Raw genomic sequence first — 130,659 nt, forward strand, 5'->3', positions numbered from 1 at the left:
CAGGAAAACATTGTACATAGTAACAATAACATTGTGTGATGATCAACTGAATGACTTAGCTCTTGCTCTTCTCAGCAACACAATGATCCAAGAACAAAAACTTGTGATGGAAAATCCAAATAATCTGAATGCAGATTGAAGCACACTTTTTTCACTTATTTTATTTTTTTCATGTTTTTTGTTTCTTCTTTCACAACTGTGACCAATATGGAAATATGTTTTATATGATTATACATATATAAATTATATCAAATTGCTTATTATTTTAAGAGGAGAGGGGAGGGAAAAAATTTGAACTTGAAATCTTATTAAAATGAATCCTAAAAATTATATTTACATAAAATTGGGGAAAAAATAGAATACTTAAAAAAATTTCCTCCTCTGTCATCTGTAATGTTCTCTTTTCTCAAATATAATGTGCTCTGGGAACAGGTTTCTTGGGGGGCTTCTGGAGGCAGCCTTCCTTTCAGTTCTGAGTAATAATCATCCCAAATGAAGCCAGCTGTTAAAGTCCAGTCCTTTATTGTCTCTTCCAAAATAGCCTGGTTAGCTTTCCTTGGTTCTGAGAGCTCTTGTTGCTAGTCCTTTGCCTCTGCCAGCTTCAGCTTCCAGCTCCCTCTGAATCCAAAGCCTCCAACCAGCACATATCGAATGGATCTGACCCCTCCTCTGAGAGAGTGGGCTTGTGGGAGCTGTGACTTGTGAATCTCCTCCACTGAATCCTGGCCCTGAATCTCCCAAAAGTCTCTAGTTGGCTTGTGGGAGCTCCTTATATATGATCTCTTAAAGGTGTGAACTCTAAAGGTGTGAGAGGTGTGAACTCTAATGTGTGAGCTAATGTGTGAGAGGTGTGAACTCTAATGTGTGAGCTAATGTGTGAACTCTCCCAAAGGTGTGAACCAAGTACATAAGCATTGTTTCTATCAATTCCAGTGACCTAGCACCCTGTTTCAAGTTCTGGCCCATAATAGTCATCCCCACTCTCAGGTTCTTCCTCTTCCTCTCCTTTCATTAATACCTTACAATCCAGCTTCCCACTTCAAAATTTCTCTCTTCATTGCGAAATCCAAAGGCCTTTTCTCAGCCTTCACTGTATTTGACTTCTCCCCAGTGTCCGGTACTATTGATCCTCTAGATACTTTTGTCTCTAGTTTTTCAGGATCCCTTCTGTCTCTCTTCCCTTTCTGTCTCCTTGCTGGATCCTCCTCCAGCTAACCATAAGTGTCCCTCAGGGCTCTGTCCATGGCCTTCTTTTCTTCTCCATTTATAATACTTCACTTGGTGATCTCATCAGCTCCCATGAATTTATTTATCATCATCTTTTTACTGATGATTTGCAAATGCCGCTTTTGTTGACCTCCAATCTTGCATCTTTGGGACACTTCAAAGTGGATGTCCAGTAGACTCCCTAAGTTCCATGGGAACTCAAATTGTACTGATAATCTTTTTCCCTAAACGTTCTTGACTATCCTACATTCCCTATTATTTTAGAGGTTGTCCATCTTCTCATCACAACCTTTGAGTCACCCTGGATTTCTTACTATCTTTCACTGTTCTCCCCTCGCCCCCCCCCATCCAAGCTGTCCCCAGAACCTTTAGATTTCACCTTGCAGAGTTCTTCAAATATACCCCTCTCTTTCCTGACATTGCTCTCACCTCAAATTGGTTGGTTAAAAGTCCTTCATTCTTAAAGAAGACCAAAAGGGCATATTATGTTGGAGTCAAGTTAGTATGTGCCATTATGGCTGATCAGGCTAATAAGAGCTCAGAACGCTCTACCACAGATTGGACACAAATAGTCCCTATGAATATTTGGGGTGCAGGCCCCCATTACTTTACATCAGGACTCAATCAGTGACATTGGCCTCCTGGATTTTCCACAAGAAGACACTGCTTCACCTCTGGACATCTTTATGGCTGTCCCCCTTATTCCTCCCTGCCCCCCATGCCTAGAATGTTCTGTCTCTTCTTCAATCATTGACCTCCCTGGCTTCCTTTAAGTCCCAACTAAAACCCTACTTTCTCCTCCCTACCCTTCTAATTCTGAAGCCTTCTCTCTATTAATTATTTCCTAGTTATCTGGTACACATCTTACTCTCTATATATTTGTATGATGGTCAACTCCAAGGGCAGGGTCTGTATTGGGCACTTGGAACAACGTCTGGCAAACAGCAAGCACTTAAGAAATTTATTAACTGACTGTCTAACCCTCTCTTTATCATAGTTTTCCATCTGTAAAATGAAGGGGTGGACTTAAAAGCCTCTGGGTCTCTTCTAGCTCTACTTTGATGACACTTTCTTTCCTCAGGCTTTTCGAGAGGAAAGTGCTCTTTTAAAATGCCAGCTGTTTCCATTCTCTCCCTCCATCAGGCTGGCCATCAATCAGGGAATGACCAGATAGCTTGTGATCCGTGAAGTCAGTAACATTTATCCACGGAGGATGTAATGGAATGCTACCGAGTTGGAAAACATGACAAATTTGAAGAATGGGGAGATGTACAGAGTGAACCAAAATGAAGTTGGCAAAACCAGGGGAACAATATTCACGATGACTTCAAAAATATTAAAAAAAAAAGTAGAGATCAAATATTGTGTAGGTACAGAAATCAAGCCTGTCCTCAGAGAAGCCAGATTGTCAACAAGCATTTATTAAGCACCTTCTGTTTGCCAGGTAATGTGCTAAGTGTTGGAGATATACTAAGAATAATACAGTTTTTGTCCTCAAAAAGCTCACTCTCAATATGCAACTAAAAAGAGTAATCAGGAGGCACTGCAGGCAGAATGTTGGACTTGGAGCCAGGTAGCCCTGAGTTCAAATCTTGTCTCAGGCACTTGCTAGTTGGGTGACCCTGGTCAAGTCACTTCACCTCTGCCTCAGTTTTCTGAAGAGTGGCATCTGTGATGAAATGAGATAACATTGTCAAGGGCTTTCCTTCAAGTGCTACATGGATGTTAGCGTATTTTACATACAAAATGTGTATATGCAGCTACAAGATGTCTGTATATATACCTATACATGCATATATGTGTGTGTATGCAACTAGGTGGCACAGTGGCTAGAACAGTGGGCCTGCAGTCAGAGGACCCAAGTTCAAATGCAGCCTCAGATACTTGGTAGCTGTGTGCTCCTGGGCAAGTCATTTCATCATGTTTGTCTCAGTTTCCTCATATGTCAAATGAGCTAGAGAAGGAAATGGCAAGTGCCACTGGAACTTCTGGAACAGGGTTGTTACATGATCAAGTCTGTGCTTTAGGACTATCAATATTTGCAGTGTATGGAGTGACTGGAGGGAGACCAGTTAGGAGGTTAGAGGCAAAACTACAACTGCAGATAAATAATCTCATTCTTGAATAAGGATCCTTATGCTTATGATGCATTCCCCCATTAAAGAACAACTCATATTTCATAATTTTGGATGAATGAAGGACTCTTTCCTCAGAACTCTGTGAAGTGAGTGATAACTAATATCCCCATTTCATAGATGAGGAAACTGATTCAAAAAGGATGAAAATTAGGCCAGTCACACAGCTAATAACAGCCAAGCTCCCATTCAATGCAACAGAAGTTTATTAAGTGCCTACGGTCTGCAAGGCACTGGCCTCTGTGCTGTGGATTATTGACGTTGAATTACTTCAGCTGTGTCTGATGATTTGTGATCCCATTTGGAGTTTTTTTGGCAGATACGGGAATGATTCACCATTTCCTTCTCCAGCTAATTTTACAGATGAGGAAACTGAGGCAGACAGGCTGCCCAGGTCACACAGCTAGTCAGCGTCTGAGGCCACAAGGGAGAAGACTTCCTGATCCCAGGATGGGCATTCTGAGTCGGAGGCTTCTGGGCTAAGGATGCAAGTCACAACGAGCGGTGGAAGATTCAAGAAACAGTTCCTGCCCTCAAGGAGCTTACATTTTGTTGGGTGAATACAACATGTGTCCTCACAAGTACAATAAATACAGCGCCATGGAGAGAGGAACATAAAGGGGAGAGGGTCAGGGAAGAGTTGGGGGGGGGGGAGGATTGGTACCCATGCTGGCCCTTTAGGTAGTTAGCTGGTGTAGCTTGTGAACAACTTTGTGTGGTGAAGACCTGAATTTGAATCCTGCTTTGCAGTTACTAGACGCCTGTTCCCGAGCAAACTACTTAGCGGTTTTTTTTTTCATCCTTGGCTAGATTTTTCATCTAGTCTCTAAAATGGGGATAATAAGAGCTTTGTTTAAAAGTGATCTGAGCAGCGCTAGGGGGCACAGGGGATGGATCACCGCCCCTGAAGTCAGGAGGACCAGAGTGCAAACAGATTGGAACTGAACACTTCCTAGCTGTGTGATCCTGGACAAGTCGCTTGACACCCCTCGACTCAGCAAAAAAGAAATAATAATAATAACAATTAATTTAAAAAGAGTGATAGGAACATCAAAGGCGATAGGAGACTTTTGCACAAATCCTCATTCTCATCCTTCTCTCTCCTCCTCCTCCTTTTTTCCTCTCCTCCTCCTCCTCCTTTTTTCCTCTCCTCCTCCTCCTCCTTTTCCTCTCCTCCTCCTCCTCCTTTTTTTCTCTCCTCCTCCTCCTCCTTTTTTTCTCTCCTCCTCCTCCTCTTTTCCTCTCCTCCTCCTTTTTTCCTCTCCTCCTCCTCCTTTTTTCCTCTCCTCCTCCTCCTCCTTTTTTTCTCTCCTCCTCCTCCTCCTTTTTTCCTCTCCTCCTCCTCCTCCTTTTTTCCTCTCCTCCTCCTCCTTTTTTCCTCTCCTCCTCCTCCTCCTCCTTTTCTCCTCTCCTCCTCCTCCTCCTTTTTTCCTCTCCTCCTCCTCCTTTTTTCCTCTCCTCCTCCTCCTCCTCCTTTTTTCCTCTCCTCCTCCTCCTCCTTTTTTCCTCTCCTCCTCCTCCTCCTTTTTCCTCTCCTCCTCCTCCTCCTTTTTCTCCTCCTCCTCCTCCTCTTTTCCTCTCCTCCTCCTCCTCCTTTTTTCCTCTCCTCCTCCTCCTCCTTTTTTCCTCTCCTCCTCCTCCTCCTTTTTTCTCCTCCTCCTCCTCCTTTTTTCCTCTCCTCCTCCTCCTCCTCCTTTTTTTCTCTCCTCCTCCTCCTCCTTTTTTTCTCTCCTCCTCCTCCTCTTTTCCTCTCCTCCTCCTCCTCCTCCTCCTTCTTCCTCCACCTCCTCTTCTTCTTGACAATAAGCCACAGGCACAAAGCAGGGATGCCCATTGTTGCTACTTCCCTGAAAGTTTTAAGTGCGACAGAAATGCTGGGAGGAGCAAGAGGAGTAGAAATGGTGGCTGTTTTGGGAGGAAAACCTGGGCAGGAGAAGACGAAGACTGAGAGCAGGCAGGGAGGGACAGGGGACAAACTGGGAGAAGCCGGAGGAGGACAGAACCCGAAACTCCCGCAGAACTGGCTTCCTCCGCTCGGCCACGCCCCCGCATACTATGCAAGACGCCCCGGCTGCGCCCCACCCCCGCCTCGCCCGCCCCTCCCCAAGCCTAGCTTTCTCCGGCGCTCGAGATGGAGGAGGAGCCCAGGGGAACAAAGATGCCTGGAGCGACAGCCGCTTCGGCTACTCATCGCCGAGTCCGGCCTCGGACGCGAGCAAAGACCAAATTGCCACTGGCTGATCCCCTCAGAACGGGCGGGGCCGAGAAGGAAAGCCCCGCCTTCGGCGGACGGGGCGGGGCGGGGCGGCCGAACCAATCCCGGCGGGGCTCGGTTGCCCGCCAGTGCCTCGGTCATTCGTGCGCGCCCCCAGCGGGCCGGGAGCGTGCTCGGGCGCCCCCGGGAGCGCGCGCGCGCGCCCCTGCCTACCGCTCGCGTGCCTGTTCGGCCGCGATTCCTCTGAGGCGGGACGGAAGCGGCGGCGGCAGAACGTGGCGAAGCCTTGGGGCCTTTCGAGGGCGTGAGCACCAGCTTCCGGCCACCGCCCACCGCAGAAGGGGGGGTCCTTCCCCCGCCGCCCGTGCCCCGCGGAGTGGGCGGCCAGCCTGGACCCGGGGTCCAGGGCCCCGAGGCCCGAGGCCGCGCGGCTTCGCGCATGCGCCATGAGGCCTCCCGGCTCCGCGCAGGCGCCCTGGCGGCTTTGAGGCCTGGGCTGCCCGTGGGCTGAGCCGGGCCGAGCCAGGGGGGGCCTTCCTGAGGTGGGCCGGGGCCGGGGCCGGGGCCGGGGCCTCACCATGGCCGGGGCCATCGCGTCCCGCATGAGCTTCAGCTCTCTCAAGAGGAAGCAGCCCAAGACGTTCACCGTGCGCATTGTCACTATGGACGCGGAGATGGAGTTCAACTGCGAGGTAATCGGTCCGTCCGTCCGTCTGCGAGCACTGATTGGGCGCCTCGTGTGTACAGCACCCCGAGTGGAAGAGCCCCGCCCGCCAGGGGGCGGGACGCGGGGGCGCAGGCCACGTGTCCCCGGATCTGAGCCCTCCGAGGTTGGGGGGGGGGGGTGCTGCCGCAGACCCCAGCCCCCCGCAGCTCCTGCCTGTCCCCTGGGGGCTGGCCTCCTATTGTGTGCTGGGACCCGGGGGGCCTGTCAGGGGAGCTCCCTGCAAACCCCTCCTCCGCCCCCAGCCCTCCTAGTTTCCGCCCGAGCCTCAGTGTCCTTATCTGCGAAATGGAGGAAGGCGCCAGGCCGGACCTCGCCTCTGTGCCCGCGCAGGCCGCCCCTGCCCACTGGCCAGGCTGCCTCTGGCGGGCTTCGAGGCGGAGTGCCCGCGGCCCGAGCCCGACTCCCAGAGACCCCTCCTCTTACACCCCCGCCCGGGACTGTGCCACGGAGGAGGAGGTGTGCGAGGCTTGTCCCTGGCGGGGAAGTGTTCGGCGTCCGAGGCCGGGCTTGGGCTCCTGCGCCCGCGCTCGGGGGGTACGCGCCCCTCAGCAGCCCTCGCTGGGCATCCACAGGCCCGCTCCCCGAGTGTCCGGGTGACACCCACGGCAAGCGCAGGGCACACAGCGTGAGGAAACACACAGAGGGACGTGAAACATAGTATCCCCAAGTAACTATGTATCTGCCCACAGAAAGCTTGTTGCCAGTGAATGCTCACGGGCCCCTCGTCCTGATCTCGGGGCGCTTTTCTCGGCAGATACAGAGGGCGCCGACATTTTCTTCTCCGGCTCATTCTATAGATGGGGAAACTGAGACATTCAGGGTGCAGGGACGCGTGTCTGAGCTCAGATCTGCGCTCTCCCCGCGAGCCTGGTGCCCTGCCCACTGCGCTGCCCGGCTGCCCAGTATGTAAGCAGATGTCCCTGCACGGGCATATCCCTCTGAAAACGGGGTACGCTGAAGCGAACCCGTGGAAGTGTGCACACACACGTGTATGTCTGTGAGATGGGGGGGGTGATGGACAGAGCTCAGGCATGGGGCGCCCCTGAAGCCAACCGATGCCCAGCTGAGGAAATGCGGGTGCCAGACTGACCGGCCCCTGACAAGAGTCCGAACTGTCCAGCTTCTGAAGCAAGGGCACCCGCTGCTCCTCTGGGGAAGGTGGAGCCGAGTCTGGTGTGCCCCAGGGTACCGTGCTTGGCCTTTCTGGGCCTCAGTTGCCTCCCCTGTGAGGAGAGAGGCAGGTGAGAGGGCTGGTGCCCTGCAGGGTACGAGGAGGGGACATTTCACTAATTGGGTCAGGGTGGCTTGAGGAGGAGAATGATACCAGGGGGAGTTTGTAGGGCGGCCCTCCTGGGCCTGGCAGGTCATCCTGTTCCAGACCCAGCCCTCTGTCCCCTCTGTCCCCTCACTGCCCTCTTGTAAGGATATTAGTACCCACCTCACAGGGTTGTGGAGAAGCTATGGCAGTTGGCACATAGCGCTGTACAAATATTAGCAGTTAGTGTTGTTAGCGATACATTGTAATTGGTTTTATTTTTGTAGCGTGTGACCAAGGATTTTGTGGCTCTCAGCTGGAAATAGGGAGTTGACTTGAATGGAGTGGTCCCATGGCCTGCACCTGGAGTCTTTGCAAGGGCCCTTTAGAAGGGCGTGGGTCTGGGGGTGATGTTCACTACCTCCTTGTGATCGTGGGAAGGAGCAGTTTTTCCACAGGTGAACTTTGGATTGGGAAGGGCATGTTAGTAGGTCCATTCATTACTGTGTCCTAGGAGAAGCTGGCAGTCAAATCAGCCTTCATTTCTTGGGTACCTACTTTGTGCCAGACACTGGGCCAAGCATTGGGAATGTAGAGAAGGGCAAAAGTCCTCAAGGGGCTCCTCTTGGAATGGACAAACAGGCTGTAGGAGGGGTGAACTGGAGAGGCCCCACTGAGGATAGCAAGAAAGGAGATCCTGTAGGCTTCTTAGGGTGGAGTCAGGGCCGGGGGCAAACCTGGGAGTCGAGAGCAGAGAAGGGGACAATTGGAGCCGAGTGCTTGGATTTGGCAGCTGGAGCTGTGTGCTGGGGAGGCCCTGGAGGTCAGGGAGGCCAGGGAGGCCAGTGTCCTTGGGGCCTCAAGGATAGTCCGTGGGAGGCTGGAAGGCGGAAGAAGACTGGAGAAGCGGGAGAGGCCCATTTGGGGAGGGCTCCAGGAGAGGGCACAGAACCTTGGGAGATGAGGGAGTCGGGTCTGACTTGGTGGCCTCTGGAATTTGGAGGATGGATTGGAGGAGGGGATGGAGGCAGGCGGCCTGAGGGGTAACGTTCCTATCAGAGAGATGGGATGCCGCACAGGGAAAAAATGGTGTCACGTCCCTCCTTTGTCAGAAATTATGTAAGGAAAGAAGTTCAGGGGAAAAATTCAGACTCCTTGAAGGTAGCATCTGGGCTTTTGTCTCCGTGACAATTGCCGAATGTGCCACGTTCCATAGCAGTCACTGAACATGCTTGTTAATCGATCATAATCATGAAAAGTTGATTTTAAAATCTGGTGAGAGGTTTCAGCCGAGAGGGGGACTGAGCCAAAGGGAAGAAGAGGTTTTTCAAGTTCAAATCTTTCCCCCCTTCTACCAAAGTCCTGTCTGCTTTCTCCATTCAGCCCACTGAGCTCCCTGGGTTCCTTAAAGTCGTAGCTAAACTCCCTTCTTTTACTGAAGGCCTTCCCTAGCCTCTCTCCATTCCAGTGTCTTCCCTCTTTCCTACGTGTCCTCTCCTCAGTGTGCTTTGCATGTATTTGTTTGCATGTTGTCTCCCCCATTAGGTAATGAGTTCCTTTAAGGGAAGAGTCCTTTTTTTTTGCTTCCTCAGTGCTTTGTACAGTGCCTTGCCTGTAGTAGGCACTTTATAAATGTTTATCGATTGATTGATTGAAGATAACCACGATTTTCCTGACTACTCAAGGGAAGCCAGACTGTGTTAGGTAGGAGCTTAGCACCAGACTGGCTGTGTCTGTCTCCTGAGCCCCAGCCTTGATAAAATGGGCCCACAGATTTGGACACAGAGTACTAGGTCTGTGAACTCTGGAAGACTATTTCCTTAGGGATAAAGGGGTTGCAATCTCCTCCAAGGAAGTGGGCTCCTCCCTAGTGTTTGAAGCATAGTGAACTATAATCCTCAAATATAGTTAAATATATAGTCCTCAAATATAGTTAAAACCTGAAAGTGGAAAGACAATCTCTTCAATTATAGAAAGGGGCATAGAGCTATTAGGAAGGACTAAGAAGGGCCATTCCCACCGACTGGCAAATCATGTGCAGCACCTTGTTTCTCAAAATGAACCTGCAAAATAACCCCCAGATTTGGGGATGTGGGGCAGACGGGCAGGGAAAAAAGAACTGCCCTGTGTGAAAAGACTTGATAATTAATTGTCTTCAACTATTAAATGATTGTTTTGTGGAAGCTTTCAGAAGGCAAAGTAAAAGCTAGAGAGAAGGAAGCCAGTTGTGACTCAGTCCCAGTTCTAGAGCCCTTAGCTGTTTGCAGAAATGAGGATTTCTGTGTCCCTGGCAAGAAATCTACTTCTAGGAATTGTTAGGGAGCATTTTCATGGCCCATGTCTAAATTGAACTGAATGGCTTCTAAGAGCTCTCAGAATTCTGACATCCTAAGAGCAGAATGTTTTTTTTTTTTTTTTTTTTTTAAATTTTGGATAGTATTTTATTTTTTCAAATACATGCAGAGATAATTGTCAGCATTCACCTTTGCAAAACCTTGTATTCCAAAATTTTCTCTCTCCCCGAGATAGCCAGTAATCCAACATAAATTAAATATGTGTAATTCTTCTAAATGTATGTTCATATTTGTCATGTTGTGCTAAAAAAAAATCAGATGAAAAAGGAAAAAAAAAAAAAACAAGCAAACAACAACAAAAAAGATGAAAATACAATGCTGTGATCCACATTCAGAATCCATAGTCTTCTCTCTGGATGTGGATGTCTCTTTCCATCCCAAATCTATTGGAATCACCTCATTGTTGAAAAGAGCCAGGTCCATCACAGTTGATTATCGCTGTTCTTGATTGATAATCTTGCTGTTCTTATGTACAAAGTACAATGTTCTCCTGATTCTGCTCATTTCACTCAGCATCAGTTCATGTAAGTTTTTTTTTTTTTTTTTTGGCTGAGGCAATTGGGGGTAAATGATTTGCCCAGAGTCACACAACTAGGAAGTGTTAAGTGTCTGAGACCAGATTTGACTTCAGGTCCTCCTGTCTTCAGGGCTGATTCTCTGTCCACTGCCCCAATTAGCTTCCCCTCAAGTAAGTCTTTCCAGGCCTTTCTGAAATCAGCCTACTCATCATTTCATACATTACATTTATCTACCATAACTTATTCAGCCATTTCCCAACTAATGGGCATCCTCTCAATTTCCAATTCCTTTCTACCTCAAAAAGAACTGCCACAAACATTTTTGCACATGTGGGTCCTTTTTCCTTTTTATGATCTCTTTGGGATTCAGACCCAGTAGAGAGACTGCTGGATCAAAAGGTATACATAGTTTTGCCACCCTCTGGGCATGGTTCCACTCTCCAGAACAGCTGCATTAGTTTACAACTCCACCAACAATGCATTAGTGTTCCAGTTTTCCCCCATCCTCTCCAACATTTTTTTGTCTTTTATTATCATTTTAGCCAATCTGTGAAATGGTATCTCAGAGTTGTCTTAATTTGCATTTTTCTAATCAATAGTGAGTTAGAGTATTTTTTCACATGTCTAGAAATGACTTTAATTTCTTTATCTGAAAATTGTTCATATTCTTTGACCCTTTATCAATTGGGGAATGTCTTGTATTCTTATAAATTTGAGTCAGATCTCTCATATTTTAGAAATTAGACCTTTATCAGAAACAGTGGGTTAAAAATTTTTTTCCAACTTTCAAGCAGAATGCTCTTTCAACGATTTAGAGTTTTAGAGTTGTAGATAACCTGGGGCTTGGAGGTAAATTTTCAGGGGTCCCTTAACTTGGCCAGAAGAATCACACTTTTATTTCAATAGAATGGGTTTTCTTTGTAATCCTCTGTATTGTATTTGATTCATTTGAAAACAGGATTCTTAAAAGGGTCTGCCAAAGAGATCCAAATCTCTCAAAAAGATTGAGGCCCTGAATTCGCCTGAAAGTGAATTTCTGTGGTTTGGCGAGTGGTTTCATTCGGAGATTTTTAGTGGAAATATTTGTGGTTACAAAGCCCTGTTGAATGTCAGTTTGAAAGCAGCTGGGTGATGTGTAGTGCTAGAGAGTGACTCATTGCTTGTTGCACGTTACCAGAGCAAGGGGATAATTCAGTGACATCACCGGCAGGTGGCCTTTGGACCAAAGGATTTCTCAGCTAGATGAGGGTAAGATGAGGTGGCTTTCTTAGAAGGATTCTGTTTCTTAGTGTGGGTCTGTAGGATTCAGGTGACTTTATACTAACAAGATCATACTTTTACTGAAGAGAGGAAGGGAACAGCCCTCCCACTTTCCTCCTGTTCTTCCTGGAATCACTTTGTACAATTTGCTTTGGAGAGATTTTACATTTTGAAGGTGTTGTTATTTTGGTATTAGTTATTTTGAGAAATAAGGAGCTGCCCATATTTTTGCCAGTAAATGGGAATGGCCCCTTCTTTGGAGTTTTTCTATAATTATTTATCAAGGAAAAGAGCCAGCTTTTGAGAATTCTCCAAATTGAGTTTTAAGAGCTTCCCCAACTGCTTGTTCTGTTGCAAACAAAAGCCTGCTTTGGAGCTTTGGGTCGACGATCCATCCCACAGCTGATGTAATCAAACCTAACGTTACAGATCATGCTAGCACATGTGATATATGTAAATGGGCAGAAGCATCTGTGGCTCCAGTCATGAATGCTGAGTATCAGTGAGTAACTTATATTAGAGAAGTGTAGGGGGTGTTTTACGCAAAGTGTTTAATCACAAATTTCAAAACCACTTGTGTAGAACTCTTGTCAAGCATCTTCATGAAGGGCAGTGATCTTTCTTTGTAGTTGCTGGGTTCTAAGTCGGCCTCATGGATAGACATCTTCCCCAGAGGCATGGATACCTTTGGTCAGCCTTTAGACTTTCGCTGAGAAGGAAGAAGTGGGAATAGAGCTGGGGCAAGTGGCCGATGGCCATTGCAATTTTATTCACTCCCTGGCATCTCCCTGCCTGTGACCCCGGATGTGGGAAACCAGTGGGAGGCCCTCACCCCCTAACAAGCCCTCCATTTATTAAGCATTTACTATGTGCCAAATGCTGTGTTAACCCCAGGGCTACTGAGAAAGGCACAGTCTCTGCCCTTATAATGGTGGAGACATAGAGGACAATCACTCTGTGCCGGAGAAGAGGAAAGTGATCTCAGAGGAGGAGCCCCTGGCAGACCAGGGAGGACTGGGGCCCTTTGGCCTCTTTTGCCTCTCAGAGACGCTTTGATCCAGGTTTGGAGATTTAAGTTGGAAGGGACCCCAGAAGTCATCTAGCCCACCCCCTCATCTTACATGGTGCCCTGAGAAGTGATAAGCTTTGTCCAGGGTCACACTGTCAGGATCTGACTCCTGATCTTCCTGTCCCAAATGGACAATATCCCTATAGCTCCTGCTTCATAGTGAAGGACTTGGGGTCCCATGCATGTCAGAGCTAAGTATAAAGCTGTATCAGTTGTGGGCATGGCTTGTGTCACTCTTGGGGAATCTTTCCCTTTGCCATGGCCTAAAGGCCATTAGATCCCTCAGGCACAGCTCTGCCTTCATACCCAAAATGATTTCTCTGTTTTTGCTTTTTCTTCTTTGTTGGAGTACGTGTGTGTGTGTGTGTGTGTGTGTGTGTGTGTGTGTGTGTGTGTGTGTACACCAGTGGGTGTGCTGGAGGCAGCATTTGGTGGGCTACCTTTGTTTTGGAGTGTTAGTCGCTGACCCAGCTTAGGGGATGGATGCTGCCCTTTTCTTGCTGCTCTGGCCTTCCCCTCTGCCCTCTAAAGTGCCTCTCATTAAGTCTTTGGTGAGACTTTCCCATAAGTTTGCCAGCTAACATCTACTGCTTTTGCTATCGAATGGCTCATTTGGTTCTTGTGTGAAGCCCTTGTATGTCCTCATGGTGGGCTCCAATAAACACAGATAAGGAGGAAAGGGTAAGTACTGATGGAGAGAACATTAATTAAGTGGGTGAAGATGAGTCACGTACAATAAGCTAGTCTGGAGCCAAAGCCAGCAGTTGTTATTTAATGCTAAAGGAAGTAAGAAGTTGGTGGGTTGGGGAATGATGTAGTCAGACTTGGGCTATAGGAAAAGCATTTTAGCCTCAGGGGGCGGCGGGGGGTGGGGAGGTGGGGGGTGGTGGTGGTGGCAGAGAGAATGAAGGCTACTGCAGTAATCCAGGAAAGAGGGGATCATGGCCAGAGCCCGTGGGATGGCTGTGGCAATGGAGTGAATCCATATGGAATCTTAGATCTTGATTTTGGAAAGCTCTGTTGGTGACATTCTGTTTTGGCTGGTAGCCAGATCCCCTGCTCCCCTGCTTGTATATCCCATTTGCTTCCATAATTTAAGGGATTATTCCCTTCAACAACACATAAACACTGAAGTTAGTAATATAGATTCTACATGTCATATATCCCCTTAGGATCTAAAAAAAATTTTTTTAATGTTTTAAAAACATTTATTTTTATTGATATTTTTGGTTATCTCTCACATTTATTTGTGAATATATTTTTCTTTCCTTACCCAGCAAGCTTTCTCTTATAATAGGTATTTTTTTTAAAAAGGAAAAGGTAGGATTTCAGCAAAATTGAGAACTATGAGAGGTTCTCTGATGGTATTTGTTGTATTCCATATTTGCATTCTTTTACTTTTGCAAACAAAATCATTTAAAGATGAGGAAATTCTATAATCCTTTCTCTTTCTCTTCTTTCCTCTCTTTTCCTTTTTGTTTCTCTTTTAATTCAGAAAGAAGAATAAGGAAGTTCCAGCAGAGGTCAGTCAGGTATTAAGTGCCTGCCTTATGCTAGGCTCTGTGCCAAGCACTGAGGCTACAAAGAGACAAAAGCTAGTTCCTTCTCCCGAGGAGCTCAGAGTCTAATGGGGAGAGGCAGGATGAAAGTAGCTAACAAACTAGCCATCTTTCCATCCATACACATGTGTGTATGTGTGTGAATATGTATGTATGTGTATGTATAGACACATGTTATGAATGAGGTGATCAGCAGAGGGAAGGGACCAACATTAAGGAGGATTGGGAAAGGCTTCTGGGAGAAGGTGGGATTTTAGCTGAGTCTTGAAGGACGCCAGGAGGGAGGGAGAGGAAAATACCTGGCAATGGGAGATGGAGGGTCTTATGGGAGAAGGGCAAAGGGGCCAGGGCTGCTGGATGGCACAGTGGAAGGGGTCTCAGTCAAGACAAAGGAAAGTCTCAGGATTGCAGGGGAGGGCAGCTCTAGGGTCATGCTATTCAAAGGAATTGCTTGAGCAAGCAGAAGGCATCTCAAGAGAGCCTGGAACAGAGTGAGTTTGTCCTTCGTTTTCTTCTGTGCAGCCCAGAGAGGAAATAGTCTGGGTCTTTGTAGAGAATGTGGCTGTGACTGGTTCTGGTGAATGGAGTATCAGCTGTAGTCAATGAGTAAACATTTATTCGCACCTCCTTGTGCTAGGCACTTTGCTAACCCCTGGGACTTCAGGTAGCGTTCTGATGGTCATTAATTAAACAGGCTACTGAATTTCTACTCTACATAGATAAACAGTGTTCTCAGCTAGATATTAGAAAGTTAAATTAGACACAGGCTGTTTTGCTGAGGAGCTTACAGTCTTGTAAGAGTGGTAAGAGACATAGAGGTAAATATAAATATGTGTATGATATAATATATGAGACTAGAAGACATTATCCACAATTTGGTAAATAAGAAATTTGAACATTGTTAAGTAATGGGGAAGCTCTTGCATATTTGTGAAGAATGAAGTAATGGGATCTGTTCTGTGTATTAGAAAGGTTAGTTTGGCAGGAGTGGTTGTGTAGATTAGTCTGAGAGGTAAAGAGATCAGATACTTGGAAGCCCTATTAAAATGCAGGTACTAAATAAAGTGATAATAATAATAATAAAGTGTTCCCTTACATTGGGAACACAAGGGGAACAAGAAGGATAAAAGGTCAGGATTAAAGAATTTTCTGATCCTTTAATTGTCTTCCGTACCTTTCCTGTAATTTAGCTGTGCATCTTATTTCTTGATGAGAGTCTGACCATGTGGAATATAATAAGAGGCTACCTCATGCTCTATTCTTTTTTTAAATTTAAAATTTTTTATTGATATCTTTGGGGGTTTTTTTATGTCACCTTTGTATCCAAATTCTACCCAATGAAGCATTTCTTGTAAAGACTTTTTTAAAGAGGGAGGAAAAAAGAAACTCAGCAGAACTAGACTCTCGCACATGAACCAAGTCTGGCCATATAACTCTTCCCTTTCCCTCTCCCCCCACTGCAGTGAAAAACAGGGAGGTGCACTTTCCCATCTCTGTGGGAATGAGCTTGGCCATTCAAATGGCCTCATGTTTGGTTTGTCATCTTTTATATTGTTGTCATCCTCATGCTCCTTATTTTCTGGTGCTGTTGACGTCACACTGCATTGGTTCATTGTTCTTTGCAGGCTTTTTGGAACGCTTCCTCTTTGTTCCTTGTAGCCCCATAATGAAAATTCCCTCATATTCACACTCTACATTTGTCCTATTGCTCCTTAGTCAATTGACATCTTCTAAATGTTGGGTGTTGGGTGGGGAGGCCTTTGTGCATTTGGCCTGAGATCTGTGTTGTGTGAGTGAAGGGCTTCCAAGGCCAAGGTCACTGGCTCACATTTCAGAGCCAGGTAGTTGGCCTTGTGTAGGCTAATGTCCATCTCTGATTTTTGGTTCTGCGGCTTACTGTTTCAGGTGATTTCTTCCCCACCTTGACCGCCTGTTTTGCAGACTTCTCTTTCCAGCGTCCATTGTCTTGGTCTCCATTTGTCACATTTGAAGTTTCACTTCAGTTTGTCACAGTCATCGTGCATTTTGCTCCAAGAACATATCGGGGGCTTGCTTATTTTTGGCTTCATGAGTTTAAAAGCTTTTGAAGGTCTTTTTTCTAAGTGTTTTAGAAACTTGAGTTAAGATTTCTTCGGCTTGCGTATCTTCTTAACCAGCTGGTCACTCAGCCTTTTGGGAATGTTAGGGGGGATGATGTGTTCCTCCCTTCTGTCTGTGCCTTGGCTAATTTAGATGACAAACCATCGTGTTCTAGAACATTGCTGGTGCTTAAGATTTATTAATAATAAGAATGATGCATTCATCGTTCAGGGAAAAGTCTTTTTCTTCAGCCTGAAAGAACCGACACAGCACAGCCCACTCCAGGCCCACTAGACAGAGATGGAGCACAGTATTTTCTCAGAGTCTTTTTTATCCCCTAACTTTCAGCACTTTTTTCTCCCTTAATAGTCATACACTTTAGATTTGAATATTGGCCTGGTAAAGATTTTGTGGGTGGTGCGGGCCAGTCTTACCTTACCAAGATAAGGTAGTTTATATAGTAGCAGAGAGAACACTGAACCAGAAGCTTGAAAGAAGGTCCAGTAGTTAATGGTCTTTATTAGTATCCCCAATTTACAGATAAGCCTTAGTTTTCTCATCTGTAAAATGGGAGTAAAACTCTTAGTTTACCTTGTAGCATTATGGTGAGGATCCGAGGGGACCACAGGATATCAGAGTTGGAAGGGACCTAAAAGGTCCTGAAAGGTCCCCACTAATGTTTTTACCGCCTTTCTCCTGAATTCTAGAGAAGAGGAAGGTAGGGCCACATGTTCTACTTTTGCCTCTTTGAAACTCAATTAAAAGGTTCTAGAGAGGCAGACTTTACCTGAAGAGGTGAATCTTAACCTTGTGCCTGGTGGTTGGCAGGAGGAAATACCATTGAACAATTGGAGCTCTTGCTGAAGAAAAGGGAGACTAGTGCTTGTTCTGAAGAGTCATAAAGTTGTTGTGGTGAGATGAGAGACCTTCTGGTAAGAGTCCCGAGGAGTGGTGAGTCCTTGCCAAGAGACACTGAAACAGGGAGCTGTCTAGTGACCGGTGGCTTTCATGGGGCATTTAGACAAACCTTGTGAAAATGAATGGTGATTACACAGATCTGGTGATCTTCTGACTTGCACTTGACAGTACTAGGGGCTACGCATTGAATGCTGCCAAAAATCATGAAGTTTTAGGCAAGATCCTAACATGATATTTGACATTTTCATCACTGTTACTTATCAAAAGCAAGGGTTGCCAAGGAGAAAAGCAGATTGAAGAAATGAATGCCTGATGAAACAGATGGATCTGAGAGTGAGATTCGGATTCCTGGATCCCAGATTTTTCAAATTTTTTATTGATTTTTAAAAATATATTTTTATTGATATATTTTGGTTTTATATTGCCTAGATTTCTTTTTGTTTCCTCATAGAAAGACATCCTTTGTACCAAGAATTTTTAAAAAAGAAAGAAGAGGAAAAAAAAATATGAAATTATCTACAGTATCCTACCCTGGAGAGGGATGCTCCCCAGCTTTTCAGAGGTGGAAGGGAAGGAATCTTCTTGTTTTTCTTCTTAGATCCAAGCTTGTTTTTTTGAATTTTGCAGTGGCCTTTTTAGATTGTTTTGTGGTTGTGACTCTCCCTTCACATTGTTGAAGACTTTTGTGTGTTATTTTCCTTGCTCTGCTTACTGCACTTTGTATCACTTCATATAAATCTTTACATTTTTCTATGTCTAATCTTCTTATAGTAATAATCCATCTTATTAATTGATAATTACAAGCCAAAAGTGTTGCTATTAAATATTTTAGGGTTTATGAAGCCTTTCTTTTTGTCATTGATCTCCTTGGGTTATATGCCTAGCAATGTAAACTCTGCACCAAAGGTTATGGGCATTTTAAATCACATTATTAGCATAATTTCAGATTGCTTTCAAGAATGGTTGTACTAATTCACAGTTCTGTCAATAATGCATTAGCATGTTTGTCTTTCCACACATCCTCTAACGTTGACTATCCCCATCTTTTGTCATCTTTGCCAATTTGCTTAATGTGAGGTGACACCATAGGGCTATTTTGATGTGTATTTCTGTTATTATTCCATTATTATTAATTAACTGTAAAAGCAAGAATGAAGGAAGAATAGCATCTCTGGATCTCAAACTATATAATAAAACATCAGTCAACAAAATTATTTATTATTGGTTGAAATATCAAAAAGCAGACAATGAAGAATCAGAAATAATGGAACTCAATAATCAAATGTTTAAGAAATCTAAAAACAAATTAGGGAAGAGCTCTGTGTTTGATAAAAATTGCCAAAAAAAACCCCAACAACAATAACAACAACTACAAAGCAGTCTATCAGGAATTAGATTTAGACCAACATCTTGTACCTATGTTAATATCACAATTAACTCATAAAGGAAATATAGCCTGAATATTAAAGATCATACCACTTAAAAAAATTAGAATAGGAGACCATATGTCTTTCATAGATGTGAATAAGAAATGATTTCTTGACTAAATAAAGGGTAGAGGCAAAATCAGAAGATAAAACAGCTCTTTTAGTTTTCTGTATGTCTTCAATACCCATCTTTTATGTAACAAATTTTATATGCAGATCTTTTTTTCCAAATCAACTACTTTCTTTCCTATTAGTGCAAAAGTTTTCCAATTTCACACAGTTGGCTTGAGTTCCCAGCTCTGCCACTTAGATAGTCCTCTCACCTCTAAATCTGGGGAACACTGCAATAAGGAACAGTGTTGTAGCCATATTAGTCAGTTTAATGAATCTTTGAAGATTTTTTGGTCTTGAGAAGTAGTAAATTGATTTGGAAAATATTCAGAAAAGTTTTATCTCCCTGAAATTTTATTCTGATCCATACCTTTGGATGTTTAGTTTTGTTACTAAAATGTAACAATGTAAATGTCTTTCCTGTGCTTAAAACCTTTGAAGAATTCTCTAAATTCAGAATGAAGTAAATTCTTCAGCCCTCCACAATAATAATCCTAGCTAAAACTTCAGGTTTATTTATTTTTTAAATTTAGATACTGACATGCATATATGTGTGCACATAATCAGCAAAAATCTGCTGCTTCTTCCTACTTTCTCCTCCCACACTAGTTAAGAATGAAGGAAAAACAAAATCCTGTTAGAAACATTAACAGTTAAAGCGAAACAAGTTTCTTTTTTGGCCATGTCTAAAAAAATGTGTCATTCAGCTCCCTGAGTCCTTCATCTTTTTATCAGAAGATAGTATGTTTCATCTTTATTCCTCTGTAATTATAATTGGTCATTACACTGATCAGAGTTCCTAATTCTTTCAAAGTTGTTTCTCTTCACTTTACTATTGGCATTGTATAACTTGCTCTCCCTGTTCTGTTCATTTCACTCTGCATCAGTTCTCAGGTTGTAAGTCTTCTCAGGTTTTTCCGAAACCATCCCTTTCATCATTTATCACAATACAATAATATCCCATCACATTTATGTATCACAACTTGTTCAACCATTCCCCAGTTGAAGAGTACCCCCTCAAAATCTCATTCTTGGCTACCTCAGAACAACTATAAATACTTTTGTGTAGTCTTAGAGTTTGTTTTGTTTGTGACTAAGCCCTTCTTTAATCTGTTCTCTACCTATCTCTGATTCCTCCTTCTCTCTTCTCCCTTTTCCTTCCCATTTTCTATTTTGACTTAAACATATTTCTGTACCTGAGTGTGTGTTTCTGTAGTATTCTTTCTTTTTTGACCAGTTCAGATGAGACTAGGCTTCAGGTGTCAGTTTCTCCTTGTTGGATAGATGTCTACTTTGGCTCCTTGCATTTGTAAGATACTTTTCATTAACCTTCCTTTCCCTTCCCTATATTGTGTGTTCCTCTTCCCCTTTCTTCCCATTCTTCTTTTAAGATCAAAACACAACAGAACCCTTTCCAGGCCTTGTCTGATGAAATTTCTCCTATGACCCTTTTTTTTTTTTTAATTTAATAGCCTTTTATTTACAGGATATGATATATGCATGGGTAACTTTACAACATTAACAATTGCCAAACCTCTTGTTCCAATTTTTCACCTCTTACACCCCTCCCCTAGATGGCAGGATGACCAGTAGATGTTAAATATATAAAAATATAAATTAGATACACAATAAGTATACATGACCAAAACGTTATTTTGCTGTACAAAAAGAATCAGACTCTGAAATATTGTACAATTAGCTTGTGAAGGAAATAAAAATGCAGGTGTGCATAAATAGAGGATTAGAATTCAATGTAATGGTTTTAGTCATCTCCCAGAGTTCTTTTTCTGGGCATATGCTAGTTCAGTTCATTACTGCTCCATTGGAAATGATTTGGTTGATCTATATTGCTGAGGATGGCCTGGTCCATCAGAACTGGTCATCATATAGTATTGTTGTTGAAGTATATAATGATCTCCTGGTCCTGCTCATTTCACTCAGCATCAGTTTGTGTAAGTCTCTCCAGGCCTTTCTGAAATCATCCTGTTGGTCATTTCTTACAGAACAGTAATATTCCATAATATTCATATACCACAATTTATTCAGCCATTCTCCAACTGTTGGACATCCATTCAGTTTCCAGTTCTTACACTACAAAAGGCTGCCACAAACATTCGTGCACATACAGGTCCTTTCCTTCTTTATAATCTCTTTGGGATATAATCCAGTAGTAACACTCTGGATCAAAGGGTATGCACAGTTTGATAACTTTTTGAGCATAGTTCCAAACTACTCTCCAAAATGGTTGGATTCGTTCACAACTCCACCAACAATGCATCAATGTTCTCCTATGACCCTTGATGTTGATAGCATTCAGATAATAGCCATCATTTCCTTATACCAGAACTTAAGCAGTTTATCCTTTGTTAGTCCTTTAATATTGAGGGTGGGTTTTTTTTATGTTTCACTTCATTCCTGTATTTGAACTTCAGAGTTTGTCTTTTTTTTTCAAAAAACATACAAAAGATAGTTTTCAACATTCACCCTTACAAAACCTTGTGTTCTAATTTTTTTCTCCTTCCATCCCCACTTTTGCCCCTCCCCTAGACAACAAGTAGTCCTATATAGGTTAAACATATGCAATTCTTCTAAACCTATTTCCACATTTATCATGCTGCACAAGAAAAATCAGATCAAAAGGAGGGGAAGGAATTAGAAAGAGGAAAAAAAAAAAAAACAAGCAAGCACACAAACAACAACCCCAAAGGTTAAAATACTATGTTGTGATCCACACTCAGTTCCCACAATCCTCTCTCTGGGTACAGATGGATCTCCATATCACAAGACGATTGGAATTGGCCTGAATCACCTCATTATTGAAAAAAGCCACTTCTGTCAGAATTGATCACTGTATAATCTTCTTGTTGCTGTGTACAGTGTTCTCTTGATTCTATTCACTTTACGCAGCATCACTTCATATGAGTCTCTCCAGAGACTTTTCTGAAATCATCCTGATGCTAGTTTCTTATAAAATAATATAGAACAAGAATTTTTGCACATATGAGTCCTTTCCCCTTCTTAATGATCTCTTTGCAATACAATAGAGACACTGCTGGATTAAAGAGTATGATGTTTTAGAGCATTTTTTCATATGACTAGAAATGGCTTCAATTTCTTTGTCTGAAAATTGTACATATCCTTTGACTGTTTATCATTTGGAGAATGGCTTGTATTCTTATAAATTTGAGTGAGTTCTCTATACATTTTAGAAATGAGGCCTTTATCAGAAACACTGAGGTAAAAATTTTTTCAGTTTTCTGCTTCCCTTCCAAAATTGGCTGTATTGGTTTTGTTTGTATAAAACCTTTTCTAATTTAATGTAATGTTCTGTAGTTCTTCTTTGGTCGTAAATTCTTTCCTTGTCCACATATCTGAGAGGTAGATTATCCCTTGTTCTCTTAATTTGCTTATAATATTACCCTTTATGTCTAAATCATGAACCCTTATTTTAGTAAAGGTCAATGTCTAGTTTCTGGCTGTGCTATTTTTCAGTTTTTCTATCAGTTTTTGTCAAATAGTGAGTTCTTTTCCCGGAAGCTAATCTTTGGAATTATTAGTGACTTTTGTGTCTTGTGAATCTAACCTGTTCCACTGAGATGACTACTATATTTCTTAACTAGTATCAAATTTTGGTGACTGCTGCTTTATAATATAGTTTTAGGTCTATGTTTTTTCTTTGAGGCTTTGCTTTTAAGTGTTTAAAATTATTCTTTCCTTCCGGATTTGTACCTTGACCATCCCTGCCACCATAATAGCTTTTTGGCGGTGGAATTCTTTTTTTCTTTGCTCATTTTTCTAGCCACTTCCTGACTTCAGGCTTGATATTAGGGTTATGCTCTGATGTAAGGAAAATCTGAACTGGTTCCGTGTTGCTGTTTTTTGGGGCATATTAAGTATTGCGTGGATCTCAGGATCATTCCAGGCTGTAAACTTTCAAGATTTCAGTACTCCCAAAGTGATCTGATCCAGGGCAAAGTCTGATGCTTTCCTCCATGATCTAAGCTCTGTGACTTCCTGATCTGGGTTTGATCAACAACAGTAGACTGCTGCTGTACTTAGTCATTATCAGCCCACTGGGTACCAAACTGCAGGCTCCCCTTTGGTCTGGAATTCCTACCCTGGTTCTTCCTCTGCCAGCTTCTGTATGGACTGAAAGTTGGAACTGTTCTGCCCCCCGGGGCTTGGAGTCATGCTGTGCTTGCTTCTGAACTTGTTCCTTTGGCTGAGGGCCTCCCTACCTTAGATCACTGGCCTTGGATGCAGGTCCCCTCCCACAGCCCAGCCCCTAGGATGAGTCTCAGACCTCTCTCTGTCCTGCTGTGCAGCCTCTCCCTGCATAGTCAGGTCCCTCTAATCTCCTTATGCATACATTGAGCTGGAAAAAATGATTCCTTGTGACTTTTTCTTGGATTTTCCCATTAGGCTTTGGTCTGCTGCATTTTGAGAATTGGAGAAGCAGAAGTTCATTGCACTACTTTCTAATATTCTGACATCGTGGCTCTCTTCTTTAGGTCTATAAAACACTTGAAATGCATTATTTCCTTTCCTCCAAAATCTCTGTGAAGAAGGTGCTTGATTTCTCATTCCTTCTGTTTTACGGATGAGAAGTCTCTAAGACCTAGAGAAGTTAAACTACTTTCCTGTGGCCTTATAATTAGTAGGAATTGAAAGTGGATTCCTCTGCACTCCCAAGTTTAGGATCCTTCTGACCCTAATTGCTGCCTCTGCTTCCCTTGCCCCCTCAGCTCATATTTATCTCTGGGTTTCTGCTTTGTGAATTGTAACCTCTAGAAAGGTAAAAAGAGCTCTTCCTTCTCTCCCCATCTCACAGAAATGTCAAGTACACATTTGGTGATTGATTTGCCATTCCTGCTCTCACCAGCATCCCTCCCCATGAACTTGGCTTAAAGATAATGAAGGGAAGGGGAAAAAACAACCCAATCCAACTTTGAGGTTTTAACTATGTCTTTGTAGGACACTTGTTTACTTTTAGACCTTGGGCCCTGAGCTCATTTGCATGAGGGAAATAAAGTGTGTGTAATGCTCTGGGAGCTCTTTGAAGAAAAGTACTTTTAAATGCAAAGTACTATTTTTAAAATGCCCGCAGCAAAAATAATTAGTCAGTTGAATAGTATTTCATCAGATTTTGAATTTTTTCCCCAGTTTCTATGGACTATTAGGTGTTTGAAGTTTGGCCTTGCTTTTGGCTGCCTGAAATTGATTATTGCTTATTTGTGGAATCCAAAATTTTTCTCTGTAATCCAAACATTTGTAATTATTTAATAATTACTAAATGTCAACAATATGGAAGGTGCTGCAAAATTCCCTTTCTGCAGAGTAAAATCACCACTTTGTTAGCTTGGAGAGCTCATTATTATGCAATCAGCATTTGATTAGAGAAGAAACATGAAACATGATAACATAGCATAAATAAAGAGAAAGAGTCTAAAAAATACATGTAAATTAGACTTAAGGTGCCCGTTAGGATACTTGACTTTCTAAAGTATGAATCTAAAGTTTTTGTTTTATTTTATTTCATCTTTTTTTATTACAAACCTATAAGTAAGGAACAAAAACCAAATAAAGTTATATTTCAGTGATTGTATCATGATAAAAGAAAGTATTGGAAATTTTGGCAAACTAATATTTTCTATATATTTAAACATTTTGCTGCTGTTATTTTTTATATAGTTGTAGCCTGGTATTCTCATTCTGTTTTCTTCATCATAAATTGTTTCAAATTGCTCCCTATTCCTTTGTTGGTTTCTTGGTTGGTTTTTATGATGTTGTAATATTCCATTATATGAATATACTACACTGTTTCAGTCATTTCCCCAGTAGTTGGACATATAACTTGTTGCCAGTTTTTCACTATAACAAATAAAACAGCAGTAAATATTTTTGTGCCAATAGACTGTTCTAGTCTTTTTAATAACATCTTTGGGATCATTGAAAGTGCCGAGCCTCTGCTAGATCTCCTTGTTTTATTACCAAGCTCTCATTGTGGCGCTTTATGACTTCAACTCAGATACCAGAGAGCTGGAAAGAATGTTGCATTGTCACAAAGGCATTAAAAAGATCCATAATGAGTAATAAAGAGACTGGTGTCTATTATTCGTTTTAATGAAATATTTTATTAAAAACTTTTCTTTGTACCCCAGTATAACTAATTCTATTCTCTTGGTAATTGTTAACAGGGCAAATTAATTTTAACCCATGATGGATCAGTCATTCCCGTTAAGGCTTCTCAAGGGCTTTTTGTTTTATGTTATTGCTCTGCGTTATTTCATAGAGTTTTTTTTCCAGACTTCTTTCTACCCTCACACTACTCAATCTTACTTCCACTGCAGTCTTACAGTATAATAATTTAATTTTACATTATTGTAAATTAATGTAGTTTTGTGTGTTTTCCAATTTTTTATCCTATAATCCTGTTAGAATTGTAGAGTACTAGAATAATCAGTTTAAGAGGTTGATATGTTCTTTATTGCTAGAGGCCTTTAGTATCACCTAGCTATGGACTAACCAGAGGGCTTTTGGAGTTCCTTCCAACTCTGAGACTCTGTGATTTATGAATTAATAGAGTTTTTAAAAATTGAATAAGGCTACAAATGTACTCTTGGGAAAATATTCAGTAAGATTGCAACGATATAAATTCAGAAGGAAACTGTACAAGTTGTTGCTATGTTGTTAATCTTGGTTTTCCTGTGATGATTTATGTGAACTGATTCAGCAAAGTGAAGTAGGCAGACTCAGAACATTGTGCACAGTTTACAGCAATATTGTTATGATCAATTGTGAAAGACTTAGCTGTTCTAATTAATGCAGTGATCCAAGACAGTTTCAGAGGACTCATGATAAAAAAAAAAAAATGCTTATTCACCTCTAGTGAGAGAACTGGTGAACTCTTGAGTGTAGATTGAAATGGGCTTTTTTCACTTTTTTTTTCTTGTTTGTTTGGTTCGTGTGTATGGTGATGGTGGTTGCAATGTAGTTAATATGGAAATGTGTTTTGAATGACTTCATGTATATAATTGATATCAAGTTGCTTGCCTTCTCCATGAGTTGGGAGAGGGGCTGGAGAAGGAGAGTATTAAATATTAAAAATATTAAATTAAAGCTGAAAAAAAGAATGCTAATAAATAAAGAAAAATTAATTGTTTTTTTAAGTACAATTATAAACAGTTTGAATTTTAAAACTTGATTGGGGGTTTGACTCATATTTTGTTTTTGTATTTTCTTAGCCTTGGAAATTAAAGATATAAGCTGTGAGATGTCAAGCAGATCTTAGTCTCAGATATTTTCAGTTCAAGCATTTCCAGGGGAAGGTAGCTAGAGTGGTCAAAGTTTTGGACTCCATTCCATACGAGAATCAGTTATTGGAATTGGGCAATGCTTAGCCTGGGAAAGAAAAGCCTAAAAGGAAACATGATATGATGGTTGCATCAAGTTTTTTGGCCTCAAAGGGCATGAATTAGGAGCAATGGGTAGAATGGCAGATTTAATCTTGTTATGAGGAAGCATTTCCTAAGAAGTGGAACTCTTCAAAATGGAATAGGAATCTAGGAGAGGAAGGCTATCTTGTCAGTGAGTACCTACTATGTGTCAGATTCTATGCTGAGTGCTTGGGACACAAAGACAGAGATAGTCCTGCCAATCAACTGGGGTAGACAACAAGGAAATAAATATGTACAAACAAACTCTATAGGAAAAGTAGGAAATAAATACCGGAGGCCAGACAACTGAGAGAACTGGAAAGGCTTCTTGGAAGAGGTGGGATTTTAGCTGGAACTTAATGGAAGAGTTGGGAGGGCAGCTAGGGAGAATACCTGACCATGAGATGAAGGTCTTGCTTGTGGAATAGCAGGAGGCTGCTGCCATTTCACCAAAGAGGACATGGGGGAAATGAATGTAAGAAAATTGGAAAAGATGCAAAGAGTCTGTGTTGTGAAGAGCTTTGAACACCGCACAGAGGATTTTGCTTTTAATGATTGGGAGCATTGGGCACTTATTGAGTTGGGGAGTGGTAGAGTGTGCCATGGTTGGATCTGCATTTTTGGAAAATCACTTTAGTGTCTGAATGGAGGATGTCCTGAAATGGGGAGACCCTTGAGGCAAGTAGGTCCCCCAGCCAACTTGTAATAGTCCAGATGTGGGGTGATGAGGACCTGCACCAAGGAATGGCTGAATTCCAGAGATGTTGTGAAGGTGAAAGTGCTGGACCTGAGTGGGCTTGGATCGAGGAGAGGAGAGAGAGACAGGAGTCAAGGGTGATTTCTGGGTTGGGAGCCCAAGGGACCGGGAGGATGCTGATCCCCTTGAAGGTAAGAGAAAAGTTTGAGATCAGGGAAAAGCTCAGGTTTGGACTGGCCATGGCCTGGGAGGTCTCCGTCTGTCTGAGGCAACACCCATTCAGTGCCTAAGGATGTGGTAAAAATTGAGAGAGAAGATAGTTATCAAGAGGCAGAACCTAGCTCCCCTTTTCTGTGCCCAGCATTTACCCCAGGGCCTGTCGCATAGTAAGGGTTGCCAGAGCCTAGAGTCAGGAAACCTGAATTCAAATCCAGCTACAGACACTTGCCAGATGTGTGACCCTAAGCAAGTCACGTCATCCTCTTTGTCTCGGTTTTCCCATCTGTTAAATGAGCTGGAGAAGGACATAGCAAACCCTTCTAGTCTGTGCCAAGAAAATCCCAAATGGGGTCACAGAGTCAGACATGGCTGAGAAATGACCAACACAGTAAGCACGATGGTGATGTGAACCTTCCAGGCATTGGGAATAAGAGGAGTCAGAGCCCCCCAACCAGGGCAGGAAACACTGGGGAGGAGGTGAGCCTGGTGAGACGGGGCAGACGCCCGCTGTGACAGATCCCGGCCAGAGTGTTTCCCAACTGTGGAGGGAAGGAAGCACCAGACATTCTGGGCCCTGGCCAGCCCCGCCAGATCTGGAGGAGATTTTTTTGGCAGAAGAATCAGAGGCAGAGGTTGGGTGTATAGTGCAGTTGAGTGATAATTATGGCCTAAAGTTGGCCTCTGGCAGTGGGAATAGAGGAGACATGGAGGAAGGCTCCCTAACCCTTGGGGACGAGAGGTGATGAGCAAGGAAGACACAGAGGTAGCATCCTGGTTGTGTGCCGGGCTCAGGCCCTTTTATCCGGACCAGCAGTGGGGCTGGGTTTTCACTTCTACCACATGGGGACGTTTTGTCAGCCCTGAAAAATCTCCCAAGTTCTGGTGGAGAGTTGCAATGATCATTTTACTTTCTGTTCCATGTGTGGACAGTTTTGGGTAGCCTTGGCCACTGAATGCTGCGGTGATCTCAAGTGGAAATTGAGGGCTTTGTGGGGGGTTTGTTTTGTTTTTTGAGGTGGGAGAAGAGGAGACTGATTAGGGTTTTGATTTTGGCCTTAGCTTTATTTTACGTTAGAGATTTCAGTTCCATCTAGTAAGATTTTGCTAGCAGTTGGCTCTGTGCTCAAATGGAGTGAGTTGCCTAGAATATTGTGAGCTCTTCTTCATTAGTGTGTGCAAGAGGTCTTCGTCAGGTAATGATGTGGAGGGGTCTCTTGCTTCAGCTACAGGCTGCACTATCCTGTTGGCTCTAGGAAAATGTTTTGGTAAACTTTCTTGAAATCTAGTGATAACTTTCTTTACTTTGATATTTTCCAAGCAATGCCGTAATGATGTCCTTTTCTCCAAATCTTCAACTATATTGCTTCCTGAGCTTTTTCCAGTTGAATTGCTATTCGAGCTGAAATGCTGATTTCACCATTATCTGCCCTTCTGTCTTCTGTTTTAATAGTAGATTCAGGATATTGCAATGGAAAAGGCCCCTTGGAGGACTCCATTTTAGAGAGGAAGAAGCTGGGGCTCAGAGTGGTTCCGGGGCTCCAGTCCAGATCCAGTGCCTTTTTGGAGAGACCACTTTATACCTCACAGAATCACAATGTCCTAGAATCTTGGAGCTGGGAGGGTCTGCAGAGACCTTCCTCCCCCTCCATTGACTGAAGTTCCAGGATTCACAGTTGGGCCTCCCCAGTCCCAGTCCAGCTTCCCTCCCACGGCACTCTGCCCCCATCTTCCTTCATCTTTTCTCTGCAGTTCTGTTTTCCTGACCTGGCTTGTCTCCTCCTAAGATTTTCTAACAGCATCATGATTCTTCTGTAATTCCTTCAGGATTTCAAAAAGCTATTTAGATTCCATTCATTTCTCTTGTGATTTCATTATTTTTTGGAGAGGCAGAGCAGTCATTTTAGTTTTTCCTTTGATTCCTCCAGTATGTCTGTTATCTCCTTAATTTTTCATCCCTCAGGATTTCTTGTGTTATTTTTGGTGCTGCTTCTGTAAATCCTGGTGGTAAACTTTCCTTCTGTTATTTTACCTTATTATTTCTTTTCATCCATAATGATTTAAAAATTCTGAAGTTATTCAGCTGCCTCATTGTTTTTGCTGAATTTTAATTTCATGTGAGACTTTCTAGTGATTTCATTACTTTTCTTTGTTACTATTGTTTTGAGGAGGATCACGAAGACCCAGCTTCCCCCATGACTTCCTACTCTCTCATCTCAGAAGTCCCTTTGGAGTTGTTTTAAAGAATTTGAAGAAAAACATATTATTAGCTGGGAGAAAAGTACTGCAAACTTAAACTCTGACCAGAATTGGAACTTAACTAGAGTCATTTTGCAAGTGAATTTTTATGTTTTCCTTGCTTATCTAGTTAGAGAGGAGGGTAGGCTCCCAGAAAGATCCTGGGTTCACATTCACATTTGAGCTCTGAACTTTCAGAACAGTTACTGTCATCTAGCTTCTATCCAGACAAGGGGGCTGCCGGGAGTACTTACCAAATGTTTATAAAACTGCTTATTGAATTAAAAGGTAGTAAAATAGCTAGAACACTAGACTTGGAGTTAGGAAGACCTGCGTTCAAATCTTGTCTCAGCCACTTGCAGTAGTCCCGTGCCATTAAAAATGTCATTTAAACTCTCCTTCAGTTTCCTTGTCTGAAAAATGGGCATCTTAAAGACTTATGAAAATGTTAGCTATTATTATTACTACCGATTGCTACTAAAATTGAAGCATTATCCAAATCTGCTTCTAAATTTGCATTTAATTCATCATCCCCCCACATCTCTTTAATTTCCAGAGTTATCAGTCTTTCTCAAAGTTTATAAATAAGGGAATTAAGACATTTTAGGGTCTCAGTTTTTATCCTAACACTGTGAAAAAGAGAGTTGCTGAAAGTATTCACTTCTTTTCATAATAATTTTAAGACCACTCTTATCGCTCTTATGATGTTCCTTAACCCACTGACCAAAACAAAAGTTATTTTATGTTAAAGCCCTGGTCAGATAAATATCTTCCTCATCAACACCAACCTTTGTATAGCAACATTTGTATAGAACTACTAGGTTGCCTATGGCATCTTTATTTACAAGATATAAATGCATGGGTAATTTTTCAGCATTGACAATTAATTTTCCCCTCCTTCCCCCTATCTCCTCCCCCAGATGGCAGGTAGACCAATACATGTTAAATATGTTAAAGTATATATTAAATATAATATATGTATACAAAATAAAATACAATTATTTTGCTGCACAAGAAGAATTGGACTTAGAAATAGTGTACAATTAACCTGTGAATGACATCAAAAATGCAGGCGGACAAAATGTGACATCTTTTTTTTAAAAAGGTTTTGTTTTTTTAAATCATCACAGCTTGTTTTAACGTAATATTTCCCAGCAAACACCTTGTTCTCAAAACATCTCAGATGTTTATCTGTAGTTTTTGAGTTGCATTGTCTTCGGATTTCCCTGTATTTACATTGTTGTCATTGTGTAAATGATTCTTTTGGTTCTGCTTTCTCTATCTGCTCCACTTCCCATAAGTCTTCTGGTGGTTTTCTGAGGTATTCGGAATACTGGGGGGAGGGGGAGGGGGGGCGCGGGGGAGAGGAGATATTGGAACAAAGAAGGAGCTTTTGGGTGCCTCACATGTTTATATTCTATCATGGTTGGACCCTTGGCTATTCTCTGAGTCTCTGACTCCCAGAAGAGTGGGCTTGGGTTTGATGCAGTTCCTACATAACTAATTAACTCATTAACCTCCACTTTTCTTCACCAAAAAAAGAAAGGACAAAAAACAAGAACTGAGGCCTGTGTTCAAGGGGTTGGCCTTGAAGAGAAAATGGCCAAAGGTTGATTAATCCAGAAGTGTCTTCTTCACACCATGGGCCAGGGATGGGTTGTCAGTGCAGGCTCCAAATACCCTTCCAGGCACTTCCATAGGGGCACGTGGGGAGCTACATCAGTGACAATCTTATTGGCTAGTTTCTCTTGTAGAAAAAAGCTTTATGTGAGATATTTCTCAGTCTAAGTGCCTATTAACCCTTTTCATTTTCTAGGGCCTTAGCCTTTGTTCTTAATTTTTATACACTTAAGAGAAAAGGCTTAAGTAAGAGAAAAAGGATTTTTTATTTCCTCAAAAAATTTGATTAAGTGCTGATATTTATTTAATATTTTCATTTCAACTCAAAAAGAAGTTTTTATATGATTTCCCCCATAGGAGGCTCAAGAAGAGTAGAGAGGGTCTGGAAAAGCCAGCCAGTCAGAGGGAAAATTGATGAGGAACTAGAAGGGTTGCCTTGCTCTACTGAGGGTCCAGGGGAGATTAGGTGACAGATTCCTAATGGACCCATTCAGTGGGTCTCGGCTCATCAGCACATGAGTGGGAGGGAAGGGAAGAGTGAGCATATTCCTGGGCTGGCTTTTGTTAAGCTTGTTGGCAGTAGGATGAGGGAGGAAGGAGGCAAAGGAGATAGTGTAGAACTGCCCTGAGAGGACAGTGTAGTTAGTGCAGGAAGGGATGGAGAGGACCAGGGTGAGGATGCTTCAGCCGAGCCCTTAGCTTTTTTCATGGGAAAGCTGCAAGAGCCACAGATAAAAGGGGGCAGGTGTTTGAGAGGATGCATCTCTCTCTCTCTCTCTCTCTCTCTCTCTCACACACACACACACACACACACACATACACACGAATCATCAATTTCTGAGTGTGTGTGTATTTAAAAACTTGTAGCACAGCAAGTGGTTTGAAAGGCCAGAATTTTAATTTGCAGCATTTTAAGATATCTGTAATATAGTTCATGCTTGTTGATTTTTTTGCACTCTGGATATTTTTTTCTATTTGGGACATTGAGATCTAGGTTTTCTTCAAGGTATTTTTAGAGAGAGGAAATCAGTATGTGTCACAAAGGGGGAAATATACAACTTAAGGCTTAATTAAGCAATTCGAATTTTCATAAGGCAGATAATAAATTCTTGCTTTATTGCAATCATTGCTTTGAAAGCTGCACTGCTCTGAAGAGAGATCTCCTCATCATTATCATCAACATTCACAGCAACAACAAACAGTTGTGGAATGTCTGGAGTGGGGAGCGTTCACTGCTTCCAAGGAGGTTTTAGATGCTAGGATGTAGTTAGTTCTTAACTTTAAAGAGTTTATATTTTAAAGGAAAGGTGGCACTTGATGTGAATATCTGTATAAAACACGTACCAAGATTTGTGTGAGAGACAGGAACATACGGACACACACAGAAGAGAAAGAGAAATCCTAATCCTAGCAAGAGGCAGCTGCAAGGGAGTGGTGGGTTAAGGATTTGGAATTAATTGGGGAGTGTTAGCTACATCTTACAAATCATAGATAACAGAATTTTATGGCTGGAACCGCCTCAAGATGATCTAATTCAGGTCTCTCATGTTGCCGATCAGAGCTCTGGCCCAGCCAAGCCGAGATTCTCGCCAAGGTCCCGCGGTGCCTCACCAGCCAGCAGCTCCTAAACAATGGGAGGATGCGTGGCAGTGGGAAAGAGCCCTTCTTTTCAATCGGTGCCTTGATTCCTGGCTTACAGAGCTCAGGACAAGAAAGGCAGCTCACATCTTCCTGCTGCACAGACTGGCCCGTGCCCCTCTGCTCCAGCCTTTCAGCACTTTGGTACCACAGGATAAACCCCAAACCCTCGAGCCTGGTACTCTCTTTGTCTTCCAACCTTATCTTGGGGCCGTGTGCCCCTCATTCTTTGCTCTGGCTAGACTTGGATGCTCCACCTCTCCCACACATGTGCTTTCTTTCCTTAAGTCACATCATTCATTCCCTACCCATCCATTGCCCTCCCTCCAGCCATCCTTCAGGACGTAGCTCAAGTGGTCCCTTTCTTCAGCTTTCCCCCCTCTCAGATAGAAGGGAGTTTTCCTTCCTGAGGCCATTTGTATCTTTTATAGCCTATTCTGAATGATAATTTTATACATCCTTTATGTACCTACATATTGTGCATTGTAGTTACAAGTGTGCTTGTGATATATTAGGCACATGAGTAGTATATGGAGCCTCTCACTGAGAACTGTGTAGATAATGAATGTGAATAAATGTTTGACTAAATTAAAATTGTGTATATGTATGTGTTTTAAAGGAATATATGTATATATAAATCTATTATACAGATTATAAATATTCTTCTATATGCACATATGTATCCATATGCAGAATTTCAACTCAACTATATATCATAACTGTTACTTTTTGATAGGGGAGATAACACAAGACATTAGGTCTGGCTCATGGGAGCTCTGGACGTGGAGGACCAAGATTAGAAAAAGTGTTTCTTGTAACTGAGACTATGTTAAATCACTCAGGTCTCTGAGTAAGCAGGTAGAGAGAAGAAGGGTATTTAAGAATCATGTTGCTTAGTTTTGGGGGAAAGTGATTTATAAAAAATAAAATCTCTGTCAGGTGCCAGCAGTAGGAAAAAGGCAAAGAAGAGAAATGAAGGCTTAGCCCCTATGAATCATGGGGAGCCGCTAGTGCTAGGCATGTGGAACAGAAAATCGGCCCTTTCATCTGAATTCTGGAGTCGAAATGACAGGGGACCAGATTTTATCACAAAGGAAACAAATGGAAGTCCCCTTGATGTGGGGCTCTCTGGTGAAGACTCTCTTTGCTGAGAGATTTTCTCATTTGGAGAATCCCCTGTTCTCCTTTGCTGGGGGCACTGATGGAGGCCAAAGAGCCAGCCTAGCGTGGCCCCCGAGAGAGAGGGAGAGCCAGGCCTCTTCCCTGGAGAGGGGCAGCGTGAGATAAGCGTTCACACTTGCCTCCTCCGCTCCCAGCCCTTGCAAAGCAGCAAGATCATTCTGTAACCTTTCCTGTCGTGTTTAACTTGTATCCGATGGTACTTGACATCTGTTTTTACTGTACTTTTTAAAATGAGCAAATCATGTATGTTATTGGGATATTACAATTTTAAAGTAAAATGTTCCTATTGTGTTCTGCCAGCATAGATGGCAGAAAGTATTTGGAGTCAGAACATCTGGGTTCAAATCCTGCCTGGGTGACCTTGAGTAAGTAACTTTTGTGGGCCTCAGTTCTTTTATTTGTAAAATGGGGGGGGGCGGGAATATTTATTAGATCACTTCTGAATTCCTTTCTAGCTTTAAATGTGTGATCCTGTGGTCACGTGATTGGTCCCCTTGAATTCCAGCTGTCCTGGGTTTCCTCTGATTTGCTAAGTGGGTGAGATCTCCACTGAACTTGGGGATACCCAGGGAATGACATACATGGTTTCCTTCTGTCAGGAACTGAGCTGACCTTTAATCAGGTCTGTGACAAAGCGCCGGCTGGTGAGGGAGTGTTCACCAGGCTCACTCTGCTCAGAGGCCATGGGTTTGGGCACATTGCCATGATCTGGTTAAGGCTTTTGGCCAGGCTGGGCAGGTCTGGCTGCCTCTGAGAAGGCTGTTCTTTGGCTGGTAAGGGCATTTACTCCCACTGCTGGGCGTAGCACCCATTGTGGTAGAGCCGGGTGGGGTTGGAGGCTGCAGAGGTAGTGGCTACTTGTACCAGACCCCGGAGCTTGGATGCAGCAGCTGGCTCAAGCTGGCTAGCTGTGGATGCTCCCTTTGTTCCCTTCTCTTTTCCCTCCATGCTCATTGAGTTAATCCTCTCCCATGGATCAGTGGACTTGTGCACTATCTGCACTATCAGTGCAGAGATAGATCCTTGGTCCCGGTGTCCTGTACCAGTCACCCGACACAGCCTCTGCAGGGATGGGCAACAGCTCTTGGGGGTGGCCCACCCGTCTAGCTTCTGTACTCAGATCTCAGGGTGGATCTCAGAGCTGAAACTGCAGCGTGCTCAAATAATGTCGGGCATGGAGACTGAGCCAGAGACCGAGCTGGAGAGTGAGCCTTAGGAATCACAGCTGGAGGCTCTGCTCACAAGAGGTCTGTCCCCCAGCTCCGTCTCCATATCAGGGGCAGATATGTGTTTCCTTGGGGTTTCTGGCTTCTGGGCCATCCCAGGCCCTTCTCCCCTCTGGAGTGTGTGTCCCAGATGCCGCCCCAGTGGCCCCTCAAGCTCTTAGCTGAGGTATCAGCTCTTTCAGCCCTTTCGTTACTCCCAGGTATTTCAGTGTTCTTCCCACCCCGAGGCATCTAGCCTTTGGTTTATGGCCTGTATTTACCCTTCTGTGAACATATGGTGTTATTCGGGCAGCGAGGGAGGGGGAGCACCGAGTGGGGAGTCAGTCTCAGAGCCTTTCTTGCCACGGGACCCCTGGCATGTCCCTTGGCTTCTGCCTGCCTCAGTTTCCTCATCAAGGCGGCTCTGCAGATGGGGCATTTATTTACCTGGCAACCATTTTTTACCCTATGTAATAACAATAGCTGGGATCGATGTAGCCCTGCAACATTGCAGCTCCCCCTCTGTGCATTGCATCAGCTCATCCTCACAGTAGGTGCTAATTTTCTAGATCTCCATTTTACAAATGAGAAAATTGAGGTTCAGAAAGACTTTGTGTCTGAGGGAAGATTGGAAGCCAGGCCTTCATGATTTATATCTAGGTCACTCTCCTCCATTACGCGGTGATGTCTCCTTATCAGACACAGGTTAGATTCTGGCTTCTGAGGCTTTATGCTTTCTCTGATCTGTCAGACACCACTGGCGGGGAGCGGGGTTGTACAATAGGTTGAGTTGTCTGAAGTTAATTTTATACGACTCATATAAAGGGGACATATGTAGGGTAAAGATGGAGACTTTTGAATGTGACCAATGCAGAACTTTGTTTTGCTTGATTATGCATATTTGTTACTAGGGATTTATATATTTTTTCAGTGGTGAGGAGGGCAGGTCAGAGGAAGATGAGAGGAAGAAAAGGTGGATTTTCATTCATTAGAAAAAAAAAAAACATATACAGCAGTGTTTAGGGACTTAAAATCACAACCTCTTTCTGATGTCTCATTTTTAAAAATTTTAAATTCGTTCCTTATTTTTTCAGTCATTGAAAATCTGTCTTTTGTCCCTCTCCCTCTCACCTCTCCCCTGCTGAAAAATAAAGAAAAATGAAATCCCTATTGTAAACATATAGGGTTGAGCAAAATGAATTCCTCCATTGGCTGTGTCTAAAAGAAAAGTTCTCCCTGTGCCCTTTGGCTCCATCCCCTCACTGTCAAGAACTAGTGTAGTCTTGAACTCTTGTAGCCTTAATCCTCGGGAATGGTATTTGGTGAGGATATTGGTCAGGGTTCTAAAGGATTAGAGTAGACATTGTTCTCTGTGTCTGCTCACTTCCCTGGGCATCTGAGCCTCATGTGGCGTGGAGATGATTTTCCAAAAATGTGAAATGTCTTAGAGCTAGTTCTCTGGAACTGCTCCATCTTGATGTCTGTGGTAGGCAAGGAGACATTCCAAAGAGCTTGTGTCATTTGGGTGGGGAGAAGGAAGAGAGTGTTGGAATTAAGTGACTTGCCTAAGGTCACACAACTATATAATGTCAGAGGCCCAATTGGAACTCAGGCTCTCCTGGTTTCATGTTCTATATACTGGGATATCTCTGAGCCTGTATAATTTTAAGTTTCTAAAATTGATGCCTTTTGTTTTTGTTTCAATTATTTCTTTTTTCTTTGTGACGATTAAAAGTTTGCTCTTATTTGCAGAAATAATTTATGTGATGATCTGTATGTCAATTATTGCTAAACATATACCTCCCTTTCAACACAGCAAGCTTTCCTTTGCAACAAAGCTTAAAAAAGGAAAAAAAAAAAAAACAGTTTAACAAACTCAGAACATAGCACTCATTGAGTTCAAGAAATATATGTAGTCTTCCTTCCCCATGTTTACCTACCTCTCTAAAGAAAAGCAGGAACACCTTTTCTCACTTCTTCTCTGGGGCTAAACTTGGTTATTAGAATCATCAATAATATTTCCTCTCACTTTTTCTACTCCCTCTTCCCTCTGGCTCCGACCTCATCATTTAACTGAATTTGCTCTTTTCAGAGTTACCGGCAGTCTCTTATTTGCTGGTTTAATGGCCTTTTTCCTCAGTCTTCATCCTTCTTGATTTGTGTGTGGCCTGGCTGCCATTTTGGTGACTCGGTATCTCGGTTTTCAGAACACCGGTTCTCCCAGTTCTCCTCCTGCCTGTCTGACCAATTGGTCCATTTCTGTTCCTTTTGTTGGATGGTCAGCTGGCTCAAGCTGGCTAGCTGTGGATTCCCCCTTCATTTCCCTTCTCTTTTCCCTCCATGTTCATTGATTTAATCCTCTCCCATGGATCAGTTATCTCTGTGTAGCCGATACTCATTTTCCAGCCCTTGCCTCTTTCCTGAGCTCTAGTCTTTCACTACTACCTGCCTATTAGATGTCCAATTGGTTGTCCAGTAGACAAATAGAACTCATTATCTTCCCCCTCAAACCCTTCCCTCTTCTGACATTTCCTGTTATTGTTGAGGGTACAGCATCCTCAGCTCCTCATCTTCATACCCCACAGCCAATCACCAAGTCCTGGTGTTTCCCCTTCATAAAATCTCCTCTTTACACCCGCCCCCCCTTATCTCCTCTGACTCTGTCAGTTAAATGGGCCTTAATCTCCCCCCTCTTCCCCATCTCCTGAACCACTTCAGTAGTTTGCTGCCTCCAAGGCTTTCCTGCCCAGGTCATCCTCTACACTTCTCACAGTGCAGCTCTGAGCGTGCTGCGGGAAGACATCTCTAAAAGTGGACCTGGCACTTCCCCTTTCTACCAGTCTAGTTGCCCCCCTTGGAGATCCCCCCCCTTAGAAGTGGCTGAACCAAAAACCATGGCTGGAACAGCCATGGCTAGGCAAAAACGTTCCTGCTACCAAAATTCTGGGACTTGTCCTTACCAGGACTCCTGGCCTTCGTGTCCCAGCCCCAGAGTTTGAGAGTCAGGTTGGTCACTTAGAAATAGGATTAGGCAGGGGCTGGGGTGGGGGGGTAGAACTTGCTGGGAAATTGTGGGAAGGCAGGTTAAGGTGAACAATTAGAGCTGGCCCCTGAAGATGTTGTTGAGGGCCTGTGGAAACCAGATCCCCTCCTGGCCTCTGGTGTCTGAGGGAGGCTAAAAAGACTTAGAAGATGACCTAGAGAAATCCTCAGAACATCAGAATTGCACAGGGAGGGAGAGTTGGGATCTTGGCCTGTTGGAAGAAATGTTTGCTATTGGCTAGCCCGGGTTATTGACAGTTTGTAATGTCTCTGTAACCTTCACCATTTATTTCAGCTAATCTCAGTGCCACGCTGTTATCACTCTCTTTAATTGCTGAGTAAATTGGATTTCTGTCACTTAGGCGAATCTTGGTTGGTTAAAGGGGAGAAGGGATTTTTCCTTTCTGACAGGCCGGAGGCACTCTGATTACCTTGGTGGCTTGGGAAGGTCCACGTGTGGGACTCAGCAGAGCCCTCTCAGTGTCATGGGGAGCACGGGACTCTTGAAAATAAGGCAAGCCTTGTCTCCTAGTGATCTGGTGTTGAGAGTGGGTGCTAAGTCTGCTGCTTTCATCCCTAATAGGCTTTGCTTATTTCATTGCTTTTCTGAAGTAGACCCTAAAAAGGACCAAGATGAGTGTCTAAATTCTTGTAGATTGGATGACAGTCCTTGGTTGAGAAGCTTCCTATCTGGGTCAGGGAGATGATAGTTCCTGTATCTGTGTTTTTTGTATTTGATTGTCAAGTTCAGTCACACACACAGAGCAGTCAATGAAGGAGAACTTCATTAATATAGAATTCAAACTCCCAAGTCAGGAAATTAAAATTCCCTTAGTAACTCTAGTTTAGTGTTGTTAGCATGTTTTGCATGTTCTGTCACCAACATCTGTCATAATAAGCAGGTATTAACCAGGCCGCACACCGTAGATAGGAGGCGATGCGATAACTTAGTTTGGGGAAGTTCCCTCTTGGGGTTTCTCGGCCCTGAAGACTTACCTTCTCCAGAGTTCATGGTTTCATGTTGGGATTCTCTTATTAAATAGCTAATCATTTATTTTTTTTTTATTATTATAGTAACTTTTTATTGACAGAATCCATGCCTGGTTAATTTTTTTTACAACATTATCTCTTGCACTCACTTCTGTTCCGATTTTTCCCTCCCACCCTCCACTCCCTCCCCTAGATGGCAAGCAGTCCTATACATGTTAAATAAATTACAGTATATCCTAGATACAATATATGTGTGCAGATCCAAACAGTTTTCTTGTTGCACAGGGAGAATTGGATTCAGAAGTTGAAAATAACCCGGGAAGAAAAACAAAAATGCAAACAGTTTACATTCATTTCCCAGTGTTTTTTCTTTGGGTGTAGCTGCTTCTGTCCATCACTGATCAATTGAAACTGAATTAGGTCTCTTTTTCAAAGAAATCCACTTCCATCAGATACATCCTCATACAGTATCGTTGTTGAAGTGTATAATGATCTCTTGGTTCTGCTCATTTCACTTAGCATCAGTTCATGTAAGTCTCTCCAAGCCTCTCTGTATTCATCCTGCTGATCATTTCTTACAGAACAATAATATTCCATAACGTTCATATACCACAATTTACCCAACCATTCTCCAGTTGATGGGCATCCACTCAGTTTCCAGCTTCTAGCCACTACAAACAGGACTGCCACAAACATTTTGGCATATATTGGTCCCTTTCCCTTCTTTAGTATCTTCTTGGGGCATAAGCCCAGTAGAAACACTGCTGGACCAAAGGGTATGCACAGTTTGATAACTTTTTGGGCATAACTCCAGATTAATAGCTAATCATTTATAAGTAATATCCTGGGTTCAGACTTAAAATCATGTTCGGAAGAAAATATTCCAAAATTCATGTGAATATTTTCCCAAAAAACAAATGTTATTTTAATAAAGTTTGTATCCTGGTATTAAAGTGTACTGGGACCTGGAAAGACCCTTAGCTTGATGGGAAAACAGGTGTTCCCATAACTGTCATTGAAAATTTGATTTAAGATCTCATGGAAATTCATCTTTGTGCTGCACTATTTTATCTAAATCACTCTTACAGCCCAAGGTCTTTGGAGCCAGGGAATAGGCCAAAAGCCTACAATGGTGGCTCCTCCCCGACTTCTCCCTGGGGAGCTGGGTTTTCTCCTGGCTCTGGCTGCCTGGTTGGAAATGCAGGGCTGACACCTGCCTTTCTGAGCAGCATCGACATCAGCAGGCATTTGTTAAGCACCTACGATGGCCAAGCTCCCGAGGAGCTCCGTCTAATGAAAGCAGCTCAGTACTTGAGTTGTGTTATTTGGGGGTTTTTAAGAACATTTTTCATTTTTGCTTATGATTTCAAGCATCCATTAACCCCTCTCCCTTTCTGGATGATGCTGGGAAGTTGAGGGCACTCTCTTGCAATGATTAACATTAAGTATCCTAAGGCCTTTGTGGCTAGAGCCTCATCCCCCCCAGGGGGCTGCACTAGGACTGCAATCACAGGTTCCCATCACATACGTGAGGCTTCCCCAGGGGGCACTTACTCTCGCTTTGGAATCTTGGAGGCAGAAGTAGCCCCTAGCAACCATCTGGCAGGTTGGACCCCAGGGCATTTCTCCCGGAGGATCCTGGGGCTGTGACCCTGGCTGATTTAACCAGGTTAGCCACAAGGGGGTAGCAGTGACCAAAGCTGAGGAGGGAGGGAGTCACCTGAATGCAGGCAGGCACCAAGATGCCAGCCTTCCAGGTGGCAGGAAGGCCCGGGAACAGATCTGGCCCAGGAGCTTTTGTTTCAAGAAGAAAACAAAACACAATCTCAGTTTCTTGAAATTTTGGAACTGGGCAAGACACTACCTGCTTCTTATTGTTTTTCTCATCTGCACAGGAGCTCTTTCAGGTCGTGCTCCCCTTCAGATCTCTCTCGGGCTTTTGCTTTGAACCTTTCTAATTCACCTCCTTAGAGAATGCCATTGTGTATTATCAGTATTTGTGTCTGATTTCTCCCCTCTACAGAGTGGTTCCTTGAGGACAGAGACTATATTTTATCTGAACTTTATTTTTCTGTGCCATTCTGGACATTGCAATAAATTGTTTAGATACTTGTCTTTTATTGTTGTACGAGTCTCAGTTTTCTTACCTTCCACATGGAATACTTATTAAGTTCCTACCATGGTACTAATAAAATTGAAACAAAATAATAAAACCAGTGGTTAAAACCCGTTATTCAATTCTGCCTTTTCATTTCCCCTTGATCACAAGGCAGAATAATGATTTTAAAAATATTGAACTGTCTCTGAACCACATTAGACTCATCTGAAGGTTTGTTGTTCTTAGCACCTCTGAAAAGAGTGTGATCTGCCTGGAGATATCCCTGAGAGATGCTCAGAGTCTTTGCCTTGTAGTTATTCAATCATTAAGCTTCAGATGAGGTTTGCCACCCTAGGAGAGCCCACTCCCTTTGCTCGGTATTCATGGGAAAATTCCTTTTAGGTTCTGGATCCATCAGCCCAGATGGGCTGCTAATTTGGAAGCCTGATGTTGAAAAGTGAAAGGACAGAGAAAAGAATGGTTCATTTCAATGCTCTCTGCTCTTGTTCCATTGTAGATGAAATGGAAGGGGAAGGACCTGTTTGACCTGGTGTGCCGAACTCTGGGACTACGGGAAACCTGGTTCTTTGGACTGCAGTACACAATCAAGGACACGGTGGCCTGGCTCAAAATGGACAAAAAGGTTGGGCCCTCATCTTGGCCTGGGGGGACAAAGGGCTGCTTTTATCCTGAGCATGGACCCACTTATATTGAGCTGGCAGATCCATCTTATTTGTACCCACCCAGAGACAGGACAGCAGAAGCCAATCTCCTTGAAGATTCCCAGGTTTTCCCTACTTACAGGCAAGATGACATTCCTGTCAGCCCCATTTATTTATCCAGTATGGCTCAGCTGCTTCTGACTGGCGTTATCCCCTTCAATTGATTGAGCCATCAGTCTGCCTTTGTAAACATAACTTGCTAATTCTTTTCCATGTGCATTTTTGCAGTTTGTGTGTTTAAAAGGCTGTCAGAGCTTCTGCCAGGATTTTAAGTTTTATATGTTTTTGAGTAATCCCTATGTCCCACCTTCAGATTATCATGTAAGGGAAAAGAGTTCCCTTGACGCCATTTCTATGTTAGGCTTCCTAGGTCAGGAGAAATTGTGTTTCTTCAGCAGTTTGGACACGGATCTCATGTTTACATTGCAAACTCTTCAAAAAGGGGTGCTAATTATGTGTCTAACAAACTGTGGAAGCCTTTTCTCATTTCCTTTCAGTCTTAACATCTACACTGTATGTGTGAATGTGTACACTTATTAATGTGACTTGACAGATTGGAATCCCTTGCAGTTCTGAACACAGCAAGACCAAGTTCACAGCAAGGACTCTTGGAAGCCGGCCGACATGAGCGGCAGGGCACTGATTCTGGATTTGTTTTTAATCTAGGCAATTCCACGTGGAGTTTGCACAGGAGCATTGTACCCCCAAAAAACTGTGGAACTTTTTGTGATTCTAAACAACATGAGTTTGAATTATGTCTGCCTGCTAGGAAAATCAATGATGGATTGAGGGCATAAGGAGCTATAAAATGTACTGCTCAGAGGAAATAAATCATGACATGTTAATAGAACGTTGTAGCATCCAGGTTGACATGTTTGTGCCCCAAATTCAAATGCATTCTGGGTAGCAGATGCTTAACATTAGGGGAGATAGTGAATGGAGTTGCCAGATTGGCCAAGGGTTCCCAGACTAAGGTCCACAGGCCTCCAATGTTCCTGGAAGCATCTCAGGAGTTGGTTCCAAAAATAGTGAAATCACAGTGACCAGGCTTTTTTCTGCTCTGACCATCACCTCTGTGTTCCATTCCAGTACATGGTCCAAGGTTGGACAAGAGGAGAAAACTGATCAAGGGACTTGACAGACCCCTGACCTAGGACAACGAGTGGCCCGGAGTAGACCCAGTCACAAACTGGCAGGAGGATGGCCATAATTTTTGACCTTAAAGACAACTCCTTTACCTTAATCTAAACAAAAGTGATTCCCTGCCTTCCAGAACAAAAAGCAGCATCCTTGGAGGTGCTGTATATTCATTTAGCTCCATAACAGCAGTGTGAAGCGTACCTCTATAGCAGTTAGCTCCGGGTTGTGTGTCCTAGTAGGTCACCGAGTCTGGGAGGCAGAAGGCCCCATGCATGAAGGGAATGGCACGGGCAGGCTCTCATCTCGTTAATCTTTTGCCCTGTAATTTTTCAGGTGCTGGATCATGATGTTTCAAAGGAAGAGCCGGTCACCTTTCATTTCCTGGCCAAATTTTATCCAGAGAATGCAGAGGAGGAGCTGGTGCAGGAGATCACTCAGCACTTATTCTTCCTCCAGGTATCCCAGGATATCCCTGCTATCCCCTTGACCTCTGAGTGAACGCCTCAAATGCAGGGTTTGGTTTAGAGATTTCCACTAGGGTTTTATGTACAGCCTGACTCACTGCAAAAACACCTGCCCCAGAAAGTCACAAGTCATGCCCTGCAGCTCCACACAGGCAGAGGCTTGAGAGGTGAGCCACAGGATTCAGGGCTTGAAAGGACCTTTGGAGGTCATCCAACCCATCCCCCTCACTTAACATCTAAGGGAAATTGGGGTCCAGAAGGGCAACAAGGCTTGGCCTCCCTTGCTTGTGGCCTTTAACAGTACAGTTGAATCTAGGTCTGGATTCTAAATCTACTGTCTTTTCTACTGAGAATCTGAGGAGAGAATAATGAAAACGAAACTCATTCTGCTTGTAAATCTTGACATATAGAGACCCAGACTGTTAGTATTAGAGAAGATCCTGAAAATGATCTAGTCTGGACTCCTCACATGACAGATAAGGAAACTGAGGCTGCAAACCTGTGGCCACAAAGCTAAGGTACAGCCAGGACCGGATCCCAGGCAATGATCCCTTACTCTTCTCAGCCTCCTTGCTAGGCTTAAGGCATTCTTTGTAGGCTCAGTAAGTCTTAGCAGAGACACCAGGCTTGGAGAGATGCTCTCCTCCTTTTTGTAGGTGATTAGAAAACAGTCCTATGTGCTCTGTAGATCGGTTAGTGATGAGTGCTTAATCAGCTCATATGGCGTGCTGGACACCAGGGGCACCGAGAGCCCTGGGAACTGCCTAAGTCTGTGCAGGGCAGATTGGGGGCAGCGCCAGCAGCTGGGCTGGGTGAGGACATGGCTCGTATAGGAGGCGCTGCTGAGCTGGTTGTGAAGGAAACCAGAGCTTCGGGGAGCAGAGGTTAGGGGAGATAAATCCTAGGCCCTGGGGACGCCAGTGAGTGATTATGCATGCAGGAATGGAGGTCACTTAGTGGAAATATGTTGCATCAGGGTCCGTTTGGCTGGACAGCAGAGTGAAGGAAGGGGGTGGTACAGGTTGGGCTAGGAGCACAGCCCCTTAAAACAGGAGAATTGATATTTGATCCTCAAGGCAATAGGGAGCCACTGCAGTTTGTTGAATAGAGCAGGGACTGGGCCAGATCCGCCCTTTAGAAACCATATGGAACATGGAGCCCCCTGAGGAGTGGTCTGAGGCAATGGGGGCTTTGTTATCAGCCAGAAGGAATGCGGAGCCAACGCAGGTAGGGACTGAGAGAAGGGCTGGAGGCGTGGTGGTGCAGTTTGGACTCTGATTAGAGATGGGGGGGAGGGAGAGGAGGTTAAGAATAGTGCCAGGAGAGCAACTTGTGGGACTGGAAGGGGGTGCTGTGCTGACCAAGGGGGTGGGGAGGGTGCTGACCAAGGGGGTCGGGGGGGGGGGGGGTAAAGGGCAGTGAGTTTTGTTTTCTATTTATATTTGGATAGACACCCAAATGTGACTATTAGAGATGCCTGTGGGACATCCGGGAGAAATGTCCAGAGGACAGCTGGGGCTCAGAAGCAGTCTGGGGGGAGATATGTCCATTTGGGAATCTTCCCCTAAAGGGATGACGAAATGGGTGAGGAGAAGAGGGCCCAGAGCACCCCCAGGCGAAGAACCCTGAGACGAGTCAGATGACAGGAGAATGGGGGGGCAAGAGAGGGCCTGGGCTCAGATGCAGCCTCAGAGATGTCTTGGCTGTGGGACGTGTGGGACATGCACATGCGCATACACTCATGCACACTCACTCATGCACACATACATGCACAGTACTCACATATACAAATATACACACGTACTCACACGCACATGCACATACATACACACACGTGCTCACATGTGCACACATATATGCCCATGTACTGACACTCACATGCACACGTACTCACACGCACACACACATACACATATCCTTGCAGTTGGGGAGGAGCAGAGGGATTGCCTTGCTGCAGTCAGGGCCCGGTTCAGAGCAGGTAATAAGTTAGCTGGGTCTGGCTTTGTTGAACAGTGGATAAGGAGAACTTGAGACAGGTTATGGAAGGGAGGAGGGCAGGTGTGGATGGGGCGGGAGAGAAGTGACCAGCGTGGTGTGGGACCGGGGACAACTTGGGACGTGGGAAGAGTGAGAGATGGTGGGTAGAGCCCCAGGGAGGAGGAAGAGTAGCTTGGGGAGGGGGCATCCTGCATGAGACACGCTGACAATGGGCTGCCTGCCTGGGGCAGGGGCTGGAGGACTTCATGGAGGAGGTGGCTTTTGAATTGGGCATCCCACAGTGAGGAGAAATAAATCCTCCTGTCCTTCCTGTCCAGAGGAAGGACAGTCTTGGCACAGATGGAACAGGGCAGGAGCCCAGTGGGTATTCCTGGTACAGAGCAAACAGAAGCAAAGGCTGGGGAGTAGAAGTGCCAGCTGGTGTGCCGGGGACAATGCTGGGGACAATGCTGGGGATGGCGTGAGGACTTTGGACTCTACCCTCCAGCCATAGCAGAGACCCTTCCCCCGCTACATCTGCTGGCATTTTTTGGCCAGATGTATGGAATAATTGGTATGGGAATCCCCATTGAGGGAGGTCGGGCCTGCTCTGCAGTACCCCAGACAGCTGCCTGAGCCCCTTGCTCAGAGCACCTGGATGTTGGCAGCAGCGCTGGAGGCCCAGCTTGCTCCCCGTGCTGCCATATGATCCTGTTGTAAGGGTGATGGGTTTGGCGGTGATGTGGCGGTCACACTGGATTTGGGGGGAATGGTGGAGGGAGGGTTGTGAGTACTGGTGAGGGCCAGGCTGGGGGTAGGGGGGTTGACAGCAGGAATAGAAAATGACAACCCTAACCCTAAATTCGTGCACTAGACTAAGTACTGGGGATACACAGAAAGGCACCAGAGAGCCTGCCCCCCCAGGAGCTCCCAGCCCAGTGGGTGAGACCATATTAGGTACAAACCAGATGGGGATAGGAGAGCTTTGGTATATTCTGGGCAGGACTCGCCGGGCAAGGGCTTCTCAGCTTGAGAATCGGGCTCTCAGAGAAGTCAGGGAACCTGTGATCAGAAGCCGCAGGTAGTTGTATGGTTCCAGGAGTGCTGGCGTGGTCTGCAGGGAGAGTAGGATGCTTGCAGTTTTGCCCATTCTCTTCTCTCCTCTCTGGGTCCCAGCCCTTCCACAATTTCATGGTTAGTTACCAGCCATTTGTGCCCAAGCTGCCTCTTAGGCCCAAAGGTGCCAGCTGTCAGTAATATAAAAGATGGCTGGGGGGGAGGGAGAGGGGCGCGTGTGATAATTACATAATTTCCCAGAAGTGAGTGTTGTGTCTGTCATGTAGTGCTATTATCGTTAATTTGAGCAGAGCCCTCAGCATATTGTTGTGCTCAGTGAAAGTTCGATTTAATATTAGACTTTTCTCAGAAAAAAAAGAGTATTCTCTTTCCATTTTCCTTTTCTTCTATGAGAAGAGGGCAGCTGAACCCAATGGGGGGGTACAGAATATGCTCTCACATCCCTTCCTGCTGTGGGGTTCTGCAGCTCTGCACCAGCCCTCCGGGACCTTCACAGTTGAGTGAGGGCGGCAATAAAATCTTGCTTAGAGATGAAATTCAAATCCATTTTGTTCACTTAATAAAACTTATTTCCAGTGGTATAAGATAGCTGGTGCTGGTGGAGTGTGGTTCCCCTATGTTACTGTCAGTTCCAAAACTCTGATCTGGGGGAGAGGGTCGTGGTGACGGCAGCTCAGTACGAATGAGCATGCTGGCCTGGCAGCCCCCAGACTCACCGCTATCTGACCTGGGGGCTTTGGTGCTCCTCCTCTTGGCTCTGGTCTCCACCTGCCCAGGCCTTCTCCTTCTGGGCAGTTCTGGCCCACGTCAGCTCCCTCCCTTTTCCATCTTATCTCTCTTGTCCTCAGCAGTTGTCACTGATCTCTTGGGTACGTTGCAGAGTTTTTGCCCTTAACAAGTAGGGTTTGTCCTGGTCTGACTGCCAGGTTCTTCCAGTCTGGACGCCACCTCAGAGAAGGGATCTGCATGAATTGATGTAGAATGACAGGATCCACAACTAGAATCAATGTGTGTACATGAAGACCTCTCAAGACCTACTGGACATAAGTTCAAGATGGATGGGGAGGGTGAAAGAACAGAGGAGAGAAGCAAGGAGACACACGCAGAGAGTGACATGATGGAAGCTGAGGTTTAGCCTTGAAATGAAGAAGTTTCATGCATGTGTCTTCCTTCCCTTCCTCTTCTGCTAAGTCAGGTATAAAAAGATAGAGGGGATCCTTCTTCCCTACATTCGGAAGCATCTAGGATTTAATTTTTATTCCAAAAAGGCAAAGACAACTTTAAAACTTGGAAAGAAATCTTTTTGTTTGTTTTTTCAGTAGTTTATTTTTCCAAATACATGTAAAGATAATTTTTAACATTCGTTTTTGTAAGACTTTGTGTTCCAAGATTTTCTCCCATTCTCTCCCGTATTTTCCCTCTCCCCAAGACAGCAAGTAATCTGACATAGATTAAATATGTGCAGTTCTCTTAAACATATTCCCATATTTGTCCATATTTAAACAAGAAAAAATCAGATCAAAAGAGGAAAAAAACATCAGAAAGAAAAACAAACAACAACAATGACAAAAAAGGTAAAAATGCTATTCTTAGATCCACATTCAGTCTTCATAGTTCTCTCATATCCACATGTGTGGATGACATTTTCCATTGGGAAGAAATCTTGAGGAGGATTGATTACCACATATCCATGGGCATGGGTGGTAGCCCAAGTGTTAAATAAATGGTTCCCTTAAAAGTGCTTAGAAATGGTACATAGACACCATGTGCTTTCCTCCCAAGTTGTATCATATTGCAGCATGAGCGTGGGAATGAAGATTGAACTACCGTGAATACTGGAACATCTATTGGACATGGCTGTGTAAAATCTGCACTGACCCTCCCATTTATTTATTTGGGTACTACTTATTCCAGTCAGCAAAACCGTGGGTCCTCTCTCCCCCTTCCTTTTTGGGTTTCTGACATGGTACAAAGTGGCAGGAGGCTGTGTCAATTCAACATTTTGCCCTGAAAATTCTATTTCCTGAGCTTGTCAGCACCAAAAAGTTTAACAGATCAACCTTTATTGCTTCCTTTTCCCTTACGAGTGAGCAAATTGAAAGGGGTGGCTCTTTATCCACTGGGCTGCCTACGCAGCTTGGATCTCGGGTTCAGAGTTGGCCGGGGCCCATTTGGAGCTACTATCAGAGCCGGGTCTGGAGTTTTGTGTTAGCTCTCACTTAGGCTTCCAGCTTCGGTGTATGTTGTTTTCTGTTGTATGGGAAAGGTCTTGAGTCAGGAGAACCATCACCGGCCTGGTTGAGCAGATGTTGTCAGAACAAGCTGCTGCCCTCAGGCCATTGCGTGGACCCCAAAGGCCTTCTCACGTCTCTCTTGGTGCTTTGTGCAGGTGAAGAAGCAGATTCTGGATGAGAAGATCTACTGCCCTCCTGAGGCGTCGGTGCTCCTGGCTTCCTACGCGGTCCAGGCCAAGGTAGGCCTCTACCTGTGTTTCTGAACCTGGGACTCAAATACCTGCAGGGGGGACCGGGGGGGGAGGGGGGGATGTTATGGGGATGGCTTGTCTTAAATTCCCTTCTCAGCCTTCCTGTCCAGCAGAGCCTCCCACATGGAGCTGGGCCTCCTTGGGTAGGCAGCCTCTGCCCTTCAAGGTCCCCACCTGAAATTGGTTATTTTATCTCGGTTTGGCTGCCTTAGATGGTGGTTTTCATTGAGGTTTTATTGTGTTTTGTTATTCTGGTTCCTTATTGATCCATCCTCCCCCATTTATTGGAAGGGCCTCGGCTGTCTTGCTTACCTTGATTATTTTTACTGGACAACCCACTTTTTCTCTGTTGACGGCTCTTGGGAACCAGTCTGTGATGGGCTGTGCTCTGCCATTTCAGCCCCATCTCAGCACTTCCTCAGACATGATCACCTCCTCTGCTGAGTCTCTCGAGGGATTGGACAGTGCCCTGCCCTTTGGGGGCACCCAGCAGAGGGATGCTGATCCATTTTCAGTCTGAGTGGTTCAGAGGTGAAAGAGGGCTTCAAAGATCACTGAGGTCAGAGGCTGGCAAACTCGGGCCCGTTGCCTGGCCTCTTGTTGTAAGAGAAGAACAGTTTATAGGCTTTCACGTTCGTGAAGCTTTATTTAAAATCGTAGAGACCATCCTTAGCTCCTGGGCGGTACAGAAGGTGGGACAGGCCACGTCTGCCTGCTGGCCATCATTTGCCAACCCCTGATCCAGAAGGGAGCGAGTGACTTGGAGGCACACAACTTAATTATCGGCAGAGCTAGAATTGAAGGCAGCTTCCTGTTGCCTGCCAACCTCGAGGCCATCAGTCTGTTTTTTTGGTAGATTTGGCCGTTAGGCCCTAGGGAGTTACTCAGCTTGTCCTTGTCCATTAATGATAATTGCCTGGACTGTCCCTCTGTCTTCTTCCTAAAGGATCCAGCAGAGGAAGCCAGACTAGCTTTCACTGTCTGTCCTTTAAAGGGAAGGGTCCCTTGTAAAACATAGCAGCCTCTGCTTCTTCCTTCATGGCTTCTGTGATGATCTTGTCCAGGGGAACATTCTGAGTCTTTCTGGTTCTTTATTTGGTCTTTGCTTCAGAGGACAAATGAGGTGCCCGTTTACCCATGGCATGGATCAGAAAATGGATGATAGCAGAATTTTAGATCTAGGACATTGAAAGCCATTTACTACAACCTTTTTCTTTTATATTCTTAGTCTTGGAAGTTCAGAGAGATTTTATCAACTTCTCTGAGGTTGCATCCGGTCCGTGGCAGGGTTTGGCTCCTGGATAAGTGGCATTTTCCCTTCTCTACCAGAAAAACTCCCAATTTATCAGCTCATTGAGGAAGGGAAAGAAGGAAGATTAGCCTCGTATAACATTAATAATCAAGGTTTGCAAACTCATTTGCCCTTCAACAGTTCTGAGACTTAGGTGCCAATATCCCCTTTTTATAGATGAAGAAATTGAGGTAGACAGCAGTTAAGTGACTTGCTCAGGGTCACATAGCTAAGGCCAGATTTCAACTTATTTCCTGACTCCAATTCTAGTGCCGCATCCTCTGTGCCACCTAGGTCAGTGATAGAAAATGATTTGCCTTTGTTATTGAAAAGTAAATGCATGAGACAGAAGTTGGAATTGTCAGTAATAGAGGGGCTGCAGGAGGCCTGGCAGTTAGTGGCAAAACAATGAACTGGGCTAACCATTCTGGAAAGCAGTTTGGGAATTTAACTTAGAAAGTGACTAAAATGTCTGTTAGATTCCTTGGCTCAGAGCCCACCGCTGGGTCTGCACCCCAAGACCAAAGACAGCAGCATGTTGTGCAGAGGCAGTGTGGTATCCACCCACCGGAGAGCAGTTACACATTCATGGCACAGAAGTGGGACAGAAGTTACTGTTGCTTAAGGTGCGATGTGTGTGAAGGGTGCAGGGCAGTGCTGTGAGGAGCCGATGCGCCCTGCTAGGATGGAGAAGAGAGAATGGCCCTCTCCCTTGGTGGCAAAACATGTGGGTGCCTGAGGATAGTGCTCAGCTAGCTGTGGATACGTTGGCCAGTTTTGGTAAATGACATTTTATATATTTTTATTCTTTGATCCTAGAGATGGCTCTCTAAGGAAAGATATATTTGGAAATGAAGGTGATGTATGAATAATATATATATATATATATATATATATATGTATATATATATATATGCCGTAAGAACGTGTACTAAAAATAAATTTTAAAAAAAAAAGAACATGAGATTTTTTTTTCAGTCAGATCAACAAAGTTACTTAAATCATCTGGTAACTGAGGTCTGCTTTCATTAAGTATTCTCAAGACTCCCCAAGTGAGAAATCCCAGGTGGGAATGTCAGGCCAGGTGCCTTGTCCATAGTTCTCCCCCCTCTCCTCCCCCCCCAGACAACCACCCTGTGGCAGATGGAGGCTGGGAACTCGGGGGTTTGGTTTGGGAGTTTATAGCCAAAGTCTGCTAATTCCCTGAAAAATGAGTGATTCAGAAAACAAAAGAGGGGTTTGATTCAACCACACACATTTTCTTTATGCTTTGATTAAGAAGAACATTAATAATTGGAAAACCGTGTCCCTTCGATCATTGTCCTCCTGACAGTGCTGAAGCTGGTGCTGCCACTTTCATTAAATCCATACACAGCCTGCTTCTGACTCCAATTTCTTTTCAGCATGATTCTTTCTTCAGCTATAACTAGACTGAAGCCTTCAAGGAGACCTCTTCTGTTTGAAGGGCACCTGTCTAAAAGGCTGGATTTTCTTAGCAGAGATTTTAGACAACAAATGATCAGAACCTGCATTCAGAAGCCACCTGTCCAGGAAAAAAAATTCATTTCCCAGGGAACAGCAGGTGTCTCATTAAATAGATTTTACTGCAAGAAAATCCCATAAATTTGGACTCTAGTAATTAGGAATTTACACTTATTTAGAAGCAGTAGACATGATTCTTATTCAGGAAAAAGCTTTTCTTGTCTTAGAAGTAAAGAAAAGCTGGTTCAAAATGAGTAGTTTTCTCAAAGCTCGGGTTTAAGAACTCAAGGATTTCCCTTACTAATTGTTTAGTTTATAAGTATGGCAGTTACTTCTGTGAAGGCTCGTTCCATGTATTGTAGACCTAAGGGAACACTAGTAAGGAGGCCCATCTGATGGGATGCAAAGTACATTGAAGTTGGATTCAGAATCTGGGCTTCATTACCTCAGCAGGTAGTTTCAGTCAGCGTGTAGAATGACCTCATTTTGGAGTCGAGGGTAATGATCTCTGCCCTGGCACGGCCCAGGATTGTCCTGAGATCCAGTGCAAACAAGTGCCTTTTAAACTGTAAAATGCTCTGCCGTTGTCGTGTACTGTCAGGTGCCGGGACTTCTCTGTACTCCTTAGGTGGCTTCTGACCTTGGCCTGAGTCTGAGAGGCCTTCTTCCCATTAGAGTGAACGAGGGGTGCTTTATTTCTTTGTATGGATTGTTGGCCTGCATTACTTATGGAAGGGAAAGTGAATCGGGTTCATTAACATATGGAATATAGTTGGGAACAAATGCACTCATTATAGTATGTCAGCTGCTTGAATGATATAGACTCAATTAATCCCAAGGCATAAAGAGACAATTAACCTCCAAGTATAAATACAAATATTAATCATATGGTTCAGTTAGCAAGAACCACATTTCTGGGATGGGATTTGAGCTCAGCTTGAAGAAGGATGGGCTTTTGATGGTGGGGGAGGGGAGCCCATCGGCATGACAGCACATCACCTTGGAAGGTTTTGGCCATCACTGGATTCAATTTTGGAAACTTGTCGTTTGGACAGCTTGGTTAAAACCTCGGTGAAAGACAGCCACCGGTGGTTGACAGTGGTCTCGGGGTCCAGGCCCTCAGACTCCTCTGACTGGCCCAGAAGTGTGGCGTTTGATAGATGGAGGGAGCCGAGCTGGGACGGAGCAGACGCTGTGGTCTCATTACCATCGGCAGCGTTGGCTCCCATGACAGCGGAGAAGCAGCTCTTGTTCGTAATTGAAATTTTCCAGATAACTAAAACTCTCACCCTTTGAATACCAACACGGTTTTTAGTTTAAACATTTTTGATGAAAACCTTTCAAAAATGGATTATGAATCACTTCCTTGTCTTCCGAAATGGAGGACGGAGAGCACAATTAACCTTTTCTGGATGACAGAATCGTTATCATTACGAAAATCAGGGATTGTGCTGTGCTCAATTGAATCATGTCCCTAGAGCTCCCGGAGGGGCGTGGCCACAACAGCTATTAGGAGCCTGCAGGATGCACAGCATCCTCTAAGGGGCCGGGAAGATCCTGCCTCCTCTCCTCTTGTCCTCTCTCCAGGCCCTTCCTCAGCGCTCCTGGAGGCCCTTCTGGAGCCCTCTCTGGCTGCCTCGCCTACTTCCCAGCCAGACTCCCCCCAGCCGTATCCCTGCCAGCCCACGGGCAGCCCCTGTGCAAGATGGCCTGGGAAAGGGAGACACGAAGGGTTACCAGCGAGAGAATGGGGGGCAAAAGGATGCGTACCTTCACTCTCCTCAACCTCTGACTCTCCTGACCCACTGTTTATGGACTGGCTGGCCGGCTCTGGCCAACCACCCAAGGCCCAATGCCTGGCCACCCACCAGTTCTGCTCCTCCCCAAGGGTAGCTGAAGCCAGACAACCAGGAAGAAGCAACTCCAACTCAGGGAGTTCACTTCCCCGGGGTCTTCCCAGCGCACCCCAAAGCACAGACTACTTCTGATCGACTCTCTTCTCTGCTTTCAACATCTATTGAAGTTTTCTTTTCACTCCTCAAACCACCTACATGACCTCCTCTCTCTTATCGTCAGCAGACATTTTAGCTCAACCTCATCTGAAAAAAAAAACCCTCTTTTATGAATTCCCTCTTGTCTCATGTTCCACTATGAATTCTTCATGAATTCTCTCTTCCCCAACTCTGTAATTCAAATTTCTCTGACATCATGCCCCACTCCTTCTTCTTCTCCTCCAGTTCTGATAGAGGTAGCCCTTCTCTGGCAAAGGCCAAGCGCCCCACTAGTGCCTTTGATGCCATCCCCCTCCCATCCTCTCTGTTCTTCTCCATAAGCTTACCTCTTCAATTATTCCCACCTTCACCCCAATTTCCAATCCCTCCTTATCCACTGACCCCTTTCCTACAGCTTAAATGCCCAGATCTTCTCTACCTTTAAAGTTTAATTTGGTCCTCCCCCTCAAGCCGTCACCCTACAGCACTCTTCCCTTTCAAGCCAAACTGCTAGAAAAATCTGGTTAATCTTCTTGCCTTCCCTTTCTCACCTCTAATGACTTCTCAACCCTCTGTGACCCGGCTTTAGATCATATTACTCAAAGAAACTGCTACATGAATGACCAGGCAAACAACCTGGTAAGATCTGCCCTTTAGAAACAAGGATTTCTCCATTTGTGTGGAGAATGGTCCGGAGAAAAGGAAACAAATTGGGAAGTCACTGGAATAATCCAGGTGGAGAAAAATGAGGGCCTGAATGAAGATAGTGACTGTGGGACTGGAAAGATGGAGAGATAAACAACAGGATTTGGCCATTGTGGAATGAAGAGGTTGAAGAGTGACAGATAACAGCAAAGTTGTGAACCTGGCACCTCTAACAGAAACAGGTGAATCTGGAAGAGGAGAAAATCTGGGGTAATGACCTCTATTCAGCACTTGTTGATTGTGTGATGTCTCTGGGACATCCAGTCTGAAATGACAAACAGGCAGCTGAGAACATAGAAGTGACACTTGGGAACTGGGGCTGGAAACATAGATCTGGAACTTACCTGTGTAGAGATGATCACTTAGGTCTGGAACTTACCCCAGAGATGATCGCTGAACTCAGTGACGTCTCTTTCTAAGCTCTCTTTGTGCATTCCACATTGAACTCTTAACTCTGTTCTGCCAGTCCCCCAGAGTTGGGATGGACTTTCTCCTCATGGCTTCTTTGGGGGCTTCTTGGCCTGATAGGCTTTCCCTGAGCTCTCTAGGTAGAAGTTACCTTCTTCAAATTTTCCTCCGTCTCTCTGCATCCCCCCTTTGATTTCCTCCCCTCTCCCCAGCTTTGTGTTGTTATACTTCTCTCTATACTTGCCCTGTTTCCTAAAGTACTTCTTGTCCCCCTCTCATACTGTCAGTTTCTTTAGGGGGAGGCACATCACTGTTTGTCTTTGTCTTCCACATGTGCTTTGAGGATCACGTTGTGTGTCCTCCTTTTCTGCAGCTAAAATTCTCATCTTGATCCTTGGATGTGACATGTCTTGGCTGGGGTCCCACAGCCAGGATCTGCCCAAGGTGGGGCTTGAATCCAGTTTTTCCTCATTCTCCCAAACTGCCTCTTTACCTGCCAGACCACGCTCCTCCCTTTTTGCTTGTACAGAATAGACATGCATAAATATTTCTTGATTGAAGTTTCTCACCCATTTGCTTTGTGAAGGGAGTCACATCTGTGGTGTCAGTTTCTAAAGGAAGGGAAGGCTACATAGAATATCTCCCCTCCCGCCACGCTACGGTGCTGGAGTTCTGGTTCGCTTTTTATGGTTTGTGTGTCCTTTTCCTTGCTCTTAGCTGTCACTTCCTTTCTCCTCTCTTCAGTATGTGTTGAGCTCACAGATCAGTCTGTTGAGCTTCCCAGAGCTGTATGAACGCGGGTGTGAGGGACCTGATTGGCAACAGAGTACATCCCCTCTACTCATGGGGCCCTTGTGGCCACATTTGTACTTGTGAACTTTGGACCTATTGTGGTGGACTTGGTGACTTCTTCAGGGCTACCCAAAGACCTTTTTGCCTCATCTCAGTACTCGGCATTGTTCCAGTTAATTGAACTACTGGATATACGACCTCCAGATCCAAGAGATTGCTATCTCAAGATAATCTACTGTTTAAAAAGGAGGGTGTCCAGTATTTGCAAACTGAGGAACAGAGAACCACCTATTTCGGCAGAATTAGCAGGAAAACTGGAAAGCATTTGGCAGAAATTAAGGTTAGATTAAGAGCTTATTCCATACACCTCCGTAAACTCAAAATGCACATAGAATCTGAGCATTAAAAATCACATATGAGTACGCACAATTAGGAATCAGACCAGGTATCTTGCAGCTAGCTAAATGAGGAGACGAATTCTTGATCAAGTAAGATAAAAAGATAAGTTATTTAGATATATGTGAAACTGAAAATTGAAAAACTTTTACATGAATAAAATCAACAGGGGGAAAAAAATCTTTATATCAAATATTTCTGACAAAAATCTGATATCCAGATTTCCCAATTGTTATTTGACCAAAAGGATTAGTGATCAAAGGATATGAACAAACATTTCTGAAAAAACAAGTTTCAAACTATTAACAACCATAAGAAATTTATGCTAAATCTGTAATAAGAAATGCAAACAAGTTATTCTAAAGTTACTCTAAAGTTTGAGATTGCAAATTGACAAAGCTGGTGGTGGGGGGGAGACAGGTGCATCGAAACACTTGATAGACTGACAGATTGGTTCAGCCAGTCTTGGAAGCAGTTTGAAATTAGTCTGAGAAGTAATGAAATGCCCATGTTTTGTGATGGAGGGGTGGCCAGGAAACAAGCATTTAATATAGTACCCATTATGTGTCATTATACAGCTTCATTGAGGCGTGAGGAGTGAGACAACCAGAGGTTAAATTACTTGACCGAGGTCATACAGCTAGAAGCATCTGAGACTGGATTTGAACAGTCTTCCTACCTCCAAGCCCAGCACTCTGCACCACCTAGCTGCCTCTAGACATAAATCCCAGAAAACTGGTGATTTAAAAAAGAAAAAAAAAAAGTCCCATAAACATAATGTTTAGAGCAGTGCTGTCTTGTAATAACAGAACTGGAGTCAGGGTAAATGCTCATTTCCTGGGGAATGAGTACCTGGCACATGAATGGGATGGATTGTTATCATCCTGTAAGAAATTATGAGCACAGAGAAGCATGGGGAGACGCTCAGAGTGAAGGAAGCAGAACTGGTGGTGATTAAATTAATGGAAAGAATAAGAACACAGTTGGAACGGAAGGGGGGCAGTGATTGTCCATTGGTTATCTCTAATTTATCCTGTAAATATCATGTGCACAGAATTGTTTGTTGTCTGGCTTTGGCCTTTCTTTGTATCTCTAGTGCTTCCTTACCACTGTGCCCAGCTTGTGGCAGATTCTCAGGGAGATGTTTGTTGAATGAATGAGTCTGCTTGTCTTCAAAGAAGAAAGATTAGAGTTTGCGTTTTCATTTTCCATTCGGAATTACTTTTTCTTTCCTCCTTTTGAGTTTTTTATTTTGAAGGTTAGGATTTTTTTTTTTAAATAAGGAACTAATATTAGGAAATAAATGTAATGTCAAAACCAAATGATCTGTTGATCTATTAAAAGTATTAAAAAGAAAAAGAATGGGTGATGCTAATGTTTTTTCCCACTCAAGTAGACTCTGAGATTTCATTTTTGATATTTAGTCCTCTCTACTCTGATACTTACTTTTCCTGGACTTCATACTTTCTTCCTTCTGATGAATATTCCAGTAATTCAATAAATTATTTTTTTCTGACTCATATATTTACAGCTTGGATGATATCATTGCTTTGCAGATGAAAAATTTCCTATAGTATAGATTTTATACAGAATTAAATAATTTTTAAATAAAAAAGTGAGAAGAAAAAGCAAACTTATTTGGTAAAAAGAAAATACAGCTATAACTCAAAAGATGTAATTCTCAAGACACTACAGTTTGCCCTTGTCTTGGTCTAGTAACACAGTTCCCAAGTGTTTATTACACGCCATGATCATAATCCTTTTTGTGAGATGTAAAAAGGATCTTAGCAGCCATCTGGACACTTCATCTCAAGTGACAGGGACCCATCTCCTTAGGCAGAGCCAATCAGTTTTCCCTGACGCTGAACCTGTTTGCCTCCGTTGTTCCTGCCTCTACATGCCAGCCCCTGGCGTATTTGAAAACATCTGATATGTCCCACATATCAGGGCGAGTATCCCCAGGTCCTTCATTTGATCCTCCCATTTCACAGACTTAAGACCCTTGACCTTCCCGGTTGCCCTCCTCTGGACATTTTCTAGCTCAATAATGTTCTTAAACTGTGGTGCCCACCCCTTTTGTCTTTGTATCGCCAGGCCCGGCGTAGAGCCTTGCACATACTAGACACTTAATGCCCATTTGTTCAGTTGGGTTATAGCTGTTCTTGAAATCAGCATGTGTAGTAGAAAGAGTACTCTCCTGGGAACTGGGATACAGGCATTAGTCCTGGTTCTGTCACTCATAGGTTGTCTGACCTTATACAAGACTGCCCTTTGGTAAATCAATGTCCTGGACAAAATGATTTCTCGGATGCTTCCAGCTGGAAAGCGACAGCGACATTAAATGGTCGATTCTCTGTTGTACATTTAAGGAATACATCTATTAATTATGATGAGGTTTACTGTGAAATTATGACATCATAAAAATACCTTGTACAAATCTGAAATGCTACAGTGAGAAATATTTTTGAGACCTTTAAAAGTAGAAATGATCTAACCATCCGTCGAGATAGCTATTTAATGTTGTAAATAGAACGCACTGAATGGAGAAGTCATTGTTATTTCAGAGCTGTTTTTAAGTCCCCAGTATTGCTCAGGTGTCATGAACTTGGTAAGTAAGTCCTTTGCCTGGCATGTAGAGAATCATGTGGAGAGTTAGTCTCATGAGCTCCTTGGACTTAGCATTTCATAACTTTAACTTTGCACGTGCGCTTCTGTCTTATGGCTGTCTTAGCCCTGACTTGCCCTTCGTAGCTTCTGGGGAGGTCTGTCTTGGAGTCCTCAGGGTGCCATCCTCTTCCTGACGACCGCTGACCACATGCTGCATCCTGCCGGAGACACGATGGGACCTTGCGTTTGTTGCACTTAAGATCTTGAAGAGATATCATTCCATCTTGTCCACCCCACCCCACTTATATTATACAGATAAGGAAGCTAGGCCTGGGAGGGAGCAAGTGCAGCTAGGAGGCTGGAGCTCATGGAGCCAGTCCTCTCATTTACAGAAGAGAGAGAAATTCTGGACTCAAGATCACACAGTCAATGGCAGAGCATGGATCAGCACCCAGACCCTCCACCTTCAACTCCAGTATTCTTTCAATCTTTACTCTGTGCTTGGTGTATTAATATAGCTGTTCCCCTTTTTTTTGGTGGTGATTCTAATGTTTGTTCTCTCTTTACTTATTTTGCTTGGGGAGTATTATTTGCTAAAAGGATAAATATTCATACTGACTTCATGATGGAATACTGAGTTTTGCTGGTTCAGATGAGGTGGTAGGGGGACTTCAACCAGCAACCACCCTTGTGAATGGCAGTGATTTAAAGGCGTGATTTGTTTTGTATTCTCCTGCATGCCTCATTTGTGAATAATGTCAGTTCTGATTTGCTAACTGGTCAAATTTAAGTCTCCTAAGAGAAAGGGAGGATGTTTTTTATGATGAAGCAAATTTCTCAGTTGTTGTCATTGAATGAATGAATGCAGTAAAATGTCTAAGCCCCTTATTTCTGGCTTCTTTATTCATTTATTTGCTTGTAACCTTGAGAAAATCAGCTAACCCTTTCACTTGTTTCTTTTTCACTAAAATGGAAGTGACAATACTGACATTAGGTTCTTTCTTTCCCTCCCTCCCTCCCTTCCTTCCCTTTCCTTTCCAACCTCCTCCTCCTCCTTCCCTTCCTTCCTTTCTTTTGTTGTTTCTATTGGAAATTATTTTTAAGGCCTCTGAGGGGAAGTTGTTTGAATATTACATGTATTTTTGTGTGTGTGGTCTCATGGATAATCTTTATTCCAGTTCTCAACCATTTATCATTTTTGTGCTGTAAATAGATAATATTCTTATCTCACATTGTTTCCAACCATTTATACCGTGCCTGCCTCCGGCCCCTGCTTTTTTAAGGGAAAAACTAATGTTTTAACAAAAACTGTTTTCTTTGAAAATTAGAAAACAGGGTCACCATTTCTGTGCCATCATACATTCTGATTAGCACATCACCCAACCCTGCCCCTGTGGGATTTTGCAACTCAATTCGTAGATAGGATCAGCTTTGAATTGTAAGTTTGAGATAACAAAATTTACATCTTAACTGTGATCAAAATAGAAATGCTTTGAGAATACAAAAAAGGGAAGAAACTTGTATGGAAATAAATGTTAGTCATATTGTCTCTCATTTGCATGCTTTCCTTTTCCTATAGTATGGTGACTATGACCCCTCTGTTCACAAGCGTGGGTTTTTGGCCCAGGAGGAGCTGCTTCCAAAAAGGGTAAGGAACAACACTGAGTTTAGATGGGCCCCTTTGGGAGCCTAGACAGATACATATTCTAAAGAAAGCAAGCCAGAGGATGAGGAGGACTTGGGAGGTGCACAATCAAAACCTTCTAAAGAGTTTTTAGGTATTCTTAATAAACCTTGAGGATAGAAGTTTGAGAATTGGGAAATTTAAGCTTGGTATCCACTGGGTCTTGACCAAGTCAGTTGTTTTGAATAGGCTTTTTGTATTGGTTTGGAGATAAAAGGGGGTATCTTAGTGAGTATTGCTCCAAATAATGGTTGATTAAATCATGCATGATATTATCCTTAGGTCAAGGATGAGCCAATCTGAGTTTTGAGAAGTCAAGTGGATTCAGGATTAAGTTGTGAGAAATTTAGAGAAGACAAATGGGAGGGAGGGAAGAATGGGGTTTGAGAGTAATAATTTTGTTGCTCCTTCACTTCACTGACAACAGCGTGGTCACTTTTTGCTGCATCATGTGAAATGCTGCTGCTCAGTCTGTATTGTTAACAGAGACCTAGATGTCATTTTGTGTGACCTTCACCTGTGTTTTGGGTGGTTTCTACCAGTGTGGAGCAAATTTCTTTTCCAACATTAGTTGATCTGTGATTTCATTCAGTTGGAAGACTCATTTTATAAATGTAGACTGGGCTTCCTTCTTGCCTTAATAGACAATTTGATAGTTGTGACCAAAAACACCCACAAAAATATCTTGTGACATCTGTGGACAACCTTTCTAAACTTAGCTTATTTCTGGAATGACAGATACAGATAGAGAGTCAATACTTCAAGCCTTCCCAGCTCGGTAGAACCTGCCAGAGCTTGCCCACCATGGATTGCCTTGAGAATCTTAGCACTCCTTCCATGTTCCATGGAGGCATTGGAACGGGCCTTTTGTAGGAGAATAGACAGTGAGGGTCTTTAAGGGGTGGGCTACACTTTGCTTTAGGGCTTCTGGAGGGAGGAGATCCATTCTGAATGGGTCTTTCTGCTTTTAACTGTGTGGCCTGAGATGGGTGGCGTGCATGTGTGCACACATACTTCTTTGCATTTTTCAGGTAATAAATCTGTATCAGATGACACAAGAGATGTGGGAGGAGAGAATTACCTCTTGGTATGCAGAGCATCGAGGCAGAGCAAGGTGAGCCCAAAGGAAAGGATGTGATGGGTTTCCCCCCTCATCGTTTATAGTTCCCCTGATCACTGAGTAAAGAGGATCCGAGCCAGCCTTCCCTGGCTGTAAACTACTTTTCTTATAAAGGCTCTTCCATTGGACAGAAGTAACACTGTGCACTGAGCCACATAGATAGAGCTCTGGATCTTTAGTTGTGAGGATTTGGGAGTGCAGCTATACACCAAACAGAATATAGCCCTAGTTGCCTCTCTCTTTGTAGTTCTTTTGTGTTTAATCTGGCTACTTGAAGGAAAGAAGAAGCCTGTGAAACATGAATTGGAGTCCCAGATATGATTATCTGGGACTTAAAGCAAATGGTAATGTTTTCTTGTGGCTTCTTGTACTTTAGGCAGGAGCCAGGGAACCTGAACGATTTAAGACAGCATCATTTTTGAGCCAGGATGAAGTGCGAATTTAAAATCCTGGCCTCCTACCACTGAACCGAGGGTAAATAGATGGAAGGGAGGCTGGTTTCAACTCCCTATAACTTCATTTAAAAGTTTCCTACAGCTAATTCTGCCCTGAACTTAGCAAAATGATGAGTTCCCTGTGATTTATTCTTCAGGGCACTCGTTAGAGAAGATTTGTATTTCAGTGGATTGTTAAATGAGATATTCTCTGAGGCTCCACTTGATTCTAAGAGAAAGTGACTCTATTACCTTTTTTTTTTCCTTTTGCTGAGGCAATTGGGGTTAATTGACTTGCCCAGGGTCACATAGCTAGGAAGAATTAAGTATGTGAAACTGGGTTTGAACTCGGATCCTCCTGACTTTAGGGCTGGTGCTCTATCCACTTTGCCTTCTACCTGCCCCTTATTACCCTGATTTTAATGAGGATGTGAAGTCTTTCTGCTTGCAGCCCAAAATTTATCTGGACCCTGCCTTTCTCAGTGACTGCTGGAAGAATCATCCTTTCCCCTTCTCACTTAGCAGTTTTCATATCATTTTTCACTGTCCTCACAGAGATGAAGCTGAAATGGAATATTTGAAGATTGCCCAGGACTTGGAGATGTATGGTGTGAACTATTTTGCAATCCGGGTGAGTTAATGCTTTGTCTCCTTTTTTGTGCCCCAACCATTCAACATTCAACGTTTATTGAACACTTATGACATGCCAGTAAATGTGTTAAGCAACAGGGAGATAATTATTGAAAAGAAAAAAACAGTTCCTATCCTTAAGAAGCTCATAATCCAAAGAAGGAGACAGCAGAGGAACACCACAGGGTAGCCAGCCAGCACTATCTTGTCTTGTGTACTTGAAATCTGTCGGCGAAGCAGAAGCAGAATTGAGGAACTTGACCATAAAAAGCTATTATGGTGGAAGGGTAGAAAACAACAATATCAAAACATTTACAATCAAAGTCTTAAAAAAAAAATTTAATTGGATCCAAACCCAACAAGAATTCCTGCAAGAGTTAAAGAAAATTAAATGGTAGAGGAAAAATTGGGAAAAGAAATGAGAATAATGCAAGAAAATTATAAAAAGAGATTTGTATTTTGGTAAAAGAGGCACAAAAAATACTGGAAAAAATAACACCTTAAAAATAGTATTGGCCTAATAGTAAAAGAAGCACAGAAATTCACTGAAGAAAACAATTCCTTAAAAAGGAATGCAGATGCAAAAAAGAGGCACAAAAGCTCACTGAAGAAAAGAATTCTTTAAAAATTAGAAAAAGGAAGAGCTTTTATAGTGGAGGGAAAAATGAGGGAGTATCAGGCAGTGCTTAAACTTCAATCTCATTGAAACTGATTTAAAGAAGGAAGAATATACACATACACACATGGGTCTGGAAATCTATCCCACCCAATAGAAAAATAGGAGAGGAAAGAAATAACAGATTATGAGGGCATGGGTGACGTAAGGGAAGGGCAGATAGATGATGGTCAGAAACAGAATAGACTTTTGAGGAGAAATAGGATAAAAAGAAAAAAGGATAAACAGAAGAAAATAGTAATTTTAACTGTGAATGGAATGAACTCACCCATAAAATGGAAGTAGATAGCAGAAGGTAATGGAAATAAGAATCCAACAATATGTTGTTTACAGGTGATTCTTCTGAAACAGAAAGACACACACAGAGTTCAAATAAAGGACTGGAGCAGAATCTATTATACTCCAGCTTAAGTAAAAAAAAAAAGACATGGCTACTCTGATTGATACAGCGATCCAAAGACAGTTCCAAACGACTCAGGATGAAATAATGCTGTCTCTAGAGAAAGAACTGATGCACTCTGAATGCAAATTGAAGTATAATTTTTTCACTTTTTTCTTGCAATATGACTAATATGGAAATATGTTCTTCATAATTTCATGTATATAATTGCTATCTTTTGATTGTGCCTCAGATTAATAAATAATAGTTTAAGAGACCTTTTTGCTTCTAATCATTACTTCCCTTAATCTACCCTCCCTTTTATCATCACACCCCTTCCCCCCAATTCTCTTACCCCTATTCCTTCCTACTTTCCTGTTGGATTTCTGTATATAATTAAATATATCTATAATCTTCTCTTTGAATCAGTTTCAATGAGTGAGGTTCAGGAATTGCTTGCTTGCCACCCCCATCTTCTACCCCATTTTCCCTTCCAGGATAAAAGCTCTTCTTATTTTTTTCTAATCACATATAAAAATGTTTTAACATTTATTTTTTTAAAATTTAAATTCCAAATTCTCTTTCTCCTTTCCTTCCTCCATCATTGTGAAGTTAAGCAATTGACGTAAATTATACATGTAGTCATGCAAAACATTTCCATATTAGTCATGTTGTGAAAGGAGCCTCCCCACCCCCCAAAAAAAGAAATTTTTAAAAATATACTTTGACAATAGTAGTTGTAAAAAGAATTTTGAAGCAAATTTTTCTGATAAGGCCTCATTTCTCAAACATATAGGGAACTGAGTCATATTTGTAAAAATTAAGAGCCGTGCCCCAATTGATAAAAAATCAAAAGATATATGACCTATGCCCAAAGCGTGGTAAAATCAAGTATATCCTTTGATCTAATAATACCACTACCAGACATGACATATTTATATGCCATAATTTCTTCAGCTATTCTACAATTGATGAGTCTACTTTTAGCTTCCAGTTCTTTGCTGATATACAAAGAGCTGCTATAAATATTTTTGTACATCTAGATCCTTTTTCTTTTATTGCCTTGGGTCATAGACTGAGTAGTGGTATCATTGGGTCAAGAGTACACACAGTTTAGTAACTTTTGGGGTATAATTAGTACAGAACAGCTCCACTAATAATGCATTAATGTACATGTTTTCCTATTTTTCAGCATTTGTCATTTTTCTTTTTTTGTCAACCAGTCTGATAAATATAAAACAAAAATGAAGAGTTTTAATTTTTCTAATTATTAGTGATTTGAAGCATTTTTCCATATGGCTTATAGAGAATTTGGATATCTTCCCTTTAGAATGTCTATTTACATCCTTTGGCATTTATTTATGTTGGGAAATGGCTCTTATTCTTTCAGTTTTGATCAATTTCTTACACAGAGTACCCCAGAAGATTCAGTCACTAAGACCCTGTATATATTTTGGAAGTGATGAAACCCTTAATAGGGAAACTTGCTGCAAAGATTTTTTTTCTTCCCACCTAGTACTTGCTTCCATTCTAATTTTAGATGTTTTGGTCTTGTTTGTTCAAAAACTTTACGTTTTGTATAATGAAGTGATGATTTTGTGATTCTAGGAGTCTCTCTATTGCTTGTTTGTCATGAACTCCTCCTCTATCATAGATCAGACAACTAATTTTTCCCCTTTTTTCCTGATTTAGTTATGATATCCTTTATGTCTAAGGGATGTATCCATTTGGTGCTTATCTTGGTATGTGGTGTGAGTCATTAGTCTTATATACTTAATTTCTGCCAGACTATTTTCTCTTTTTCTCAGAAGTCTGTGTCCTCTAGCGAGTTCTTAGCCTTGGAGCTTAGGTCTTGGGTTTATTTTAAGTTTTCTTTTGATGTGAATAAATTAGCTGTTCCTAAATGCTTCTCCGTTTTTTAGCCTGTGAGGGTTCTTTGAGCTGGCGTTAGGAATTACCTGTTAACTCCCTTGGGTACAAAGATGTCACCATAACAACACAGTTCACAGCGGTATTCTGAAGATAATACTAGCTTAATATTTCTACATTGCTTTGATGTTTGCAAAACATGTTACATTTGTTTTTTTGGTGTCTCATTGTGCTCTCCTCCAAGAAGCTATAGCTCTTTCTGGGTTAAGCACTTATTGCATCTTCAGTTGGAACCAGTTGAAATTTGCCAAATGTAACCATTTGTTCAAATATTTTAAAATCTGAATAAAGTCTTTTGATTGAGATGAAACTGACAGTGGCTCTTCTTTATTTGATGTACAGAATAAAAAGGGCACAGAACTGCTGCTTGGTGTGGATGCTCTGGGACTCCATATATACGACCCTGAAAACAGACTGACTCCCAAAATCTCCTTCCCTTGGAATGAAATCCGGAACATCTCCTACAGTGACAAAGAGGTAGGGCAATACACCCTCTGGTACCAGGAACCGTACAGAATGTTCTCATTTGTCTCGCTTGCTGGAAGCTTCCTCTGGATGCTGGAAGCTTCCTCTGGATGCTGGATGTGTTTCCCCTCAGCACTGGATTCCTCCATTCTGGAGCAGTGGCTTTTGGTTGTTAATTTTTACATCCTCAACAGAGTAGCCAGCCTCTGTTTCTTGAAAATCACCGAACTCCGTTGTTTAGGAGGCAAGAGGCTTAACCTGGCAGGATTATTTATATCATTAAGTACGATAAAAAATGAAAATTTCTAAGCCTGGTTAGTCAGTTAGTTAGTTTCAAGGCTGGTTAGTCAGGATCAAGCTAGAACTTACTGAGCACCTTTCCTGTGCCCAGTCTTTTGTTATGTCTAACATGACAATAGTAACTTATTGTGTGGGGCTTAGGGCATATTCAGGGAAGACTGAAAGGGTTGCTGAACCCTTTTCCAGATGCTTTCCTACCTTTGGGGTCCACCTGATCCATCTCTTAACCTGTGGCTCCAAGAAACTGTAGCCTGCACAGTGACCATACCCCGGTAAACCATTTCATCAGATGGGCTAAAGCAGGTTGAGGTTAACCAAGGGGTCTCAAATCCACCAATGGGTGAGGAGGGGTATCTACCTCGAGGATGTGATGGAATGGGCAGACAGGAACAATTTGTTTCAGTGGCCACGAAGGCAGCTAAAGCAGGCGCCGCGGAGTGCTTCGAGCTTGCTTAGACGTTGAAGATACCAAGGTCATCCACTGCATCCTTGCCATCACCAGTCATCCTGATCTGTCCTGCCAGGGGACTGTGAGGCTGGAAGAGAACCAGACCAATGACTTGGCAGCTCTGCCTTACTTGAATCACTTAAATAAAACTAAAGTTTATGTGTGAACTCCAAGATATCACTCATACCATTTTATCATTTCTACCCACAAAGTCCTGTGGCTGCAGGCAAGTGACACAGCAGCAGTGACACTGGGAGCTGTAATCATAGTCCTGCACACAGGCGGCTCAGGCCAAGGTCATCTTCTCATTGGAGGCATCAGTGGGGTTCAGCAGCCTTCTGGGCGTCTGAGTAGCCTGTTAACAACCGTAGTGCTCAACTCATGTGGTGTGCAAGGGGCTGGAAAAGATGCCCTAAAAATTGTCTGCTTACCCAACCTGGCCTGATTACCTCAGCAGGCAGGGCTGTTGAAAAACGAAAAAATGTACGAAAACTTCTACCAGGTTGATTCAACTCACCTCCGGTACATGCAATGTGCACCCACCTACAGATAACACAGTAGATCTGGACACTCTTGTTACGAGAGAACCCACAGATACCACACTCAGACAGTAGCCCTAAGTGAAACAGGGCTGGCTTACTGAAGCAGGAGCTGGATGCACGGTTTTCTGGAGGGGCCGTAGTGAAGGGAAGCACTGGGAAGCTGCATCAGAACTACTCTAGTCGGCAAGCTCATATGGCTACCAAAAGGAGCGAACAGAAGGCTCCTGACAGTGCGATGGTCTCAATCATCAGTGCCTGTGCTCCCACCATGATGAGCCCTGATGAGGTCAAAGAAAAATTGTATGAAGACCTGGAGACCCTTCTCATCAGTGTGCCAAAAGAAGACAAGCTTACAGTCCTGGGTGACTTTAATGCTGGAGTAGGCTCAACTACCAGACATGGCAGGGAGTCCTTGGGAGGAATGGTGTGTTGGAAACAGCAAAGCAGTGGCCATTCACTATTGAAGACTTGTGCATCTCGTGGCCTTCTCATCACCAACACTGTATTCTATTTATCTAAATGCAACAGAACTTCATAGATGCACCCTCACAGCCAACATTGGCGTTTAATGGACTATGTAATGGTAAGGAAGAGAGACAGACAGGATGGGAGAGTGACCAAAGCACTGTGTGATATGGAATGCTGGAATGATCATAGACTCAGCCTCTCCAAGCCGAATATTTGCATTTTTAAAAGTGGCGATCCCAAGGCAAAAATGCCATCAGAAGAATTAATGTCAACAGATTAGAGTGTTTCTCTGAAAGGGAACAGTTTGTTGCAAACTTGGAGGGAAAACTGAGTCAACAAAGTTGGCAACAGTGGAGCAGAAAAGTGGAGCTTTCAGAGATCTGGTGTCAGCATCACTTTGGCTTATCTGAGTCAGAATACTTGCAAACATCAAAATCAGCCTGACAAAAGTGGCTTGGAAATTCAGAAGCTGCTAAATGAAAAACAAAAACTCCACAGCGTGTACTAGCAGGCTAGTTCATTTATATCTAAGAAGACAGCATTTAATTCCATCAAACTAAAGTACATGTGAAGCTTAGAGAGATACAGGATTCTTGGCTCAGTAAGAAGACAGATGAAATTCAGTTTTATGCTGATTGTAACAATCCAAAGAAGTTTATGATGCCTGAAGATATTTATGAGCCAAAGACCCATGGTGCATCTCAGCTCTTCAGGGCTGATAGGATCACATTGATTAGTGATAATTGGTGACATGATCCTGGAGAGATGGACTGGACACTTCCACAGTGTTCTCAACAGACTGTCACCTTAATGCTGAAGCCACTGACTGTTCACCTCAAGTGGAAACCAACTGTTGAAGAGGTTTTGAATGCCGTTAGGCTTCCTTTGTGCATCAGAGCACCTGATGCTGATTCTGTTGCAACTGAGATTTACAAGGCAGGGTCCACTGCTCATACGAAAACTGACTGAAATCTTCCAGGTTATATGGCAAGAGGCTCCACGAGTTCAAGGGTGCCTCCTTTGTCCATCTCTATAAAGGTAAAGGGAATCGATTGTCCTGTGACAATCACAGGGGAGGAGGGTGATCTCTCTTAGTTATTCCTGGCAAGATTCTTGCCAGAGTCCTCCTTAATCGGCTGATCCTTCACCCAGAAGATGGTCATCTCCCTGAGAGCCAGCGTGGCTGAAGAAAGGGCCAAGAAATGGTTGAAGCATGTTTGCTGCCTGAGAGTTCCAGAAGAAATGCCAGGAGCAGAACAGAGCTCTGTACATAACGTTCATAGAGCTGATCAAGGCCCTGAATACGGTCAGTCATGAGAGCTCATGGAAAACTATCTCAAAACTGAGTTACCCAGAAAAATTCTTCAACGTTATATGTCAGTTTCACGACAACGCTTGCCTGGCTTCTGGGTAATTTTCCAGTCATCGGCGAAGTGCAACAAGGCTGCCTCAGTGCTACCAGACTCCTTCTGGGGGGACGAACGCGGCCTCAGTGACCACTGAGTAATTCTTGAAAAGGCTGCAGCTAAGACTAACGTGGAAGGAGTGTTGGTGCCTGATGACTTGTTGCAGTTGATTGTGCGCTCAGTGCAAGCTCTGAAGCTGAGATGCAACAAAATGTGGTCAGTTCTCTGCTACTTGGGCTCATTTTGGCCTAAAATCAGCCAGCACTTAATCATCCATATGTGGACCCGCCAGTTATAGCAAATGGAGAAATTTTGAATTCTATGACTAGGTTCTCTTAGCTTGCCAGTGTATTTTCCAGACATGTACATGTGATGAAGTTGACACGCACTGTCAGAGCTAGCTTAAAGTTTGGGAGGCTCCAAAGGAAAGTGTGGGAGAGGGGAGGTACTAGACTGACCGCCAAACCGAAGGTCTGCCGAGCCGTTGTGCTGACCCCATGGCTGTATGCCTGTGAAACCTAGATGTTCTCTGAGCGCCAGGCCAGGAAACCGAATTGCCTCCATTTGAATTGTCTTAGGTAGATTCTGAAGGTCTCCCCGCAGGATGAGATTCCAGATAGTGAGGTCATTTTCTTGAGCTGAACCTCCAAACATTCAAACTCCACTGCAAAGCGTACAATCTGATGGACTGCTCACATTGTTTGAATGACAAACATATGCTTGCCAAAATGATTATTTTATGGAGAGCTCACACGTGGCAAGCACTCATAAGATGATCAGGAAAAGTGATACAAGGACACTCTCAAGGCCTCTCTTAAAAATTTTAGAATTGATCATATGTCATGGAAAACACTGGGACAGGACCACTCAGCATGGCGTGCCCTCATCAGAGAAGGGGCTGTGCTCTGTGAGCAAAGCAGAATTGAATTAGCTCAGAAGAAATGCTAGATGCACAGGTAAAGAGTCCATCCCCAGATGTTATAGGGATTCCGATCTATGGCAGAGCATTCCGAGTTAGTATCAGTCTGATCAGCCACAGTTGGACACACTGTAATTTGACTCTCACATAGGGACATCATTTTGATTCTCTTTGAGAACAAAGGACAACAGGCAACCAACCAGTTCACTTTTTGCTGCCTGAAAAGAATGTCCAGCATGGAGTCAGGAAGACCAGAGTTTGCAGTGAGCGTAGGCACTTCCTTGGCTGTATGACTCCAAGCAAGTAACATAGCCTTCCTGGGTCTAAATTTGCTCATTTGTAAAATAAGGGATCAAAAATAATACTCAAAGCACCGACTTTCCAGGATTGTTCTGAGGAAAATGCCTTGTTAATGTTTTGCTTGTAATAGCCCCATGAGGTGGGTCATACCGGTATTATTGTTGCGCTTTTTACAGATGAGAAAACAGAGGCACTGGCACGTTAAGGTTTGCAACCAAGATTTGTATCCCAACATGTGGCCCACAGGCTGTGCTCTTGGATGTGGCCTGAACCATATTAAAATGTAATTGGGAAATGATTAACAAAATAAATAAAAATACAGCAAGGATCCTTAAGTCAGACTAAGTGTTCCCTATTTCTGTTTGGTGCCGGTGATGCTTATGACAGTCCGAGGTGAGATTTACACCTGGCATCTTGAGCCAGCAGACCCATGTCTGCTGCCTCTGACACTTGTCCGTGTCTATGGCCGAGTTTGGTAAGCTCATCTGCAAAATTGGGATGATGATAATGCTTGTGCTCTTGATCTCATGGGATTGTTGTTGAGTCAGACAATTGTGACTCTCTGGGCCAACTGCCTGTGAGGTTTTCTAAGCAAAGACACCAGAAGACCTTGCCATTTCCTTCTCAGGTTTTATGCAGGCGGGGGATTAAGTGACTTGCCCAGATCACATAGCTACTAAATGTCTGAGATCAAATTTGAACTCTGGTCTTTGTGACTCCAGGCCTAGTGTTCAATTCATCCAGCCATCTGGCCGACCTTTTGTAGATATTAAAGCACCCTGCAAATGTGAGTTGTTATTGTAATTAGCAGACTTTGTCCTCATGCAACCTATAAACTAATAATAAAGAAAAAAACTAGCACACCCTAAACAGTTAGCACATAATTAAGTTTTAATACCAGAGAGGTACGGTCTCAGAATTTAAATCTCTTCCTGCAGGAGGGTGACCCAAATTTCTCAACCATTGTAATTTATTCAACAAATATTTATTAAAAATGTTCTCTGATAATAACAGACAAAGCATCACAAAGCACCATTATTAGTATCCAAGGCATCATAGACAATGGAGAATAAAAGGCCAAAAAGATAGTCTCTGCCCTCAAAGACCTTCCAGTGGCCTAGGGCACAAGAGGCCCATACGGGTCGTCGCTGGAAGGCAGAGCATGGGGACCTGGTAAGGTCCCTGTCTCAAGGGCTGCCCTTACACCGGGGGGCCTTCGGGATCTGGCAGCTGGGGGTGGGCAGTTTCTTGTTTTCTTTGTTGATATAAACCAGAGGAAAAGCAGCCTTCGCTTTTGATACTGTTTGGTTCCAATTGGTGTCAGACAAATTGAATGTCGAAATTGATTTTGAAAGTGTTAGCGAGCTAGAGACCCTAAGGTGGCTTTTAGGTGTTTCCTTCTAAAAGCTCTTCGACTGAAAGCCCACATTACTCAAGCATTTGGTTTGCCCCAGTATGATAATTTTTCTTCTTCAATTTCATAAAAATGTTTACTACACCACCATGGGTTGGAGCACTAAAAGCTCCCCAAACACTCATTCTTCAAAGAACCCAAAGATTAAAGTCTCCCCTAGCAAGGTCTGACATCCTAAACCCTAATTTAGCTTCTCCGGGGGAATAGAGCCATCACCCTCCATCATGGCCATAATGCACATAATGGACAACCCCGAGCTGACTTGACATGGTAGTAAGTTAGTTGTCTTACTAGTCCTGGTTTCGTGACAGCCAAGCTGTCAGAGCAGAAAGGTTTGCATTGTAAGTGAGCCATTGATCTCCGAACGCTCTTTAGTGCTGAGGCTGGGCTTTGCTCCACTATTTGTGGTTTTCCACTGACAGCTCTTGAGTTAAAGAGCAAAAGGAGCTTCAAGAAATGCTCCTCCAGCAGTCAGCAGGGGCCCAGGCCGTGGAAGGATGCTGGGGTTTTAGCTTGCCCCGCTCTGCTAACCTCTTGTCTCCCTGTGAAAGAAAGAACCATTTTGCCACACTGAGGAATTGTGCTGTGTGTGTGTGTGTGTGTGTGTGTGTGTTTAAAAGGCATCCCTGACACACTAGATCAGCCCGAGAGCCTGAATAACCACTGAAGCTCCATAGAATCTCATAGGAGGGCGGCCCCAGCCGATGGGGCTGCAGGGGAGGGCAGACCACAAATTCCACCTGCCCAAGCTCCCAGGTCCTAGCTACCCAGGCCTGGGGCTGTTCAGTTATGCTTATAGGGCACTTTTCTCCCAAGCAGCCTTTTGAATTAAGTGATAAGAATTTGATTGTCTGGATTTTATTAAGAGCTACCAGCCTGAGAAACACCAAAGCCTGGCCCCGGTGGGCTTAATACTGGGCTCTGGAATGACCCATTGACCCTGCGACCTCTTAGATGTGAAACACGTGCCTGATAACTGTCACAGAGCATGTCCGACTGTCACAAAGCATGTCTGATTGGGCACCTGCCACCTCGGGGTCTGGGCAGGGGCCTGAGGCGGGGGCAGCACATAGGCCGGCCTCAGAGCAGAGCATTACTAAGTGTCGGCGGAGCAGTTTTGAGGCCGGGAAGGCAGACCCAGAGGCTCCAAGAGCTGAGACAGACGGGGACAGCAGAGTCTGAAAGGAAAGCTGGAGCAGTTGGCAGGAAGTGGTCTCCTTCCCTGGGGCTTCTGCCCCAGCACGGCCCAGGAGGACAGGGGTTGGGAGAGGGGCAGGAGGACTGTGCGTCCCATGAAGGCAGGGCCTGCCTCTGCCGGCCGCAGCTGCCTGTGTGGAGGGACTGCTCTCTTCCCCTGCTTGGGAACCTCGAACAGCTTCCCTTTGCCCATCGTGCCAAACGGAACCCTGCTCTTGGCTTTCTAGGGCCTCCTAATCTGTCCCCTTTCTGCCAGCCCGTGAGCCAGGGCCCAGTTGTGTCCCTTGTCTCAGGGTCTCCCACAGCCCAGTCCCACTCTGCCCTCAGCGCCTCTTCTCGGCTTTGCTCTCCGCTCCCTCCCCTTGTGCCTCCAAACACCTGCCTGAGTCCTGTCCTTTCGGCTCTAGGTCTCCCTGGTGCTCCTGTTGAACCTGCAAGGCTCAGCCTCTGCCAGCCACGGGAGGGGGTTTCTTCTGGAACGTCTCCCACCGTTGGTTGTTGTTCTGTGGGCTCAGCTGGGCTCTCCCCCTCAGCGTCAGCTGCCCGGGGGCAGAGCGTGCATTGCCTCCTCTCCATCCTTTATGGTGGCTGGCTCTGAGCCATGGAGTCCGCTGATTATCTGGCCCGCTGCCAGCCCCTCAGCCTTGGCTCTTAATTGGCAGCACCTTGAGAAGGACCCCCACCCCTGCTGCATTGAAGGGGCCACAGCAGTGTCTGTGCCCTTCCCAGTGTCTGTGCCCTTCCTGGTGTCTGTGCCCTTCTCGGTATCTGTACCCTTATCAGTGCCCATGTCCTTCCTGATGTCTTCCCGTTGTCCGTGCCCTCCCCAGTGTCTGCCTTTCCCGGTGGCTCCCTCTGGACGGGCATCATGCAGCATCATGCTTTCTCTTCCTCTTGTAGTTCACCATTAAGCCTCTGGACAAGAAGATTGACGTCTTCAAGTTTAACTCCTCAAAGCTGCGTGTTAACAAGCTGGTAAGTGGAGGCTCAGGCCTCACCCTCTGAAAATGTTAGCGTGCCGTCCTCGTGATTAGGGGCGTGCTGAGTGGCACGTGTCCCGCCCCCCCCCCCCCAAAAGGGGCTGACTAACCCTCCTGCTGTGGAGCTCTGTTGGGAAGGTGGGTGAGAGGCTTCCTCCTCTGTCCCTCCTTCCACCCACGGCCCACCTGCTGTGCTCCCGCAGGCCCAGGAGCTGTGCAGTCTGGAGGAGGCCGGCCCATTCTCCAAGTAGCCCTGAGGGGCCCGTGGAGCCCCCAACTGTCCTTCCCAGCTTCCCACAGGCCAGCTTTGCCGGCCGTGCGTCAGGGGTGTGCGAGCTAAGCACAGGCAGTGATGGCTTCTTGTCTCCCTTGCCCAGATTCTGCAGCTGTGCATTGGGAACCATGACCTCTTCATGCGGAGAAGGAAGGCCGACTCGTTGGAGGTACAGCAGATGAAAGCTCAAGCCAGGGAAGAGAAGGCCAGAAAGCAGGTGAGGGAGCCCTGCCCACTTGGCAGGGGGTGTCTGGGGCAGCAGACCCCCTACACCCAGGGGCCCCTGTGGCCACCATGGCGAGCGGGTCTGGCCCGGGAGAGCCCCTCACACACAGACACATCTGATCACTGCCATTGCACACCGCCTCCAGGCCCAGCTGCAGAGCAAGTTAGGGTACCTGGGTGAAACTGAGGGCCGGAGAGGGCCGGCCTCGCTCCTTTGCCTGGTGTGATATCTCCTTCACTGACCAGCTGAGGATGGGGTGTCTGGCAGCATTTCCGAGCTCCCCGGCAGGATACTGACCAGGTCTGGCCCTGCAGCAGATTGGACCATCTGAACCATTGTCTGCTGCTCTTGGGCTTTTCTGCTCCCTCAAACCCACCCCAGCCATCTGAGCCCACTGCTCCCCACACCGAGCACATTTCTGGCCTGACCACTAGACAGCCACAGCAGTGGAGAGGGCCAGGAAAGCCCCCAGGTTCATCCTGACTTGGCACACTGCTGCACTCAGAGTGGGGTCCACAGTGGGGGGACAGATAGTACCCAGGCCTGGCATTTGGAACACTGTTTGTTGTGGTTCTTGAAGTGAACTTGGGGCTCTGCTCATGGGCAGACACGTGCATCCTCTGCCTTCTGGAACAATGGTATGGGATATGTTCCTGGAGCTCCTTGTTGAAAGGTATGTGGCGGAGCTGCTGAAGAGCTGAGGGCAATGAGGAAGGCTGCCCCTCCACGGTCCCAGCTCTCGCTGACTGGCTTCTGCTGCGGAGCTCAGCCCTCAGGCTCCTGCGGGAGCTCTTTTTGACCTGATCCTGCATCTCTGCATTTTCATTTAGGGAACCACCGCCCCCTGTTCCCTGCTCTGCTTATCATAAGCCTTGGGTGTTGTACATAATCAAAATCTGAAACTCAGAAAATTCTAGCCTCTGTCAGAGAGGACAAGGTCCCTGGATTCTCCAGATTCAAATGGAATTGGGGAATATTTAACAAAACAAGAAACAATGCGCTGCGATAACTTTTGAGTCACATAAGCAACAAGATGGTGATCCATAGATTTTCTCTCTCCAAAGCAGAAAGTATATGTCAAAGATAAAGCAACTTCAGCTATTTCTGTGTCTCAGACATGGTAAAAAAAAAAAAAAAAAAAAAAAATCATCTAAAACCCATGAACTGCTGCTCACTGATTCTGAGCTCACTCAGCACCCCTTCCCTACCTCCTCTGGCAGACCCAAAGACATGACACAGGCCTATGTCAAAACCCGCCTTCATGCCCTGGCCCCCCTTCCTCTCTAGTGCCATGGAGGTCCTGTCTCCTGGCCAGCTTGGCCACGGCCCTTCAGAAACAAAAGCCTGCAGGGGCTGTAGAATAGGAGCATCAGCGCTCGGAAGCAGGATCTGCTAGGGCTGGATCAGGGACCCAAGGAACAGAGGAAGCAGCCCTGGTAATCGAGTCGGACACCGTGCACGTTGCGGCCTGTCCAGTATTCCACCAAGGCTGAGAGAAGGAGCCCAGCGTCCAGCTGAAGCCAGTTCTGACCACCTCAGAGTTGCTGGCAGAGACCTGCGCTGGTGAACTGGGAACTGCCCAGTGTGGGACGAGGCTGAGATGCTCAGGAGGCTCCAGCCCCCAAGGAAACCACAGTCGGAGGAGAGGGCATCAGAAAGGGGGGAAGGGAGGGAAGAAAGACTGAAATTATAAAGATCTCAGGAAGAAAACTCAAATTCCTTGAATGTAAACAGATAAATCAACAGGAAAAACAGGAACAAAAGGAAATACAGCATCTAGATGTAGTGAGTAAGTTCAAGCATCTATGAATAAAACTGCAGAAAAAAAAAAAAGATGATCCCTCACTTGATTAGACAGAAGACCCTGTGGAATTTGAGAACATGGTTCCACAGTTCATTGTTTCTGACTGCTTAAAAAGGAAAATAGGAATTATGAAAGCATAATTTATAGTCTGCATGTACGCCAAGCACACAGAAATGGGCAGAATTAAAAAACAACAACAACAACAAAAAAAAAAAAACTTGAATCTGTAATGGCAAACCTCACCAGAGAAGAAAAAGAGAGGCTAGTTTGAGTTTGCAAATATACAGAAGGGAAGGACACTCTAAAAGAGAAGAAGCAAAAAATAAGAACATTAAAAAGAAATATGTTCGTTATTCAAGTAAAATATCTATCTGAAAGACCTACAAATCTGAGCTTAACCATAAAAGCAAATTTCAATAATAAATTCACCAATAAAGAAGAATTGGAAACATTTTTCAAAAGAAAACCAGAAATGAAGAGGTTATGTGCTTCTCAAATACCCCAAATAGCAGAGTAAAGTAAAGGGGCCAGTGGGGATGATGGACAGAACCTGGCAACACCCTGCCTGCAGGTGTTTTCTTTGGAATTTGGGGTGTGTGTGTGAGGTGGAGGGGAATGGCGGAAGGAGGAAGGGACAGAGAGAGAGATACTTTACATTATAGGAGGGCACATGATGGATGGTAAGTAGTTTTACACCAGTATCAAATCAAGGACTGCCAATAAGGGAAAGGTGCCCTCTGGGGTCTTAGAAAGAGAAGAGCCTACATGGGAATGAGTGGAAAGAAGGGAAGACTTGAAAAAGAAAGGAAAAGGAAGGAGGCCTTACTTAGAAAGTGGGAGATGTGCCCCTGACCAGTGTTCTTATGATTGATGAGAGCTGGCCAGGGAACAGAGAGGAGGATCTTACATTGGGTAAGATCTGGGAGATTTGGTCCTTGAAAGTCTCCTTGTTGCTAGGGAAGGGAGAAGGGAAAATTTGGAAACACTGTAGCTTCCAACTAGCACCTAGAGGATGGGGAGAGCATGGACACAGGAAACAGGTTTTCAGGCAAATGTGGAAGAAAAGATCATGAAGAAGGGATATAGATCAGTGGTGGCTGCATCATCAGGGACGTGGTGAGGAGGGCCCCCACCATGGGGCGTTGCTAGATGGCACAGTGGATAAAGTGCTAGACCAGAAATCAGGAAGACTTGAGTTTACATCCGGTTCTATGACCCTGGGAGAGCCACTTAATCTCTGTTTGCCTCAATTTCCTCATCGGTTAAATCTGTTAATAATAATAGCACCTACCTCTGGCTGTTGTAAGCATCAATTGGGATAAAAATTGTAAAAGCAACTAGCACGGTTCCTGGCACATAGTAAGTGTTTGATAACATTGTTGCTTATATTTAATATGTGATATATTGTTTTTAATATATAATCATTTATAAATATTCTATATTATCATACATAATATGTTAACATATATATTGGCATATTCATAATTGACATTGCTCTAGAAATGAGACACAAGGGAAAAGGGGAATCCACAAAATGAGCCCCATAAGGCAATGGCAGAAAGTTCCTAGAGGAGAAAGCTTAGAATACATACTTTGTGAGCTTTGATAGCATGAAGAAAAGAGACCAGATGTTAGAGATGATGAATCAGAGAATGAGGGTCTAAAGTAAACAGAGAAGATGCATCATGAAGAGAGTCAGAGTCCTCTTTTGGAAAGGGGCACAAAAAACCAATGAAATTTTAAAACAAAGCTGAAAGGGAAGCGAGGGTGAGGGAACATCAGATGAGAGGATAAGGGCTTGGTATCCAAGATATATCTAAACAGTGAATGATTATATATGACTAATAGCCATACTCCAATAGATAAATGGTGAAAGGATATAAAGAGTTTTCAAAAGAGCTGCAAAATGTTCTCAACCACATTTTTTAAAATGCTCTAAATTACTAATAATAAGATAAATACAAATTAAAACAACCTATAGGCTTCACTTTACACCTAGAAATTGGCTAAAAATGAAAACAATCATTGGGAGAAAATAGGCATTCTTGGTGGAGCTGTGAAATGGTGACAGCCATTTTGGAAAGCAATTTGAAATTATGCAAACACTGACTAAAATATCTTTACCCTTTGAACCAGAAACTCCATTACTGAGTTTATGCCCCCAAAAAGCCATCGATAAGAAGAAAGTCCCCATATAATCCAAAATATTGATAGCAGCATCATTTGTGGTGGCCAAGGATTGGAAACAAGATAGATGCCCATCGATTAGGGGATGGTGAAATATTTGAAGCGAATGAAGGGAATACAACCGAATTGTAAGAAATGAAGAGTATGATAAACATGAAGAAAGCCCAAAGCTAGCTATATGAACTGATGCAGAGTGAAGTCAGCACAGCCAAGGAAACACCGTACACAGTACCTGCAGCCTTGGAAAGAGGATGCTGCACCGAAAAGTCAGAAGTCAAACTATCCAAATGATAAAGCTCCAAGTGGGCCTGGAATGAGGAGAGATGAGAAGCCTCCCCCATCCTGCCCCTTCGTGGAGATGAGACGTCCACCATCATCACATGCGACGTGGATTTCTATCAATGTATTGATCAGTTGTGCTGACTTCTTCCTCTCCGAAAGAAAATATATTTGTTTATGGATTGGCTCTCAGGGAAGAAGAGGGGTACATGGGATGCTGAGGGGATGTAAGGAACAAAATGTTAGTACAACATTTGTTGAATGAGGGATGCTATGCAACATAGAGAGTGGGCCTTTGTGATTTTCTTAATTTACATGCAGGGATTACAGGCTGTGTTTGTGGACTGGATTGCTCTAGATCCCTCATCCCTTGTTATCACTCTAAGTCTCTTTGTCCCCCTCCTTCCTAGATGGAACGGCAGCGTTTGGCTCGAGAGAAGCAGATGAGGGAAGAGGCTGAGCGGACAAGGGATGAATTGGAGAGGAGGCTCTTACAATTGAAGGAGGAAGCCACTATGGCTAATGAAGCCCTGGTGAGTCCTTGGAGAGACTGACTCTATTTTGTGACATTGCTCAGGGTGAGGGGAAGAAGAGGGATCAGAGCTTCGAGGCTCTGGGTGGCGGTCCTGCTTCATGTTGAGCCTGTCAAGATGGGGCGGAGGGCAGCGGGCTGATGGAGGTGGACTGGATAGTCCCTTTTATCTGTAAATCCTGAGCTTCTCTCACTTGTGCCACTGGACATTTTTAATCAGGATGAGAGTAGGAATGGCATTTTCCAACCTGGCATCCGAGAGGATCTGACAGCTCTGGGATTTCTCTTTGAGTCTAATAACTCTCCTTCTGAGGACATCCTCTGAGGCGGAACACCCAGATCCAGCTTCACTCTTTGCTCTCATTTTGCTGTACTTGTGTATTTCTCTATTGTTACCATCAGAAGCAGACTTAGACTGCTTCAGGTCTTACCTCTTCTTATGGATCCTTTTTTTTTTCATCAGATTCATTACCAGCTATATGCTTTTCCTGCTTTTCTACTTGCGAGCCAGTCTCTTGTATCAAAGAATGAAAAAGAGGACATAAGGCAAAAATAAATCAACAAATCATCCGTGTCTGATAGTATATACCATATTCTGTACATGTATAGTTCCCAACTTCTGCAATAAGGGAAGAGTAGAATGTTCTCAAATCTGCTCCAGGCTAAGGCTTAATTATTAGGATTTCACAGTGCTCTTTTGTTGTTGTTGTTCAATTATTTAGCCACGTCCAATTCTTCGTGACCCCCATGGATCATAACATGTCAGGCCCTTTTATTTTCCATCTCGTGAAATCTGTCTAAGTTCATAACACTCTCTCCATCTCATTCTCTGCCATGCCCTTTTCCTTTTGCCTTCAGTCTTTCCCAGCATCAGGGTCTTTTCCAGTGAGTCCTATGTTTTCATTAGGTGGCCAAAGTCTTTAAGCTTCAGCTTCAGTATTTGACCTTCCCATGAATCGTCTGAATTAATTTAAGTATTGATTGATTTACTCTTGCTGTCCAAAAGACTCTCAAAAGTCTTCTCCAGCTCCACAATTAAAGAGTATAAAAATAATATTAACATATGTATCGATTCTGATGATCAACTTTCCTTTTAGTCCCACTCTCACAACCATACATTGCTACTACAAAACTTGGACTATATGGATCTTTGTTGACAGTGTGATGTCTCTGCTTTTTAGTATGCTGTCCAGATTTGTCGTAGCTTTCCTTCCAAGGAACAAGCGTCTTTTAATTTCATGGCTGCAGTCGCCGTCTGCAGTGATCTTTGAGCCCAAGAATATAAAATCTGACACTGCTTCCATTTCTTCTCTCTGTTTGCCAAGAATCACTTGCCAAGATTTTAGTTTTTTTTTTAAATATTAAATTTCAAGCCAGCTTCTGCATTCTCTTCTTTTACCCTGATTCAGAGGCTTTTAAATTTTTCTTCATTTTCTGCCATATTTGTTTTCATCATGTGTAATTTTCTTTTTTTTTTCTTATTTCACTCTTTATAAGTTCATAAAAGTCTTTCCTCACCTCTTTGAATTTTTAAGTCTATAATTCCTTATAGTGCAGTAAGATTCCATCACATTCATGCCCCACACGGTATGTTTAAGCATTTCCTAGTGTTTTGTTGCCTACTTTGTTTCCATTTTTCAGTGTGACAAAAGTGCTGCTATGAATATTTTGGAATATATTAGACTTCTTTTTAGCTTTAATGAATATTTTAGAATATATTAGACTTTTCTTTTTATCTTTCACATCCTTGGGGTTAGATTGAATTTAAATAATGACATGATGAGACATTACAAGTCAACAAGCATTTATTAAGCACCTGCTGTGTGCCAGGTATGGTATTAAGCATCATAAACTGTGTATACTGAGCTTCACATTACGAGTGATTGGGGATACAATCCATGTAAAATAGACAAAGCTTCATGCTGCAGTTTTTCTTTTCTTTGATTCTATTTTATTTTCAGTTCTGAAAACTCTTAATTTCTCTTTTCCCTACCCCACTCATTGAAGAGGCAACAAAAACAAAATCTATTACAGATAGCTATAATCATGCAAAACAGATCACAGTCAGCACTCTGAGTGCATCAGCTCCTTATCTGGCAGCATGTTTCATCATAACTTTCTTGAAATTGTGGCGGGTCATTGTGTTGATCAGAACTCCTAAATCTTTCAGAGTTGTTTATCTGTACAATGTTATTATGTAATATATTTCTATCATGTTTAATATATATTGGATCACTTGCCATCTAGGGGAGGGGATGGGAGAAGGGCGGGGGAAATTGGAGCACCAGGTTTGCAAGGGTTAATGTTTTGTTTTTTTTTAAATTTTTTTTTTGCAAGGGTTAATGTTGAGAAATTATCCATGCTTATGTTTTGAAAATAAAAAGCTTTAATAAAAAAAATTTTAAAACTTTTAAAATACATCATTATATATAAAATGTTCTCTTGGTACTGTTCACTTCATTCTATATCAGTTCATACAAGTCTTCCCAGGTTTTCTGAAACCACCTCTTTCATCATTTCTTACAGCACAGTAATATTGCCTTATATTAAATATACCATAATTTGTTTAGACATTCCCCAGTTGATGGGCACCTCCTCAGTTTCTAATTCTTTGCCATCACAAAAAAATCTACTGAAAATATTTGCTTGCTTATGGGTCCTGTATTTCTTTCTCTGATCTTTTTGGGTATAGACCTAGTAATAGCATTGATGGAACAAAGGGCACACACACTTTAATTGCTATTTGGGCATAATTCCATATTGTTCTCCAGGATGGCAGAATCTGTTCACAGTTCTACCACACTTGTTTTCCCACATCTCTTTCAGCACTTGTCATTCCCTTTTTAAAATCATTTATCTGATGAATATGAGGTGTAGTGTATCAGAGTTGTTTTAATTTGTATTTCTCTATTAGTGATTTGGAACATTTTTGTATGATTTTGTCAATTAAGGAATGGCTCTTATTCTTATAAATTTGAATCCATTCCCTATGTATTTAAGAAATTAGACGTTTATCAAAGAAACTTTCCGCAAAGATTATATTTCTCACTTTCCCGTTTTTCTTCCAATTTTGGCTGTATTGGGGTTTTTTGGGTAAAAAAATCTTTTGATTTTATATAATCAAAATTATCCATTTTACCTCCTTTGAATATCTATATCTCTTGGTTGGTTATAAACTCTGCCCCTATCTGTAGATGTGACAACTACTAATTTTCTTCTGATGTCATCCTTCATGTCTAAATCATGGGTCCATTTTGAACTTGTCTTGGTATGTCTAGTTTCTGCCAGGCAATTTTCCAGTTTTCCTAACAGTTTTTGTTGAGCGGTGAATTCTTGCCTCAGTAGCTGGTATCTTTAGATTTATCAAACTGAACTCATTTACTACGGCATATTGTATACCTAATCTATTCCCTTGATCAACCTATTTGTTTTTTACCTAACACCAAAGTGTTTTGATTATACTTATAGTTTTGTGGCATAGGTTTAAATCTGATACTGCTAGACCTCCTTCCTTCCCTCTTTTTTCATTGACTCTTTTGATATCCTTGACCTTTTGTTTCTCTGGATGATTTTTTTTTCCTAGCTCTTTAATGTAATTCTTTGATACTTTGACTGGTATGGCACTGATTAATAGATTGTCTAGTTCCTAGGCAGTGGTTGGCATTTAGTAGACATTTAATGAATGCTTATTGACTGGCTGGGATTGTCAGTTTTATTATATTGGCTTGTCCTACTCATGAATAATTATTACTCCAGTTATTTAGGTCTGTCTTTATTTGGGTAAAGAGTATTTTGTAATTGTGTTTAAATAATTTATATATGTATCTTGTCAAGCTGATTTCCAAGTATTTAATATCATTCATAGTTATTTTAAATGAAATTGTTTCTTTTTTCTAGATTTTGTTGTTAATTTACAGAAAGCTAGTGATTTTTATAGGTTTATTTTGTGTTGAAGTTATTCATTGTTGCAAAAAGTGATCATTTTGTTTCTTCTTTGCCAGCGCTTATTCTGTTCAGTTCTTTTTTTCTCATCTTATTGCTACATAGTTAGCATTTCTAGTACATTATAGAATAGTAATGGTTACAAAGGACATCCTTGCTTCACTCCTGATCTTATTGGAAAGATTTCTGGCTTGTGTCCATTACAGAGAATGCTTGCTTTTGGTCTTATCATTTTAAGGAGACTTGTTTTCCCATATTTCCTCCAGGATTTATCTTAAGTAAAATTTTGAAGTGGCAGAGTCAGAGGGAAACATTTATCCAGATAACTTAGGGGGACTGCAAGAGAGGATTGGACACAGACCCAAGTGTGGCAAGGGTACTGCAGTAAGTATTGGAGATGACCACCACAGTAGCACTAGCATCAGTTTGGGGAGCTCTTAACCTGGAGATAGTAAGGAGGCTAAAACAAATGATCAGAAATTGATTTCAGGGAATCCTTTGTTGGAGTCAGGTACAGCTGGTGTTGACTGGAAACTCTGTTACCCATAATCAGTTCTGGGTCAAGTTCCAAGATAGAGAGGAGTTTTTGTGATCGACAAAGGAGTCGGTGCCCCAGTCACAGTTCTAGGGCCAAGAGAAACACTAGCACTTGCAACTGCAAAAGAGCAGTGCAAAGAGAGCAGTTACCACATGTCTCCCAGGATCATACCACCTTGAAAGCACCAAAAACCTGCAGACTCCTAGAACTAGCTCTGAAAATAAAAGCATGAAAAGAAAAAGAAAAAGAAAAGCGTTACAAAATCTGAAACTTACAACAGTGTTGTCCCTCCCTAACATGAGCAGAACTCAACTTTAACATAAAGTTCAGTCAAGAAATAGGCTGAGAAAATGAGTATATAACACACACACACACACACACAAAAAAAAAAAAGGAACTTGACCATAAAGCAGGGAAGTCCAAAATGTAAATCTAAAAGAAGACTTCAATGCAAAAACAACTACAAACTGAACCTCAAAGAAAATTACTAATTGGACCCAAGGCCAGCAAGAATTCCTAGAAGACTTAAAAGAAAGAGATAAGTAGTAGAGAGAAAATTGGGGGTGTGGGGATGGGGAGCAGATATGATAAGAGAATTAACAGCATGATAAAAGAGGCATAAAAAAATACTGAAGAAAATAGCACCTTAAAAAGCATAATTGATCTCATGATAAAAGGTATAAAAACTCACTGAAGAAAAACAAGTCCTTCAAAGCAGAATTGACCAAATGAAAAAAGTCCAAAATAATTCCTTAAAAATTAAAATTGGGCAAGTGGAAGCTAATGATTCCATGAGACATCAAGAAACAATAAAAGTTGTTTTTTTTTTTTTTTAATGAAGAAATAGAAGAAAATGTGAGATGTCTTTGGAAAAACAACTGACCTGGAAAATAGATTGAGAGAGAAGAGAATTTAATCTAGACATCACATTTCAAGAAATTATCAAGTAAAACTGTCCTGATATCTTAAATCCAAATAGTAAACTAGAAATTGAAGGAATCTAATAATCACCTTTTGAAAGAGATCCTAAAATTAAAAATCCCAGGAATGTTATAGTCAAATTGCAGAGCTCTGAAGTCAAGCAGCCATAAAGAAATAATTCATATGTTATGTAGCCACTGTCAAGAGCACACAAGTTTTAGCAGCTTTCATGTTAAAGGAGCAGAAGGCTTGGAATATGATATTCCAGAAAGCAAAGTAGCTAGGATTACAACCAAGAATAACCTTTCCAGCAAAGCTGAATGTAATCTTTCTGGGATAAAATAGACATTTAACAAAATAGATAACTTTCAAGCATTCCTGATAAAAGCACCTCAACTGATTAGAAAATTTAACATTCAAACACAAAACTCAAGAGAAACATAAAAAGATAGATAGGAAAGAGAAATCATAAAGGACACAATAAGGTTAAACTGTATGGGATGTAAACCAAATGGGAAGATAACATGTGACTCCTAAGAATTTTATCTTTATTGAGTAGTTAGAAGGAGTCTGCATAAACAGAGGGCATAGATATAAGTCAATTATGTTAGGATAATGTCAAAAAAATGAAAGGATGAGAAAGAAGTATGTACTAAGGAGGGAGAGGGAGACTGGGGAAAATTTTCTCATTAAAGAGGAATGCAAGAAAGCATTTTTATAATCTAGGAGTAAATGATCTGATCAATACAATGATCCGTGACAGTTCCAAAGGACTTATAATGAAAAAATGCTATCCACCTCCAGAGAGAGAACCGATGAGCTCTGAGTGCAAATTGAAGTATAATTTTCCCACTTTCTTTATCTTTTTGTTTTGTTTTGCAGTGTAGCTAATATGAAAATGTGTTTTGCGTGATTTCACACGTATAATTGTTTGCCTTCTCAGTGGGTGGGTGAGGATTAGAAGGGAGAGAGAGATCTGGAACTCAAAATTTTAAAAAGAACAAAATATTAAAAAGAAATAGTAAATTTAAGGAAAAAAAAGTTTAGCTGTTTATTTCTTATGCTGTTTATTTTCTATACTTGTGTTTTTAACAGGAATGTTATATTTTATAATAACAAAAAATACCCTTTTTCACATTTACTCAAATAATCATGAATTTTTTTTTTATTAGTAATATGTTCAATTATATTTATAGTCTTCCTAATATTGAACCATTACCACATTTCTGACCAAGAGCCACCATTATCTGTAAGGGGCACAAGTTAGAAGTCTTTCCAGTAAGATTAGAATTAAGCAGAAATGTCCATTATCACCATTAGTATTCAATATCCAGCATGATCCTTGTGATGATTTTTGTGATGTATTCCTGTAATCTCCTTGCTAATATTTTATTTTAAAATCTAAAATGTAATTTAGTTTAAGATTATGGTAATTGTTTTTTATTTTCTTTCTTTGTTTTGGTTGTCCCTGGTCAGTAATTAAAATATATTTGTATTATAGAGTTTGGTAGGATCCCTTCTTTATCTGTTTCTTTTTTAAAATATTTTTTATAGTATTAGAATTAATTGTTCTTTAAATCTTTGGTAGAATTCACTTGTAAATCCATCTCATCCTGGTGTGTGTGTGTGTTTTGTTGTTACTCATTTATGATTTATTCATTTTCTTTTTCTAAATAAAATAATGTAATATTCTACTTCCTGTTCTATTCACCTGGGCAATTTATATTTTGGTAAATATTGCTCCATGTCATTTATATTGTTATGTAGTAGGGCAAAATAACTCCTAATCATTGCTTTTATTTCATCTTTATTGGTCATGAATTTACCTTTTTTATTTTTGATGTGGTAATCTGTTTTTCTTTTTTAAAAAATTAAATTAGTTAATGGCATATTTATTTTCTCAGTTTTTTTTTTTCAAAATCCAGCTTCTAGCTTATTTATAAATTCATTGAGATTTTTCTTACTTTCTTTTTTCCCTTTCTCCCCTTCAATTTTCAGGATTTCTGTTTTGGTTTTCATTTAAAAGTTTTTAATTATGTTGGTTTTCTAATTTATTTTAATTTTATGCCCAATTTGTTTCTCTTTTTTATTGATGAAAGAATTTCAAAATATAAATTTTTTTTCAAGTATTACTTTGTCTGAATTCCAAAATTTGAGATCATGATTGCTACCCCTGTCTTTTTTACTTCATCTGAAATGTAATAGACTCTGCTCCAGTCCCTTAAGTAACTGTGTGTGTATCTTTATATTTCGGTATGACTCTTATAAACAACATATTGTTGGAGTCTGGTTCTTAATCCATCCTCTTCTTTTATAAGAGTTCATTCTATTCATGTTTGCAGTTATGATTGCTGACTCTGTATTTCCATCCTAATTTCTCTCATGCTTTTCTTCTCTCCCCCCATCCCCACCCCACTGTTCCCTCTTTATGTTTTGTTTCTAATGTCTTAGCTTATCCTCCTACTTATTTACTTCTTAACCTTACTTTTTGATAGAATGTATTTCTGTACCCAACTGTGTGTTAATTGTATATTCTTCTCTCCTTTAGCTAGATGAGATGAAAGTGCAGTTCAAGTATAGTTCCCCACTGCCACTTTCTTATAAGATAAATCCTTTTATGCATACCCCATTTAGTTGAGATAATTTTCTCTATATTTCTCTCATACCAATCAGATTCCCGAGAAACTATTTTAATGATCTAGAAAAAAATAACAACAAAATTCATATGGAAGAACAAAAGGTCGAGAATCTCAAGGGAATTAATGAAAAAAAAAATTAATGAAGGTGGCCTAGCTGTACTTGATCTAAACCTATATTATAAAGCAGCAGTCACCAAAATCATTTGGTATTGGCTAAGAAATAGACTAGTTGATCAGTGGAATAGGTTAGGTTCACAAGACAAAATAGACAATAACTATAGCAGTTTAGTGTTTGATAAACCCAAAGATCCCAACTTTGGGGATAAGAATTCATTATTTGACAAAAACTGCTGGGAAAACTGGAAATTAGTATGGCAGAAATTAGGCATGCACCCACACTTAACACCATACACCAAGATAAGATCAAAATGGGTCCATGATTTAGGTATAAAGAACGAGATTATAAATAAATTAGAGGAACATAGGATAGTTTACCTCTCAGACTTGTGGAAGAGGAAGGAATTTGTGATCAAAGCTGAACTAGAGGTCATTATTGATCACAAAATAGAAAATTTTGATTATATCAAGTTAAAAAGCCTTTGTACAAACAAAATTAATGCAAACAAGATTAGAAGAGAAGCAACAAACTGGGAAAACATTTTCATGGTTAAAGGTTCTGATAAAGGCCTCATTTCCAAAATATGTAGAGAATTGACCCTAATTTATAAGAAATCAATCCATTCTCCAATTGATAAATGGTCAAAGGATATGAACAGACAATTTCCAGATGATGAAATTGAAATGATTTCCCCTCTATATTTCTCTCATTTCTCTCCTCTCCTCATGCATTCCTTTTCCTTACCCTTTCCATTCTTCTGTAGAGGTCATCCACCATCACAGAATCACACCAAAGCACTCTAATTGGACCTTTTCTAGGACTCCTAGTGAGGAGAAAATGCTAAGAAACTGCATCTCTCATCTTCCCATATAAGAATGTATACGTTTTAACTGTCAGTTGTGATTTCTCACTTAATGTTTACCCTTTTTATCTTTCTCTTAACTCTTATGTTTATCAAATTATCTATTCAGCTCTAGGCTTTTAATCAGAAATGCTGGAAATTCTGCTTTGTTAAAAGTCTTTTTTGTTCCTGTAGGATTATGCTCAGTTTTGTTGAGTAGATTATTCTTTTTATAAGACTAAATTTTTTGTCTTTTGAAATATTGTATTGAACAGCTCTCTGTTCTTTCATAGTGGTGGCTGTTTAATCATGTGTGGTTCTGACTATGCCTCCTTGATACTTGAATTCTTTCTATCTGACTATTTGCATTACTTTGGTTCCTCCCTTAACTTGGGAACTTTGGGTTTTGGTTTTGATATTCCTGAAATTTTCATTTGGGTGTTTCTTCAAAAGGGAGAATCTTTCAATGTCTACTTTGCGCTCTAATATCTAAGATATTAGATAGTTTTATGATTTCTTAAATCCTCTAATTCAATTTTTGTTTTGTTTTGCTTATGACTTTCAGGTAGTTCACTGGTTCTTAAATTCTCTCTCCTCAATCTGTTTTTCAGGTTATGTTTTTTTTCTTCTATTCCCTTCATATTTTCTTCAGTGTTTTAACTTTGTTTTTGTTATTCCTGATGTCTCATGGAATCATTAGTTTCTACTTGACCAATTCTATCTTTTAAAAAGTTACTTTCTTCAGTAAGGTTTTGAACCTATTTTATTAAGCTATTAATTTTCTTTTCACATTACCCCCCTACCTTTTCTTTTGGTTTCTTCTTTTGTTTTGTTTTGTTTTTCTTTTGATTTATAAAATAATTTTTAAGGTCTTTAAACTTTGCTTCAGTTCGCCTAGATATTCTTATGGGACTTGTGTCTAACTTGCATTTTCTTTGAGGTTTTGTAAGCAGTTTATTTATTTGTTTGTTTTTTGCTGAGGCATTTGGGGTTAAGTGACCTTCCAGGGGCCCCACAGCTAGGAAGTGTTAAGTATCTGAGGTCACATTTGAACTCAGCCTTGACTTCAGGGCTGGTGCTCTATCTACTGCGCTGCTTACCTGCCCCTGTAGGCAGTTTTTTAAAAAATCTTTTTCTTTGTGTCATCAGCATTATCTGTTGCCATAATAGTTCTTAACTGTGGGATTCTTTTTCTGTTTGTTTATTCTTTAAGCAGTTTCTTAACTTCAGACTTCATGATAGTTCTGGGCTTTATGTACTTGTGTTGGGAGGAGGTTTTGGCCCAAGCTTTTGATCTTTTGTGTCCATCTGCTGCTTTTTCATCTCAGACTGAGGGCCTGCAGATTTTCCATGCCCCTCAAAGTGATGTGTCCAGAGCAAGATCTGCTCACTGTCCTCCTTGTCTGAGTTCTGCTAGTTCCTGCTCCGGATCTGCTCTGCTGGCTTGTCCCTTATTGCAAGTTTCAGCAGACTGCGACTAGATTCAGCTGCTGTTGGCCCCCTGGGAGGTTCTGCAGGTTCAGAGTCTCTGACCTACTGACAACCCCTTTGATCTGGGATGCTGCTCTGTACTCCTCCTCTCCTGGGATCAGAGCCGTGCAGCTGCTCTGTGCTCCCCAGAAACTGGGGCGACTCTTTCTTCCACCTTGTATCTATAACCCGAATTGGGGATTGGCTCACAGAAGTGCTCAGCGGGACCCATTCCTGCACCCACCTCTGGTTCCGTGCTCTCTGGAGCTTCTGCCCTGAGACCTTTTCATTTCCCTCTTTCAGTCCCTCCGGACTTGCTGCCACGTCATACATACCCTGCTGGCAAATCTCCATCCCTGGTACTCTCCCTCAGATCTCCCTGAATTTCTTTATGTTCTAGGACTTTTTCTTCACTTTCCTAATCAATATTCATTCTGATGCATTATTTGGATCTTTGTGGAGGTGTTGAGGAGGGAGGAGCTAGACTCTTAATTCTTCCTCTCCTTCTCCGTAGTTGTTTTCTACTCATCCTTCTAGTATAGTAGACTCTCCTTTTCCCAGCAAGGCATGTATGGTTTGCCAAATGTGGTTCCTTCCAATGGCATTTCCCAAAAACTGGTCTCCATTTCTTTCACTGGTAGCTAGCATTTATACAGAGTTCTGAAGTTTGAAAAGTACTTTAAAGATATTTTCTCAACTGATCCTCACAACCTTGGAGGAGGTGCTATTATTATCCCATTTTACACCTCAGAAGAAGCTGAGGCAAACAGTGAAGGTCCATGGTATAAAGCTAAGAAGTATTTGAGCTCACATTTGAACTTGAGTCAGTTGCAACTGAATGGCTAGGGTAGCCTCTCGGCAGCTGTGACCCAAACGATTCGGAGACCTGATGTCTGCTGCTGAGGCCACGTCCCTCCTTACAAGTGGAGTCTATCCCTAACGAGAAGTTTGTAACCTTTCAGATGCGGTCCGAGGAGACGGCTGACCTGCTGGCAGAAAAGGCCCAGATCACAGAGGAGGAGGCAAAGCTCTTAGCTCAGAAGGCAGCCGAGGCTGAGCAGGAGATGCAGCGGGTCAAGGCCACGGCCATTAGGACGGAGGAGGAGAAGCGCCTGATGGAGCAGAAAGTGCTGGAGGCTGAGATGCTGGCGCTGAAGATGGCTGAGGAGTCTGAGAGGAGGTCAGTTGAGCACCAGAGCCACCCGTCTCCATGTTCCCAACAAACCCAAAGACCGATGGGAGTAACGTTTTCTTGTTGGCCGTGTGGCTGGTCAGAGAGGTCAGCCCTTGTAGCTTCTGGCTTTTTCCAGTTCAGGGCATGGCTGGGGTTGGTCTCATACTCCTTAATTGCACCGTTGTGTTATTATAGGTGGGAGGTAGCAACCCAATCCCCTCGTCAGCCCACCCCGAGCTGGGTCAGCTCTGAGGTGAGAGGGCCCAGAATGTAGGCAGTCATCCTCAGGGGAGGAAAAATATTGGTTTGGGATAGCTGTTGACTTTCCTGTTGCATTTAAGGTTATAAATCACCTTCCTCTTGTGAGATAAGCAGGTATTATTATCCCTGTTTTACAGAAGAGAAAAATAAGGCTCATTGAGATGTTCAATGCTTTGCCCAGGGTCACACAGCTACATAGGACAGAAGCAAAATGCAAAACCATTTCTCTTGGCACCAGGCCCAGCTCTTTCCATCCTGCCTCAGGAGTGAGGGCAATTTTTGCAAGTCTCTCTTACTCTGAAGTTCCTATTTGCTCACTTTAAAACATTTATTTTTACTCCATATTATTTTCAGATTTACCACTAAAGGAAAGTGTGTCTTCTTATATGTAATGGGAGAAAATTTCCTTCCCCATACAAAAAGATCTGTTGGATCTCAGGACAGGAAACAGGATCTTTGGAAATTCTGCTCATTCATTTTTAAGGCAGCAGGTCCGAACCTGGTGCCTTTTTGCTCCTCTACAAAATTGTCTTTGCTCCCAGTCTCGGACCACTGAGCAGCCGGGAGCTCTCCTTGGTGGCTGTGGCCTTTTGTGTTTCGCCAAGTAAGGATTCCTATCTGTCAGATCAGATGTAGACCTCTGGCATAGGGGACATAGTACCATGTCTTCTTATAACCTGTGCCAAAGGAGGCTCCATAATGTGTGGAGCTCTGGATCTGGAGTCTGGGACTGCACTTCCCTGGGCATGCACATCCCTTAAGTATATTAAGAAATACAGAGTAATTTTGAGGAAGGAAGCATTTATAGCTGAAAGGGATAAAAACAGGCCTGACAGTGTGTGCAGGAGGCAGACCAATCTTAAAAGGAAACAAGGGAAGTTGTTTTTACTCAGGTTCCCTTTTAGTCTGTCTGGTACCTTGCAGTCTTTGCCCAAATGATGATGATTTTATTGCCAGGTCTTTTTTTTTTTTTTTTTTTTTTTTACCTCTCTGCTATTAAGTAGATTTCTTTATATCACCTGCACTGAATTTCAAATATAAAATTCTGAATTTGCATTAAAACAAAAACTCAGCTGACCCATTATGGAGTAAGACAAGGTCTGGAAGCTGTCTGTGGAGAAAAAAGACCTTGGGGTTTTTTCAAGTCAGAAGGTGTCAGACTCACGATGTGGTGATCAAAAGCTCATACAGACAGGAGGCCTTATTAATAGAAAGCTGACGTAGTTTCTTTTTCCTGGCCTGCTGAGACCCCCTCTGGTTAGTGTTTCCAGGGCTGGGCTTCATGTTTGAGTGCAGGCCGTGAGGATTGGATAGTGATCCGTGGGATGCAAAGGAAAGCCTGGGAGGGGATGCCGGCTTCAGAAGGCAGAGCCAGGCTTGGAAGGAATCTGTCTTAGTTTGTCCCCACAGAAGAACCTGCCTCAGGAGGGCCTGAGCCCCTGGGCCCGCTTCTCCAAACGGAGGCTTGGCCACTTGTCAGCCCAGTGCCCTCAGAGCTTCCTAGCTGGGCAGCCCCAGGAAGGGGCCTCCCCTTTGGCTCTTCCTCCACAGAATGAAGGGAATGATGGCCCCACGCTGCGGCCTGAGGATCACAGCGACTTGCTGTGATGTTACACAGAGGCACCAGGCCTCTGGGCCTGGCTGGAGGGACCTCGGAGGCATTGAGCCCACCCCCCTCATGTCACAGTGGGTCTTAGGGGCTGAGCCGGAGTGCCAGCCTGGTCCTCCGCCCGGCAATGGGGCCTCATTCCTTTTCTGCTTCTCTCTTCCTGTAGAGCAAAAGAGGCTGATCAGCTTAAGCAGGACCTCCAGGAGGCCAGAGAGTCCGAGAGAAGAGCAAAGCAGAAACTCTTGGAGATCACCAGCAAAGCTTCCTACCCGGTGAGGGCCGTCCTGGGGCTGAGCTTTAGCCTGGGCCCTGCCTCAGCATGTGGCCTGGGCCCCTCTTGGAGCTTCTCTCTGTCTCTGTTTCCTCCTCTGGCCCTGGCCCATTCCCCTGAACCTGGCGGGCGGGGGGAGGGGAGGGGAGGGGGGCACGTCTCGTGGGAGCACTGTGTGCCGAATGTGTCACGGGGACACATCTAACCGGAGCTCTCTCCCCAGCCCCCCATGAGCTCGAGTGCCCCAGCCCTGCCGCCCGACGTGCCCGGCTTCGGTCTCATTGGCGAGAGCCTGTCTTTTGACTTTAAGGACACTGACATGAAGCGGCTCTCCATGGAGATTGAGAAGGAGAAGTAAGTCCCTTACTCGTCTGTCTTGCGTCCGCAGCGGCCGGAATGATGGATTTAGCTTTGAGGCAGCCTAAGCCTTCTCAGAGTCCCTTTGGAACACGGACTGGCAGATGAGGCTCTCTCTCCTCCTGGAGGATCATGGGAAAAGGGGCATGTGGTGTCTGCTGGAGACAAGGGGCCCTAATAACCAGGGGGAGCCTGGAAGCTCAGTGCCCGCCTCCGTCAGCCAGGGACGATGGCCCCCAGGGGCGCCCTTGTCTCTCTTCTCCTAAGTGCGTCCTCTGGAGGGCTGCTGGTAGCCACACTTAAGGCTCTCCTGGAGGGGACCGAGCCCAGCGTGACCCAGGCCAGCCCAGCTGGGCCCAGAGCCAGGGCGGGGCCTTGGCTGTCACTGCTTTGTCCGCTCTTTTAGGGCCAGGCTGCAGTGAGCTGGCGCTGGGTGACCTTGCCAGGGGGAGGGAGGAATGTAGCCATTCTCTGCAGCAGCCCCTCATTCTCAGGAGGATGCTTGTGCTCCCTCCCACGAGAGCCCGGCTTAGGGTGGGAGGTGATGGCATGACTGTGGGGTGAGTCAGGCATCTGGCAGGCTCTGCCCTGGAGGGGCCCTGTGCCCTCCCCCCCAGGCTAAAGCACCCAACATGGCTGTTCTCTCTGGTTGGATTGGAGGAGGATTTCTTTGGAAGTAACTGATGTGAAAACCTGAGGAGTCGGCTCCCCGAGAAGCTAGTCCGAGCATCTCAGCAGGGCCCGGGCATCCCGACCGGGGGCGCGCCTCCCTCTTCGCGGCAGTGACGGCCTTCTCTCTCCTTCCTGGCAGAGTGGAGTACATGGAGAAGAGCAAACACCTGCAGGAACAGCTCAATGAGCTCAAGACGGAGATCGAGGCGCTCAAGCTCAAGGAACGGGAGACGGCGCTGGACATCCTGCACAGCGAGAGCGCCGACAGGGGCGGCAGCAAGCACAACACTATCAAAAAGGTGGGGGCTGCGGGCTGGCAGCGGCCCGGGGATGGAGGTCCTGGGGGGAAGGGAGGCAGCAGGGAGTGGGCAGGAGGCCCACTAGGAGGAGGCTGGTCTGGAAAATGCCCTTCTGACCAGCCCAGGGGATGTCTCCTGGGAGAACAGAGCCGGGGTCAGCCTTTCACGTGCTCCTGCTCCCAAAACCGTGAGTTGGTACTTCAGTCTTCCTTGGGTCAGCTCCGTTGACCCTTTTTTGGCCAATTTCTTTAGATGTGGAGAGGCTGCAATGGTGCCAGGAAAAGGGCCCCAGGCTTGGCAGAAGCTGCCCCTGCCCAGCCCCTGCCCTCAGCCTCCACCTTGGCCTTCCAGCCCAGCCCCTTCCCCAGCAGCTCTGGGAGGTTCACAGGAGAGGTGCCTGGGCTGGCCCCTCGTGGTCATGTGGCCGGTGGGCTTGGGCAGGGGCAGAGGTGGCCGCTCTCTTGCTCTTTTCGCCGGGGGAGGTGGGGACGTCTGTGGCAGCGGCCTGGGTCTGGAGTGGCCTGCAGGAGACCTGGCTAGGGGGAGGTGGCTTGTGCGAGGTCACCCTGCAGTCGGCCTCAGAGGGACACCATTGCCTGGTCCACGGGGGCCGGGCCGGGCTGCCGCAGGGTTGGGGGTGCCACAGGGCCCGGGGTGCTGGGCCTGGAGTCAGCAGGACTCCTGTGCCCAAGTTCTTGGCCCAGATGCTGGCCGGGAGAGCCCGGGCAAGTCCCCAGCCCTCTATGCCTCAGGGTGCTCCTCTGTAAGGTGGAGGAGACCAAACCCTGCAGGTTTGAAAACTGAAAACCCAGTCTCAGAAGTGAGCCTTGGAGGAGAAGTCACCTCTTTGTTCCCTGTATATAGAACTGCCCTTTGGCAGTCCCCAGAGACGTCCTTCCCTGGGGGGCGGGCGCTGCCAGAGGGCTAAGAGAAAGGGGCCAACTGCCCTGACGCACCTGCGGTCCTTGTCATTTTCTGGGGCTCCTTGGGAGCTTCCCCTGGTCCAGCCCAGGCTCTGCCCCTGTGCCCAGGCATCCCGGGGGGCCGGAGCCTAGAGCGAGCGCCCTGGCCCCGGGGTGCGGCGGCCCCAGAGTGAGCGTCCCGCGGCTCTGCTCATGTCACAGGTGTCTTGTTTTCTGTTTCCGTTTCGTTTTGCTGGTTTAGCCTCAAGCCCAAGGCAGAAGACCTATCTGCATTTGAGCCCCAAAGTGGGCTGTTCCGAGGTACTTTGTGTGTGGTGACGGGCATCCCCTGTGACACTAACCTCTGCATGAGCTTGCCTGTCCCGCCCTCCCCGCCCCTGGGCGCTGCGGCCTGCATGCTGTTCGGGGACAAGTCCTGGAGGGCCCGCTCCCCTCCCCCAGAGGCGCATGCCGAGGAGTCGGCTGGCCGACCTCTGCTCTGGGGCCAGCTCCCAGAGTCCCTCGTGGGGTGACGTTCCTGGCATGGAGGCTGCTCGAGGGGAACCCTGCACTCTTCTCCGGGGTCTTTCCCGTGGGGGGTGGGGGAGGGCAGGCAAGTGGTCCGAAAGCAAGCATGGCTGCCTTTCCCTCCCTTCTGTCTCTGGAGTCTCCTTCCTGCTGGGTGCTTTGAAGCACACTGGGGGCAGGGCATCTGCTTGGGGTCCATGATGCCCCCACCAGAATTCCAAAGGGCGTCTCTGCAGCGCTTTCCCCAAAGCGGGCAGCTGACTTGTGGCCCGAGTGAGGGTAGACTGAAAAAGGCCCGGGCACATAGTAGGTGCTTGATAACGTGCTTGTTGAGTAAAACAATTGACTGGTTTGGCCTGGATGGTTTAGACTCGCCGTGAGATTCTGCGAGACCTGGGCTGGGGCAGCCGTGGGTGAGGGGGCTTTGGGCAGAGTCCGGCCGTCAGATTGCTGTGTCAAGCTTTCGTGGTGAACCGGGGCCCTCACGTGGTCAGGGGCCTGGCCTCCGAGCTCCTCTCTTACTGAGGCTCCCCCATTTCTCCGGAGGGGCAGGCGGGGGACAAGTGGAGTCCTGAGGGCAACTTCATTCAGCTCTGAACTCTGTGAACTACCCCCCCCTCCCCCCAGAAGCCTGCAGGCTTCCCGAGCAGCACTAAGCTCTCACTGTTAGGAAATAGGGTGTCCTGGGTCCTTCTGGAAGCCCCTGAACACCAGAGACCTTCTCACAAGGGCCCGGCCTGCGAGGCAGCTTCTGTGGCCTGACCCACCAGGGCAGCTCAGCCTCCGGTCCTGGCCAGACTCGTGGCTACTGTCCAGTAAGTGCCCAATGCCAGGAGCTGGAGGTGAACCTCTCCATGGATGGGCGATGGCAGTGATCTGCTGGTGCAGGAAAAAAGCCCAGTTACCCAGAAGGCTCTAGGGAGGGAAAGTCTTATTAAGTTTTCTGATTAACTCTGGGTTAAGTAAAAAATCCTCTTTGTTTTGACCTTTGTTGAAAAATTTCATAAGATAAACTCATCTACTTTTGTTGGCTAAGTACAGTAAATAGAAGAAAATTGAGCTTTGCCTTTTTTTTTTTTAGGGATCTTCTGCCCATTTAGCCTGGGCAATGATGTAGCCACAGAAGGAATAAGGGAATAGCCCGAGTCTATCCTTGATTTTTTATCATACTTGAGAAGCTTCAAGAAAGTAAATCAAGTCAGCCCCAATATTTTCCTTCCTTCTGTCAAGCAGAGACATGGGAAAAAAGGATAAATCCAGCTAATTGGGGATTTTGGTTCATAGAGGTTTTACTGCTGCTTAGAAACTTGGACTTGGATATATTTGTTAGTGTTGCCTCATCATCTCTAATTAAGCAGTAGTTGTTTTGGCCCCATTTGTAAAGTTTGACGCTCTCCCCATTTGACGGTATCTGGCTGCAGCTCTCCCATGGCCAGATGGCCAGCCTTGCTCACAGTCTGGGCCAGACTGGCCTTGCAGGTTTGCCTCGGGCTAGGTTTGTGTGCCCCAGGCACGGCCAGGGCCGGGAAACAGAGGAAGGGCAGTGGTGGGCCAGTGAATTTTCCAGTGATCCCCATTAAAATCACCCCCTGTTGATTTTTTTCCCATGTTTCAGTCTTTGATTCATAAAACTAAGTTGTTTCCATCTGATCACCTCTTGGTGCTTCTTGGGGCTTATAGCTCTCCTTGCCCTCTGCTTTCTGGGGGGCCCCTTCCCCATGTGGTCAGGGCGTGGGAGCCTTTTTCATCCATAGTCTTGGGGAAGCCGCTGACTGGGGGGCCAACCTTTCTTTCAAGCCGAGGACTGATTTTCCTTTTGCCGGCCCCTCAGGGAAGATGGCGATCGCAGTTGGGGAAGGAGGAGGCATTTCAAAGAATCCCAGTTCAAACCAAAGGGAGGCAGGGATCCAGATCTACAGTCTCCTTCTTGTGTCTGAGTGAAGTAGCCAGAGTGTGACCCAGTGCCCCCTATGTCAGAGGCAAGACTTGACCTCAGCTCCAGGACTTGCCTTCTCTCTACCAATCTACTCAGACACTTTGATTTTAGGTTAAAAATCCAAAAAGGCAGAGGTGGGGGGGGAAGGGGGGGAAGGCAGAAGAAGGGGGAATCAGTCTGACTACTACAAGTGGGCTGGGATGTGATGCTGGTAGGGTTTGGGGATTGGTGGATGTATTTTCTGTTCTCTCTGCTCCTCTCCTACATCAGCTGGTTAGTTTGGCCCCATTGGCATTTCCACCTGAGTTAGAGCAACACTGGTGATAGGAACCTTGTTGGTGTCAGCTGCCTTTGGGGAAGCTGCCTTAGGGTCACTCAGGAGGGGAAGCGGCACATCCACAGCATGGCTTTGGGGCCGGGGCTCAAGGAAGCAGATCCCGTCATCGGGAATTTGGTCAGCTGCCACAAAAGGGTCTGAGGGCTGGGTAGTGAATGATGGGAGAAGGGATGCTACAGTCGGGGCATTTTTTTTTTTTTTTTAGTACATCATGAGCTCCCCGGAAGCCCACCCGAGATTCTTGGAATGAGGGCTTCCACCAGGATGGATTCTTTCCCAGGGTTTGCCCTGGAATGGCTTATCTGAGTTTGCATGCTGACAAAATGGTCAGTGTTTTTGCATGTGGGATGCCGAAGTGGAGGCCAGAATAATAGTGTCCAGAGGAAGAATAATAGGGGATTTTTTAGGGTCAGAGCTTGATGATAGAAGAGCCCCTTTTTATTTTTTTCTTATTTTTCCAAGTACACGCAAAGATAGTTTTCAGCAATTCATCTTTATAAAACCTTATGTTCCAAATGTTTCTTCCTCCCTCCCATAGACAGCACAAGTAATCCAATGTAGGTTAAACACGTGCAAGTCTTCTAAACATATTTTCATATTTGTTGCCCCCCCCCCCCAAAAAAAAAAAAAGTCAGATCAAAAAGCGAAAGAAAAAAAACTAAGCAAACAGACAGTGAACAAGCCATGCCTTGATTCACATTCAGTCTCCATGGCTTGCTCTCTCCATCCCAAGTCTATTGGAATCGGCCTGAATCAACTCATTATTGAAAAGAGCCATGTCTCTCAGAACTGATCATCGTATAATCTTGTTATTGTTATATACAATGCCCATTTCACTCAGCATCAGTTCATGTAAGTCTTTACAGGCTTTTCTAAAATCCTGCCAATCATTTCTTATAAAACAGTAATATTCCGTAGCAGTCATATACCATAACTTATGGGCTGTCCACTCAGTTTCCAGTTCCTTGCCCCTGCAAAAAAGGGCTGCTATAAGCATTTTTGCATATGTGGGTCCTTTTCCCTTTTTTATGACCTCTTTGGGATATAGACTCAGTAGAGACTCTGCTGGATCAAAGGGGATGCAAAGTTTGATAGCCCTTTGGGCACAGTTCCAAATTGAAAAGCCCATTTTTTAAAAAGTCAGACCGGTTAAAATCCCCTGGGCCTGTCTTGCATCTGGCACACTAGTTCCAGAGAGAACAGAGTCCCAATTTGAGATGCCTCAGAATCTACGACTAGCCTCTTCTGGGCCAGGAAGACATAAAAACACAACATCATTCTTCATTTTGTTAGAATTCACCTCTTGTTTTAGCACCCTCGGTATCAAATGAGACACTGAAACACCTCGGGAAATAATAAATCACCGAACGGAAATTGCATATTCATGAAAGGCCTCTACTGCAATTAAAACAAATGGCCACAGCCACCTTGGTGACCTCTGCTCTGCACAGCTACTTTGAAGCTAGCTGCTCAATATTTTATGCTTAATTATGTGGTTAACATATGAATCTCTCTTTTTGACCCAAGGAAATTGAGCTTTTGAGCCCTCCTGGACAAAGTGGTCACCTTGGGGGTACCACTCCTGGACCAGCGGTGAGCTCGGAGACTAAAGGCCCCTCCAGGCTTTGAATCCCTTTAGCAACAGTGGAGGATTCAGGAGGATTCCTAGCCAGGGCACTTTTGATTATTAGAGTTTAGGTCGGACAAAGACTTAAGTTAATTCCCAAGACAACTTCCTCTTTTAGAAGCATCCCCTTCTAGCTGTCTCCTAGCAGGCAGACCTCAGCCTTGTTTTGTTTGTTGCTGGTAGTTGTCTAGAAGACAGTCAATATGGAGCCTTTCCAAAAGATGGGGGGTTTCTTCCCAATCCAATTGGTTTTTCATTTATTGAGAATCAGTTTTTTTTTTTTTTTCTCTTTCATATGTTTTGCATAGAACCGGAAAAAGAAATTACAATTAGTTTTTTCCTTAGATTTACTCATCAGGATTTGGTTTGGTGAATTTTCTAGATTTATTTGGAAGAGGTTTTTTAATGGAGGGAGCTCACTCTGCTATTCTCTGTTCCTCTGCCATCTTGGCTCTACTACCCTGGAGCTTGGTAAGCGGAGTAGTGCCATGGTCAGGCTTGTATTGTATCCATATGTAGGATGGATTGGACAGGAGAGGGAGAGAGAGAGATTTGATTCAGGGAGACCAGTCAGAAATTGTTGTCGTTTTCTGGGCAAACCGAACCACCGTGCGCCATTCTCATGCTACCCTCTCCCATCTCTGGGCCTTTGCTGAGTCTGAAGTGGACTTCCCCATCTCTATGGAAATTCCGCTCTTCAAAACCAAAGCCAGTACTTTGAAGTCTCCCCTGAGCCTTTTCTCAGATGAAAGTGATCTAATCCTCAGAATCAGAGTTGGAAGGAGCTCAGGTGTCATCTGAGCCACCTTAATCTGCGCAGGACCCTCCTGGTGGCCCAGGCTCTGCGGGGATACCTCTACTGAGGGCAGGCCCGGGACAGCCCCCTCCACTTGGGGATAATTGGTTGTTAGGGAGCATTGCCTCTTGGCAGCTTCCCCTCGTCTCTGACTGTGGAGCCATAAAGAACCAGTCTGATGTTCCCTTGCTATCCCAGCTGGAAGGCAGCATCTGTGGTCCACCAAGTCATGCCTCCTCTCCATCACACCGTCTGATGAAGCTTTGCCCACTCCCTGCTTAAAAGAGGGTGCCCAGAACCAAGGGTGGGGCTTCGGTCATAGCCCGGCCTGTGCCCATCGGCCTCTTAAGTCCCTCCTTTGGAGCCCTTGGTGAGCCTCTCCAGGAGCCCATGCTGCCATCTCCTCGGGGGGCTTGACGCACCCCTGCCCAGAAGAACCTGGCTTTGTCACTCCATCCTTCCTATGTGAAGTAGACGTTTTGGTCCGACGTAGCCCTTGACGTTTATCTCATTCAGCTTTATCTTAATTCGGTGTGTCCATGATTCTCGTGTGCCGGGGCATTTTGGGGCCTTCACTTTCCATCTCAAGGGTTACCCACCTCTCCGCCTTCCTGTCATCAGATTATTTTACGAACAGACATCCCATGACTTCATCCAAGTCATTGGGGCAAAGGTTGGACCGTGGAGGCCCAAGGGGAGACGCTCCCTTCCAGTTCCCTCAGCATTTTGTCATGTTTGTTCGTTTGTTTGTCTTTTCCCTGGAGGCACTGTAGGCTCCTTGGGAGCATTATCTTTGTATCCTGGCATAGGGCCTTGCACATAGTCAGTCCCTGACAAATAAATAAAATGTGTTGAATTCAGTAGATAAATCTGAAGGGAACGTGCATTCCAGGCTGAGGAAAAGCAGAAGCAAAGAAGTAGAGAAGAGCAAAGTAGGGGCTTGTGGAGGTCATCATGCATAGCTGGGTTTAGAATATGGGGGCTCCTGAGGAGAAGGATGGTAGGTCACAGGGGAGCCAATTGCACAGAGTGGGGTCTCAGGACATGATGCTGGGCTGCCCCCGGAGAGTTCGAGGAAGGGCTTGATATCCTAGCGGCGCTTTAGAAAGCTGAGCGCGCTTGTCCCCATTGACACTGTGCATCTGATGCAAGGACGGTGAATTAGAGCCGAAGATTCAACAAACAATCCTTTTTACCAAAAACAAATTCTAGTGCCCCAAGGAAAAAGCAATTCCCAAGGCAGGTAAAAGCAGTTCTGGACGACAGACCGAGAAAAAAGCTGCCACGAAGGATGTGGAGGTTCCCTGGCGTCTTGGGGGCTCCCTACCTAAGTCTGCAAAGCTGCTTTGATGCTCTTGTTGCCCAGAGGGTGTCAACGATCGCCCAGGAGCAGAGTGGGACTGCCCGCCTCCGGTCTACCCCAGCTTCCGAGTGAGCGTGGGGGGTGGAATCAGCCCATGTTCCACGTGTTTCCTGGCCTACAACCAAGGGGGATGGATCGGAGAAGGGAGAAGGAAGGCAGAAGGACCAGCTCACACATGATTCAAACAGGCACAAGGGCCTCAAGCCCTGAATGAGGGCGGCAGCGTGGCAGAAAGTGGAAAGGTGGCCAGAGTAGGACGTGAAGGGAACGTCAGAGACGGCGCCCAGGTGTGAGGGAGAGGCCTTAGGAGGAGGGCACCTTTGGCAGGGGCCGAAGAGCCCAACAAATAGGGTCTGCCTGCGTGACGGTATGAGAGCCTGGGGCTGGCCCTCGCAGCCGGTGGTGGGGCCACAGTGTGAGGAGTGAGACAGGCCCCCCTCCAGCACGGGAGCCCCCCGCGATCTCAGATGAGCCTTGACCATAGCAGGGTCACAGGCTGGAGCCCCAGAGGCATCGTTCAGTCTCTCGCCTGCCTGGCGAGATGAGTCATTTCATTATCTGGGATTTCAAGTGGAGAAACTGAGACACGGTGTCACGTGGTGAAATGGGGGCCGGCCTGGCAGAGAGTGCCGCTTCATCCTAGGCCATTTTACCTCCCTTTGCTGCCTTGGCTGCGGGGATTTAGCTTCCTCAGCAGTTTTTTTTTTTTTTTAAATCAGACACAGCCCCGAAAGGAGAAGCATTCGGGGGTTCCTCCGGCATTTCCCAGGGCGGTCTTTTTTCCTAGGACTGATAAAGAACATAAACCCAAATTCTGTTTGCTAATGAGGAGAGAACTGGCCATAAATTCTTCCTTTGGTGAGGGGCGGGCAGGTGAGCAGCTGGGCCTGCGTGGGATTTGCTCCCATTTGTGCACTATGGGAAACCATTTCTTTAGATGGGCCCCCCCCCCCCTCTTTTCGGAGAGGCTGGGGGAAGCTTAAGAGTTCCTTTAAAGACGGAGATCCCTCTTATCTTTCCGTGTTTATCACACCCAGAGCCCCAGATTATACTGGTGCTCAGGGCCACAGAATTTGGCTCGCCTCCACTCCGAGACTGCCCTCCTGGCGGGCTTGGCCGGGCGAGCATCAGCATGCCATTTTATAGCTTCCCCTCCCCGCTCCTCGGTGCTCTCTGCGGAAAGGAGGAGAGAGTATAAAGGGATTCCGGGCTTGCACCGCGACTCCATTGGATTCTTATAAGACGAGCAGAGTTCCGGGGCCTGCAGTTACTAGGTTAGCGTGGGTGAGATGGGTTGGCAGTCCCAGGGATTTGTTGGGTTTTCGAGGTGAATTAAATGGGGCTCTCGCTGCAGCCCCTCCCCGCTCCCCAAGGTGTCAGCAATTGAGACGCCTCCGGAGGGTGATTGGAGCAATCTTGGCCCGAGAGTAGATTGTTCTCCCAGCTTAATTGGAACGTTTCCTGTCTTATTGAGCGCCAAAGTGGCGATGGTGGTGTCCTGCCTGCCCCTCCGTCCTCCTTTGCTGTCGGAACAAGATTATCACAATGCGGCCTTGTAAATCAATTTTCTCTCGGTGCTGATGAAAATGTAATTTATTCTTAATCAACCAGCCTTGCTGCCGGAGACTGCACCTTGCATATACATTTATTTATCCTCCTCTCTGGCTTTCAGAAGGCCCTGGAGACCTCAGTGGAGGGCCCAGAGGACTGTGCAGCATATTTTCCTAGAAGAAGATCCCCTTAAGTAATAAGAGGTGGCTCGTTGCAGAGAAAAGAGCCCTTCGGCTCTCTGCTGGCAGTCCCAGAACTGTCTCCTTATTTGTAAGGAATTGGTCTTGGTCAGTAGTTCTCTAAGGTGGAGGGGGGGAGTCCCTGGGACCCTTTCAAGGAGTCTGCTGGTTCCAAGTTACTTCTGTCAGTGTGAGCCACGTCAACAGAAGCTCTTGGGGAGCCCCCGACCCACGTCCTTCTAAGTCTGACTCCCATGATCCTTGGGGTGCAGGAGCCCCAGCGGCTATCGATGGTCCTTGTCCTTCATCGCACAGAGAATCGCTCCTGTTCCCAGAACACCCACCCACCCTCCTTACAAACAGCTCTGTTTGCTCCCATTTCTTCATAGCACTTTAAGTCTCAGAACATTTGACTTGGAACGACCTTTTGAGCTAAGTTATCCTTTATCTTACAAAAAGGGAAACTGAGTCTGTAAGGAGTGAATTGACTTTGCCCAAAGCCCCATAGCCAGGAGTTGTTGGTGTTCCGGGCCCTGGTGTTATTTCCCGACTCCCCCCGTCAGGCTGTGGGATGTCGGGCCAGTGGCTGGCACCTTGCCCCTCATGGGTCCGCTCCCTCTTGTCCCAGGGGCCATCTTGCCCCTTGGTGCCCATGCTCTACGACTCCTGCCGCTGCCCCATGTGAGGTTCCAGGCTGTTGTATCGTGATACCTCTGGGGTCTCCCCGACCTTCTCACAAAGGGGCCGTGTCGTTTTTTGCAACGGCGGCACTCTGTGATGCTCGGGCTGGAGCACAGCTCAGCCCCCAACCCCCAGCTCTTGGACTCCTTATTGTAGAAGAACTGGAGAAGCTCCAGGGGTGTCATCCCAAAAGCCTTGGGGGCACACAGTGGGTGCTTAGTACATGCTGGTGCATGACTAGCTGGTTTCCAAGGTTGTTCCAGGGCTGTTCCAGGTGAGGGATTGGAGCAGCAGGGAAGCTGAGTTGTTGACTTAGCCTGAAGGTGAACCAGGCTCTGGTGGAAAGACCTTTCTTGAGGGAAGCTCTGGTGCTTCATGTGTTTGGGAACCAGAGTCCTGTCTCGAGGAAGGAAGCCCGGGATTTCCCTTTTGCCAACTGTCCCCCCCATCCAGGGGGAGTGCTGTCCCAGTCAGATGGAGGGCCAAAGGGAGAGGCTGCCGGCCTGGAAGTGGTGACACAGCGGCCAGCCTTCAGCACTGGCAGGACCTCCCTGGGAACCCCAAGGGCTTGGGTGGCAGTGAGCCTGGCCACGGAGCACGTCGGGCCTCAGGGTGGCGAGGCCCTTCTCAGGGAGGCCGGAGGCTTGTCCTCCTGCAGGACCTCAAGGGCCATCTCTCTAGGCCTTAGCGCTTGGCGCTCAGCACTACCTTCCTCCCGCCTCGGAGGCCTTTGACTTTGCTCCTCTCCTTTGCCTTTGGCCCCTTTCCTGGAGTGGAGGCGATACTGCTTCTGTTCTTAAAAGACCAGAGAGCAGCTGAGTCTCTGCAGAGGGAGCGTGAGCAGCCCCTGCCCCCAAGGCTCTGGGCATCCTAACGGGCACAGGCTCGAGTGCCTGGAACGTGGGGCCACTCTGGTGTCCGCACTCGCCTCCTGGGCACAGCTGGCCTGGCACACCAGGTGTGGGATCCAAGAATTCTTGGCCTCCAGCATCGAGCTCAGGAGCTTGCATTTGTGAGTACCAGGCCGGCTGCCTTGGGGGTCCGCATGCCCACACTCCCAGCCTGTCCCGTCTCAGGAGCACCACTGGGCAACCTGGCAGTGCAGATGCCTGCCCGAAGGGCTGCTGGCAGAGAAGGAAGAAAGGTGACACTGGCACAAACCTCTGTAGTTGGGACACAGAACCGCTCTTGCTCCAAGCAAGCCCCCTGACCCGCTGCAGCAGCAGCCACGGCACATCCCATCATTTCCCCCAGGCCTGTGTTTTCATTAGGAGGGCGTCATGGCTGTGTCTGTTCCAGAACCTAGAGGACATTGCTGCTCTCTGTAGCCCCCTGCCCCAGGGCTGCCCGAGGCTTGTTTGGCAGCAGTCGGTGTGAGCTTTCGTGGCTCGTGCTCCATCCCAAGAGGAGCCAGGCAGGATCGGCTGCGTCTCAGGTGATCCCAGAAGCGGGACGCTGCCCGAGCTCTCTCCCTGGATCCCACCTCAAAGTCCATGATCCACTGCAAAACTTGTGTACTTGAGAGCTGGGGCAGCTGCCGAAAGAGACGCCGCAGCCGGTGGAGGGCCGAGCCACTGACCTCTCCTTCCCCCTCTGCTCCAGGCCATGGTCTCACCCTCTGCCTGCCTTTGGTTTCATTGAGCCCACCGTGGTAGCTCCAGTCCATGGCTCTGCCCAGGAGGGCGCTGGGGCAGAAGCAGCCTCCATTTGGGCCCTTCCAGGCAGCCAGACATGGGCGACCAAGAGGCGTAATCCCCCTCCTTGGGCCCACTACTGGGCTCAGAGGGAGAAGGGATCTGCTTCTGCTCACCTAAGCCCCAGAGGAGGTGCCCGCTGGCATTCACCTGGATGAGTGTCCTCTCCTTAGCCAGCAACATGAGAAAGTGCCCTCTGGTGTGGCAGGGACCAAGTACATCTCGCTTCCTGTGGGGAATTGCCTTGGATGGCACTTCTTGGCTAACATGCTTTTGCCCCCTAATTAGTGGCCACTGGATTTGGAGGAAAGGATGGAGCCTGGCTTAGTGCTCTGGCACCTTCCCGGGCCGAGGGAAGCCCCCCAGCTGGGCCCCGTGCCCTCCTCAGAACTGCAGCCTGCTTGTGGGAGGGATGGAACCCTCTGGGGAAGGGGCGCGGCCAGGCCTTCCGCTCACCTTCTCCTTCTCTGCTTCCTTGCAGCTCACCTTGCAGAGCACCAAGTCCCGAGTGGCCTTCTTCGAGGAACTCTAGGAACCAAGCCAGCCACCCGAGGAGTGGCCCCCGTGCACAGCGGGACCGCCCTGCGCGCGGAGGCGATCCCCGGACACGCCGGCTGTGTGACGAGGAGCTTTCCTTCGGCCAGCGGCGACCCGATGCCAACAACGTGCAATGGCCTTGAACTCCAGCCCTTCCGAGGATTTTTGGGGTGGGGTTCAAGTTTATGGATGTTTTTTAAATGTGCAGTCTCCTTTGTCTGTTGTGTAGTTGTGGTGCCCACCTGGTCTTCAGAGACACTGTGGTTTGTACTTTTTGCCAGAGGCAGACTCGGCCTGTGCCCCAGGGGAGCTGGGGGGCTGGCGGGGATGAGGCTCTCCAAGGAGATGGAAGAGGCTGTGGTTACTCCCTGGGGGGCGTTCTCACCAACCCCTCTGAGCACCAGGGGCGGGGAAATTGGGGGATTTGTGCCACCGTCCCACGCCAGGGCTGCCAAAGGGTGGAAGATCTGGACTTGCCGGGGCAGCCTCAGGGGCCGGGCCTGGGAAGGGAACGCCTGAGTTCTGGTGATGTGGGGGCCCGCCTTGCAGAGAGATGGGCCTCCGGGCTCTGGAGGAGGGAGGGGGGAGGTTTTCCCAGCCAGCAAGCCGTGGTCCGGGCGCTCTGGCAGAGCCAGCACAGTGGCCATGGGGGCCGGTCGCCGGGGCCGTGTGTGGTGGGGAGCAGCCGCCCCCAGAGCCTGCTTCCCTGCCTGTCCTTTTTGTCTGGACTTCCCTCCCTGTGCCATGGTTGGGAGAGCTCCCTGTTCCCTAAGACGTGAGGGACCCGATATTCCTTGGGACCTTCCAGTAAGCAGCCGAGGCCCAGCGGGCTCCCGCACTCTCTGCGGCTCACAGGTTCTCCCAGCCTGCCGTCACGGCCAGCCTCTCTCCGGCGCGGGTGACTCTCGTATTCTCTCTTGGCAGGAGACGGGACAGGTCTGGCTCGTCTCCGCTTCTGTGCCCTGAATCGTGCTCCCCGGCCCTCGCAGCGTCTGTGTTTGATCTCGGTTCCCCCCCAAAGCCCTTTTTACAAAAGCTCCCGCTGGACATTCGGGCCTTTCCGTCCCTCCTTGTGCCGAGTAAGGTGCCCGCCCCACAGCAGGGGTGCCGACTGTTCTGTGCTCAGTTGATGACTAGAGAAGCGACTTTCCCTTGTCCTTGGTGGGATGCTGCTCCCCCCGACCAAGGTCCCCCGCCTTGGACCTCCGGCTGCTATAGGACCCGGGGCTTTGGAGCTTGTCAGAGACTAAGAAGTGAAGGAGCCCATCCCGTGCAGTGCCAGGGGGCTGAGGGCTTCTTCCTGTGGCTCCTCTGCAGCCGGGCTGCCCTCTGGGACTGGGACCCAGGCTCGGGGAGAGCAGCGGGCTCCTCATATTCTCTGTGTCCCCAAGCTCCCCCAGCCTCCTGCCGCCTCTGTCTGTCCTTCCTGCTGGCAGGGGGATGGCCTGAATGACCTTGTGGCTGCTTGTGGCCGTTCGGCCGCAGCTTGAATCCGGCGGGCTCGTTCTGTGTGTTGTCTGTGATTTTTAATATAGAAACACTTAGCCAGTCAGAAGTCTGGGGGCCTGCCCCCCGGCCCTGGGAGCCTTCCTCCCAGACTGCTCCCCGGGGGGCTCTAGCTCTGCGGTACCCTCTGTCTCTGGCACAGCCTCCTCTGGGACCAGTGGGGGGACAAATTGGGGTAGGGTTGGAGCTCAGCCAGGGTAAGTCTCGCTTTGGGTTGAGCTCCCTGCCCTGGGGAAGCCCGGTGCCTCCAGCTGCTGGGCCCAGCCCTGGCTTGCCAGGTAACGCCAGCCTCGAGGTTCGAGAGCGCCGCGTTCACACCGCCGACCCCTGGGGGAGAGCCCGGCCTGGGCAAGAGGGCCGAGCCCCTGACTCTGGCTCCCCTGAAACCTCCCACGTCCTCCCCCAGAGCTGTCCCATGTCTGCCTCCCGTGCCCTTGCCCGGATCCTCGTCCTTAATACCTTGGCTCCCCTGACATGGGGGAGAGCACAGACCCTGCCTGAGGCCGAGTTCGAGTTCTGACTGCACCTCCCCAGACATTCTCTCCGGGTCAGTGAAGTCACAGACCCAGCCCCTCCCCCAGGCAGGGACCCAAACGCCAAGCTTCCTCCGCCACGAAGGATTTAATGGCCACCCTCTGCTCGTGGGAAGGGAATTCAGCTGGAGAGCTGCCCCCTTGTCCGCCCCCGCAGGCCCCTGCCCAGCAGACCCTGGTCCTCCGAGCGGGGGCCAAGCGTGCCCGGCTGCCCCAGGATGAAGCCCCTGGTGGGTGGGCGGGAGGTGAGCGGGCCCCCAGGAGGAAGGGGGCTGCGGCTCGTTCCCCAGAGTGTAGAGGTGGCTTTGTCCCATGTCTTTAATGTCCCTGAAGCGCATAATGTGTAACCTGTACCTGAAACTTCTGACATGCCATTGGAGAGGAGGGAGGAGATGGGCGGGAGCAGCAGTGGCTGCATTGGGGAGCGCGGGGTGAGCTTGGGGGGCGGCCGGGCCCCTCACTCCCGCACCCAGACTGACGGTCTCCCCGAGGGACGTCTCGGCACTTAGCAGTGCCTGGGAGACGAGGTGTCCGGTGGCCGGAGCCTCCACACTCTGGGCCCAGGTACATCCAGTCTTCTCGAGGGGAGAGGCCCCGCAGCTTCCTCGCTCTGTCTCTGTCCCCCCGCTCTCGTGTCTCTGTGTGTCCCCGTCTCCCCATCTCCACTCTCTCCAGAGTCAAAGCACATCCAGACCCCCCACTCCAGAAAAGAGAACCCCCCCTTGAGCTCTTACCCGAGCGTGGGGCCCCTCGTGGCCCCATCTGTGCCAACTTCCCTGGTCTCCAGCCAGACTTGGCAGGCGGCGCCTGACGGGGATTCTCCTCCAGTTCCCTTCCAGAGCGTGGGGTGAGACCTGGGCTTGTTCGGCTGCTCTTGTGACCGAGGGGTGGAGCCCCCCTCCCATCAGGTGAAATACCCACAAGTCTGTTTTCTATTCTGGGGGATTGTTCTATTTTAACTGATTGTTTTAATAAAAATTCAAAGCTGCAGAAGCCTGTGCTCATCTTTAGAACTTGCAACTGGTTCAGAGCTTCAGCTCCATTCCCCCCCCACCACCTCCTGGGGAGGGGGCCAGGAGCAGCCCCAAGCCCCACGTGTGGCCGGGGATCCCGTCATCTAGGAGTTCTGGGCCCGAATGCTCCCCCCCTCCCGGCTGCACACACTGAGGCGACGTCGGCTCTTGGGGGGGCGAGACTTGGCATCTCAAGGCTGAGGTCAGTTCGACATCTCGTCCATGCTGTGAGTCTGTATGTGTGTGAGTGAGTGTGTCTGTGTGGGTGTGAGTCTGTGTGAGTTTGTCTGTGGGTGTGTGTGTATGTGTGAATGTGAGTCTGTGAGTGTGTGGGGGGTGTGGGTGGTCCAGTGCCAGTGGGACAGAAAGGAGCAGACTCTTCTTCCCCTGAGGGTTTTCCCTGCCCCAGACTCGGTACATGAGCCCAAGAATCCCGCGTCCCCCAGAGTGGAAGATGGTGCAGGATTCTCCAGGAAGGACGGGGCAAGGGGAAAGCACTGGGCAGCAAAATGTGGCCCCGAGAGTCACTGGCTCAACCTTGGGGTGACCCAGCCCCTTCTACAAGCATCCCTATGGGCACCAGGAACCCAAAGACGCCCCCTTCCTGGCCCCCGTCCCCTCCCCAGAATGAGGGGCTTTGTCCACAGCCTCTCCTGAGGTCTCCCACCCCCAGATCCCAGAATGTGGCGGAAGGTTTGAGCCATTGCTTTACAACCTGAATCTCGACACCATTTGCTCCATTCTGCTTTCCAGCAGAATGCTGTAGTCAATCAGTAAGCACTTATTAAGCACCTGCTGTGTACTGGCTCGGTGTAAAGTCAAACGACAGCCCCCGTCCTTGAGGAGCTCCCAGTCTGATGATAAAGACAGGAGAGCCTGGAGGTGAGAGAGGGAAGGCACCAGGAAAGGTGGGCTCTTAGCTGTGATGGGAAGGAAGCCGGGGTGAATCTCGCCCAGAGTCTGGGCAGTGCAGAGCAGACCCGGGTTCTGACCATGCCCGAAGACCCGGAGTCCGACTCTAGCCTGAGCCAGGTGAGGGACCTCTGACCGGCAGCCCCTGGAGCTCCCTTGGTGTCCATGGGAAACAGTCCGTGTGGACCCTAGCTCTTGCCTCCTTTCCCCCGAGCCCTTGCCATGGGGCAGGCTGCTTAGGTGGAGGAGTGAGTGACCCGCGGTGTAGACAAGAAATCCCTATTCCGGTCACCTGTAGGTTTCTAGTTACCTGTGGGTTTCCAGTAATCTCCTCAGGATTTTTGTATTTTTTACCATGTTTAACCTATATTTGTGAGGAGAAAGGGAACTCAGAACACAAGGTTTTGCAAGGGGCAGTGGTGAAAAATTCTCCTTGCATGTGTTTTGAAAATTAAAAGCTTCAATTAAAAAAGAAAGAATGAAAAAAAAGGAGTTTTATATGTAATGGAAACTAGTCAATCTAGAGCAGCCTTAAAAAAATTAATTCTCCATGAGCTGGAGGCCTTCCTCTTTAAAAAGGCACACACAAAGGCCCCGATGTCCTGGCTGGTTTCGGAGGGGCTCCTCACCAGCTTGGTTTTGGGGCGATGACGTCGCAGCTACGGAGCCGGACAAAGTGACAAAACCCAGAGTCTTCAAATCATGCAAGTATTCCAAGGGACCTAATAGAGAGGTAGGGCGGCGAGGTGGCCCAGCGGACAGGCTGCCAGGCCCGGAGTCTGGCTCAGACACACTCGGACTGTGTGACCCTGGACAAGTCAGCTCACCCCATTTGCCTCAGTTTACTCATCTGTCAAACGAGCTGGAGGAGGAAATGGCAGAACCCTCCAGTGGCTTTGCCAAGAACTCGCCACGAAGAGTCAGAAATGACCGAACAGCCACGAAATGTGGACTTTCCCTTGGTCTCCTGCCCCCCCTCAAAAACAGACATCTGTGAAATGTGTGTGAGAAAGATCACCATTGCCCCTTCCCATCCCTCCAGCCCCTGGGTAACTCTGATATCTTGCACTCCTCTCCCGCCTCTGCGTTGGGCTGTTTGGCCCCTGTTCTGGACGGCGGCTGCCTTTGAGGGTGGGGACGAGCCCCTTTTCCGTGGTGAGGAGTTAACTTACTGGAGCTCAACCACAGCCTGAAGGGTTAAAGGGGGAAACTGTGGCTATTGCCTCCAAGGCTGCTCCTGCCTGCCCAGCTGCCGGTCACATGCGGCCCGGTCGCCCACCAGGGGGCTGGGTGAATGCAAGGCCCCTCCGAGAAGAGAACCGAAGGCCGCCTCCCTCCCCGGCCACCATGGCCGTGGTCCTGCCGGCCGCTGTAACTGCAGTGGGGCATAAATCAGCAGCCGCAGATCTGGCTGCAAAGAGCGAGAGCTGGAGCTCACTCACCCAGAGAGAGGTAAGTCCCTCTTAGCGGTGACAGAGCAGCCTGGGAAAATTAGAGGGACCGTATATCAGAGCCGGAGCCTGCCCCTGACTCCGCATGAAAGGCCTCCTCCTCCTCCTCCTCCTCCTCCTGTCGGGCCTGGAGCTCAGCCTGTGTGGCTCCTGAGAGCTTGTCTGATTGTGGAAATCAAGGCAGCTCCAGAGAGACCCCCCTTCCCTCCCCCCTTCCCTCCATCTCCCCAGCCCTCTTCCTGGCTTTTCTCTCCTAACTGAATTATCTCATTAATGCTGTGAAGGCTCCTGTTGGCCGAGGAGAAGGACCTGCCCCGGACTTGGGAATGGGCCCCTCTGAGCCACAAGATCGGGATCAATGGCGCTGACCTCCCAACGGCAGGAACGGGGAGACTGACATGCAGAATGCTAAGGGTGGGAGGCACTTTGGGGGAAAAGATGGAAATTCCCGACTGGAGCCACTCGAGCAACAAGAGACCTGGAAATGCTTCCATCGTGAGGGTCTTGGACACGTAGAATCTTCCAGGCTGATAGAACCTTGGAGGCCGGGCAGGGGGCGGCCCCTCGGCCCCACGGGGAGGGCTAATAAAGCCGGGTTTTCTAAGAGATGGAACCAGTGTACGGGTGTGTGGAGAGACAGACGGTGCCCTGAGAAGAAATGATTCAGTAAGAAATGATTCCCTTTGTAACCTCTACTTTGTGTGTTTAGACAACAGGATTCTGGGAAGGGTCTTGGGAGCGTCCCCTGAAGGCCAATGGGCTGCACTGCCAAAAATGGCCCTTAGCCTGGCTGCAGCCCAGGGGAGCCCTGGGGGCTCACAGCTCCCTACACAGCCAGACCCATTTCGGGCTGACAACAGGGTTCTCCTTAGCTTGTTGCTGGGGCCTGGGGAAGTTGGCTCCCCATGGCTCTTCCCTTCCTCTCTGTCACCCCCTTGAGGTGCTAGATGTGGTGGGACCTGCCCACACTGGGGCCGGGAAGGACTGGAGGGAGTCTCCGGACCAGGGGCGGACAGAGTCCCAGGCGGGGGATTCTGCATCTTCTCAGTTCCCCCCTCCCTTTGGAGCTGAACATTCCTGCCCTCCTGGCCACCCTCCAACCAGAGCTGGACGCGGCACCCCAGGAATGGCCCAGGGGCCCAGGGCCGAGCAGGAGCAGAGGCCCATCTGGCTGGTCCTCCAGTTTTACAGCTGAGGCAACTGAGACCCAGAGAGAGAGAGAGTTGCCCAGTGTCAGGGTGGCAAGTAATAGAGCCAGAGTTCCACCAGCTCCTCGGACGAGATCTCTGCTCCGCGCTACCCTGATGTGTGATCTTGGATGGGGGCTCTCCCTCCCTGGCCACAGCTTTCTGCTCCATGAAATGAGACCAGAACCGGTCCCTTTCACCTGTGGAGAAGATGCCCAAGAGCTTTCCCTGCAAGTGATGAGACATCTCTGCCCCCGCCCACAATCTGGGCCCCTTGGCTCCTGTTGGCAGCCACCACTGCCCTTCGTCCTTAGCTGCCCCTTCCTCCCCGGGCCCGGAGACCCATGATGACCCCAGCAGAGGATGAGTGAGGAGCCCCCCCACCCCCCATGGCCCAGCCCAGATCTGTAGCCCCAGCAGGCGGTGGGAGGACCCCTCCCCCGACCCAAAGGATCACCCCATGCCTCGGCCAATGACCCCACTGCCGGGACAAGTCCCGGTCTCGCCTGGCCACCGTTTTGTGGTGCAAAAAAACCCGCCATGAAACCCGGGGCGGCGAAGGGCGGTCCCGGCCCCACATCTATCCCTGACGAGGCAATCATTGACCCCGGCCTGGCACGCGAAAGGGGCCCGAAGCTTCGCCCCTATTATTCCGGGCAACACCCACAAGCAAATCCAAACCTTTTTAATCTAGAGAAAAGAACGAACAGTTACTAAAAGGCAGAGCCCTTGCCCTGGGAACCGTTTTTTTTCTATTTTGAAAGAATATTTAAGGTTAATATTTTTATTTGTTCAGACTCATTCATTTCTGCCGAGCGGCCCGGGCTTGAGTCAGTGTCCCCACCTTTACAGAACAATTTGTCGGAAGACAACTGTACAAACATGGCGACATGCATTGTATCTAACTTATACTTTGACACATTTACCATGTGTGGGCCTGCCTGCCCTCTGGGGGAGGGGGAGGGGAAGGGGAAGGGGGGGATTTGGATCAGAAGGTTTTGCAAGGGTCAGTGATGAAAAATTACCCATCCATTGTTTTGTAAATAAAAAGCTATAATGATATGTGTTGTGAGTATATTGATGATGATGATGGGATGATGATAATGATGGTGAGATGATGATGATAGTGATGATGTATGATGGTGATTGATATGTTGAGATGATTGTATGGTGATAATGGTGATGGGAGATATAGATATGGTGATGAGTATGGATGAGATGGTGGTTAAGTTATTGATGATGATATTTCCACGGTCCCCGACCCGAAGCCCCGTTTTCCACGGCGAAAGACCCTCGCAAGAAGAAAGGAGGGCTGACCATCTGCTATGACACAAGGGGAGTCCTGGTGGAGATCGGGCTATTTCTAGGATAAACAATGTGATTCTGAGCCCCTCCCCCGTCGTGTGAGCTTGCGAGGTCCCCACAATAAATCCCCAAACGAGACTAAGGGAGGCCCCCCTCTTCTCCCTTGCGCTTGTCCTCCCGAGACCTGCCCCACCTTCCTCCTCCTCCGCCAGAGAGTTAAGTCTAGAGCAGGAGATGGAGAGGGGAGAGGAGGGCGGGTTGGGGGCACTGAGTCCAAGCAGCCAGACCCACCCTCCCCGACAGCAAGACCCACGAGGGATGGTTCCTTTCAAAAAAACTGAGTCCGGACCTCCCTGACTCAATCCCTACTCACCTGGGAGAAACAATTGTCGGCACCAGAAACCAAGGGCCTTTGTGGAAAAGAAAGCGAATTCCATTGGAAATCTGTGCTCCCTGGGGATCCAACTCCCCGGCAACTTCAAGCTCTTCAGAACCCTCCTCCCAGCCCTCTCGGCGGGTCTCTATTCTCCCATTTCCAGCAGAGACAACCGGTGGGAGGCTCAACCGGCCTCCCCGGGAAGGGGAAGCAGGGCTGGATTCGAACTCGGAGCGCAAGACTTAACAATCCCTTCCCGGATCACAAGGCCTCCGGGTGGGTGGGGGAGGATGTGGAACGCCGGCCTCAGACAGGAGGAGATTGCTGAGGAGGGCAGGCCCAGGCACTCCCCAACCCAGAACAGGGAAGGGCATCACGGCGGGCTCACCGAACCTTGGACCCTAGAATGGACTTCTCCCCCCCCACTTGCTTTCCCCTCCCCACACTCAAACCTTCCTTTCTCGCTGGAAAGTCCCCGCTATAATCTAAGTCCTTCCTACTAACGGGAGAAAAGGAACCAGCCCTTTCATCTGAACCAAGGGGTGGGAGTCGAACCCTAGCCTCCCCTGAGGCCTTGGTTTTGCAAAAGGCTTCTACCTCCCACCCAGCGGGGTAGGGCCTTCCTCCCATGTTTCCTCCACGGCCCTCCTTTCCTGTTTATCGCCTTTTGTCTTCCATTCCTCTCCCTTCCCCTTCTTTCTTTCTGCTCTTGCATGTTCTCTTACCCTTCTTCTCCTCTCTTCTCCCTTTCCCTCCCCTTTTCTCCTGTTTTCTTGTGTGTTTCCATCTCTTCCTTTTCCCCTCCTTCTTGTCTCTTTCTCCTTTTTTGCTTTGTTCTTTTGTTTCTTTCCTCTTCTTTTCTTTCTCTCTCTTCTTCTCCTGTTTTTCTCCCTCTTCCCCTCCTTCCCCCCTCTTCCTCCCCTCTCCCCTCCCGCTGGGATTCCATGCATTAGGGCCCAATCTCCGCTCCTCCAGGAACCCTGGGATCTGGGCAGGAGGAAGCGTGTCAGGAGCTCACTGGCAAGCTCCCAGACGGAGAGGGACTCCCCCAGAAGGGCTGGGGCGTTCCTGAAGACCCAGGCCGGCAGGACAGCCACCTTGCTGACCCACAGCTCCGGTTGTATCAAGTGGGGTAAATCATCCCTCTGACCCCTCACCCCTCCTCACCTGCCTTCCAAAGCCCTCATCCCTGCTCCCACCAAGGATCATACAGCCACTCCTTATTGACTTTCTGTAAAGAATAAACATTATGGGGCCCATTCCATAGATGAGAAAACTGAGGCTACTGATCTCTTCCGGGCTCTATTTCCTCCTGTCTAAAATGAGGTCCAAAGCTGGGAGGCTTGTTGGAGCTAATTGGCCCTTCTTAGGAAGACCAAGGATATTGACTTTAAGTATTGAGGAGCCTGGCTTCCTGCAACCCCAAAGTCAGCGCTTCCCACTGGACCGACAGAAGGGTTCAGACCACTTCGGCTCGACCTTGGACCTGATTTTTAGCTCAAGAGAGCGTTAATCTACTCAGGTCACCACTGGAATAAAATGGATGGACATCTATTAACACTGCCCTTCCAAGTTAAGCCCAAAGGGCCTTAATAAATGATCGATCTGGAGGAGGAACCCACTCAGGATCTGGGCGAAAAGCAGAGGAAAAAGAGTCCTTGGAGGAGGCAGGGAGGAAGGGAGGGGCAGTGAGATCTTTTTAGCAGCATTTTCATGGAGAAAATCCCTCTTGTTTTAATCTGTCTCCTGGCGAGGGGAGATCTCTCTTTTGAAGGGTCTCCAGCTGCTGAGATGGTGGGATCTGCGGCCCCTTCAGGGACTGCCGGCCAGTCCGGTTCCGACAAAGCTTGTTTCCCCTGAGCCTGAAGGGGGATTGTGGGGGCTGTTCTTGGGTTTTACTGCTGGGGGACTCTGTGACAATTAGTCAGTGGGTGGTCCCAGTGATCCCCTGAACTCCGGCCAAGGAGGCCCTGGTCTGGGGGCCCTCGGGTTGGGCTGCCCTCTGATTCAGCGATTAAGAGTTTAGCCAGACAATAAACGTTCTGACTCTGCTAAACATGTTGAGGGGAATAAAAAGGGTTCCATTAAATGACCAGCACATCCTGGACCGGCGCGCCATTTTGTTCCGAGTAGATCAGCCATCTACTTTGTCAGGGTGGCCGGAAGCCAAGCTAAAGGTCCTTTAAAATATTGCCTTGGGTGGATGGCATACAAATTTCCCCCAAAGGAGCCTATAAATCTCTCCTCCTTGTTACGGGACAGCCTGTGCTTTCTGTTCCCGTTGGGCCCCTCCGTGGCCTCGGCCCGGCTGTGTTTGGGTTGGGTTTTCCCTTTCCATCTCTGCACCACTGGCCCAATGGTGGCTCTTGGAACCTCGTGATTCCGGGCCAGGGGGAGCCGGAGTGGATAGAGCACCGGGCCGGGAATCGGGAAACTTCATCTTCCCGAGTTCAAATCCACCCTCAGCTCCCGAGGTGATCCCGATGTCCTCAGTTTCCTCATCGGAAAAATGAGCCGGAGGAGGAAATGGCCGAGCACTAAAGTCTCCCGGCCAAGGAGACCCCAAGGAGGATCAAGCGAGTCTGACCCAGCTGAAGGGCCTGGGGGGGGGGGGGGGGGGGCAGTGGCCAGAAAAAGCCAGCTCTGCCTTCAAGGAGCTTGGAAGGGAGTGGGGGAGGGGGGCAGGGTCTGAGCAGAGACAGGTGGAGAAAGGGGGAGGACAAATGCCCCCCCCAGCCCCCGGGGCTCCTATCATTGACAGACAGCAAGGCCCGCCCCTCCCCCCCCTCACCTCCTCACTAGTCCCTCCTCTCCAATCATCTCCCCAGAGTGAGACTCCTCCCAGCCCCCTTTGCGTCCCAGCAGCTCCACACTCTTACACGCCTCGAGGGCAGGGACGGTCTGGCCTGGGGCCTCTCGGAGAAAGTGCTCAATGAATTCCCTCCCCCCCTCCCTCTCTTTCTTGTCTCCCTTTCTTCTTCCTCTCTTTTCCCTCTGTCCGTCCAACTCTCCATCCCTGCCTCCATCCCTCTGTCTCTGTTTATCACCTTTCTCCATCTGTAAGAACTGGTGGAGGGGCAGCGCTGCAGTCAGGAGCACCCGAGGGCAAATCGGGCCTCAGACACTTAACTCTTCCTGGCTGTGCGACCTTGCGCGAGTCACTTACCCCCGGCTGCCTCAACAGGGAAAAAAGGAATTGGAGCAGGAGGAGATGTTTGGAAATGAACGCGATATAAAAACAAAAGGCGTCGATGCAAATAAATGAAGCCCAGACCCTCCGGGAGGCAATGAGGCAGGGCTAGATCCCCCAGCGGAAAGGTGTGGGGTCAGGGTTCAGATCTCGTCCCACTCACTTACTGGTTGCAGGGACTTGCACACGTGTGCATGCGTGGGTGCAAATTAGTGCCCCAGCGTGCCACGTGTGTGCACACGTATGTATATGTGTTTACCCCCTCCAGGCCTTTGAGGCCCGGGAGCAGGAGGCCAGAATTGGAAGCCCCGCTCTCCGTCCTCTCCTCCAACGCCCTCGCTGCTGCATGGGGTTGCCTTCTGTGGGTGCGAGGGAAGCCAAGGTGACCCACAGGCCGAGGCAGGAGGGCCCCGAGGGGGGATGCTCGCGGGTCTCGGGTCTCAGGTCTCAGGTCTCAGGTCTCGGAGGCTCCCAGGTCTCGGGTCTCAGGCTTCAGAGGCTCTCGGGTCTCCAGCACTCCCCAAGTACCAGCCGGCTGCATCCCCGGGGCTCGCCTTTCCACAGGGCCAGATCAGGAGAGAGCAGCTCCAGGAGCCACCTCCCTCCTTCCCAGTTTCAGAGAAGCCAGGCCCGTGCCAAAGGCCCGCCCTCTTCATGGTTTGAAAGGCCACACACTAAGGTGCATAAATGCTTGCAGGGGACTGAGGACGCCCGTGGCTGCAAAGACCCAATTGTTGCAGGGCCCAAAGAACTCTCTAGCCTTCCCATCTACAGTGTTTCTTCTCCTGGGAACCGGGGGGCAAGCAGGGGATGGAGTCTGGCTCCCATTCTGCTGATCCACCCCTCCTCACCCCCCCCATTCCAGGCTCACCCCGGGAAGCCCAGGGCTTTCCCGAGGGAAATCTCCAGGAAAAGGGGAGGCATCCCCACCCCAGAGCTTCCAAGAGGAAAGGTTGTTTAAAAGGCCAGGTAACCCGAAATACAAAAGGCCAGGTGTCCACCTCTTCCAGGGTGATCCCTCAAAGAGGTTTTGCCCTTCCCCAACCCCTAAAATCTGCTTCATTCTTTAGAATGAAGGGAGAGGGAAACCAGGAGATCTGGCTCCCAGTCGTGTTTCTGGCGCTTGCTGGCATAGAGAACGGGGCCTCGGGTCTTTCCCCCTGAAAAATGGGGTCATTCCAACCCCCTTCCCCACCCCCTGCACATACACACCATAACATCCGGGCTACCTCCCACTCCTCGGGAGGCTCCCCATGAGACAGCGGGAGGGGGGGGCCTCTGCAGACCTTGCCACCTTTCCTTAAACCAGCAGCCAGGAACAGGCATCCTCTCCCCCACCCAAACTCCAAGAAAAAAGGTCATTTATTCCATTTTCTCAACAGCTGTTCATTTGTCAACACCCGACCTGTGACCCCATCGCTCCACTGGAGCTGATTTCTCAAAGGTCACAGTGATGGTTTAACTGCTGGATCCCCTGCCTTTCCCGTGGCTCATCCTCTCTCCCATCAGCTCCGGGCCCCCCTTCTCCTGCGTGGGGTTCCCTCCCTTGACTTCTGTGAAATTGGTTCTCCCTCTTGAAATCGCTATTACACAGCGGGTTTGCTGTTACCGAGCCCGGCTTATTCTCCCTGACCCCATTTTGGGGTTTTCTTGGCAGATACTGCCGTGGCTGGCCGGCTCCTTCCCCAGCTCATTTTACCCATGAGGAGCTGGTTTTCACGGGGTTAAGTGACTTGGCTAAGGTCACCCAGCTGGTAAGTGTCTGAGGGTGGGTTTGAACTCAAGAAGAAGAGTTTCCCTGACTCCAGGCCCGAGGCCCTGAGCACTGTGGTTCCACATAGTTGGCTACGCCCGTGACCCCGCTCAAAAGGTTTCAGTGGCTCCTTCCCAGACTCCCCTGCACCCCACTGCTCCCCATCATATATGGGGTGCTCCACCCACTGTTCTCCACGTTGGACACTGCACCCTCACAAACCCCTCCCAGCCCCACTCTCGGGCTCCCTCCCAGGGGTCCACAGGGGATCCTGCACTGGCTAACTCTTGGCTCTTCTGTGGAGGAACCCCTCCCCCTCCGTGCGTGCAGGAGACCCATCTGGCTTTTGTGCTGCCTCCGGACTTCCCATTGACCCTGGAAAGGAGATGGAGGCGGATGACTTTGGGCAACTCAAGATCCCTGAGATCCAGCCCACAAGGGACCGAGAGCATCTCCCTGGACTCTGTGAAAACGAAGGCCAAATGACAACCACTGTATGTGATTTCCCCAATGGGAGAATAGGGCCTGACTTTTCACTTTGTATCGGTGTGCCCAGTGCCTTACACATAGTGGGTGCTTAATAAAGGCTTGTTGGGTTGCATTGAGGGGATGGGAAAGACCTCCTCTGGCCCCCCCGACATCTAGCAAGGGGCCGAGTGAAGGAAAGCCACCCGCAGAGGATTTAAGACCCCCCAGCCTGGGAACTCCCTTTCCCAAAGCAGATCTCCGCCCGGCTATGACTTGTGGGAAAGTCCAGCTGCCTGCCAGAACCAGCAGAGTCACACTCTGTGCCAAGCTAGGATTTGAACCAAGTATTTCCCGACACAAAACCCAACACTGTTCACTGTGCCAGGACAATGGAGTGAGACCCGAGTCCCTTCCACCCTGACTCCCGTGATCCCCAAATCCTCCGACACAGGGCGAGAACTCCAGGGCCCGGGCACTGGCTCCATGCAGGTGCCCTGAGAGGGGCCCGGGCCAGGAGGTGGGGACAGAAGCACTTCGGCTCAGCTTATTTCTCCCTCCTAAGTGGGGCTTGAGAACAATGAACTGGGGACTCCAGGTAGAGGAGGAAAGGGGAAGAAATGGCGGCACTTCCTTTTGTGTGTTTATTCCAACTTTTTTTAAAAAATAGCCTATTTTTCCAAATACATGCAAAGGTCGCTTCTAACATTCATCAAAACCTCGTGTTCCAGACTTTCCTCCCTCTCCCCATTTGCCTCCTCTCCTGGCCGGAAAACAATCCAATAGAGGTTAAACGTGCAATTCTTCCAGACAGATTCCGTATTTGTCGCACCGCTCCCCGAAAATAAGAGCGAAAGGAAAAATACACAAGAAAAAAACCCAAACAATAACAAGGACAAGGGTGAAAACAGTGTGTCCTGGGCCCCACTGGGTCTCCAGAGCTCTCTCCTTCTAACAACACAGGCCTATTGCAACCGCCTTCAACCAGCTCCCTGTTGAAAAGAGCCAAGTCCATATCAGCTGACCATCACATGATCTTGTTGCCCTGTACACGATCTCCTGGTCCTGCTCCCTTCCCTCAGCATCAGCTCCTGTCAGTCTCTCCAGGCCTCTCTGAGATCCTCCTGCTGGTCGTTTCTCACAATAATGGGAGTGTGGGGAGGGGGGAAAGGAGGGGTGTGAAACACAATAAAAAATAGATTTTTTTATTTTTCTGTTTTAATTAAAACAGAACCAGTCCCAGGCTGACTGGCAGGAAAGCAGCAGGCCCTCGGCTAAGCGAGTACGAGATCCTTTCAGCAGGGGCATTGGCAAGCAAGGCCGCTCAGAGCAGCTGGCACTGGAGGAAGTCAGGGATTCTAAGAAGCAGAAGGGAAGGAGGAGGGCACGTCAGGCATGAGGAGCATCTCGTGCAAAGGCCTGGAGATGGGAGATGAGATGTGAGGCGAGAACCAGTGGGACTAGAGCAAGCTCTGTAACATCACGGTGGGCGCCAGATTGGGAGTGTCTGTAAATGACAGAGGAGTCTGTACTTTCATCCTGGTGGAAATGGGAATGAGTGGGGCTTCTTGAGATGGGAGATTGTGGTCAGATCACCCCCTACCCCAGTATCCGTGTAGGTTTGTATATGCACATAAATGTTCACATTTTAATTATATATAATATGTGCAACATGTATTATAAATGACATGTAAATATAATATTATGTAAATAATATATTCTATATTATTGTTCTGTAAGAAACGACCAGTAGGATGATTTTAGAAAGGCCTGGAGAGACTGACAGGAACTGATGCTGAGGGAAGCCAGCAGGACCAGGAGATCATTGTACATGGCAACAACAAGACTATATGATGTGATGGACACGGCTTTTTTCAATGATGAAACGATTCAGACCAGTTCCAATGGTCTTGTGATGGAGAGAGCCATCTCACCCACAGAGAGGACTATGGGAACTGAGTGTGCAGCACAATATAGCATTTCCACTTCTTTTCTTGTTGTTTGCTTGCATTTAATTTTATTTTTTTTCCTTTTTGATCCATTCTTCTTTTGCAGTGAGATAATTATATGAATATATATATATATGTCTGCATTGAATTTACATATTTTTTTTTACCATGTTTAACATGTATTAGATAACTTGCCATCCAGGAGAGGGATGAGGGGAAGGGAGGGTAATTGGAACACGAGGTTTTGCAGGGGTCAATGGTGAAAAAAAAATCCTTTGCACATGTTTTGAAAAGAAAAAGCTTCAATTAAAAATCAATAATAATGATATATTCTGTATAATGATGTTGTCATCTGTCTTTCATTCTCAAAGAGATCGTGACATCAGGGACAGGATTCCATGATGTGCAAATGAATTGGCTTTAAGCGAGGGAGGGCTGTGCATAGTCACCAGTTTCTCCTCTAGAGCCATCTGGTCCAGTGGCAAGATAAAGATCAGGATGAGTGGAGATGGGCCTGGATGCTGTGGGAGACCTTGGTCTTTTTGAACTAAGGTTTTTAACAGGTCTCACTTTAACTGAGGCAACACCCATTCAGTGATTTATGGCTAGGTTAGAAATGAGGCAGAGATAGCCTCCTTTACTTGGTCCAAATAAATAAATGAACCAACAAACAAACAAACAAATAAATGAATGAATGAATGAATAAAGAAATATATAAACAAACAAACAAATCTAAAAGGGGAAGACTCTCTGGGTTTCTGGCCAGAACCAAAATAATTGCTATTTACATTCACTCGGAGCCAATCAGGGCCCAAACAATGATCAAGTGAGTCCGGGCCTTTCACTTCTCTGAAATCCAGAGTGATTTGGGTTTAAGTCTAATCCTTTTTTTTTTTTTAAAGGGCCTCTTTTATTTATTTATTTTTTATTTTGATAATAGCTTTCCCCCAAAAAATATAAAAATATAAAAAGTTAGTTTTCAACAGTCACCCTTGCAAAACCTCGTATTCCAAATTTTTCTCCCTCCTTTCCCCCAGTCCCTTGCCCTGGGCAGCAAGTGATCCCATACAGGTTAAACACGTGCAATTCTTCTAAACCTATTTCTACAATTATCTACAAGAAAAATCAGATCAAACAGGAAAAAAAAAAAAAGAGAGAAAAAAGCAAGTAAACAACAACTACAACAAAAGGTGAAAACACTCTGTTGTGACCCACATTCGGCCCCATAGTTCTCTCCCTCCATCACAGGCCTCTTGGCACTGGCCTGAATCATCTGATTGCTGAAAAGAGTCACGTCCATCACAGCTGATCATAAATAATCTGCTTGTTCCGATGGATCATGTTCTCTTGGTTCTGTGCACTTCCCTTAGCCTCGGTTCATGTCAGTCTCTTTCGGAAATCAGCCTGCACAGCTCACTTTTTTCCTAACAGAGTTTCTATTTAAAAAATATATATATGTATACACACACACACACACACACACATACACAAACAGTTCCCTTTTTTCCTAATAGAGCTTCTAATTTTTTAAAGATTTGTTAATGCTATATTGTGCTTGGGTCTTTAAAGGTGTGTGTGTGTGTGTGTGTGTGTGTGTGTGTGTATAAAATCACTTTATATTGTGTATGTATATACACAAATGCTCACTTTTTCCCTGAAATCAGCCTGTGGATCATTTCTTACAGAATAACAATATTCCGTGATATTCATGCCCCGTAACTTACCCAGCCATCCCCGGGCTGATGGGCATCCCCAGTTCCTCCAGGCTGGTCCTCGAGAGAGAAATCCAGCCCCTAAACCCTAAGCCATGTTGCCAGGCTGCAGCCCGGGAGGGTGTGATGCTCTGTGTGAACAGAGGGAAAGGAAAGGAAGGAGAAAGAGAAAGAACAGAAAAGAATATAGAGATTTATAGTATAAATATAACGCATTTGTAGCTATACAGAAACGCAGCACATCAATAGCTAAAAATTACATAAATAGAAAATATATATTTTATTTTTTACTTTTTATTTTATTTTAGATAAATTTACAAAATTACGAATTTTACATAAATCTATAAATAGCTGTTTTGCTTTAGGCTTGTCCGGGGTCTCAGAGCCGGGGTCTCCCGGGGTGGGGATGGCCCCCTCCTCCCCTCCCCCACTTCTGGCTGGCACCGTTTAGCCTGAGGGAGAACAGCGGGGGCGGGAGGGGCGCGGGGCCCTCTGGGCAGGCCCAGGCTTTGCCTCTGCCATGCGCCCTGCGGGACGGACATTTATCCTTCCCAGAAGTGGCCGCTGAGACAGGACATCCCTCGGGGCCGGCGGGCCCAGCCAGTGGGGCTCAGCGCACAGGACTCAGCGGCGGCTCCCAGCCCCGGCAGGGAGAGGGGCCACTCCCGGGAGCGGGACCCACACTTGGGGGGCAGCCTGCCATCCTGGCCCCTGTTCCCCCTTTTCTAGGCCACCCTTCAAGGGTCCGTGGGGTTTTAGAATTAGAAAGACCTCGGAGATCACCCGGAGCCTCTCATTTTACCAATGGGGAAACTGAGTCACGGACTCCTAACTTCCCCAGTGTCCCAGAGCAAGCACTGGCAGGAATTGGGAGGAGGATCCCAGCGTCCTGGGCCAATCAGAAAGACTCTTGACCTTTGGGGGGGGGTCCCCTGCTCAGAATTTTTAAAAATTTTAAATTTAATAATAATCGTTTGTTGTTTTTTTTTTTAATTTTTCCAAACACACGCAACGATGATTTCCCGCATTCACCCTTGCAGGACCTTGTGCTTCAAATTTTCCTCCCTCCCTCCCCCATCCCCCCCTTAGTCCTGGAGCCATCCTATGTAGGTTAAGCACGTGCAGTCCAGAGTCATGTTCTTCAGTGGGATTTCAAAGGAAATCCCGCCCAAATATTAGACCACGGGCAGGAGTTCACGGGCCGGGTAAGAACTCTATTCTCTTTCCCCCAGAGTCCCCGGAGCCCGGAACCCATTTCCTGCTGGGTCATTTTCCTCCTGACCCCCGAGCTGCTCTGCGGATCTCAGGTTTGCCAGCGGCTTCACAAGTTCGCTCCGCTTGGGTTTCACATTGAAGTAGGAGCTGGGAGTTAAGTGCCGTGGGCTCGTTCCCCATTCTTGTCCCCATTTTACAGGTGAGGAGACCGAGACCCGGATTGGTTGTTCCATCGTTTTCCAGACGCGTCCAGCTATTCATGACCCCATTTGGGTTTTTTTTGACAGATACCGAAGGATTTGCCATTTTCTTCCCCAGTTCATTTTACAGGCAAGGAAACTGAGGCAAACAGAGTAAAGTGACTTGCCCAGGCTCTCACAGCTTCGAAGTATCTGAGGCCATATTGGAATTCAGGTCTTCCTGACTCCGGGCCCAGAGCTCCATCCATGAGCCACCAACTGCCAAATGGAAATAACTACATGGGGGAACGTTCAAAGGCGGCTGGCCCGGGCTCGAAGTCGCTGCCCACCGATGGGGACAGGCTCTGGCCGGGCACCCAGCCCTACCGCCGGCGGGATGACGACCGCGTGCATGCCCCTGCAGACTCCCCAAGGCCCCTCTGCCAGCAGAGGCCACCGAGCCGGGGCCTGTGAGCCCGGACAAGCTGTAATTACCGGCGGCCAGGCCCACGGTGATCACTCAGCCACAGGCACGGGGCGGGGGGGGACGCCAGGGCCCGCGAGCCATCCATCAGTGTCTCCTTCGCCCCCAGTGGCCGAGGCCTCCAATTAGCCGCTGGCTGCCTTTAATGAGGCTGCTCGAGCCGAGAGATGCTGAAGCCTCCTGTCAGAGAGCGTCAGGTGAGAGAGCTGAGCTTCCTGTGCCGGGCGGGCAGGGCGAGAAGACCGCCCGCCATCAATCTTGCTTAGCTAGAAATCGTCTGTCACTCCTCTGCTCCAAGCCCCCTGTGGCTCCCTGGTGCCTAATGTCTGGCATTTATATAATGATATGAAGAATAGCAATGATAACGACTCACAGTGTTCCAAAGGACAGGGCAGGGAGGGCCACCGGGGAAGGCTGAGGTCAAAGGAAGGGGCGTAAGGAGAGCCGGGAAGTCTGGGAAAGCAGGGAGAGGCAAGGTCGTGAGCAAGGGGTGGCCAATGAACAGCCCTGATGGAGACCCCCAAGTGCAGGGACCCACACGGGCAATGAGACTGGAAGGGAGAGCCCAGGACCAGAAGGGAGCAGGGTGGAAGGAGAGCCTGAATCCGACTCTGCGGGGGATGGAAAAGGCTTCAAGGGAGAAGGGCCCATGCCCAAGCTGGCCGTGACTGGGACTAGCCCACTAAGGTCCCCTCCAACTCCAAATCCAGGCCCCTCTAGGGTGCTTCATGATATTGCCCCCCAGAATGAGAGAGGAGCACGATTGCCCCCTTTTACAGATTAAGAAACTGAGACCAAGGAAGGGGGAGTCATTTACCCAAAGTCACAGCTCGCAGCTGTCTGTCTAGGCCACAAAGCCAGGTCTCCTGCCTCAAATCCAGAGTCCTGGCCATTGTACCTTGAGACTCGTCAAATTCGACTCCATCTCTCCAGCCCAACGCTGCCAGCCCTCCACCATCTGGCGCCAGTGTACCTTTGACCTCCTGTCGTCTGCTACAGTCCTGTGGCTTCCCACCGTCACATCCAGAAGTCTGGAGTTGGGAGGCAGTCAGACAACCAACTTAGAAGCATTTATTTAATATGTGTCAGGCAGAGAAGATATGTAAAGGGAAAGGAAAGGAAGGAAGGAAGGAAGGAAGGGAGGGAGGGAGGGAGGGAGGGAAAGAAAAGAAAGAAAGAAAAAGAAAGAAAGAAAGAAAGAAAGAAAGAAAGAAAGAAAGAAAGAAAGAAAGAAAGAAAGAAAGAAAGAAAGAAAGATAAGGAAGGAAGGAAGAAAAGAAAATAAAGGAAGGAAGGAAGAAAAGAAAATAAAGGAAGGAAGGAAGGGAGAAAGAAAGAAAGAAAAAAAGAAAAAGTTTCTGCCCTCCAGGAGGGAGAGACATAAACAACTTGGTACCTGCAGGATACAGAGAGTGTTGGAAAGCAAACTAGGTGGGAAAGCCTGGCGGGGCTGCCCCCCGCCAGGCCTGGGGAGACCCTGACAGAAGTGGAATAAGGAAAGCTGAGAGGGAGAGGTGGGCTTTGTAGAGGAAGCAACCCCCGGCCTGGGAGAGGGATGTGCCTTGGAAAGGCCGGAGGAGGCCAGGTTATGGAAGGCTTTCCATGTCAGAGGGAGCATTTTGTAGTGGCTCCAAAGACAATAGGGAGCCATGGAAGTTTATTGAGGAGAGGAATGGCAGTGAGATTTGTGCTTTAGGAAAACCCCTTTGGTGGCCAAACAGAGGCTAGATCGGAGTGGGGAGAGACTGCAGGCAGGGAGACCCCTCCCCCTCCCCCCTCCCTCCCCCTCCCTCCAGCAGCTATGGCAGAAGTCCAGGTGTGAGGGTCTGCAGGGCTGGGGGCGGGGCCGGAGGAGAGGGGCGGGACCTGAGAAAGGCTGTTAGGTGGAAATGACAAGGGGAAGGGTGTGGGTCGAAGGATGTTCCAAGCCTTAGTGATCAGGTCAGGGGATGCCCTTGACAATGACTGGGAGGTCAGGGGGGGGGGTCTGAGAGAGGTCACGTCATGCGGACACGTGACTCTGGGGTCAGAGCGCTTCTGGTTGGGAAGCTCCCAGTCCAGAGGAGAGCCCCCCACCCCCGGGCCTGGGAGGTGTCCTGCCCTTCCCTGAAAGGCCCCTTTTGGGAGCTTCCACACCCCCCAGTCGGGAGCCCCCCTTGGACCGGCCCCCCAACAAATCCTTGGATACTTGACAATTTAGTCATCACCCCTTGAATTGTTACCCTTGGGACCAGGGTCCCCATCGGCCCCAGGAACGAGAGCGTCTGCCCTCGTGGGCCAGCCCTGCCCGAGCCCTCCGGCTGCATCTGTCCTGAGCCTCCATTACTTTGTGTCATCATTTAATGGCCCGTTTTTTCGCGGCTCCCGCTGGACGAGGAGCCCCTTCAGGCAAGGACCCTTCTTGTGGGGGAGCGGGGGGGATGGGAGGAGGCGGGGGTGTGGACAGGGTGACTCAGTGGCAAGAGCCCTGCGGTTGGGAGGGGAAGGTCAAGAGCTGCCTTTGCCGCCGAGCTTCTGGGCCGTAACAGGAGATTTCCCAGCCCCAGTTCCGTTATCCGGGGACAAGGATCTGGGGGCCTCTGCCCCCTCCCTGACCCCGTCCTGGATCTGCCTCCGTTTTAGGGGCTGATGGGAACCTCCCCGAGCCTGGAACACTCCAGCAAGTCATTTACCGCAGCAGGGCCCGGGCTGGTGACTTCCTCGTCTCCAGAGTGTCACCGAGGGCTTTCCTCCCAGCAGCCCTGGGAGCCCCCACCTGTCTCTGGGACCCTCAGTCTCCTCCTCTGTCAGAGTGAGGGGCAGGGCCCGTTATCCCTGGGGAGCTTGGTGACTGTCTCACGCTGTTCCCGTTTTAGGGACTTAGGTGACTCGGCCACAGTCTCGTGGGGAGCAGCGGAGGCAGAATGCAGACCACCCGGTCTCCTCCCTAATGCAGTGCCCATGCTCCCCAGGGTGATAAAAGGAAGTGGGGGGGGGACTTTTCTGCTGGGGGGCTGTGAAGGCCCCTCCCCGTTACCTCAGTGAGCCTTTAACTCCCCCGCAGGGCCCCTCCCCGGCTCTTCCTCCCCCCGCGTTGCCCCCCTTCCCCTCGGCGTGTGATGGATGAGGCTCGGGGTGACGGGGGAGCAGCTGTGACGCATCCCAGATGTCAGCAGCGTGATGGATCTCCTCCTCCCCTCTCGCCCTCGCTGGGGGGCCCCCGGCTCCATCTGGCTCTGAGAGAGCCTCAGCTGATGGATGTTCCCGCACTCAGGCCCTGAGACTTCCGTGGGGGGAGCTGCCCCCCTCGCACCCCTTCCTCCCATTGGGTGTCGGGGGGGGGCGTCTCTGCCCAGCACCTGTCCCCACTCTCAGCCTTGTCCCTGGGCCGGGCAGGTGGAGGCCGCACGGCCCTCCTGCCCAAGGCCCCAGGGAGAGCCTTTCAGAGGGTGGGTTGGGCCGTGACCTTGGGGGAGGTTGCTGCTGCTCAGAACCCCAGTTTCTCCTGTAGTTCAGCATGACTTTGTGACCTTAAACCAACTACTTCACTGGGGGACCCTGGTTCTCTTGCCTTGGAAGACACCAAGGGGCCGCAAGCTCCAAGTCTGAGCTTGTGGGAGGGGCAGGGCTTGGAGCAGGCGGCCTCGGAGGTCCCGTCCCCTTCCACAACCACGGTCTGTGAGCCCAGGCCGATACTGAGTGTGAAGGGAAAGGAGACAATCAGAAATGATATAAATCATCATAGCTATATGGCTGCCTTGACAATGGGGGGGCAAGAGCCTGTATGTTCCCTAATGCCACAGTCTGCCTTTCCCCTGCCCAGGCTGGATGCCCCCAGTGCCACAGCCTGTCCTTCCCAGGGGGCACAGCCTGGATGCCCTCAGTGCCACAGTCTGCCCTTCCCAGGGTATAAAGCTTGGGTGTCCCCAATGGCACAGCCTGTCCTTCCCAGGGCCCAGGATGGAGCCCAAGGGACTCGGCAGTCCCAGGGGCCTCTGTCCTGCTCAGGCCGGGGTCTGACGGGCCCCTATCTGGGCCTCTTGGGCCCCAGAATCCAAGGGCACCTTCTCTGGGAGCCTCGTTTGGGGAGGAGCTGCCCCCTCCACTACACACAGACTCCAGGGGGGGGGGGGGGGGAATCACATCATTAACATGATAAATCCTCTCGTTAACACCTCCTGAAGGCCCGAGCCCTCACTGGGATTCTTTCTGCTTTGGATGACTTGCCAAGGACCCTTATAGGCCCAGGAGGAGAGGGGCCGGGCGGGAGGGTGCAGGAGGGTGCGGGAGGATGCGGCTGCTTCCCAGCCCCGCCATGGCCGGGCTGACTCCGGGAGGCCCCCAGGGCCCGTCCCCATGCCGCGGTACCAGGGACACTGGAGCTGAGCAGCCGGGCCGGGGAGAAACAGGATGCAGCCCAGTGTGGCTGGGACCCGGACCGGCGGTAACCTGTGCTCCCTGTATCCTCAGCCTCAGTCTCCTTATCTGTAGAACGTGGCCAGGAATCCCCGCAGCAGCTGCGGCCTCACGGCCCCGTCCTGAGCTCTCAGGGTGACGGCCTGCGAGCCTTCTGGAACCGGACTTTGGGACTGGACACGGGTCCTTCCGGGGTCCTCGGAACAGCCTCCAAAACGAGCCCCACCGTCCCTCCAGGTGACTCCTGTGCGCTGACACACTGTGGGCAGCCTCCTATCCTGCAACCACGTGCACACCTGGGCACAAACTGACCGACCATCTGCTCCTTGTGGTGTCGGAGAAAAAGCGCCCGCCCAGAACCGGAGTTAAGTCAGGGCCAGGCCTCCCACGGGCCGCCAGATTCTGTCTCCTTCTTTAGGAAAAGGGGGGGCTGCATGAGCTCCAA

General features: G+C 46.6%; 1 protein-coding gene across 4 annotated transcripts; it reads left to right on the forward strand.

Annotated features, from left to right (window-relative positions):
* The first annotated feature begins 6,090 nt into the window (after window positions 1-6,090).
* On the forward strand, window positions 6,091-109,333 carry NF2 (neurofibromin 2). Of its 4 annotated transcripts, XM_031948889.1 has the most exons (17): window positions 6,156-6,269; window positions 41,734-41,859; window positions 43,412-43,534; window positions 48,986-49,069; window positions 60,333-60,401; window positions 61,469-61,551; window positions 62,547-62,622; window positions 65,948-66,082; window positions 73,965-74,039; window positions 74,422-74,535; window positions 79,225-79,347; window positions 90,778-90,995; window positions 93,026-93,131; window positions 93,354-93,484; window positions 94,299-94,458; window positions 95,623-95,681; window positions 106,534-106,619. In XM_031948889.1, exons 1-16 carry the CDS (start codon window positions 6,156-6,158, stop codon window positions 95,656-95,658), a joined length of 1,773 nt encoding a protein of 590 aa, XP_031804749.1. In that variant the 3' UTR covers window positions 95,659-95,681; window positions 106,534-106,619. The 4 variants fall into 4 exon arrangements, with proteins under 4 accessions (XP_031804747.1, XP_031804748.1, XP_031804750.1 ...); XM_031948887.1 differs by lacking the exon at window positions 95,623-95,681 and having other exon boundaries at window positions 6,091-6,269; window positions 106,534-106,668; XM_031948888.1 differs by lacking the exons at window positions 94,299-94,458; window positions 95,623-95,681 and having other exon boundaries at window positions 6,136-6,269; window positions 106,534-109,333.
* The last annotated feature ends 21,326 nt before the right edge of the window (window positions 109,334-130,659 follow it).

Source organism: Sarcophilus harrisii, chromosome 1 (genome assembly GCF_902635505.1).
Source record: "Sarcophilus harrisii chromosome 1, mSarHar1.11, whole genome shotgun sequence".
Taxonomy (NCBI): domain Eukaryota; kingdom Metazoa; phylum Chordata; class Mammalia; order Dasyuromorphia; family Dasyuridae; genus Sarcophilus; species Sarcophilus harrisii.

What these genes read in the sequence shown, in the direction of transcription:
- NF2 (XM_031948887.1), top strand. Translation starts at nt 6,156, where the DNA reads ATGGCCGGGGCCATCGCGTCCCGCATGAGCTTCAGCTCTCTCAAGAGG. An exon ending in CCTACGCGGTCCAGGCCAAG is followed by an intron (nt 49,070 to 60,332) that starts GTAGGCCTCTAC and finishes CTTTTCCTATAG; the next exon opens with TATGGTGACTATGACCCCTC. An exon ending in CCAGCAAAGCTTCCTACCCG is followed by an intron (nt 93,132 to 93,353) that starts GTGAGGGCCGTC and finishes CTCTCTCCCCAG; the next exon opens with CCCCCCATGAGCTCGAGTGC.